The sequence below is a fragment of the Triticum aestivum genome, chromosome 6B, assembly GCF_018294505.1.
Source record: "Triticum aestivum cultivar Chinese Spring chromosome 6B, IWGSC CS RefSeq v2.1, whole genome shotgun sequence".
Lineage (NCBI taxonomy): Eukaryota > Viridiplantae > Streptophyta > Magnoliopsida > Poales > Poaceae > Triticum > Triticum aestivum.
In genome coordinates this window covers 355,948,335-356,092,513 of record NC_057810.1, presented here as the reverse complement: position 1 = coordinate 356,092,513, position 144,179 = coordinate 355,948,335, and the positions used below count along the sequence as shown (strand labels likewise).

Sequence of the window (144,179 nt, the reverse complement as noted above, 5' to 3'; positions counted from 1 at the left end):
TGTCCGGATAGCCGAACTATCACCTTTGGCCGGACTCCTAGACTATGAAGATACAAGATTGAAGACTCCGTCCCGTGTCCGGATGGGACTTTCCTTGGCGTGGAAGGCAAGCTTGGCGATACGGATATGTAGATCTCCTACCATTATAACCGACTCTGTGTAACCCTAACCCTCTTCGGTGCCTATATAAACCGGAGGGATTTAGTCCGTAGGACGAACAACAATCATACCATAGGCTAGCTTCTAGGGTTTAGCATCTCTGATCTCGTGGTAGATCTACTCTTGTACTACCCATATCATCAATATTAATCAAGCAGGAGTAGGGTTTTACCTCCATCGAGAGGGCCCGAACCTGGGTAAAAACATCGTGCCCCTTGTCTCCTGTTACCATCCGCCTAGATGCACAGTTCGGGACCCCCTACCCGAGATCCGCCGGTTTTGACACCGACACTCCTCTCCTCGCAATTTACATTGTTTGCCCTTTGAGTCTCATTTTCTTCTCCCCCACTTCACAAAAATTTGCTGTTTTATTCGCCTTTTTTTGTTCGTCTTTTCATTTGCCCTTTATGTCTTACTTAGCTTTTTTGCTTGCTTGCTTGGCATAATTGTGTGATTTGAAAATCAAGAACCAAAAAGGTTATGGATCCTCATCCACTTAATAATCTTTTTAAGAGATCCAATTATGATGAACCAATTGCTAGTGAGTTGTGTGCACTAGATTATCTTTATGAGTTGCTTGAAATTCGTGAATCTGAAAATTGTGATGAAGTGTTGAAAGAAGAAAATTGTAAGGTGATTCACGATAGCTCCTTGAATGAAAAGCATGATTGCAATGATGTTATTATAAATTCTATTAATGTCAATTGTCTTAATTTTATGCAAAATCCTAAGCTTGGGGATGCTAATTTTACTATGTCCACTACTTGTTGCAATGATCATGATTGGGGTGATTCTTCTTATGATTTGGAAAATTTATTTAAGCCCCATAATGAATATGGGATTTAAAACAATGTTTGCAATAAATATTAAAAGTGGGTTTGGAAGAGTGTCAACTCTATATCCCACATATTTGGAGAATGTTCAATCTTATGAAATTTTTTGATAAGAGTGAGTTTGGAGAGGTCATGACTTTAGTTAATGTTAATCCCACTATTTTGGAAGAGTGTCAACTTTGCATGAATGTGGATCGTGTTGCAAATATGTTATGTGATTGCTATTTTGTTGAATTTGAGTATGGTCCTACATGTAATTATTATGAGAGAGGAAAATATGGTTGTAGAAATTTTCATGCTACTAATTTATCTCTCGTCATGAGGAGATTGCTATTCTCTCTTTCTTCTTCCTTGCATATGCTAGATGTTTCTTGTCATGATAATTTGGTTGCCTACAAAATGCCTGTGCATAGGAAGTATGTTAGATTTGAATGTGTTTGTCACATGTTTTATGATGCTCTCTTTGTTCTTCAATTCTTGTGTTTCATGTGAGCATCATTGAAATCTCATGCCTATCTTAATGACTATAAAGGAAGAGTTTGTTGGGAGGCAACTCAACGAATAAAATAAATTTTGGCTTTTTATTTTCTGTTGTTGTGTAATTACACAATTATACCTCTGGTTAGATGTGTTTTTGTGATTTAAATTAGTGTTTGTGCCAAGCAAGACCTTTGGGATGATTTGGGTGAAAGTTAATTTGATCTTGCTGAAAAAACAGAAACTTTTGCGCTCACATGATTATTTTTATATTTTTACAGAAGAGTGATTTTGAGTTTATTATTTTTGAAGAAGATTAATATACAAATTTCTCACGTCTACCAATTTATTTCCGAATTTTTGGAGTTACAGAAGTATTCAAAATATTCAGATTGCTACAGACTGATCTGTTTTCGACAGATTCTGTTTTCTTTGCGTTGTGTGCTTGTTTTGACGATTCTATGGTTTCCTTTGATGATTTTTTGCCATAGAAAAATTTGAATACAGTAGATATAATTCAAAAAAAATTAGAATAGGTTTGCTATAGTACTTAGATTAGTGGTTTGCTTTCTTATACTAACGGATCTCACGAAGGTTTTGTTTGAGTTTTGTGTGATTGAAGTTTTCAAGTTTTGGGTGATCTTACGATGGATGAAGGAATAAGGATTAGCAAAAGGCTAAGCTTGGGGATTCCCGAGGAAACCCAAGATAATATTCAAACAAGTATAAAGCAACTAAGCTTGGGGATTCCGGCATCCCCGCTTTCTTCCAACAACCATCGGTATTTTACTTGAAACTATATTTTTACGAGTCACATACTATGAGTTTTGCTTGGAGCGTCTTGTATGATATGAGTGTTTTCTTGTTTTCTAAGTCTTGAATCCTTGCAGGACACACCCTTTTGAGAGAGCCAAAAATTATGCTATGCTTGCTCCTATGCTTCACTTAAATTTTTAGAGCGACGGATTTGCACTAGTGCTTCCCTTATATCTCTTTGAGCACGGTGTGCTTTGTTATTTTTGAAGAAATGCTCTCATGTTTCACTCAGATTTATTTGGGAGTTAGTAAATTTTAATAAATTCTCTCTTGCTTCACTTAGATTATTTTGAGAGAAAGAAAAAATTATGCTCATGATCTTCACTTATATTTGTTTGAGCTTATCAAAAGCAACATATGAAAATAGTTCCGAAGTGATAGGTATCCAAGGAGGATATAATAAAAACTTTTAGGAAGATCATTGGACATAATAAACTTGATTCTTAGTAATGGTTTTGAGATATGACGATATGATATGTGAGTCATGTTGGTGAGTAATTGTGCTTTAGTAAGAATATTGATGTTAAGGTTTGTGATTCCCTATGCAAGCACAAAAGTCAATAGTTATGCAATGAAATTAATATCCTACTTATGGTGCATTATTCGGTGTTACTTATGCTTAATGCTTGGGTACGGGATTTTTTGCTTTTTTGTTGGTCGCTTCTCGATCTTTTTGCTAGCCTTCATCTTGCACTAAGTATGATCACTACTTGTGCATCCAAAACCCTTTAACTAGTTTTGCCTTATGAGTCCACTATACCTACCTATATGTTGTATTTCCATGCCGTTCTAAGCAAATTTTCATGTGCCATCTCTAATTTTCAAAATAAATTTCTCTTTTGTGTGCTCTACCGCTCGCGAGGCCGTGAAGGGTGACCAATATTTTTCATGCTAGATGTGTTATTCTCATGATGAGTGTTTATTCACTAGTCATTGCACGAGAGTACGGCAAAGCTAATAGTGATGCACAGTCCCGAAATGAAAAATGAATTTGCTTTATGTTGTGAAATGATAAATTCCTTGGAAAGTGTTGGTATGGAGGGCACCCGTGGATACGGTTAGCCATGGAAAGTGAAAGTAATGGTGGAAAAACGAATAAACTTTATTTTCTATTTAGGAACCGCCAATGATGTATCTAGCATGGAAAGTGTTGAGACCTCTAAGTCGTTTTCGTTGGTGGGAAAAGTATGCCTGTCAAAAATATTTTTATCTCTCAATTTAAGCTTTGAGCTCTGGCACCTCTACAAATCCCTACTTCCCTCTACGAAGGGCCTTTCTTTTACTTATGCAATTTTTATTTTTGAATTTGAGTCTCAATTTTCTCTTATAAAGCACCAACTAAGGGGCACTATGATCGCATTTGAGCATTGGGTGTAGCTAATATTCGTGTGATCAATGATTGAGCATAATGGGCTAGGGATAACTTGCTTTAGTGTTGATATTTTGAAAGACATGGTTGCTTGTTGGTCAAACACTCTGGATTTTTTAGGGGAGCACTGTGTTAATGCCATGGGATTCAATTGGACATGCCACTCCAATCCTTTATTTTTCCTATTCCCACGTTTTAAGTTCCTACGAAGAGAGTACTTGCTCTAAATGATGTGCCCATGTCGGGTGCCCCATGGACCGCCTCTTTGCTCTATAAGTACCCCAATATTCTAGAAACCCTAGGGGAGTCGATGAAAATCAATTCCAACCACCGCAGAGTCCACAACCACCAGATCCAATCTAGATACCATCATGGAGGGATTCACCACTTCCATTGGTGCCTCTCTGATGATGTGTGAGTAGTTCTTTGTAGACCTACGGGTCCGTAGTTAGTAGCTAGATGGCTTCTTCTCTCTCTCTCTCTCTTGATTATCAATACAATGGTCTCTTGGAGATCCATATGATGTAAGCCTTTTTGCTGTGTGTTTGTTGGGATCCGATGAACTTTGAGTTTATGATCGGATCTATGTTTTTATCCATGAAAGTTATTTGAGTCTTCTTTGATCTCTTATATGCATGATTGCTTATAGCCTCGTATTTCTTCTTTGATATTTGAGTTTTGTTTGGCCAACTTGATCTATTTATCTTGCAATAGGAAGAGGTGCTTTGTAGTGGGTTCGATCTTACAGTGCTTGATCCCAGTGACAAAAGGGGGACCGACACGTATGTATCATTGCTACTAAGGATAACAAGATGGGGTCTATATCTAAATAAATAGACAAATCGATCTTGTCTACATTATGTCATTGTTCTTATTGCATTACTCCGTTTCTCCATGAACTTAATACACTATATGCATGCTGGATAGCGGTCGATGTGTGGAGTAATAGTAGTAGATGCAGGCAGGAGTGGGTCTACTAATCTTGGACGTGATGCCTATATAATGAACATTGCCTGGATATCTTCATGATTATTAGAAGTTCTATCAATTTCCCAACAGTAATTATTTTCCCACCATTTGCTATTTTTCTTGAGAGAAGCCAGTAGTGAAACCTACGCCCCCAGGTCTATTTTCTTCATATTTACTTTTGCGATCTATTTCCCTTTGCATTTATTTTCAGATCTATTAAACCAAAAATACAAAAATACCTTGCTGCAAATTTTTTGTTCCGCGATCTATTTATCCTATCTACCACTTTTACCTCACGTTATTTGCCTATCTTGAGGCGCCGTACCCGAAAGGGATTGACAACCCCTTTAATACGTCAGGTTGCGAGTACTTGTTATTTGTGTGGAGGTGCTGTTTACATGGTGTGAGGAGGTTCTCCTACTGGTTCGATAACCTTGATCTCATCAGTGAGGGAAATACCTAACGTCGCTATACTGCATCATCCCTTCCTCTTTGGGGAAATACCGACATAGTTCTTGCAGACATCGAAATATATTTTTGGCGCTGTTGCCGGGGAGGATCTTCAACATCAACCAGGTTCCTAATCACAAATCTCCTTGAGGGAGTCCTGGATTAGGGGGTGTCTGGGTAGCCGAACTATCACCTTTGGCCGGACTCCTGGACTATGAAGATACAAGATTGAAGACTCTGTCCCGTGTCCGGATGGGACTTTCCTTGGCGTGGAAGGCAAGCTTGGCGATACGGATATGTAGATCTCCTACCATTGTAACCGACTCTGTGTAACCCTAACCCTCTTCGGTGCCTATATAAACCAGAGGGTTTTAGTCCGTAGGATGAACAACAATCATACCATAGGCTAGCTTCTAGGGGTTAGCCTCTCTGATATCGTGGTAGATCTACTCTTGTACTACCCATATCATCAATATTAATCAAGCAGGAGTAGGGTTTTACCTCCATCGAGAGGGCCCGAACCTGGGTAAGAATATCGTGTCCCTTGTCTCCTGTTACCATCCGCCTAGACGCACAGTTTGGGACACCCTACCCGAGATCCGCCGGTTTTGACACCGACATTGGTGCTTTCATTGAGAGTTCCTCTGTGTCATCATCTTTAGGCCCGATGGCTCCTCCGATCATCAACAATGATGCGATCCAGGGTGAGACCTTTCTTCCCGGATAGATCTTCATATTCGGCGGCTTTGCACTGCGGGCCAATTCGCTTGGCTATCTGGAGCAGATCGAAGGCTACGCCCCTGGCCATCAGGTCAGATTTGGAGGTTTGAACTACGCGGCTGACATCCGTGGAGACTTGATCTTCGACGGGTTCGAGCCACAGCCAAGCGCGCCGCACTGTCACGATGGGCATGATCTAGCTCTGCCACCGGACAGTGCCCTGGAGGCCACACCGGTGTCTGCTCTGACCCTTAGCTCGAAGCCGACTGCGCCGATCGAGGACGGGTGGCTAGACACCGCCTCGAGGCTGCTATCTCTACGGCGATCGAGCCGAACACCAACCCTGTCCTTTGCGAAGCTCGTGACTCCAAGGTGCCGGACTCCTCTCCGGATCCCGAACCTTTCACTCCCCTACCAATCGAATCCGATTGGGCGCCGATCATGGAGTTCACCACCTCGGACATCTTTCAGCACTCACCCTTTGGCGATATCCTGAATTCACTAAAGTCTCTCTCTTTATCAGGAGGGCCCTGGCCGGGTTATGATCAGCAAGGTTCGGATGTGGACGACGAAGAAATTCAAAGCCCACCCACCACCCACTTCGTAGCCACTGTCGAAAGTTTAAACAACGTGCTCGATTTCGACTCCGAAGACATCGACGGTATGGACGACGATGTAGGAGATAAGCATGAACTAGCACCTGTAAGGCACTGGACCGCCACCTCATCTCACGATGTATACATGGTGGACACACCTAAAGGAAGCGACGACGAGGAACAACGGGACGCCACAAGGGATCATTCCCTCGAAAAGAAGTCAAAACAGCGACGTAAGCGCCGCTCAAAATCCCGCCTCGACAAAGACAACAGCCATACAGACCCAGCCATAGAACAGGGCGAACCGGTGGACGACGAACATGCCATCGAGCAACCGTCCCAACAGGACAACCTGGATAAACAATCCTTCCCCGGCGAAGATAACAGTCCAGACGATCTCACGCCGGACAAGTTGCTGGAGCAGAAGAACCTCCACAAAAGGCTTGTCGCCACTGCGCGTAGGCTGAAAAAGCAGAAGCGGAAGCTCCAAACAGCGGAAGACATGCTCAGAATCAGATGGAGAAAAGTACTCAACACCGCAGACAAATACGGCGATAGTCACCGAACAAAGAGCTACCCGAAGCGAAAACTACTGCCCGAATTTGATGAGGAGGCCGTAGAGCCCCCGCAATCAAAGAACAAGAAGACCACCCGGTCGGATAGACGACCCCATGGCACAGATAGAGCGGGAAACGGCGCCGCACACAAGCCTGCACGCGATCCGCACACGGATTCGCATCAAAAAGATGGCCCTGTTAGATCTATCTACGGGCCAAGAAAGCAAGCTCTAGTAAGCAATGCAACACATCAAGTATCCAAATATTACGGCACACCTAAATATAGGGGTGCCGCACACCCCCTATGATTCACCAATGAGGTTCTGGATTATGAATTTCCAGCGGTATGCAAGCCCGTCAACATAGAGGCATACGACGGAACAACAGACCCTAGAGTTTGGATTGAGGATTACATCCTCCACATACACATGGCTAGAGGAGATGACCTCCACGCCATAAAATACTTACCCCTCAAGCTCAAAGGGCCAGCCCGGCATTGGCTCAAAAGCCTCCCCAAAAACACCATTGGAAGTTGGGAAGATCTCGAGGATGCTTTTCGGGCTAATTTTCAAGGGACCTATGTCGGACCTCCGGATGCAGACGATTTAAGTCACATAACTCAACAACCTGGAGAGTCAGCCCAAAAATTCTGGAACAGATTCCTTACTAAAAAGAACCAAATAGTCGACTGTCTGGACACCGAAGCCTTAGCAGCTTTCAAACACAACTTCCGAGATGAATGGCTCGCCAGACACCTCGGCCAAGAAAAGCCAAGAACAATGGCCGCATTAACAAGCCTCATGACCCACTTTTGCGCGGGAGAGGATAGCTGGTTGGCAAGATGTAGTACCAGCAACCCAAGTACATCCGAGGTCAGGGATGGAAAAGGGAAACCGCGACGCAGCAAGGACTAGCGCCGGACCAAGGGAAACAGCCCGAAGAGCACGACAGTCAACGCCGGATTCAAAAGCTCTCGGCAGAATCATAAAACACTGCCCCTTAAGGATAACAGGGACGAGCTATCTAACTTAAACAAAATCTTGGACAAGATATGCCAAATCCACAGTACTCCCGGGAAGCCTGCAAACCATACCCACAGAGATTTTTGGGTCTTCAAGCAGTCCGACAAACTCAACGCCGAACACAAGGGGCTCGACACACCAAGTGAGGACGATGACGAACCCCACAAGCAGAGCACCGGAAAACAAAGGAATTTCCCACAAGAATTCAAAACATTTAACTCACTTTACGTGACAGAAGGGAAAAACAGAATGGCGCCCATAGAGATACGCGCCATACGGCCTATCCCAGAGGAGTCCCGCCACTGGTTGTTAAAACCAATCACCTTTGACCATCAGGATTACTCTAGAAGTATCCAGAATGCAGGATGGACTGCCTTGATATTAGATCCGATAATTGACGGACTCCAATTTACACAAGTCCTAATGGACGGCGGCAGTGATCTAAACCTGCTATACCAGGACACAATCCGCAAAATGGGGATAGACCCAACCAAACTTCGCCATAGCAACAATTCCTTTCAAGGGGTAATGCCAGGCCCATATGCCCATTATACGGGCTCTCTACTACTAGAAGTTGTGTTTGGCTCACCCGACAACTTCTGCCTCGAAAAGTTAACCTTCCACCTCGCCCCATTTACAAGTAGCTACCAAGCACTACTGGGATGCGAAGCTTTCGCCCGCTTTAACTCAATACCGCATTACGCATCCCTTACACTTAAAATGCCCGGTCCGCGAGGCATCATCTCCTTAAAGGGAAATACAGAGTGTTCCTCGAGCGCGGAAGATAGTGTGACTGCCTTGAAAGCCACACACTAAACCGGCTTCACCAATCAAAGCACCTAAACAGGTCGTTCAGACCCCGGACACGGCTAGATGAGTCCGGCGTAAGCATACAAGGGCTTACTAGCCGCATACCCCTGTACAAGGGGCTCCGCGCATGTACAGCAAGAGACAATAAAGCTCAATTTTATTCATTTTTTGAATCATACTTTGTTTATTTTATATAACGTACACTTTGTGCACGATCTTTCAAGTTCCTCTCTTTTACAGATGAACACCGTGCTACACCCGTCCAGGATACGGCACAACGGAGACACAGGCAGACGTGCAGTAGGGAACCGTTGCAAGGATTCTTTTCAGATTAAGACCCTGCGTAAACCTTTTTTACTGTCTCTTGTTGATACACATCCCCTGGTTCCTTGTTATAACCAAGGAGGAGGCTGGCGTTTTGGCATGGGTCACGTCAGAATTTTGCGCATACCTGGACACTAGGGGCTTATTACCAAGGGCGTTGTTCGGCCCGTTTTCATAAATACTGAATACCTTAGGGAGTGTTCGGCGTCTCGAGTTAGGCCTTATATGCATCAGCTCCGAATCATGTCTTTGGTCAAATGTTGGGTTTGCCCGGCTCCTGTGTTTTGCTGCCTTATGTTCCGCTCTATCGGCTAAGGCGGCACCAGGAGAACTACTGCGATTATGCCCCGGTTCATCCAGGCGAGCACCTCAGTAGAGAAAGCCGAAAACTGACTGTCATGATATAGCGTGAGATTGGTCAACCACTCGATGACCCACCTGAAACTATAGGATTCCTCCGCATTGACGAAGGGTCGTTTCCCGGTCAGGCATATACGCGCCCCGAATTCAGGTGAGCGCGGTGCCCCTAGGGGCTATATAGTAGCCCCACTGCCAAACTCCTATGGCTAAGTGAAAGTGATAAAGCATTATAGTCCGGTTGCCTAGTTTGCTACGCTACCACCTCCTTTATAGGACCAAGACGTTGGATCAAGTGTGAAAAATGCGCCTTTTGCAAACACCCCCGCATTATATGTGTGGGGGCTGAAGCCGAAGACTGCCATCTTTTAGGTTATATACACATATACATTAATGGCCGCACAGGAGGTATTTTGATTCTTGAAGGCACAAGTATAAAAAGCTTTTATATTTCATCGAAACATTGTTTCATAATAATACATGTTATTCGAACATAATATCCTTCAAGCACTGCGTCTCTATTAAACGAGCGCCCTGCAGAACTTCCTGAAAATAGTGCTCGACAGGTACTCGGATTCCGTCCGAATCTTGGGATGCAACATCGGTGGCCTTCATCTCCGCCCAGTATGTCTTGACACGGGCAAGAGCGATCCGCGCACCCTCTATGTATGCCGACCTCCTCATTGCATTGATATGCGGCACTGCACCAAGGAACTGCTGCACTGAGCCAAAATAACTCTTTGGCTCGGGCCTTTTTGGCCACAAAAGACTCACTACATCCTTCATGGCAAGTCCGAATAACCTATTCAGCTCCGCCCATTCGGCCAAGCTCGATTAATGGAAGTGGGCGCTCTAGGTTATGGAACTGCGACCAAAAAACCTTTTCCATTTCGTGATCCTTTTGATCTCGGAAGTGTTCGGCCGCGTCCGCGGCACTTTCCGCCAAGTCCAGATAAGCATCCTCTGCACTCCACAGCCGGTCCAACTAAGCATAATTAGGATCCATGAATTTCCTCCGCAGTAGAAAGGGCTTTCCAGCCGCGATATCTCCGGCCTGATGCAACTTCTCCTTCATAGCTCTCATCGCAGAGCGATCATCCTTGGCCTTGGTAGTGGCCTTCTTTAGGTCCTCTTGTACCGCTCGATCTTCTTTTTCAAGAAGCTTGCAGCGGTCGGCAGCATTCTTCAACTTCACGGCCATCTCGGCCATTTCCTTCTTGCTTCGGCAGTGAGCAGCCTGTTCAACTTTTAGCTCTTCGGCCGCCTTTAAGGCAGCCTCATCACTCTTTCTGGCCTGCTCCTTGGCTCGGGCGAGCTCCGCCCGAAGGTTCTCCATGGCAGCGGCACCATCTGCATCAAGCATACATGTTGTAAGGCATGGGCATCAGAGGCCCCTTACCAGGTGTCCGAGGAGAAATTGCATACCTTGTGACTCGTCAAGCCGATTATTGACAAGCGCAATGTCGGCATCCGCCACGTCAGGTTGCCGCTTTAGTTCGGCAAAATCATCAGTCCGGCTAGCCACCGGACACTTCGCCTCCTACATAGGAAGGGCGACATACTATACCTCGGATTATGATCCTCGGTGCGCTGTCATTTTTTGACAACACACCGAGCCTCAGGGGCTACTATCTACACAGGGCGCATTTTATATGCGGAACTATCAGAAGGTACATCATTTTGCGTACCTCAAAACCTGTCAGTAAACTTCTGACGGCTTCGTGCAATCCGCTCTCAGCGGATGAAATCCTTTCAATCACCGCACCGATTAGCGCACGTTGATCTTCTGAGATAGACGCTCGCCCGAGCAGATCCTTCAGCTCCTCCGACCATATACCAGGTGGTGCCGAACTCGTCCGATGGCCTTTTTCAAAGGCTGGACGCGGAGGGCTTTGAGGGGACATACGACTACCTTCTGGCCCAACCGGACTCGGAGAAACCCTCCGCGAAGACACCTCAGGGTCGCCTGCCTCGCAAGACGGTGCGGCAGGATGAGGCGTTTCGCTCTCCATCATCTCCGGACGAAGATCCCCCGAAGATGAGCTCTACTGAGAAGGGCTGAGATCCGAACTACAAGGTAAAATTTCGGTTATCTTCATCAGAAATAGGGCAGGGATATCCTTTATTTTAAAAAGAACTCCCCTTTTTACTTATGGCTCGGTGGAGAGCTGATCCCCTTGGGGGCACAGTGCGGCCGAGGCATCTCTCGGTCGCTGGACCCTTTGAAGAAGATTTCTTCCCCCGCTTTGAGACCATGATCTCCAGGTCTTCGGAGGTGGTCCTCTTCTTCCCTTGGATGGAGGGATTCTCGATCCCTCCTTTCCTGACAGCCTCCTTCGTGGAGGCGGTAGCTTCCTTGTTCCCCCCTTCACCTTCTCCCAAAGGCGCGACATCCAGCATCCTAGTTAACACGGGATCCGGCGTGGTCTCAGGGAGGGGGGCCGGACACCTGATTAACTTTGCTTTCGCTATCAACTCCTATTCAAGGGACAGCTCTTTTGAGGGCGGATTCATGATAAATATGTGATAGTGTGTCCGGGTACAGGGCTACTTACTTGAGTATCCAGGCGATTGCAGTTCAGACCTGCGTCCTTGGTCAAGTCCGGACACATCGCTTGTGATCCGAAGAAAAGCTTGTACATGTCCACGGGAATCACGCCCATAAAATGTTGGAGAGCTCGTGGTCCCTCTGGGTTAAATTCCCACAGGCGGAGGGGGTGACGTTTGCAGGGCAGGGTGCAACGAATCAGCATGACCTGCGCTACCACGACCAGAGTAATCTCTCTCTCTAAGAGGTCTTGAATGCGGCCCTGCAACAAGGGCACATCCTTGGACGGCCCCCAGGCAAGTCCTTTATTGACCCATGACACCAGCCGCGGTGGAGGACCCGAGTGAAAGGCAGGCGGCACCACCCATTTGGTGCCCCTGGGAGCTGTGATATAAAACCACTCTTGTTGCCATAGGCTGAGCTCCTCCTGAAAAGAGCCCTCGGGCCACGGAGCATCAGCATTCTTGCTTATAACAGCCCCTCCGCACTCTGCCTGTTGCCCCTTGATCATCTTCGGCTCCACTTTGAAGGTCTTGAGCCGCAATCCGAAGTGAGGGGTAATGTGGAGGAAGGCTTCGCATACGACAATGAATGATGAGATGTGGAGGATGGACTCCGAATCCAAGTCATGAAATTCCAACCCATAGTAAAACATGAGCCCCCTCACGAAGGGGTCCGTCGGGAAGCTTAGCCCCCAAAGGAAGTGAGACGCGAACACCATGTTTCACCAGGCTTGGGAGTGGGAATAACCTGCCCTTGGGCAGGCAGCCTATGCAAAATTTCGTCGGTTAGATACCTGGCATCTCTTAGCTTTAGCATGTATTCTTCCGTAATGGAGGACGGCATCCACCGGCCTTGCAGGTCGGAGCTGGACATCATCAAAGGTCCGAAGTGCCTGAATCCGGAGCTTTGGGTGTTGGAACTCGAGGCGAAGGGCGGATTCGATTGAGATTGAAAGAAAGGAGTTGAGCCTTGGTCTCTTTAAAAAGAGGTTGAATACCAAGAGCCTTCCCCGTGACCGTTCGGGACTCGCCTCTGATAGAGGAAATGTGCCAACCGGCACGGTTGGGTTACCCACGCCCGTATTAATGAGAATCCCGGAATAAGGGGATACGATCTCTGCTTTGACAAGACGTGCCAAGGAAACCGCCTCGCTAAACGCACTGAGGTGGGACAGTAAAAACAATTCGAATAAAGGCTTGGCCGTGGTGTCATGTCACGCCACGGAATACATCAGCAGATTGAATTTGTGTAAATATTATTCTCTCTACGGTGGTATGTGGAACTTATTTTGCAGAGCCGGACACTATCCTTGTGTTCAAAATCTTCTATGAAGTATTCGGAGGAGGAACCCGCCTTGCAATGCCGAAGACAATATGCGCGCCGGACTCGTCGTCATTGAAGCCTGGTTCAGGGGCTACTGAGGGAGTCCAGGATTAGGAGGTGTCCGGATAACCGAACTATCACCTTTGGCCGGACTCCTAGACTATGAAGATACAAGATTTAAGACTCCGTCCCGTGTTCGGATGGGACTTTCCTTGGCGTGGAAGGCAAGCTTGGCGATACGGATATGTAGATCTCCTACCATTGTAACCGACTCTGTGTAACCCTAACCCTCTTCGGTGCCTATATAAACCGGAGGGATTTAGTCCGTAGGACAAACAACAATCATACCATAGGCTAGCTTCTAGGGTTTAGCATCTCTGATCTCGTGGTAGATCTACTCTTGTACTACCCATATCATCAATATTAATCAAGCAGGACTAGGGTTTTACCTCCATCGAGAGGGCCCGAACCTGTGTAAAAACATCGTGTCCCTTGTCTCCTGTTACCATCCGCCTAGACGCACAGTTCGGGACCCCCTACCCGAGATCCGCCGGTTTTGACACCGACACTCCTCTCCTCGCAATTTACATTGTTTGCCATTTGACTCTCATTTTCCTCTCCCCCACTTCACAAAATATTGCCATTTTATTCGCCCTTTTTCGTCCGTTTTTTCATTTGCCCTTTATGTATTACTTAGCTTTTTTGCTTGTTTGCTTGGCATAATTGTGTGATTTGAAAATCAAGAACCAAAAAGGTTATGGATCCTCATCCACTTACTAATCTTTTTAAGAGATCCAATTATGATGAACCAATTGCTAGTGAGTTGTGTGCAATAGATTATCTTTATGAGTTGCTTGAAATTCGTGAATCTGAAAATTGTGATGAAGTGTTGGAAGAAGAAAATTGTAAAGTGATTCACGATAGCTCCTTGAATGAAAAGCATGATTGCAATGATGTTATTATAAATTCTATTAATGTCAATTGTGTTAATTTTATGCAAAATCCTAAGCTTGGGGATGCTAATTTTACTATGTCTACTACTTGTTGCAATGATCATGATTGGGGTGATTCTTCTTATGATCTGGAAAATTTATTTAAGCCCCATAATGAATATGGGATTTAAAACAATGTTTGCAATAAATATTAAAAGTGGGTTTGGAAGAGTGTCAACTCTATATCCCACATATTTGGAGAATGTTCAATCTTATGAAATTTTTTATAAGAGTGAGTTTGGAGAGGTCATGACTTTAGTTAATGTTAATCCCACTATTTTGGAAGAGTGTCGACTTTGCATGAATGTGGATCGTGTTGCAAATATGTTATGTGATAGCTATTTTGTTGAATTTGAGTATGGTCCTACATGTAATTATTATGAGAGAGGAAAATATGGTTGTAGAAATTTTCATGCTACTAATTTATCTCTCGTCATGAGGAGATTGCTATTCTCTCTTTCTTCTTCCTTGCATATGCTAGATGTTTCTTGTCTTGATAATTTGGTTGCCTACAAAATGCCTGTGCATAGGAAGTATGTTAGATTTGAATGTGTTTGTCACATGTTTTATGATGCTCTCTTTGTTCTTCAATTCTTGTGTTTCATGTGAGCATCATTGAAATCTCATGCCTATCTTAATGACTATAAAGGAAGAGCTTGTTGGGAGGCAACTCAACGAATAAAATAAATTTTGGCTTTTTATTTTCTGTTATTGTGTAATTACACAATTATACCTCTGGTTAGATGTGTTTTTGTGATTTAAATTAGTGTTTGTGCCAAGCAAGACCTTTGGGATGATTTGGGTGAAAGTTAATTTGATCTTGCTGAAAAAAACAGAAACTTTTGCACTCACAAGATTATTTTTATATTTTTACAGAAGAGTGATTTTGAGTTTATTCTTTTTGAAGAACATTAATATACAAATTTCTCACGTCTACCAATTTATTTCAGAATTTTTGGAGTTACAGAAGTATTCAAAATATTCAGATTGCTACAGACTGATCTGTTTTTGACAGATTCTGTTTTCTTTGCGTTGTGTGCTTGTTTTGACGATTCTATGGTTTTCTTTGATGAGTTTTTGCCATAGAAAAGTTTGAATACAGTAGATATAATGCAAAAAAAAATAAGAATAGGTTTTCTACAGTACTTATATTAGTGGTTTGCTTTCTTATACTAACGGATCTCACGAAGGTTTTGTTTGAGTTTTGTGTGATTGAAGTTTTCAAGTTTTGGGTGATCTTACGATGGATGAAGGAATAAGGATTAGCAAAAGGCTAAGCTTGGGGATGCCCGAGGAACCCCAAGATAATATTCAAACAAGTAGCAAGCAACTAAGCTTGGGGATTCCCCCGAGTGGCATCCCCGCTTTCTTCCAACAACCATCGGTATTTTACTTGAAACTATATTTTTACGAGTCACATACTATGAGTTTTGCTTGGAGCGTCTTGTATGATATGAGTCTTTGCTTGTTTTCTATGTCTTGAATCCTTGCTGGACACACCCTTTTGAGAGAGCCAAAGATTATGCTATGCTTGCTCCTATGCTTCACTTAAATTTTTAGAGCGACGGATTTGCACTAGTGCTTCACTTATATCTTTTTGAGCACGGTGTGCTTTGTTATTTTTGAAGAAATGCTCTCATGTTTCACTCAGATTTATTTGGGAGTTAGTAAATTTTAATAAATTCTCTCTTTCTTCACTTAGATTATTTTGAGAGAAATAAAAAATTATGCTCATGATCTTCACTTATATTTGTTTGAGCTTATCAAAAGCAACATATGAAAATAGTTCCGAAGTGATAGATATCCAAGGAGGATATAATAAAAACTTTTAGGAAGATCATTGGACATAATAAACTTGATTCTTAGTAATGGTTTTGAGATATGACGATATGATATGTGAGTCATGTTGGTGAGTAATTGTGCTTTAGTAAGAATATTGATCTTAAGGTTTGTGATTCCCTATGCAAGCACAAAAGTCAATAGTTATGCAATGAAATTAATATCCTACTTATGGTGCATTATTCGGTGTTACTTATGCTTAATGCTTGGGTATGGGATTTTTTTGCTTTTTGGTTGGTCGCTTCTCAATCTTTTTGCTAGCCTTCATCTTGCACTATGTATGATCACTACTTGTGCATCCAAAACCCTTTAACTAGTTTTGCCTTATGAGTCCACTATACCTACCTATATGTTGTATTTCCATGCCGTTCTAAGCAAATTTGCATGTGCCATCTCTAATTTTCAAAATAAATTTCTCTTTTGTGTGCTCTACCGCTCGCGAGGCCGTAAAGGGTGACCAATATTTTTCATGCTAGATGTGTTATTCTCATGATGAGTGTTTATTCACTAGTCATTGCATGAGAGTACGGCAAAGGTAATAGTGATGCCCAGTCCCGAAATGAAAAATGAATTTGCTTTATGTTGTCAAATGATAAATTCCTTGGAAAGTGTTGGTATGGACGGCACCCGTGGATACGGTTAGCCATGGAAAGTGAAAGTAATGGTGGAAAAACGAATAAACTTTCTTTTCTGTTTGGGAACCGCCAATGATGTATCTAGCATGGAAAGTGTTGAGATATCTAAGTCGTTTTCGTTGGTGGGAAAAGTATGCCTGTCAAAAATATTTTTATCTCTCAATTTAAGCTTTGAGCTCTGGCACCTCTACAAATCCCTACTTCCCTCTACGAAGGGCCTTTCTTTTAATTATGCAATTTTTATTTTTGAATTTGAGTCTCAATGTTCTCTTATAAAGCACCAACTAAGGGGCACTATGATCGTATTTGAGCACTGGGTGTAGCTAATATTCGTGTGATCAATGATTGAGCATAATGGGCTAGGGATAACTTGCTTTAGTGTTGATATTTTGAAAGACATGGTTGCTTGTTGGTCAAACACTCTGGATTTTTTTAGGGGAACACTGTGTTAATGCCATAGGATTCAAGTGGACATGCCACTCCAATCCTTTATTTTTCCTATTCCCATGTTTTAAGTTCCTACGAAGAGAGTACTTGCTCTAAATGATGTGCCCACCTCGGGTGCCCCATGGACCGCCTCTTTGCTCTATAAATACCCCAATATTCCAGAAACCCTAGGGGAGTCGATGAAAATCAATTCCAACCACCGCAGAGTCCACAACCACCAGATCCAATCTAGATACCATAATGGAGGGATTCACCACTTCCATTGGTGCCTCTCTGATGATGTGTGATTAGTTCTTTGTAGACCTACGGGTCCGTAGTTAGTAGCTAGATGGCTTCTTCTCTCTCTCTCTCTCTCTTGATTATCAATACAATGGTCTCTTGGAGATCCATATGATGTAAGCCTTTTTGCTGTGTGTTTGTTGGGATCCGATGAACTTTGAGTTTATGATCGGATCTATGTTTTTATCCATGAAAGTTATTTGAGTCTTCTTTGATCTCTTATATGCATGATTGCTTATAGCCTCGTATTTCTTCTTTGATATTTGAGTTTTGTTTGGCCAACTTGATCTATTTATCTTGCAATAGGAAGAGGTGCTTTGTAGTGGGTTCGATCTTACAGTGCTTGATCCCAGTGACAAAAGGGGGACCGACACGTATGTATCATTGCTACTAAGGATAACAAGATGGGGTCTATATCTAAATAAATAGACAAATCGATCTTGTCTACATTATGTCATCGTTCTTATTGCATTACTCCGTTTCTCCATGAACTTAATAGACTATATGCATGCTAGATAGCGGTCGATGTGTGGAGTAATAGTAGTAGATGCAGGCAGGAGTGGGTCTACTAATCTTGGACGTGATGCCTATATAAATAAACATTGCCTGGATATCTTCATGATTATTTGAAGTTCTATCAATTTCCCAACAGTAATTATTTTCCCACCATTTGCTATTTTTCTTGAGAGAAGCCAGTAGTGAAACCTACGCCCCCAGGTCTATTTTCTTCATATTTACTTTTGCGATCTATTTGCCTTTGCATTTATTTTCAGATCTATTAAACCAAAAATACAAAAATACCTTGCTGCAAATTTTTTGTTCCGCGATCTATTTATCCTATCTACCACTTTTACCTCACGTTATTTGCCTATCTTGAGGCGCCGTACCCGAAAGGGATTGACAACCCCTTTAATACGTCAGGTTGCGAGTACTTGTTATTTGTGTGGAGGTGCTGTTTACATGGTGTGAGGAGGTTCTCCTACTGGTTCGATAACCTTGATCTCATCAGTGAGGGAAATACCTAACGTCGCTATACTACATCATCCCTTCCTCTTTGGGGAAATACCGACATAGTTCTTGCAGACATCAAAAGATATTTTTGGCGCTGTTGCCGGGGAGGATCTTCAACATCAACCAGGTTCCTAATCACAAATCTCCTTGAGGGAGTCCTGGATTAGGGGGTGTCCGAATAGCCGAACTATCACCTTTGGCCGGACTCCTGGACTATGAAGATACAAGATTGAAGACTCTGTCCCGTGTCCGGATGTGACTTTCCTTGGCGTGGAAGGCAAGCTTGGCGATACGGATATGTAGATCTCCTACCATTGTAACCGACTCTGTGTAACCCTAACCCTCTTCGGGTCCTATATAAACCAGAGGGTTTTAGTCCGTAGGATGAACAACAATCATACCATAGGCTAGCTTCTAGGGTTTAGCCTCTCTGATATCGTGGTAGATCTACTCTTGTACTACCCATATCATCAATATTAATCAAGGAGGAGTAGGGTTTTACCTCTATCGAGAGGGCCCGAACCTGGGTAAGAATATCGTGTCCCTTGTCTCCTGTTACCATCCGCCTAGACGCACAGTTTGGGACCCCCTACCCGAGATCCGCCGGTTTTGACACCGACATTGGTGCTTTCATTGAGAGTTCCTCTGTGTCATCATCTTTAGGCCCGATGGCTCCTCCGATCATCAACAACGATGCGATCCAGGGTGAGACCTTTCTTCCCGGATAGATCTTCATATTCGGCGGCTTTGCACTGCGGGCCAATTCTCTTGGCTATCTGGAGCAGATCGAAGGCTACGCCCCTGGCCATCAGGTCAGATTTGGAAGTTTGAACTACGCGGCTGACATCCGCGGAGACTTGATCTTCGACGGGTTCGAGCCACAGCCAAGCGCGCCGCACTGTAACGATGGGCATGATCTAGCTCTGCCACCGGATAGTGCCCTGGAGGCCACACCGGTGTCCGCTCTGACCCTTAGCTCGAAGCTGACTGTGCCGATCGAGGACGGGTGGCTAGACACCGCCTCGGGGGCTGCTATCTCTACGGCGATCGAGCCGAACACCAACCATGTCCTTTGCAAAGCTCGTGACTCCAAGGTGCCGGACTCCTCTCTGGATTCCGAACCTTTCGCGCCCCTACCAATCGAATCCGATTGGGCACCGATCATGGAGTTCACCACCTCGGACATCTTTCAGCACTCACCCTTTGGCGACATCCTGAATTCACTAAAGTCTCTCTCTTTATCAGGAGAGCCCTGGCCGGATTATGATCAGCAAGGTTCGGATGCGGACGACGAAGAAATTCAAAGCCCACCCACCACCCACTTCGTAGCCACTTTCGAAAGTTTAAACAACGTGCTCGATTTCGACTCCGAAGACATTGACGGTATGGACGACGATGTAGGAGATAAGCATGAACTAGCACCTGTAAGGCACTGGACAGCCACCTCATCTCACGATGTATACATGGTGGACACACCTAAAGGAAGCGACAACGAGGAACAACAGGACGCCACGAGGGATCATTCCCTCGAAAAGAAGTCAAAACGGTGACGTAAGCACCGCTCAAACTCCCGCCTCGACAAAGACAGCAGCCATACAGACCCAGCCATAGAATAGGGTGAACTGGTGGACGAAGAACATGCCATCGAGCAACCGTCCCAACAGGACAACCTGGATAAACAATCCGTCCCCGGCGAAGATAACAGTCCGGACGATCTCACGCTGGACAAGTTGTTGGAGCAGAAGAACCTCCACAAAAGGCTCGTCGCCACTGCGCGTAGCCTTAAAAAGCAGAAGTGGAAGCTCCAAACAGCGGAAGACGCGCTCAGAATCAGATGGAGAAAAGTACTCAACACCGCAGACAAATACGGCGATACTCGCCGAACAAAGAGCTACCCGAAGCGAAAACTACTGCCCGAATTTGATGAGGAGGCCGTAGAGCCCCCGCAATCAAAGAACAACAAGACCACCCGGTTGGATAGACGACCCCATGGCAAAGATAGAGTGGCAAACTGCGCCGCACACAAGCCTGCACACGATCCGCACACGGATTTGCATCAAAAAGATGGCCCTGTTAGATCTATCTACGGGCCAAGAAAGCAAGCTCTAGTAAGCAATGCAACACATCAAGTATCCGAATATTACGGCACACCTAAATATAGGGGTGCCGCGCACCCCCTATGTTTCACCAATGAGGTTCTGGATTATGAATTTCCAGCGGGATGCAAGCCCGTAAACATAGAGGCATACGACGGAACAACAGACCCAGGAGTTTGGATTGAGGATTACATCCTCCACATACACATGGCTAGAGGAGATGACCTCCACGCCATAAAATACTTACCCCTCAAGCTCAAAGGGCCAGCCCGGCATTGGCTCAAAAGCCTCCCTGTTGGAAGTTGGGAAGAGCTCGAGGATGCTTTTCGGGCTAATTTTCAAGGGACCTATGTCCGACCTCCGGATGCAGACGATTTAAGTCACATAACTCAACAACCCGGAGAGTCAGCCCAAAAATTCTGGAACAGATTCCTTACTAAAAAGAACCAAATAGTCGACTGTCCGGATGTCGAAGCCTTAGCAGCTTTCAAACACAACTTCCGAGATGAATGGCTCGCCAGACACCTCAGCTAAGAAAAGCCAAGAACAATGGCCGCATTAACAAGCCTCATGACCCGCTTTTGCGCGAGAGAGGATAGCTGGTTGACAAGATGCAGTACGAGCGACCCAAGTACATCTGAAGTCAGGGATGGAAACGGGAAACCGCGACGCAGCAAGGACTAGCGCCGGACCAAGGGAAACATCCCGAAGAGCACGACAGTCAACGCCGGATTCAAAATCTCTCGGCAGAATAATAAAAAACTGCCCCTTAAGGATAACAGGGACGAGCTATCTAACTTAAACAAAATCTTGGACAAGATATGCCAAATCCACAGTACTCCCGGGAAGCCTGCAAACCATACCAATAGAGATTGTTGGGTCTTCAAGCAGTCCGACAAACTCAACGCCGAACACAAAGGGCTCGACACACCAAGCGAGGACGATGACGAACCCCACAAGCAGAGCACCGGAAAACAAAAGAATTTCCCACAAGAATTCAAAACATTTAACTCACTTTACGTGACAGAAGGGAAAAACAGAATGGCGCCCATAGAGATACGCGCCATACGGCCTATCCCAGAGGAGTCCCGCCACTGGTTGTTATAACCAATCACCTTCGACCATCAGGATTACTCTAGAAGTATCCGGAATGCAGGATGGACTGCCTTGATATTAGATCCGATAATTGACGGACTCCAATTTACACAAGTCCTAATGGATGGCGGCAATGATCTAAACCTGCTATACCAGGACACAATCCGCAAAATGGGGATAGACCCAACCAAACTTCGCCATAGCAACACTTCCTTTCAAGGGGTAATGCCAGGCCCATATGCCCATTATACGGGATCTCTACTACTAGAAGTTGTGTTTGGCTCACCCGACAACTTCTGCCTCGAAAAGTTAACCTTCCACCTCGCCCCATTTACAAGTAGCTACCAAGCACTACTAGGACGCGAAGCTTTCGCCCGCTTTAACGCAATACCGCATTACGCATCCCTTACACTTAAAATACCCGGTCCGTGAGGCATCATCTCCTTAAAGGGAAATACGGAGTGTTCCTCGAGTGCGGAAGATAGTGTGACTGCCTTGATAGCCATGCACTAAACCGGCTTCACCAATCAAAGCACCTAAACAGGTCGTTCAGACCCCGGACACGGCTAGACGAGTCCGGCGTAAGCATACAAGGGCTTACTAGCCGCATACCCCTGTACAAGGGGCTCCGCGCATGTACAACAAGAGACAATAAAGCTCAATTTTATTCATTTATTGAATCGTACTTTGTTTATTTTATATAACGTACACTTTGCACACGATCTTTTTCAACTAAGTTCCTTTATTTTACAGATGAACACCGTGCTACACCCGTCCAAGATATGGCACAACGGAGATACAGGCGCATACGTGCAGTAGGGAACCATTGCAAGGATTCTTTTTAGATTAAGACCCTGCGTAAACCTTTTTTACTGTCTCTTGTTGATACACATCCCCTGGTTTCTTGCTATAACCAAGGAGGAGGCTGGCGTTTTGGCATGGGCCACGTCAGAATTTTGTGCGTACCTGGACACCAGGGGCTTATTACCAAGGGCGTTGTTCGGCCGTTTTCGTAAAGACTGAATACCTTAGGGAGTGTTTGGCGTCTCGAGTTAGGCCTTATATGCATCAGCTCCGAATCATGTCTTTGGTCAAATGTTGGGTTTGCCCGGCTCCTGTGTTTTGTTGCCTTACGTTCCGCTCTATCGTCTAAGGCGGCACCAGGAGAACTAATGCGATTGTGCCTCGGTTCGGCCAAGCGAGCACCTCAGTAGAGAAAGCCGAAAACTGACTGTCATGATATAGCGTGAGACTGGTCAACCACTCGATGACCCGCCGGAATCTATAGGATTCCTCCGCATTGACGAAGGGTCGTTTCCCGGTCAGGCACATACGCGCCCCGAATTCGGGTGAGCGCGGTGCCCCTAGGGGCTATATAGTAGCCCCACTGTCAAACTCCTATGGCTAAGTGAAAGTGATAAAGCATTATAGTCCAGTTGCCTAGTTTGCTGCGCTACCACCTCCTTTATAGGACCAAGACGTTGGATCAAGTGTGAAAAATGCGCCTTTTGCAAACACCCCTGCATTATATGCGTGGGGGCTGAAGCCGAAGACTGCCATCTTTCAGGTTATATACACATATACATTAACAACCGCACAGGAGGTATTTTGATTCTTGAAGGCACAAGTATAAAAAGCTTTTATATTTCATCAGAACATTGTTTCACAATAATACATGTTATTCGAACATAATATCCTTCGAGCACTACGTCTCTATTAAACGAGCGCCCTGCAGAACTTCCTGAAAATAGTGCTCGAAAGGTACTCAGCTTCCGTCTGAATCTTGGGATGCAACATCGGTGGCCTTCATCTCCGCCCAGTATGTCTTGACACGGGCAAGAGCCATCCGCGCACCCTCTATGTATGTCGACCTCCTCATTGCATTGATATGCGGCACTGCACCAAGCCAAAATAACTCTTTGGCTCGGGCCTTTTCGGCCACAAAAGACTCACTACATCCTTCATGGCAAGTCCGAATAACCTATTCAGCTCCGCCCATTCGGCCAAGCGATCGGTTAATGGAAGAGGGCGCTCTAGATTATGGAACTGCGACCAAAAAACCTTTTCCATTTCATGATCCTTTTGATCTCGGAAGTGTTCGGCCGCGTCCGCGGCACTTTCCGCCAAGTCCAGATAAGCATCCTCCGCACTCCACAGCCGGTCCAACTGAGCATAATTAGGATCCATGAATTTCCTCCGCAGCAGAAAGGGCTTTCCAGCCGCGATATCTCTGGCCTGACGCAACTTCTCCTTCATAGCTCTCATCGTAGAGCGATCATCCTTGGCCTTGGTAGTGGCCTTCTTCAGGTCCTCTTGTACCGCTCGATCTTCTTTTTCAAGAAGCTTGCAACGGTCGGCAGCATTCTTCAGCTTCACGGCCATCTCGGCCATTTCCTTCTTGCTTCGGCAGTGAGCAGCCTATTCAGCTTTTAGCTCTTCGGCCGCCTTTAAGGCAGCCTCATCACTCTTTCTGGCCTGCTCCTTGGCTCACGCAAGCTCCGCCCGAAGGTTCTCCATGGCAGCGGCACCATCTGCATCAAGCATACATGTTGTAAGGCACGGGCATCAAAGGCCCCTTACCAGGTGTCCGCGGAGAAATCGCATACCTTGTGACTCGTCAAGCCGATTATTGACAAGTGTGATGTCGGCATCCGCCACGTCAAGTTGCCGCTTTAGTTCGGCAAAATCATCAGTCCGGCTAGCCACCGGACACTTCGCCTCCTACATAGGAAGGGCGACATATTATACCTGGGATTATGATCCTCAGTGCGCTGTCATTTTTTGACAACACACCGAGCCTCAGGGGCTACTATCTACACAGGGCGCATTTTATATGCGGAACTGTCAGAAGGTACATCATTTTGTGTACCTCAAAACCTGTTAGTAAACTTCTGACGGCTTCGTGCAATCCACTCTCAGCGGATGAAATCCTTTCAATCACTGTACCGATTAGCGCACGTTGATCTTCTGAGATAGACGCTCGCCCGAGCAGATCCTTCAGCTCCTCCGACCATACACCAGGTGGTGCCGGACTCGTCCGATGGCCTTTTTCAAAGGCTGGACGCGAAGGGCTTTGAGGGGACATACGACTGCCTTCTGGCCCCACCGGACTCGGAGAAACCCTCCGCGAAGACACCTCAGGGTCGCCTGCCTCGCAAGACGGTGCGGCAGGAGGAGGCGTTTCGCTCTCCATCATCTCCGGACGAAGATCCCCCGAAGATGAGCTCTATTGAGAAGGGCTGAGATCCGAACTACAAGGTAAAATTTCGGTTATCTTCATCAGAAATAGGGCAGGGATATCCTTTATTTTAAAAAGAACTCCCCTTTTTACTTATGGCTCGGTGGAGAGCTGATCCCCTTGGGGGCACAATGCGGCCGAGGCATCTCTCGGTCGCTGGACCCTTTGAAGAAGATTTCTTCCCCCGCTTTGAGACCATGATCTCCAGGTCTTCGGAGGCGGTCCTCTTCTTCCCTTGGATGGAGGGATTCTCGATCCCTCCTTTCCTGACAGCCTCCTTCGTGGAGGCGGTAGCTTCCTTGTTCCCCCCTTCACCTTCTTCCAAAGGCGCGACGTACAACATCCTGGTTAACACGGGATCCAGCATGGTCTCAGGGAGGGGGGCCCGACACCTGATTAACTTTGCTTTCGCTATCAACTCCTGTTCAAGGGACAACTCTTTTGAGGGCAGATTCATGATAAATATGTGATAGTGTGTCCGGGTACAGGGCTACTTACTTGAGTATCCGAGCGATTGCAGTTCAGACCTGCGCCCTTGGTCAAGTCCAAACACATCGCTTGTGATCCGAAGAAAAGCTTGTACATCTCCACGGGAATCGCGCCCATAAAATGTTGGAGAGCTCGTGGTCCCTCTGGGTTAAATTCCCACAGGCGGAGGGGGTGACATTTGCAGGGCAGGGTGCGACGAATCAGCATGACCTGCGCTACCATGACCAGAGTAATCTCTCTCTCTAAGAGGTCTTGAATGCGGCCCTGCAACAAGGGCCGTCCAAGAGTCAAGTCCTTTATTGACCCATGACACCAGCCGCGGTGGAGGACCCGAGCGAAAGGCAGGCGGCGCCACCCATTTGTTGCCCCTGGTCGCTGTGATATAAAACCACTCTTGTTGCCATAGGCTGAGCTCCTCCTGAAAAGAGCCCTCGGGCCACGGAGCATCAGCATTCTTGCTTATAACAGCCCCTCCGCACTCTGCCTGTTGCCCCTTGATCATCTTCGGCTCCACTTTGAAGGTCTTGAGCCACAATCCGAAGTGAGGGGTAATGTGGAGGAAGGCTTCGCATACGACAATGAACGATGAGATGTGGAGGATGGACTCCGGATCCAAGTCATGAAATTCCAACCCATAGTAAAACATGAGCCCCCTCACGAAGGGGTCCGTCGGGAAGCTTAGCCCCCGAAGGAAGTGAGACGCGAACACCACGCTTTCACCAAGCTTGGGAGTGGGAATAACCTTCCCTTGGGCAGGCAGCCTATGCAAAATTTCGTCGGTTAGATACCTGGCATCTCTTAGCTTTAGCACATATTCTTCCGTAATGGAGGACGGCATCCACCGGCCTTGCAGGACGGAGCTGGACATCATCAAAGGTCCGAAGCGCCTGAATCTGGAGGTTTGGGTGTTGGAACTCGAGGCGAAGGGCGGATTCGATTGAGATTGAAAGAAAGGAGTGGAGCCTTGGTCTCTTTAAAAAGAGGTTGAATACCAAGAGCCTTCCTCGTGACCGTTCGGGACTCACCTCCGATAGAGGATACGTGCCAACAGGCACGGTTGGGTTACCCACGCCCGTATTAATGAGAATCCCAGAATAAGGGGACACGATCTCTGCTTTGATAAGACGTGCCAAGGAAACCGCCTTGCTAAACGCACTGAGGTGGGACAGTAAAAACGATTCGAATAAAGGCTTGGCCATGGTGTGATGTCATGCCACGGAATACGTCAGCAGATTGAATTTGTGTAAATATTATTCCCTCTACGGTGGTATGTGGAACTTATTTTGCAGAGCCGGACACTATCCTTGTGTTCAAAATCTTCTATGAAGTATTCAGAGGAGGAACCCGCCTTGCAATGTCGAAGACAATATGTGCGCCGGACTCGTCGTCATTGAAGCCTGGTTCAATGGCTACTGAGGGAGTCCTGGATTAGGGGGTGTCCGGATAGACGAACTATCACCTTTGGCCGGACTCCTAGACTATGAAGATACAAGATTGAAGACTCCGTCCCGTGTCCGGATGGGACTTTCCTTGGCGTGGAAGGCAAGCTTGGCGATACGGATATGTAGATCTCCTACCATTGCAACCGACTCTGTGTAACCCTAACCCTCTTTGGTGCCTATATAAACCGGAGGGTTTTAGTCCGTAGGACGAACAACAATCATACCATAGGCTAGCTTCTAGGGTTTAGCATCTGTGATCTCGTGGTAGATCTACTCTTGTACTACCCATATCATCAATATTAATCAAGCAGGAGTAGGGTTTTACCTCCATCGAGAGGGCCCGAACCTGGGTAAAAACATCGTGTCCCTTGTCTCCTGTTACCATCCGCCTAGACGCACAGTTCGGGACCCCGTACCCGAGATCCGCCGGTTTTGACACCGACACTCCTCTCCTCGGAATTTACATTGTTTGCCATTTGACTCTCATTTTCCTCTCCCCCACTTCACAAAAATTTGCCGTTTTATTCGCCTTTTTCATTCGTCTTTTCATTTGCCCTTTATGTCTTACTTTGCTTTTTTGCTTGCTTGCTTGGCATAATTGTGTGATTTGAAAATCAAGAACCAAAAAGGTTATGGATCCTCATCCACTTACTAATCTTTTTAAGAGATCCAATTATGATGAACCAATTGCTAGTGAGTTGTGTGCACTAGATTATCTTTATGATTTGCTTGAAATTCGTGAATCTGAAAATTGTGATGAAGTGTTGAAAGAAGAAAATTGTAAAGTGATTCACGATAGCTCCTTGAATGAAAAGCATGATTGCAATGATGTTATTATAAATTCTACTAATGTCAATTGTGTTAATTTTATGCAAAATCCTAAGCTTGGGGATGCTAATTTTACTATGTCTACTACTTGTTGGAATGATCATGATTGGGGTGATTCTTCTTATGATCTGGAAAATTTATTTAAGCCCCATAATGAATATGGGATTTAAAACAATGTTTGCAATAAATATTAAAAGTGGGTTTGGAAGAGTGTCAACTCTATATCCCACATATTTGGAGAATGTTCAATCTTATGAAATTTTTGATAAGAGTGAGTTTGGAGAGGTCATGACTTTAGTTAATGTTAATCCCACTATTTTGGAAGAGTGTCAACTTTGCATGAATGTGGATCGTGTTGCGAATATGTTATGTGATAGCTATTTTGTTGAATTTGAGTATGGTCCTCCATGTAATTATTATGATAGAGGAAAATATGGTTGTAGAAATTTTCATGCTACTAATTTATCTCTCGTCATGAGGAGATTGCTATTCTCTCTTTCTTCTTCCTTGCATATGCTAGATGTTTCTTTTCTTGATAATTTGGTTGCCTACAAAATGCCTGTGCATAGGAAGTATGTTAGATTTGAATGTGTTTGTCACATGTTTTATGATGCTCTCTTTGTTCTTCAATTCTTGTGTTTCATGTGAGCATCATTGAAATCTCATGCCTATCTTAATGACTATAAAGGAAGAGCTTGTTGGGAGGCAACTCAATGAATAAAATAAATTTTGGCTTTTTATTTTCTGTTATTGTGTAATTACACAATTATACCTCTGTTTAGATGTGTTTTTGTGATTTAAATTAGTGTTTGTGCCAAGCAAGACCTTTGGGATGATTTGGGTGAAAGTTAATTTGATCTTGCTGAAAAAACAGAAACTTTTGTGCTCACAAGATTATTTTTAAATTTTTACAGAAGAGTGATTTTGAGTTTATTCTTTTTGAAGAAGATTAATATACAAATTTCTCACGTCTACCAATTTATTTCAGAATTTTTGGAGTTACAGAAGTATTCAAAATATTCAGATTGCTACAGACTGATCTGTTTTTGACAGATTCTGTTTTCTTTGCATTGTGTGCTTGTTTTGACGATTCTATGGTTTTCTTTGATGAGTTTTTTCCATAGAAAAGTTTGAATACAGTAGATATAATGCAAAAAAATAAGAATAGGTTTGCTACAGTACTTATATTAGTGGTTTGCTTTCTTATACTAACGGATCTCACGAAGGTTTTGTTTGAGTTTTGTGTGATTGAAGTTTTCAAGTTTTGGGTGATCTTACGATGGATGAAGGAATAAGGATTAGCAAAAGGCTAAGCTTGGGGATGCCCGAGGAACCCCAAGATAATATTCAAACAAGTAGCAAGCAACTAAGCTTGGGGATTCCCCCGAGTGGCATCCCCGCTTTCTTCCAACAACCATCGGTATTTTACTTGAAACTATATTTTTACGAGTCACATACTATGAGTTTTGCTTGGAGCGTCTTGTATGATATGAGTCTTTGCTTGTTTTATAAGTCTTGAATCCTTGCTGGACACACCCTTTTGAGAGAGCCAAAGATTATGCTATGCTTGCTCCTATGCTTCACTTAAATTTTTAGAGCGACGGATTTGCACTAGTGCTTCACTTATATCTTTTTGAGCACGGTGTGCTTTGTTATTTTTGAAGAAATGCTCTCATGTTTCACTCAGATTTATTTGGGAGTTAGTAAATTTTAATAAATTCTCTCTTTCTTCACTTAGATTATTTTGAGAGAAATAAAAAATTATGCTCATGATCTTCACTTATATTTGTTTGAGCTTATCAAAAGCAACATATGAAAATAGTTCCGAAGTGATAGATATCGAAGGAGGATATAATAAAAACTTTTAGGAAGATCATTGGACATAATAAACTTGATTCTTAGTAATGGTTTTGAGATATGACGATATGATATGTGAGTCATGTTGGTGAGTAATTGTGCTTTAGTAAGAATATTGATGTTAAGGTTTGTGATTCCCTATGCAAGCACAAAAGTCAATAGTTATGCAATGAAATTAATATCCTACTTATGGTGCATTATTCGGTGTTACTTATGCTTAATGCTTGGGTACGGGATTTTTTGCTTTTTGGTTGGTCGCTTCTCAATCTTTTTGCTAGCCTTCATCTTGCACTAAGTATGATCACTACTTGTGCATCCAAAACCCTTTAACTAGTTTTGCCTTATGAGTCCACTATACCTACCTATATGTTGTATTTCCATGCCGTTCTAAGCAAATTTGCATGTGCCATCTCTAATTTTAAAATAAATTTCTCTTTTGTGTGCTCTACCGCTCGCGAGGCCGTGAAGGGTGACCAATATTTTTCATGCTAGATGTGTTATTCTCATGATGAGTGTATATTCACTAGTCATTGCATGAGAGTACGGCAAAGGTAATAGTGATGCCGAGTCCCGAAATGAAAAATAAATTTGCTTTATGTTGTCAAATGATAAATTCCTTGGAAAGTGTTGGTATGGAGGGCACCCGTGGATACGGTTAGCCATGGAAAGTGAAAGTAATGGTGGAAAAATGAATAAACTTTATTTTCTGTTTGGGAACCGCCAATGATGTATCTAGCATGGAAAGTGTTGAGATCTCTAAGTCGTTCTCGTTGGTGGGAAAAGTATGCCTGTCAAAAATATTTTTATCTCTCAATTTAAGCTTTGAGCTCTGGCACCTCTACAAATCCCTACTTCCCTCTGCGAAGGGCCTTTCTTTTACTTATGCAATTTTTATTTTTGAATTTGAGTCTCAATATTCTCTTATAAAGCACCAACTAAGGGGCACTATGATCGTATTTGAGCATTGGGTGTAGCTAATATTCGTGTGATCAATGATTGAGCATAATGGGCTAGGGATAACTTGCTTTAGTGTTGATATTTTGAAAGACATGGTTGCTTGTTGGTCAAACACTCTGGATTTTTTTAGGGGAACACTGTGTTAATGCCATGGGATTCAAGTGGACATGCCACTCCAATCCTTTATTTTTCCTATTCCCACGTTTTAAGTTCCTACGAAGAGAGTACTTGCTCTTAATGATGTGCCATTGCAAGAGCTGCCTATATTAGTTAACCATGCTCTAAAAAGGTGGACCAGCTTTGGCTATAGTAGATACTGTACTAGGTTAGTAGGTGAGCTTGCGCTTGGCTCTTCGCCTCTTCCGAAAGTCAAATAATAATGATGGTACTACAGTAGTACTTCCGGCAATCTGATACCAAAATGAACTGCTGCACGTCGACCGGTTGTAAACAAAAGTTTCTCCTTGTGCTGCAAGCCAAAGCGCACGCATGGGCGAGGGAGAAGGCGTAGTAAGCAAGCTTCTCGCCGTTATGTGAGTTGAGGGACACATCAAAGGTATTTAGTACTCTCTCCAAAAAGGGCTGACCATGTCCATGGCTACCATCCCGTGCTCTGTCATTGAGTATGTGCACTATTCACGTGCCATCGACGAGAATTGTTTTTTGCATTGTACATGCCATCGAAGTGCAAAACTCACTTATGCATTGATATCTCCATTTTCTTGCATGACATGTGCACCTTGATGCTAGATGTCCCGCGTGTTGGCAAAAGGATGAGCAAAGCTCATGTCAAGAAGGAACATGGATAAATCTTGCTTGCCGCACATACGTACGTGGCAGGACATGGTGTCCAATCACCATTTAGTTACTAATTTTGTGTTACCAAAGAAAACACATGGTTCATTTCTAAATTAAAGTAGTCAAAACCAACATGGAGGTAATCAGTCACCTTATTGTACTTGCTCCTAGTGAGGGAGAGGTCGTACTAGTAAGCAAAGCTTCTCCTTGTTTGCGAGTTGATGAGACACATCAAAAGTAGTGTATTAGTCTCCAAAAAGGGCTGACCATGTCCATGGCTACCATCCCATGCTCTGTCATTCAGTGTGTGCACGATTCACGTTCCATTGAGAAAATAATGTTGCCTACGTGCCATCGAATAGAATAACTTAATTTATAAAAAACGCGCCACCTCGTCATGATCAAACTTTGACTCGTCCATGCATGGTTCCCATGAACAACTACTACACTCGCCAAATTATCAGGTGAGCTGCCTCTTAGTACAGAAATGAGCTCACCATGTACCCGCGTGTGAGTATTAGGGAAGGAGGCAAAGAGTACCTGCGTTGGTGCCTGCACCTCTTCCTTTCGTGCTCGTATTCCTTTTTTTGGGTGTTTCGTACACGTACTCCACCTACGTTCGTGACCGTTCATGAGTCTCTCCTACTATACTTAACTCCTTTTTGTTGCATGACAGGTGGACCTGGATGCTAGATGTCCCACGTGTCGGCAAAACTTAGAAGAGCGCTTTTCGACGAACGAAAAGGAGCAGGAAACCTTGCGGTGGAGCGTCTGGACTCTTTAATATTTTTATTCGGCGATATAAAATCTACCCAATCTTCTCCATAGTAGACCGGAAGAGTCCGAAACACGGCAGCCCGGTGTAGTTACATCGTACATGGCCAACCCACGCTATCACCATATTTCTTGGCCTCAGTGCAACACCTAGCTATGGTAATCCACCAGCCCGTATCGCTTCTCGCTCCTCGTCTCTCTGAAAGTGCGGCGGGCTGGTGATTTTGCCGTCAATTGAGGTCGGTTGACTCATCACATGTTAGTAACATGCCAAGAGCATTCTAAAAAAAATATTGTACTCTATTGTTATGCCAAGAATAGTAAGTGCTTTGACCGACGGAGAAAATGATACAGGTGTGCCATACCGTGAGTGGGTCCAGTTTCTTGTTTGGAACTTGTTTGGTGTAGTAGTAACACTTGGTTTTGACTATTAATAAGATTTTATATAGGGCCTAATGTATTCTTCGAGGTTGCCTTTGACTATTGATAAGATTTTATATAATTTGAAAATTATATCATTCGAAGATCCTTTCACGTTCCGTTTAAAAGAAGATCCTTTCATGTAAGAATAAGACGATATGCTTTGAGCAACTTGCATGTCCTATACTGCTCCTGTTTGGATACTCTAACTTAGCTAGAGGTTAGACTAACTCATGACTAACCCTGAACTAACTCTAGCCAAAGAGGTATTTGGATGACAGGGTTAGCTTGACAGTAAATGCACTTGATAGAGAGATAAAAGTGAATTTTTCAGTGGGCCCCACGAGAACTAGCTCCAATTAGCACCACTTGGCTGGCGGGATAGAGAGAGAAAAGTGATTTTTTCAGTGGGCTCAATGAGAACTATCTCCAATTAGCACCTCTTGGGTGGGATAGTTTTTTTGGTGGGTTTGGTGCAACTTGCTCCAATTTAACCCTCATGTTTGGATACTTCAGGGCTATTTGAGCCCAACTAGCTCAAACTAACTCTAACCCATGGATCCAAACATGGCCAAAGTTAGTCTCGGAAAACGCATTAAGCCCTATATACATGGACAACCGGAGTACATGATACTAGCAAACACTCACCATTAGTAGTAGTTCATTGGTTGGTTTCAATTTTTGATACAGTTGTTGTGCTGCTACCATCCAATATTCACGTGTGGTTGTTTCTAGAATAAAAAGGAGGTAGTACTTACTGTGGGAAAGGTGAAGTGATGGTTGCTTTGCTCGAGCAACTTATTACTCTGGGAATATTGGAGTACCAGCGGATTCAACGAAGAGAGAAATGATGGTTTCTTCATTCGAGCAACTTACTGTGGTGAAGGTGGGGCTTTGTGATTTGACTGCTCACTACTCATTATTACTGTGGCGCAACGACCGGGGTGAAACTTCCCTACAGTTGTGCACTCAATATTGCCGCATGGTAGGTGGAGCCGGATGTAGCATGTCCCACATATTGGCCAATCGAAGTTGAATTGTTTCTGGCATTGCTATCAATCCTTCAGGAATTGTTTATATGTACACATAATTTTCCAGCATTATGAAATTGTACTGTGATGCTATGAAGGTTTCAACTTTGGTTCCCATAGAAAAAAGGTTTCAACTTAGGATTCATGTGTCCTCTTGCCTCAAGATTGTATTGTTACAACATTCCATCAAATACAAATGAAACTACCATGGCTGCTAATGCATCTCAATGGTTCGCAGATCAGCGCCAATATTCACATCACAACTAAAGACAAAGTTGTGAGAAGGTGTAGAAATAAAGAAAAATATATAATTGATCGATGTTGTTCGTAGGCATGGATCCATTTCCTGGGCACAATGTTCATTGGTTGGTAGCTAGTTTCACCCAGCTCTGTAGCCAAAAAAGAGGTGTATGGAGGACACCACAATGCGATCATTTTGGGTAGCTCCACTAAAAGCGAGTTGATCATCCCTGTTTGCAAATATATTCAGTCGGTGTGATTACAATAATAGTGGAACTAGATGATGAAACATAACACACACAAATAGAAGTCGATCACCTCTGTGATCTCTCTTTAGGACTAACTACTTGTTGGAGAAGATTAGGCACAGAGTTGGATGAGGAGGATAGAAAAACCAATCTCCCTTTCTGCAATACCACAGAAATGTAAAAACATTTCGTGTGACATTTTTGCAGAACTGCACAAAACACTCTTAAGAAAAAAGTGATTTGTGCAGTTCACCAAAAGGTCGCAATAGCAACGAGGTGAAATCGATAGCCCTGTTTGCAGAAGGAGGTAGAAAAGAAACAATTACTGCCCAATAACACGAGTTGAAGACACATACACCGACAAAAAAGAAGCATATTCCATGTAATAAGGGAAAGATCGCAGCATGGTGGTTTATCAAAAACGGTTTGAGGACAAGATTGCAAGATGGAAAGTACGACAACCAAAATACGTTTTAAGCTAGCAACTAAATAAGATCCACATGCGGGATTTTCCACCTACAACAACGTTGGAAGATGGGCAGTGGAACAAGGCCGGAGGAAGCTGTACCTGAGGGTCGTCAGGATGAACTAGGAGGGTGCCGGCGGCCGGTATCTGCCCATACTGCAGCAGCGAGCAAGTGGCGAAGGCCCTACCACGCCGGAGCTTGGTCATAGAGAACGATGGGTATCGCAGATCGGGATGTGCTGCCTCAACGCTATCGAACGGAGAAATGATGCACACCCTCCCTTTCCACCGGCGGACGGGATGCGGCCGGATTAGTGACCAACGGTGAGAGAGAGAGAGAGGCCACTGCCGCCTTGTGTGAGATAGTGTGACGACAGACAAACCCCGACAGGCAGGCTCCATTGTATATAGTGGAGCGGATTTTTCTTTTTTCCTGATGACAATCATTTTATATTCTGTACGTGCCATTGAGGAATATAACTTTATTTAATACTAATGGGTCAAATCGAACTTTGTTCCATCTACGCATGGTACATGGCCCTCCTTCGAGTAAACAACCGCTACACACATCAAATTATCACGTGGGCTGCCTTTTCGTACAGAAATGAACTCCACCATGTACCCGTGCAGGTGTGGTCAGGAACGAGATGTGAGTATGTACGTCGTGCGTGCACCTCTTCTTTAGGTGCAGGTACGTACGTGGGTGGGTGTGAGAGATATGGTTTGTGCATTGATTTGTTACATACAATGTTACACATTAGACTTGTCCCTAAAATTAAACATGCGCCTTGTTATATCCCGAAAATTCAGATATCGTGCTCCCAAAACTCGCGCCTTGCTATCCCGAAATTACAACGCGCGCGAAAACTCCCTCCAGCTGCCAAATCCCGACATGTGAAATCCCCCTTCTAACCCTGAGCCGAAAGGGCCGCTAGTTCAAATTGGTGCGGGTCCTTTTGTCACACACCCTAGATTTTGGACAAGCGCGTCCCTAAGTGATGGTTCCCCCTCCCATCGCCTCCTTTTCTCCATTCGAAATCCCAAGCTACCATAATCTCTCTAATCCAGCCACAAAACTCCACCCTCCTTTGTCCGCCACCTCATCGCTGCGCAGTCGGAGCCTCTTCCCCGACGACGTCATCCACTGCAACAACTCGATGTCCCTCATCCACCTCCCCGGATGAGGATTTGTCGTCGATCTCGTCGTCCCGCCAGTTCAGCCGCCCCGTCCTCCACCTCCAAGGAGCTACTCCCCCGATCACCTCGTCTATCGCGACTGCTCCATCCCCACAATGCTGCCTTAACCTGCACCACTAGAACCACATCATCCTCACCGAATCCTCGGACGAAGCCGAGGCCTACTTGATGCCACCAAAGAGGTTGTAATCTCATTGCATCACACCTTCTCCTTAACTCAACCTCCCGACGCCGACGGTACTCCATCCCGCACCCCATGGCGCGGCTACCTTTAAGCCGGCACCGGGCGACATCTCCACAAGGACTCTCCCCCAGTGCAAGGCCCCTTCAGCGGCGGCGTCCATACTAGTCGGATCTACTGCTGCTGCTCCGTCTCTTGCTCGCTCACTCGCTTACTACTCTACTCTCCCCCTTGCTTGTGCCGCTTCTCTGCTCTCCCCCTCACTCGCGCTGCTGATGCTGGTACATAGGCTACTATAGCTACATGAGTTGCTTCTCTGGCTCTAGTTCGTGCTCCTCCTCCAGGCGTTGTTGCTCTGGCTGCTATCTACTACTGTGTTCCCCATAGATCGCCTGCTAATTTAGATCACTGTTTCTCTTCTACTAGTGCTCGAGCGGCCTAAACTACATGTGAAGTGCCTCTCTGCTACCAGTGTGTTCAGTTTCGACAGTAACATTCAAATTCCATAATAAATTTTCAGTTTTGATAGTTAAGTTCAGAGTCAATAGTTTTTACCTCATCTATTGTAGTTAGGTGTTTTCGGTGATGTAAATTTTACATCTATCACTTTTTGTTAATGTATTTTACATCATCTATTGGAGATGCTATTAGAATCCCACTTGAGATTAACGATGTCTGTCTTGTATTGCTTCAGCCTCGACATCTTACGGCACACCAGAGCTGCTTTAATGACGGAACCATGCATCACAACAGAGCAGTGCCCCAGATGTCGTCTACATATTCCTCAGATCTTCCTCCACACCTTCGACAACTACCTCTGCCTCAACTTCTTTAGCGACCAACCCAATGATGTCGAGGTTGACACAGCTACGACAAAGAGGTTGTACACTTGTTGCATCATTTATTACTCTACATTCATGTCGATCCATTAGGGCTATTTTGGTTCAAAGTTAAAACTAAGGAAAAAACATAGCAATAGGAAATTTTCCTATGTCACTCTACTATTCAATTATTCATGCATTTTGTTGAAAGGAATGGAGCAAAACATCCACCTGGACCCACTTTTCAAAATCATATGCATGAAAACAAGACCAAGTGCATTAGTGGAAGAATAACATTGTAATTGTACACACTTTCATATGGTTTCACTTTAATTTTTCCATGTTTCTTTGCATTCCTCTGCTCTTCCAATTCCTGTGAACCAAACACCCAAGTTGACAGAAATCCTGTGATTACAAATGCTCTATTTCCCACGTGCATTCCTATCCTATTTCTGTGTTTTCCCATCCCTGCATTTTTAGAATCCTGCAAGCCAAAGGAGCCTTTACAGAATTACTTCAGTTACAGGTAGGTGTCGAAGAAAACTTTGTGTTGTTTGTCTTGCTCCTGCCGCGATGTCGTCCACCTCACCTGAGCTACTCCATCGAGAAGCATCCACCAAACCATACATCATGACTCCTGGCCGTCTTTCACCGCCTCAGATCTCCTTCCACGCCGCCGGCACCCACCGCATCTGCATCACCATCATCGACTAAGCATATGAACCTGAGGAGTACACGGGTCCACAAGAGAGGTCGCACTCTTTTGTTTATGCTTATGTTATGCACTGCTTAAAATTAGCTACTACTCTATCATCCTGTTCACCTCTTAGACTCAAAGTCAGGTCCAAACTAATGTTCAAACTTGAGTTTTAAAATTACTTGTGAAGCACATATCGAGGCAGCAATGAATAGTATCTATGTCTATTATCTAGTTCACCTAGGGTATGCCTATGTTGTTCATCTTGGGTGGGAAACAAATAGTAAAGCAATCATCATCTATTAAGCTATCATCAGCATGCTATCATTATTTTTGGATCCACCCACTGGTTGTTATCATCACGCTAGATTTCTGCATGCTCTCCTTACATAATCTCACTATATTTTTTTCGTATGCATGTCAGATATTGTATAGAGTCATGCTGAACATGTATAGAGAAAGAGAAGAGTTTTGTGCGGCAATACAATGTCATGCAGACATTGCTCCGTGGTGGATTCACTGGCAAACCCTCCCCCTCTCCAGATTGTAATCGAGAGGAAGATATCTGTTCTGAGGCGGATTTAGATGCAGCTGACCACTCCAATCTATCCCCAAGGTGTTTTCTCTAACTTTGCATGATGATGTTGGTCATATCATGCATATGTTTCCTTGTAGTGCCTACTTTTGACATCAAATATGTTATCTGCTTAGTTTAGATATGTTCTGTATTGCCACCTGTTTAGTTTCTATATCATATATGGGAATTATGCAGTCTCATATCTTTTAGCCAGCCATAATATATGTGAAATATGCAATGCCATCATGTTTAACCAGGCATCATATATTTGAATGAAATCTTTCCCATCCTTTTCTTCATTACATTTCCATTTGTCGACAATGTTTGTACGTTAAACTACTCTTCCTGTGAATCATCCATTTGAGTGGGTAATGGAAAAATCCGGAGTGAAAACAAGGTCTTCAGAGCAGACGATGCTACCTGGAGAAGCTGAACTATTGCTGGGTCCTGATAGCTCCTCAGAGATGGATTCAGAGACAGATGACCAATCCTATTCCCCCACCGGGGTGTATGCTCTAACTTGGCACGGTTATACTCCTCATATCATGCATATGGTGTCTTGCATTGCATAGTTTAGACATCATACACACAATATTCAACACCATGTTCTTAGTTCAGACATGATATATGCGAATGCCCTCTGCTTAGCATATAAATCACATATATGAATTAAATCATATGATCCTGATTACTTAGATAACATGTATGTGAATTATGTCATGTGAACCTGTTTACTAAAGACATCATATAATTATCTCATGACATCCTGTTTAGTTAGTCATCATATCTTTGAATTATGTCATGCTATGCTATCAAGTTTAGATAGACATCATATATGTGAAATTATGTCATGCTATCCTTTTTAGTTAAACAATATACGTGTCAACTAATTCATGCCCTCTTTTTTCCACACTATCTATCGCATCTGTCTCTCATACAATGTCTGTACATTCAACTATGTTTCCTGTTTATCAGCCATTTGAATAGGAGCGGGTGATGGCAGTATCTAGCGGAGTAAAAACACGGTCTTCAAATAAAATAGTGTTATCTCTTGGTGGAGATACCACCCCGCTTGTACATTCACGCGAACCAGCCCTACCACACATAACCCAGACTCTCGCATATTATACCCCTACTACGATGGACAAAGAACATGCCACCCAATCTAACCCCAACCCCAGCAGATAGTAACCCAGTTCCTGTCGACACAGCACCATCTCCACCACAGAGCTCACAAACAAGAGCAGTTAGTAAGGCAGCTCCAGTGCCCAAAGCGCCAGTACTACCACAGCGAACCCCAACTCCACCAGTTAGTACACCTATCCTATGGAGGAAGCACAACCAGCCATTCGTAGTTTAGCATCTATCGCATTTGATGTTGTTAAATCCTATGTGCGTATCTTCCCATCATGGAAATATTATACTGAAGATGAAGGAAAATGCCAGTTGTAGGTGTTTGTCGAGGAGTTATGTGTAAGTAATGTTATTCATGGCAATTACTTTGCTTTGTCCCATACATTCTACCTCCATGATTGTTATAATACATCAAATTTTCCCATTTTTGTCTATAGAGAAGGACCGATTTGGAAACACAAGATGAGGTAACATGTGCTAATACCTCTGCTATCTTCAAGAATGCTTGGTGGTAGTATAGGGATTACCTAAAGAAAACGTACTTCACTAGCAAAGAAACTCATCAAATTCCCCTACATTCTCCTGAGACACATTTAGTGGACGATGACTGGGAACGCGTTGTTTTGTACTGGTCCCGAACCAAGAATGTGGTAAGGTCTATGAGCTCATTTTTATTTTTAAGTTTTATATTCCTGTGTCTTACTGTACTCTGTTCATGTGGAACAAGTGCTTAAACCTGAAGAACAACTGTTCTCATTTAAGATTCCATTGCTATCGTGCATACTGCTTCGCTCTTGTATCACTGTATTTACTGATACAAACTTATTTTTAAATTGTAGGATCCAATCGAAACTCCATTGGCACAACAGGTATGTTTACACATGTTTGTTTAACATGTTTTCTCTTATAAATAGATCTGTTGATTTCAATTTCAATTGTGTATACAGTTGACTTCTCATATCATGCACATTACTAGCATCACAACAGAGCCAATAGTGTTGTTGTACATGTAGATCAGTGGTGCCCATCTGAAATCTTGTTGTGCCGTGTAGTTTACCAAGCTTTGTATTCTTTCAGTGCTGCTTTGTCTTGAGCTGATATGATTTGAACCGTGTCTCTATTTTGATTTGGCAAGACAATGCAGTCACCATAGGACATAGATATTTTTTGATGCTTTTATTATGTATTACTTTCCAATAGAAGACTTGGTAGTTTAATCCTGTCCACCTTACTAATGAACTAGTTCACCGAAATGAGTTTCATATACTAGTACATACTAAACCTGTTATGTGTCTGCTTGTTTCTTCTTTTAGAATGCTGACAAAATATTGGGGAAGAGTGCCTTATTAAGCAATGGTAAAGGAAGTAATGCAGATAAGGTTCAGGATAGTGAGACATCCTTGTTGGTCTCCAACAAAGCTGATAAAAATGCTATGGAAAATTATCTTGAAGACAGTGAGACAACCCCAAGTCATATCTTGGTGTAGTGTTTGAGTTACTTGCCACTACCGCTGGCACAAGCTATTCAAACTCACTGTCTGAATCAGTTTAGTTTCTTGAGTCTCAACTACAAGTTGAAAGACATCAATCAGTTGTGCTGCGAGAAGAAGCCGAAAGACTGCGGAAGTTCCTAGAGCGTTCAGATGTGTACTTCCTGGTGCAACAGCAAGCATTGGAGGATTTTAGCGCCAAACAAGAGAAAGCTAATAAGCTTGCTAAGCTTATTGCCAACATGGTGGATACCCAAGATAATGTTTCTTGAGCTCTTCTGAAGTTGTTTCAATTATGGACTTGTTTTGCTACCGCGTTTATTTGCACTGGTGGCCAATTTAGACGGCCAGTGTATGTAATATGCTTCTATGTTCCCTATATATGCACTGGTGGTGAACTTTGATTCCCAGTGGATGCAATATGTGTAATAGTCGTAATAGCCTAGCATTAGTTGCTTACTTATTTATTTCCTTCTTGTCTTGTTTAATTGTTTGCTTGTAGTCACTGCAGTTCTTTTTCCGCATTTTTCTAGTGGCCACAATAACCTATTTTTATAACTAGGTCACAGTAACGATGACAACAAATGGGTTGTTGTAACCATGGTCCTGCTACCCGCTGTAGTGACCATGGCCCTCCTATGGGCCGTAGGATCCATGGGCCTTCGATGGGCCATAGGATCCTTGGGCCTTCTATGAGCCGTAGGATCCATGGGCCTTCTATAGGCCGTCTAATCTATGGGCCTTCTACGGGTCATATAATCGTTTCACCAAACATGGGCCGTACTATTCATGTACCAATAATGATCCGCAAAATGGCCCGTAAACGGGCTAGAGTGGAAATCGCCTGTTTTATGGCCCGACCATAACGGGCCGTTAATAGGCCATATTTGATGACTCTATGAAAACAGCCCAATAGGTTAATGCGCCGACTGTAACCAGAGGCTGAATTTGGCCCACAAGCAAAATAGGCCATCGTATGTAACCGAATTATGGAAATGAGCCCAAGGATAAATGGGCCCTTAGAAGGCCGAAAGTTAACACGAGCTAGAAACGACCGATAGAATAATGGGCCGTTAATGGGTATAAAGCGATACACTGTTCATTATGGGTAGTTTCATCTCGGGCCTTTAATGGGCCCAAAGTTACAAAGGGCTGGAATCATATTGGACGACCGAGATGACGCTACTGGGCCTAATTCGGGTAGGCCATAATGGGTCGTGAGTTAGTGTGCTGTAAATGTGCTATATGCGAACAGGTCGTTAACAGGCTTTCCATGGGCCGGCCCGCTACCTTTTGACCAAGTAAAATGGGCTAACCTTTTCACCCAAATGGGCCTCTGTTGGGCCATGCCAAGTGTCGGCGTATCATAGGCGCCTTCGGTCCAATGAGTGGATGACATCTGTCCCAACGGTGAGCCGACACGTGGTTTTTCTGGCCATTGAGAATTTTACACGTGGAAAATCCCCATTGATCCGGGCTGTTAACGGGTTATCGGATCGAAACTGGAACCCGATAGCTTAACGGTGACCCGTTACGGTGGATGCCACGTGTCGGTTACCCATGACGAAAGCACTTCTATGACGCGCGATTTACCACCATGGAAGTCGACACTTCCGTGATGATAATTTTGGTAATGTCATGGAACACTTTTACGACAGCACAGGTATGACTATCTTGATTCTGTCATAAAATCATGATGGATGTACATGCATGACAGAAAACGTGACCTACTGTCACAAACACGTATCACCACAGAAGTGTATTTTTATTGTAGTGTCGGCAGCTGGCTTGACGAGCTGCCGGCCGTCCTCTGGGGTCTCCGGATAATGCCAACCCGGTTGACTGGGTTCAACCCGTTCTTCCTCATTTATGGAGCAGAAGTCATCATCCCGACCATCATCGAGTTCGACTCATTGTGAGTCGCAATGTACACAGAAGCCCAAGCCAAGGAAGCCCGCGAAGACGGTGTCTGATACGTTCATTTTGCATCATGATTACCTACTGTTATTTATAATGGTTTTATGCATAATAATGCTTTTTGGGATAATTCTAATGCCTTTTCTGTCATAATATGCATGGTTCAAACAAAGAGGGAGAATACCGGAAGTTGGATTTCTGGACCTGAAAAAGCTACGTCAGGCCACCTATTCTGCACAACTTCAAATGAGCTGAACTTCATGGAGAATTTTTATGGAATATTTAATAATTATTGGAGCAAATAACTACCAAAGGGGGCCCGCCAGGTGGGCATAACCCACCTGGGCGCGCCAGGGATCCTAGGCACGCCCCGGTGGATTGTGCCCTCCTCGGCCCACCTTCGGTGCCCCTCTTCTGGTATATAAGTCATTTTGACATAAAAAAGGAGAGGACTTTCGGGACGAAGCACCGCCGTCTCGAGGCGGAACTTTGGCAGGAGCACTTTTACCCTCTGGCGGACCAATTCCGCCAGGGGAACTTCCCTCCTAGAGGGGGAAATCACCGTCATCATCATCACCAACAACTCTGCCATCTTGGGGAGGGAAATCTCCATCAACATCTTCAACAGCACCATCTCCTCTCAAACCCTAGTTCATCTCTTGTGTTCAATCATTGTACCGGAACCTTAGATTGTGATACGTCCATTTTGCATCATGCTTTTATATCGATATTTATTGCAATATGGGCTGTTACTTCACATTATGTCACAATACTTATGCCTTTTCTCTCTTATTTTACAAGGTTTACATGAAGAGGGAGAATGCCGGCAGCAAGATTCTAGGCTGGAAAAGGAGCAAAATATTAGAGACCTATTCTGCACAACTCCAAAAGTCCTGAAACTCCACGAAATTCAGTTTTGGAATTTAGTAAAAATATTGGGTGAAGAAAGCACTAGAGGGGGGCCACCCTCTGTCCACGAGGGTGGGGGCGTGCCCTACACCCTTGGGCGAGCCCCCTGCCTCATGGGCCACCTGGAAGCCCCCTGATGCCCATCTTCTCGTATAAGGTGTCTTTTTCCCGGAAAAAAATCATAAGGAAGCTTTCGGGACGAAGCGCCGCCGTCTCGAGGCGGAACCTTGGCGGAACCAATCTATGGCTCCGGCGGGGCTGTTCTATCGGGGAAACATCCCTCCAGGAGGGGGAAATCGTCATCACCATCGATCCTCTCATCGGGAGGGGGTCAATCTCCATCAACATCTTCACCAGCACCATCTCCTCTAAAACCCAAGTTAATCTCTTGTATCCGATCTTTGTCTCAAAACCTCAGATTGGTACCTGTGGGTTGCTAGTAGTGTTGATTACTCCTTGCAGTTGATGCTAGTTGGTTTATTTGGTGGAATATCGTATGTTCAGATCCTTTATGCATACTAATACCCCTCTAATTATGAACAAGAATATGATTTGTGAGTAGTTACGTTTGTTCCTGAGGACATCGGAGAAGTCTTATTATAAGTAGTCATGTGAATTTGGTATTCGTTCGATATTTTGATGAGATGTATGTTGTCTTTCCTCTAGTGGTGTTATGTGAACGTCGACTAAATGAAACTTCACCATTGTTTGGGCCTAGAGGAAGGCATTGGGAAGTAATAAGTAGATGATGGGTTGCTAGAGTGACAGAAGCTTAAACCCTAGTTTATGTGTTGCTTCGTAAGGGGCTTATTTGGATCCATATGTTTCATGCTATGGTTAGGTTTACCTTAATTCTTCTTTCATAGTTGCAGATGCTTGTAAGAGGGGTTAATCATAAGTGGGATGGTTGTCCAAGGAAGGGCAGTACCAAAGCACTGGTCCACCCACATATCAAATTATCAAAGTACCGAACGCGAATCACATGAGCATGATGAAAACTAGCTTGACGATAATTCCCATGTGCCTCGGGTGCGCTTTCCTCTATATAAGAGTTTGTCCAGGCTTGTACTTTGCTACAAAAAGGATTAGGCCACCTTGCTGCACCTCGTTTACTTTTGTTACTTGTTACCTGTTACGAATTACCTTATCAAAAAACTATTTGTTACCGATAATTTTAGTGCCTGCAGAGAATACCTTACTGAAAACCGCTTGTCATTTCCTTCTGCTCCTTGTTGGGTTCGACACTCTTACTTATCGAAATGACTATGATAGATCCCCTATACTTGTGGGTCATCAAGACTCTTTTCTGGCGCCGTTGCCGGGGAGTGAAGCGCCTTTGGTAGGTGGAATTTGGTAAGAAAAATTTATATAGTGTGCTGGAATTTATTGTCACTTGTTACTATCCTTTGAGGGGCTTGTTCGGGGTATCTTCACCCCGACCAGTAGAGCAAAGAGTTTCTCCTCAACCTACTGAACCTACTGAAAATGTTTACATTGAAATTCCTTCGGGTATGATAGAGAAACTTCTAGCTAATCCTTTTATAGGAGATGGAACATTACATCCCGATTTGCACCTAATCTATGTGGATGAAGTTTGTGGATTATTTAAGCTTGCAGGTATGCCCGAGGATGATATCAAGAAGAAGGTCTTCCCTTTATCTTTGAAGGGAAAGGCATTGACATGGTTTAGGCTATGTGATGATATTGGATCATGGAATTACAACCGATTGAAATTGGAATTTTGTCAGAAGTTTTACCCTATGCATCTGGTTCATCGTGATCGTAATTATATATATAATTTTTGGCCTCGCGAAGGAGAAAGTATCACTCAATCTTGGGGGAGGCTTAAGTCAATGTTATATTCATGCCCCAATCATGAGCTCTCAAGAGAAATTATTATTCAAAAAATTTATGCTCGTCTTTCTCTCAGTAATCGCTCCATGCTCGATACTTCTTGTACTGGTTCTTTTATGATGAAGACTACTGAATTCAGATGGGATTTATCGGAAAGAATTAAGCGCAACTCTGAAGATTGGGATCTCGACGAAGGTAAGGAGTCAGGTATAAACCTTAAGTTTGATTGTGTTAAATCTTTTATGGATACCGATGCTTTTCGTGAATTTAGAACTGAATATGGACTTGACTCTGAGATAGTAGCTTCTTTCTGTGAATCATTTGCTACTCATGTTGATCTCCCTAAGGAGAAGTGGTTTAAATGTCATCCTCCCATTGAAGTAAAAGTAGTTGAACCTATTAAAGTTGAAGAAAAGACTATCACTTATAATGTTGATCCTATTGTTCCTACTTCTTATATTGAGAAACCACCTTTCCCTGTTAGAATAGAGGATCATGCTAAAGCTTCAACTGTCACTATACCACAACTCTACATCCCCAACAAACAAGTTGGATGGGAAAACAGCTTCCGCCGACAGACAGTCCATCGGGAAAGAGTATTGCCGACCGATTGTGTCTGTTGGGGAAAGTCCAGACGGGAAAACCCTTTCCTGACCGACTTACATTTGCCGACCAACTGTGAGACAGCTATTGAAAAACATTCCCGACCGACTGTCAGACAATACTTTTTGCCGACTGACATGTTGTTGGCGCTTGCCATTACCTTTCCTGAGCGACCATCTGACGACATTTGTTTTGCCGAGGAACAGTCTGATGGCCCAGCCATGAGCCTTTGCCAACCAATAGTCCGATGGAGTTTTCATTTGCCAACAAACAAACAGACCGATTTTTCTTTTGCCGACCACAACTTTAATAAACATTGGTATTAGTGGTAACACTCAAATACATATAGTTCATCTGATGTAACTATCACATACATCAGGTACAACAAACATTTTTTGGTTTCATTAACTAATTTTGTCACATACATAGACTTCGATCTGTCCTAAGCAGAACCACACAAGACAACATACACCAAGTTCACAAAGGGATAGCCAAAACATCACTGCTCGGTAATACATCAGGTTCAAGTCTAAGAAGTCAGTTGTACAAAATTGAAGCTAAACCATCAAGTTGATGTGGATCACTGGCTTCATGGTTCCTTGTGAGTGCAGTCCTTTTGTTTGCTTCCTACAGAAGTTAATCAAGTATCAGTTATAATGCACTAGCTGAAAGCATGTGTGCTGTTACGAAATAATAAACCTGGCCATACAAGCATTTATTAAAATACCATTGTAAAACACAACCATGTATGTGGGATGCAAGTTATGACTGCGTTGGGACAAATATGCCATTATACATATAAGTCCAACCAAGTATAACTGACTCATACTCAAATGGCATGTTAGAAGATTTATTCTTATAGTTTAATCTATATTTGTCTCGACACTCTTAACAAAATCTCGTATGACTTACTAGCTTCACATTCATTAGCCTTATGCCCAAAAAAAGATCAGATATACATGTCCAAAACATCAAACTTCTAAATGCAGGAGATACTAAGGAATGAGAAATCTTTAAGAATTGTTTCTATCGAGTTCTATTACTCCTACAATGAACCAAGATAGGAAACATATCAAACTTTGGTGACATAACTACCACAAGTAAGCTTATGAGACCATGATTCAATATAGCTTCAATATTCTCTCCTACAATCCAAACGTATGGAACGAAACTGAGAGTTATGTTTAGCTGCGCATGTTCTATACTAACAGTAAAAAAAATTGCTCATACCAACATGACGGTTCATAAAGGACCAATATGTACCCATGTTTAGAGGATGTTGACATACTTAGAGATGGTATTTGCATGTGTGTGTTCTTCACCAGCAGGTGGGGCTGCTTGGTGGTTGTTTTTCTCCTCTCCTGGTGGCCATCTGTAGGACTTCTCTTCTTTCTCTTCAAATAAGTGTTCCCACTGGCCATTGGCCCACTAGTGTCCTGGTTGTTAGCCCCAGAAGGCTGATGCCTATAACATAAGGTAAGTTAGCTCAAACTCTTTGCTAGCTTTCGAAAGAAACTTGATAGAAAAGAAAAAAGTACTCAAGCCATGGTTGGAAATAGTTTGCAGTATTAGAAGTAATATACAATTTGTAGAATGAGAGGAAATCAAGACAATATTTTAATTTTGCATAAGTCTGATATATAATTTGGAAACTATTTCTTGGAAGAATATTTTTTTACCATACTTTCATTCAGAACATAGCTTGTGCTAAGCTAGAGAGTAAAATGATAGCAAATCACCTTTCCAAGCACAAATGTTCATTTCTTCATTGCTCACAAACACTCTTTACTGTTCTTTTGTTTCTATCTTTGAACCTCCAAATTGATATTTAACTTTTTTTCATATTCGTTTTCAACCAGTGCTCTATTACATGTTAATGAAGTTTGGTACTTTTGCTAAAATAAAAAAACTCATATGCAAACTGGAAACAGAGAAAAAGTTTGTACAACTACATAATGAGAATTTCAGTGATAGGATGAGATGCCTGAGACATCAGAGAGCCGAATTTCATAAAGAGTGCTCATGAGTAAAAACAAGATGATTTTACAATTAATTCTTGATTGCATGCTTGTTGTCCACTACAAGGCCAAGACACTTTGGAAATTTCTGAGTAGTGATGTTTGAGAGAGAGAGAGAGAGCATTACAAACAGCTGACTTCGTGAGTCAGGTTAAATTGCTGAAACCAACTGATGAGAGCTCTAGCAATTTGTATCTATGAGACTCCCATATTAATGTTCAATATTCAAACTTAATAAGCCTAGAGGATAGTAAGTGTACAAGAAACATTTTTAGCAGCTATGGAAATCACTGGAGAAATGTGCGATGTAACGTAAATAGCCTCGAGGATAATAAGTGTGCAAGTTCATTTCATATCTAACACTACTGTCACATAATCTGCTAATATACTTCGTTGAAATTGGTAAACTGTATCATTTAAAGTTCCACTAGCAGATCGTAAACCATCATATTGACAAGACTTACCTATGTGCATCTGTCCAACTTTCATCCAATACTAGCTGAACTAACCTGGAAAAATAAAGTCAAAATCGAATCATTTATATGCCTCGCAATGGATCAGAGGAACAATGCACAATCTCATAGGGATATCTATGCATGCATGCGTGCGTCCGTGTGTGTGTGTGTGTGTGTGTGTGACCTTATTTCCGATGGCATAGAATAACTGTATGTGCTGCTTTTAATATGAGCGCTTTGTTTCATGCTTCTCTTCAATAAGAGAAATGGAGACATCATAATGATAGGATCGAGGAGGTATGCACATGAATTAATTTTCAAATAGATATCAGTGTTTTAAATGGAATATCTTGAAGCTTTCCTTCCCCACTAAAAAACTGAGTGAGATTTATCTCTATAATGTTTCAGTTATGATAACCAAGAGAAACTATCTATGCATACAAGTGTTTTCAGAAGCTACAATGTAGTCATGGAAAGTCAGGATATAGGTTCCATTCGTTTAATACATCACTATACATTTAAATTTCCATGGATTCACAGTAGTGACCACAATGCACATCCAATACACTGGAAAACACTAACACAAGTATTGTTCGCTCTGTTCGCTTGGTTAGTTTACCTTCTATTAATAATCTCCAGTATATGATTTGTTCAAATGTCAAATGTCGAAACCTAAACAGTAAGAAACCAGCATGTAATCTGTTAGGCATAAATTCTACAAGGTGTATAATTGAAAATTAGGTTCCAACAGAAGCAACAAAATTCTAGAATGACATATCAACATGCAATTATAGTAAAAAATAGCACATAAGTGGCAGGTCCATATAATGTAGTTCACATCAGAAAAGGAAAAACAAGTTGTATCTCAACTCATCATACCGAAGAAATAAGTAATGAGATGTATATTGTGAAGGGGCAGAGTTGATATGATGCACTGTACCCATATGACTCGTGACCAACTGTTATTTACAAGTTTAGACAATTGTTCTCCAGAAACAATGCAGACCAACTCCAAGCTGAAAGCAAAAGAGTGCCATCAAAATCAAGTCAAGGACAACAAACGTATATGTTGGCAATATTATATTAGTCATCCTCTCCCAAATATTACAAAGAGTAGAGGTGTACCGGCTTTTTCCTCATCATGTTCTTTGCAGCTTCAACTCTCTATTGCCGGATCAATCTGCGGATGCAAAAAGGATAGGTAAAGAAAGATTGTTTGCCAATAATCAAACAACTATGACCTAATAAGGAAAACTAATTTAATGGAGGCCTAGGAAATATGTGTAGTTCTACTACAAACTGAGTAACTGACGGACAGGGATCTAAGGGAATTCAAGAGATAAATGGAGTTATGCCTACAGTTGGACATCAAAATTCAAAGAAAAGAAGAAGGACTCACTGATTACAGGTAGGGGTCAAAGGGCGCAGCCGCTGGGAGAAAGGCAACATAGCGAGCAGAGCGCCACCACCAGTAGGAACGAGCCTCTGCCCAGAGCGTGAGGGTAGAGGCGGCAGTCTGGCTGCAGAGAAATGGCATGGTACCATGGGTCGTCGCATGCGGCAGGCATGGGGAGGAATGGAATAGTGCGGTAGCCACCGGCGGTCAGCGTGGGGCGGACGCAGGGATAGTGGATCTACGTCGTGTGGGCTGCTAAGATAGACTGTGAAAAAGATATTGTTACTGTTGGTTTAGGGGATATGTCTCATGATTTTAATTTTGCGAAATTCCGTAGACAACCCCATGATAAAGAATTGCCTAGTAAAGATGAAATTATTGGTCTTGCTTCTGTTTCCGTGCCTCCTAATGATCCTTTAGAACAATATTTGCTAGACCATGAAAATGATATGTTTATGAATGAAAGAAGGGAAATAGATGAAGTATTCTTTAAACAGGGACCTATATTGAAACACAAATTGCCTGTTGAAATCCTAGGGGTTCCTCCTCCACCCAAGGGTGATCCCCTGTTTGAGCTTAAACCTTTACCTGATACTCTTAAATATGCTTATCTTGGTGAAAAGAAGATATATCATGTTATTATTATTGCTAACCTTTCAGAGCAGGAAGAAGAGAAATTATTGAAAACTCTGAAGAAGCACCGTGTTGCTATTGCATATACTCTTGATGATCTTAAGGGCGTTAGCCCCACTCTATGCCAGCACAAAATAAAATTGGAGAAAGACGCTAAACCAGTTGCTGATCACCAACGATGGTTAAACTCTAAGATGAAAGAAGTGGTAAGAAATGAAATACTAAAGCTTTTGGAGGCAGGTATAATTTATCCTGTTGCTGATAGTCAGTGGGTAAGTCCTGTTCATTGTATCCCTAAGAAAGGAAGTATTACTGTTGTTCCTCATGATAAGGATGAATTGATCACACAAAGAATTATTACAGGTTATAGAATGGTAATTGATTTCCGCAAATTAAATAAAGCTACTAGAAAAGATCATTACCCTTTACCTTTTATTGATCAAATGCTAGAAATATTATCCAAACATACACATTTTTGCTTTCTAGATGGTTATTCTGGTTTCTCTCAAATACCTATGTCAAAAGAGGATCAGGATAAGACCACTTTTACTTGCCCTTTCGGTACCTTTGCTTATAGATGTATGCCTTTTGGTTTATGTAATGCACCTGCTACCTTTCAAGGATGTATGACTGCTATATTCTCTGACTTTTGTGAAAAGATTGTTGAGGTTTTCATGGATGATTTCTCCATGTATGGAACTTCTTTTAATGATTGCTTAAGGAACCTTGATCGAGTCCTGCAGAGGTGTGAAGAAACTAGTCTTGTTTTGAATTGGGAGAAGTGCCACTTTATGGTTAATGAAGGTATTGTCTTGGGGCATAAAATTTCCAAAAGAGGTATTGAAGTTGACAAAGTTAAAGTCGATGCTATTGAAAAGATGTCGACATCAAAGGTATAAGAACTTTCCTTGGTCATGCCAGTTTTTATAGGAGGTTCATTAAAGACTTCTCTAAAATTTCTAGGCCTCTGACTAATCTCTTACAAAAAGATGTTCCTTTTGTCTTTGATGATGATTGTGTAGAAGCATTTGAAATACTTAAGAAAGCCTTGATGTCTGCACCTATTGTTCAGCCACCTAATTGGAATTTACCCTTTGAAATTATGTGTGATTCTAGTGATTATGCTGTTGGTGCTGTTCTAGGACAAAGAGTTGATAAGAAATTAAATGTTATCCAATATGCTAGTAAAACTCTAGATAGTGCCAGAGAAATTATGCTACTACCGAGAAAGAATTTTTAGCAAATGTATTTGCTTGTGATAAGTTCAGACCTTATATTGTTGATTCCAAAGTAACTGTTCACATTGATCATGCTGCTATTAAATACCTTATGGAAAAGAAAGATGCTAAACCTAGACTTATTAGATGGGTTATCTTGCTACAAGAATTTGATTTGCATATTATTGGTAGAAAGGGAGTTGAATAACCCGTTGCAAACAACTTGTCTAGGTTAGAGAATGTTCTTGATGACCCACTACCTATTGATGATATCTTTCCTAATGAACAATTAGCTGTCATAAATGCTTCTCGTACTGCTCCATGGTATGCTATGCTAATTACATTTTTGCTAAATTTATGCCACCTAGTTTCACATACCAGCAAAACAAAAAGTTTTTCTATGATTTAAGACATTACTTATGGGATGACCCACACTTTTATAAAGAAGGAGTAGATGGTGTTATTAGATGTTGTGCACCTGAGCAAGAACAGGAACAGATCCTACGCAAGTGTCACTCCGAGGCATATGGAGGACACCACGCTGGAGATAGAACTGCACATAAGGTATTGCAATCCGGTTTTTATTGGCCTACTCTCTTCAAAGATGCCCGTAAGTTTGTCTTGTCTTATGATGAACGTCAAAGAATTGGTAATATTAATAGACATCAAGAAATGCCTATGAACTATTCACTTGTTATTGAACCATTTCATGTTTGGAGCTTTGATTATATGGGACCGTTTTCTTCCTCTAATGGGTATACACAAATTTTAGTTGTTATTGATTACGTTACTAAGTGGGTAGAAGCTATTCCAACTAGTAGTGCTGATCATAACACTTCTATTAAGATGCTTAAAGAAGTTATTTTTCTGAGGTTTGGAGTTCCTAGATACTTAATGACTGATGGTGGTTCACATTTCATTCATGGTGCTTTTTGTAAAATGCTTGCTAAGTATGATGTTAATCATAGAATTACATCTCCATACCACCCATAGTCTAGCGGTCAAGTAGAATTGAGTAATAGAGAGCTTAAATTAATTCTGCAAAAGACTGTTAATAGATCTAGAAAGAATTGGTCCACGAAACTTGATGATGCACTATGGGCGTATAGAACTGCATATAAAAATCCTATGGGTATGTCTCCGTATAAAATGGTTTATGGAAAAGCATGTCACTTACCTCTTGAACTAGAACATAACGCGTATTGGGCCATTAAAGAGCTCAATTATGATTTCAAACTTGCCGGTGAGAAGAGGCTATTTGACATTATCTCATTTGATGAATGGAGAACCCATGCCTATGATAATGCCAAACTGTTTAAAGAAAAAGCTAAAAGATGGCATGACAAAAGGATGCAAAAGCGTGAGTTTAATGTAGGTGATTATGTTTTTCTATACAACTCTCGTTTAAGATTTTTTTTCCAGGAAAACTTCTCTCTAAGTGGGAAGGTCCTTACATTATCGAGGAGGTCTATCGTTCCGGTGCCATAAAAATCAACAACTTCAAAGGCAGAAATCCGAAGGTGGTGAACGGTCAAAGAATCAAACATTATATCTCAGGTAATCCCATAAATGTTGAAACCAATGTTATTAATACCATAACCCCGGAGGAGTACATAAGGGACACATTCCAGAACATTTCAGACTTCGAAAGGAATAGGTATGTGGTACGGTAAGTAAACCGATTCCAAAACAGTTCTAACAGCAATTTTCTCCATTTTGGAATATTTAAGAAAATAGGAAAATAAGAAGTAGTCCGGAAAGGACACGAGGTGTCCACGAGGGTGGAGGGCGCGCCCTACCCCCCTGGGCACGCCCCTGCCTCGTGGGCACCTCGTGTGCCCTCCGGACTCCGTTTTATTGCACGATACTTCTTTTGGTCGGTTAAAATTCATTATATAATCTCCCGAAGGTTTTGACCACTATACCACGACCAAATCTTCTGCTTTTGTTTCGAGCTATTTTTCTGACGGATCTAGATCACCATGACATCTTCAAGTGCCCCCAAGGACAAGTTTTTCGAGAAGGTCATCAACCCCTACATCACGGAGGTGCTGCAACACCCTCAAACCATTGAGATGCGTGAGGGGGTGCTGCACATTCGCGATGTTGAGGGACCAAGGAGGACCGGAAGCGTGGAGACAAGACTCGAAGCAATGGAGCAACAAGTTTTCAAGTGCCAAGGGATGGTGGAACGCGAACTCAACGCCAACCACATGATGATTGCGGTGTTTACCAACAACCACAAGTTGGATGCCAAGAACATTGGGGAGACCATCTTCAAGCTTCGCGAGAAGATCGAGCACCTCCAAGCCCAGATCTATGACCTGCAAAACCAAAACTATGAGTATGAATATAGATTCAAGAGGATGAGTTTGGCTGCGGATTTGAGGATCCCGGAGACTTGATCATCCTTCTATGATGGTGAGCCTATGCCTTGGAAGATGGGCGACAAGCCTACATCATCACCAACTCCATCATCACCACCTTCTAAGAAAGAGACATAAACACATGGGTATGGGCACTCCCCTTGGCAACTGCCAAGCTTGGCGGAGGTGCCCCGGTATCATATCACCATCACACTTCTATCTTTACCGTTTTTCTTAGTTAGATCCTTTTGGTTATATCTTGATCTAGTAGAATAAAGTTTAGTATGATCTAGCTTTGAGTTTTTGTGTTGATCCCTATCTATGTAATCGAGTCCTTGAGCTATATATAATAAAGATTAGTTTTGAGTCAAGGGCTTTGCTATCTTGCTATGATCATGAGGGAATAAAAGAAAAAGAAAGAATAAAAAGAAACAAAAAAGATCATATTGATCTTATGGAGAGTAATGACTTCACATATAGAGAGTATGATGAATAAAAGTTGTTGAGAGTTGACAAACATAGTTTTGGTCATCGTTGCAATTAATAGGAAGTAATAAAGAAAGAGAGGTTTTCCCATATAAATATACTATGTGGGACATCTTTTATGATTGTGAGCACTCATTAAAATATGACATGCTAAAAAGTTGATGTTGGACAAGGAAGACAACGTAATGGGCTATGTTTTTTTATATCCGAAATAAATTATATTGCCATGGATCGTCCAACATGTTGAGCTTCCCTTTCCCCCTCATGCTAGCCAAACTCTTTGCACCAAGTAGAGATACTATTTGTGCTTCCAAACATCCTAAACCCAGTTTTGCCATGAGAGTCCACCATACCTACCTATGGATTGAGTAAGATCCTTCAAGTGAGTTGTCATTGTTGCAAGCAATAAAAATTGCTCTCTAAATTTTATGATCTATTAGTGTGGTGTCACAGCCCTAGAATATTGTTTGTAAATAGTTGCATCTTGATCCAGGCATCATATTTAAATTTCTGAAACATGAATTGAGGATTGTTGAAGCCTCAAAACTTTAATTAAAAGCAGGGCAAAAGAACCCTAGAAAATGCATTCAATGATTCCAAAATGGCCTTAATAATGTTGGTTATATTGGCAAAGGTTTTTGCACCAAACCAAAAATAATGAGCATTTTTGAGGAATATTTTGAGCATTGAATTTAAATCATATTCTATTTGAATTTGGAATTATATTCATAATATATAATGAATATATTTTCAAATGACCTGAGATATTTTTTGTATTTGTGAAAAAGTCCATTAAGTGACTTAAAATATCCAGGGGAGTTTTGGCACTGTTTTCAAATTTGTTTGAATTTGAATTCAGTGGCAACTAAATAAAAAAAACAAAACAGAACAGAAATAAATAAAAGAGGGAGAGAGAAGGAAGTTACCTGGCGCCCACTTACCTGGCCCAGCACGGCCCAGCCCATCTCCACTCCCCCCTGTCGTCTTCCTCTGCCAGTAGGCAGAGGCGAGGTGTGGCGCGCGCCCGAGAGGCCTCGGCCACCTCCTGCTTCCCCCGGCCACCTCCTGCTTCCTCTCGTCGCCCTGGACCCCGTCCGCGACGCCACGCACCCTCCCAGGCCTCGCACTCTCCCCGTGCCTTCTCCCCCCCCCCCTTCTCTGGCTCCCTCTCTCTTCCACCGAGCAGAGCCCCGTCGCCACCGACGCTGTTCGCCGCGGCCACAACCACCGCCTCGCCTCTCCGACGCCTCCCAAAGCTCCGCCGGTCCTCCCTCTTCCTCCTCACCAAGACGGAAGGCGTCGGAAGCCCTGGATGGGGCCAGCTTCGCCGTTCCCCTCCTCGGCCACCGCTGATCGCCGCCGTCAAATCCGTCCCCGTCCGGCCTCCCTCAAGCTCGCCGTCCACCTCTACAGGGTCTACGTGAGCTCTCCGTCCGTTTCCCCCTCTCTGTTTCGTCGTTTGCGCGCCGTAGCTAGGTTATCCACCAAGACCGAAACCCCATCACCGCCGGCCATGGCGCCGCCGTGGCCAGGGCCACCACAGCCCGCGCCTGAGCACGTCACCGTGCTCGGTGAACCCCCAGGAGCACGTAGCCCTCCTCGTTTTATCCTCTAGTGCGCCGTAGCTTCGCCACCGTTCGCGCCCGAACTCCGGCCACCGCGGAAGTGCTCGCCGCCGTCGTCTCCGGCCATCCCGCGGCCCCTCGTGCAGCCAGCTAGGTGCGGCCGTGTACGAGCTACCTTCTGGTGGCCTTCGCGCGTCCAGCCGCCGCCCGTAGCGCAACCCCGGTGAACTTCCGCCGCGTTTCGGGTCGCCGCCGGCCGAACTCCGGTGGCCAGTGACGTGGCGCTGTCATTAGCCACTAATGACGCACTAACCAACCCCCTAGGCCACTGACTGTGGGCCCCACCCCTGGTCAAACCCCAGTCAGCGCTGGGTTTGACCGGGATTAGGTCCTGTGTCACTGACGTGTGGCCCCCACACGTCAGGTTTGACCCGAGCCAGCCCAGTTGACTCTGCTGACGTCACAATGACGTGGTGCTGACGCCATAATTCATTTCTGGATTTATTATTATTCAGGAATTTCAGAAAATGCCTAAAACTTCTAAAATTCATAGAAATTCAACCGTAACTCCAAATTAAATAATTTATATATGAAAAATTATCAGAAAAATTCAAGGAATCCATCTGTACCATTTTCATGCATGTTAGAACAACTTATAGATGATGTTTAGCACAAATCATATAAAGGGCATTTAAATAATCACATATGGAGTTTGAATTTGAATCGTGTATTCAAACCAACTTCATTTAATCTGTTGCTAGTTGCATTAGCTCAAAACACATTCATTTTGCCATGTCATGATCATGCATCATATTGTGCATTGCATTGATTGTGTTCCCTTCTGTGTTGCCGGTATTTGTCCCCTCTCGATAGACGTGATACCGATGATGTGATCGTTGACACTGATGAAGACTCAATGTTATCTTCAGAAGTGCCAGGCAAGCAAAACCCCCTTGTTCATTCCGATACAATCCCACTCTCTCGCTCCTGCTCTCTTTTACTGCATTAGGACAACAACGATTCATCTGTTACTTGCTGCGGTAGCTGAACCCCTTTATCCTTTGCATGACCTGTCATTCCACAGTAAATAGATGAAACCCACTAGCATGAATAGGAGTTGTTTGAGCCCTGTTGTGCCTACTCATTCATGCTTGTTTGTCATGCCTGCTACTGCTTAGAGTTGTGTCAGGTCTGGTTCATCCGGGATGAATCAGAGGTGTGTGAACATGTCCTACTGTGTGTGAGCTAAGTGTGTGAACACGATTTGGTAAAAGGTGTCGGTGAGAGGCCATGTAGGAGTACATGGTGGGTTGTCTCATTGAAGCCGTCCTCAGGAACTGAGTTCTGTGTTTGTGATCCATGATTCAGCTACTACCATACATTGGGCCCTGAAATATGACCCCGCTCGACTTCTTATTCACCCTAGTCCTCTGTCCAGGAGTTGCAAGTAGTTTCTGGTGTTTGTAGTATGCTGGAGGCCATGGACAGCGCTGACCGTAGGGGTGGGCTGTGATGCGGTAGGCACGTGGCCGGGTATACCGGGCGCCCGTTTGGTGTCACGGAACCCTGTTCACATCGTTTGGGGCTGTGAGCGAAACTCCGGCCGGATCTCCTCATGGATGGAACCCGAATAGGCAATAAACCTGGACTAGAGACTTGAGTGTTTAGGTAGGTCGTGGTCTACACCCACGTCGGCTTTCGCTTGAAGTCTGCCGAGCACATGTCGTGTGCAGACGCTAAGTGGTGGAAACATGTATGAAGAAGTACACCCCTGCAGGGTTAATATCATCTATTCGAATAGCCGTGTCCGCGGTAAAGGACTTCTGGGTTGCTTATATCAGTTCATAGACAAGTGAAAGTGGATACCCTAAAATACGCAAGATGAGCGTGAGTGCTATGGATGGCGTTCTCGTAGGGAGACGGGAGCGGATCCATAGTGGTGTATTGATATGGTGAATATGTGGACTCGTGTGCGCCACCTCAAAAGAGTCGCTTGCAGTCGTAGTTTAGGATAGCCACCGAGTCAAAGCTGGCTTGCTGCTGTTAAACCCCACCATCCCCTTTGTTGAAAATGATGCATATGTAGTTAGTTCTGATGTAAGTCTTGCTGGGTACATTTGTACTCACGTTTGCCTATTTTATGTTTTTGCAGAGAGACTTCAGTCTCACTAGTAATTCTGCATGGTCTTCGACGTTTAGCTTGTTACCTCAGCTACGATCTTGTGCCCTCGGCAGGACCTGGTAGATAGTCAGGCTTCTCAGCCTTTATCATTTATAGATGTCTGTACTCAGACATGATAGCTTCCGCTTGTGCTTTGATTTGTATGCTCTGAATGTTGGGTCGCGAGACCCCTGTTTGTAATATCTCGCTCCTCGGAGCCTATTGAATAAATACTTGAGTCGTAGAGTCATGTTGTGATGCCATGTTGTATTTGCACATATCGAGCATATTGTGTGTATGTTATTGAAATGCTTGGTATGTGTGGGATCTGACTATCTAGTTGTTTATCCATAGTAGTCTCTCTTACCGGGAAATGTCTCCTAGTGTTTCCACCGAGCCATGGTAGCTTGCTACTGCTCCGGAACACTTAGGCTGGCCGGCATGTGTCCTTCTTCGTTCCTGTGTCTGCCCCTTGGGGGAAATGTCACGCGATGAATACCGGAGTCCTGTTAGCCTGCTACAGCCCGGTCCACCGGAGTCCTGCTAGCCCAGTGCTACAGCCTGGATTCACTCGCTGATGACCGACACGTTCGATGCTGGGTCATGGATGCCTGTCCCTGTAAGTCTGTGCCACTTTGGGTTTACGACTAGTCATGTCAGCCCGGGCTCCTTATCATATGGATGCTAGCGACACTATCATATACATGAGCCAAAAGGCGCAAACGGTCCCGGGCAAAGGTAAGGCGACACCCGTGGGGATACCGTGTGTGAGGCCGCAAAGTGATATGAGGTGTTACCGGCTAGATCGATGTGACATCGAGTCGGGGTCCTGACATGTGGAGAAAATAAGCTTTATATGAGCTTGTGATATGGAAGAAATAAAAGCGATGGACCGCATAATAAAGGTCCCTATCACAAGTGGCAATACAAAGTGACGTTCTTTTGCATTAATATTTTGTGCATCCAACCATAAAAGCACATGACAACCTCTGGTTCCCTCTACGAAGGGCTATCTTTTATTTTTGTCTTCTACCTTATACAGGAGTCATGGTGATCTTCACATTTCCTTTTTACATTTTATCCTTTGGCAAGCACTATGTGTTGGAAAGATCCTGATATATATATATATCCAATTGAATGTAAGTTTTCATAAAACATTATTGTTGACATTACCCTTGAGGTAAAAGGTTGGGAGGCGAAACTATAATCCCCTATCTTTCTCTGTGTCCGATTGAAACTTCGTACCCATAAGTATCGCATGATTGTTAGCAATTGTGAAAGATTAAATGATAGTTGAGTATGTGGACTTGCTGAAAAGATCTTACATTGACTCTTTCCGATGTTATGATAAATTGCAATTGCTTCAGTGACTGAGATTATAGTTTGCTAGTTTTCAATGAAGTTTCTGATTCATACTTGGAATTGTGAATAGCCTGTTACTTTAAGCATAATAAATCATATGACAATATACAAATATGATGTTGTTTTGAGGATGATCATGATGCCCTCATGTCTGTATTTTATTTTATCGACACCTCTATCTCTAAACATGTGGACATATTTTTCGATGTCGGCTTGCGTCTGAGGACAAGCGAGGTCTATGCTTGGGGGAGTTGATACGTCCATTTTGCATCATGCTTTTATATCGATATTTATTGCAATATGGGTTGTTACTTCACATTATGTCAGAATACTCATGCCTTTTCTCTCTTATTTTACAAGGTTTACATGAAGAGGGAGAATGTCGGCAGCTGGATTCTGGGCTGGAAAAGGAGCAAAATATTAGAGACCTATTCTCCACAACTCCAAAAGTCCTGAAACTCCATGAAAGTCAGTTTTGGAATTTATTAAAAATATTGGGTGAAGAAAGCACCAGAGGGGGGCCACCCTCTGTACACGAGGGTGGGGGGAGCGCCCTTTCCCCTTGGGCGTGCCCCCTGCCTCGTGGGCCACCTGGAAGTCCCCCCAATGCCCATCTTCTGGTATAAGATGTATTTTGCCCTAAAAAATCATAAGGAAACTTTCGGGACGAAGCGCCGCTGTCTCGAGGCGGAACCTTGGCGAAACCAATCTAGGGGTTCGGCGGAGCTGTTCTTGTCGGATTTCGGGTTCCGCCAGACCCTTGAGGTTCGAACTCTGGGGTGCACACGAAGATCTTTCCCCTACCAACTCACGTCTCGAAGCCTCGCAAGGAATCTAGGCTAGAAAGAAGAACACACAAGGGACACGAGGTTTATACTGGTTTAGGCCACCATTGTGGTGTAATACCCTACTCCAGTGTGTGGTGTGGTGGATTGCCCCAGGGGCTGATGACCAATACAGAGGAAGAACAACCTCGCGAGAGGTGTTCTTGAGCTGGTGTGATGAACTCCTTGGGTGAGTTCAGTCGCCTCTCTCTCTCTCTAGTCTACCCAAAATCTCTCTCCCCTACTCGGTGGTGGCTAGCTCTATTTATAGAGGCCCGGGGCCTCTTCCCAAATAATGAGCGGGAAGGGCGCCAACAATTGACCATTTTGAATGGGAACATCTAGTACACTTATCCTGACTAAAGTTGGTCTTCGATTGCTAAAGACTCCAACGGTGATGCTGTCCTAGGCTCCACGGTGACCTCCATCCTGCCGCACCGCTGGTCGTGGTCTTGCTGCACCTAAACGGTAACCTTTGCCTGATGCCTTGGCCTGTGCTTGCCCCCTTTGCACCGAAGGGGAAACAAGGACACTGCACAGGCCGACGCCCGCCTGGCGCCCGCCTGGTCTCGATCGTCATGGCTTGCGTCACGGGCACCTCGCGAGGTACCCTGCCTTGATCTCTCCGCCTCCTCGCGAGCCCGCCTGATGAGGCTGCTCCTGAGGAAGCTTCCTGTCGTCCACCCCGCGAGGCTTGGCCCCTCGCGAGGGTCTTGAGCTTGAGCTGATGAAGCTGGGTTGCACTGGGCCTCCACTTGAGCCACGCCGCAGGCCGCAGGCAGGCAAGTCTGGGGACCCCCGTTCCCAGAACACCGACAGTAGGCCCCGGGGCCAAGGCGCGCCCGGACATGGCTTAGCAGAGAAGCGAAGGGGCAAGTTCGAAGCGCCGCGGGCCCCAATAGCCTGCGGCCTTGGGCGCTGCGTGGCGATTGATTGGACATGGGCGTCTCCGCTTCCCCATGATGCCTCATTACGTGCCTAGCTAGGTGGACCCGTAGTTGCACACAGTCATTCCCCTTTCGCCGCTTGCGTGCTTCCTGCCCTCCTTCTTCGTCGGGCTCCATCCTCCGTCTCCAATCCATCTCGAACTCTCCCCTCTTCCCATCGCCATGGCGCCAATGAAGAAGGAAAGAAGGAAGAATCTCGCGCCTTCGCCCCGCTCGTCTCCGGTGGCGGCCCCCGCCGTTGATCGGTCAATCATACTCAAATCCGAAGCCTTGGACAAGGTTCGTTCTGCTCTGGCCTTCATCTTCAACGAGTGCGCCAGGACCACGGTCTGGCCTACGTCCCATGCCTCCGTCGATAGGGTCGTCACAGAGGTCCGGTTCTTTGCTGATGCCCCGTGGGCGGGTCTGGTTCCCCCCTTTTCCGCTTTCTTTAATGCGGTGCTCTCCCATTATCAGATCCACATGATGCACTTGGTTCCTGAGTCCATTACCCTCCTTCCTGTTTTCGCCTTTGTTTGCGAGGCAATGGTGGGCATTCCTCCTTCTGTTTCCCTCCTGCGCCACTTCTTCTCTTTGCTCCTAAGCGACCCCACTCAATGCTCGGGGTGTGTGAGCTTCCTGGCCATGCCAGAGACGGCTGCTTCGGGGATCGATTTCGGCCTTCCTCCTCCTGAGGCCAGGTTCAGAGAGTGGTGGCTGTATGTGGATGTCGGAGTGCCCAGCCCCATGCTCTCGCACCCAACCTCGCCCGCTGTTTCCAACTCAGGCTGGGATCATGAGACGCTCGCGAGCCCCCGGCTCGCCTTCGTCTGGCGCCGCTTCCAGAGTTTGAGGGTGCTTGACGTGACGGCGCCCAAGGTGGTGAACGAGTTCCTCCAACGTCGCATTGCTCCTCTCCAGCGCCACTCCCGTCGGATGTGGGCCTTTGTGGGGCACGAAGACTGCATGCAGCTCCAGGAGGAGGATCTGGCTCCTGAAGTGCTGAGGACGGTGCTCAGGGTCCTGACTAGCGATCCTTCCACAGGCAGCCTTCGACACGAGGCTGCCCTCTTGTATCTTTGCTCGGGCATGGCCGATTTTGTGAGGCAGATGCCTAGCTTTGACGAGTGGGGGCTGCATCCGGTTGGCCTCACGGGGCCCCGCGAGAACCCAGTTGCTATGCTTGCTCTTTCAGTCGCCCTCGGTGATCCTGCCTCAGGCGATGGAGCGGGGAGACGAGAACCACCGGGAGCTGAGGGGGCCGATGTCGAGATGCTGACGCCATGCGGAACCCCAAAGGCGGCATCCCCCGAAGCCCGTCCTGGAGCAGTGGCAGGCGAGAAGGTGCGGCCTAAGGCTCTTGAGGCTGGGGATTCCGAGGCCTCAGCCGTCCCTCATGAGGCGGCTCCTGGCGGCGTCCCCCAGGCCGGTTCCCTTGGCGCTGATCACCTTGACGCCTCCTCCATGCCAAAGGCCGACCCTTGCACTGAGCGCTTAGGCCGGTTTCGCGTAGACTTCGAGGCCCTCCACAAGAGGAAGGAGGCCTTGGGTGGCAATGATCGCCCTTGCCGCATGTTGAAGCGCAGGAAGTACTTTGCCATGGACGAGTAAGTCCTCTTCTCTCTCTGCTCCTTTACCTCACTGTTCTTGCAGTTGATCGTAATCTTTCAGGGCCCTTCCTGCCGAATTCGCGGAGACGGCCAAGGAGCCATCCCCCCAAGCTTTGTCTTCACCACTAACCCTGGGCGCGCTGAGCTCGAGCAGCGCCCCTGCCACTGGACCTGTCGGAGAAGTGGTCCGTCCCGCTGGGCACCTCGAGCCAGCGCGCATGCTGTCCTCCCTTCACGAGTCCTCCTGGGGCACAGCTGGCTTGCCCCGCGCTCCTCCTTTGATCGTGGAAGGTGACTGGTTGAAGTCGGTCCTGAGTTCCTCCTCTAGGGATGGACCGACGCCAGGCTGGATTCTCGGCGAGGTTCGTCCGGCGATCGCTATAGTGCCAGCCCCCAGCCCCACGCCAGGAGGGGACATGCCGCCTCAGGGCCCTCCGCATATGCAAGTGGCAGAGGGTGACGCGGAAGACACGCTTAGGTGCGCTCGGGAGCGTCGGGCCCTTCATCAAGAGTTCCTTCGGAGGGCAGCGGATGAAGTGAGCCAGCTTGGCACGGGGCTTGCTGGCGAGGATGCGCTGTCGGATTTCGGGTTCCGGCAGACCCTCAAGGTTTGAACACTGGGGTGCGCGCGGAGATCACACCTCCTACCTACCCGTGTCTCACTGCCTCGCAAGGATCTAAAACTACACGAAGAACAACACAAGGGACACAGGATTTATACTAGTTCAGGCCACCATTGTGGTGTAATACCCTACTCCAGTTTGTGGTGTGGTGGATTGCCTCTGGGGCTGATGAGGAACAGTACAATGGAAGACAGCCTCGCGAGGGTCTGTTCTTTGTTGGTGTGATGAACTGCTAGGGGGAGTTCAGTCGGCTCTCTCTCTGTGTCTCAGATGCGGATCCGATGCCTCTACCCTGTGGGTGGCTAGTCCTATTTATAGGTGAAGGCCCGGGGCCTCTTCCCAAATATTGATCGGGAAGGGCGCCAACAATTGGCCATTTTGAAGGGGAACATCTAGTACACTTATCCTTACTAAAGTTGGTCCTCGCCTGCCAAAGACCCTGACGATGACGCCGGCTTGGGCTCCACGATGACCTCCATTCTGCTGTCCTGCTGGTCTTGGTCTTGTTGCGCCAAAATGGTTTCCTTTGCTTGATACCCTTGCCTGCGCTTGGCCCCTTTGCACCAAAGAGGAAACAAGGACTCTACGCAGGCCGGCGCCCGCCTGCCCTTGGTCGTCATGGCTTGCGTCATGGGCACCTCATGAGGTATCCCGCCCTGATCTCTCCGCCTCCTCGCGAGGAAGCCTGACGAGGCCGTGCCTGAGGAAGCCTCCTATCGTCCTACCCGCGAGGCTTGGCCCCTCGCGAGGGTCTTGAGCATGTGCTGATGAAGATGGACCGTACTGGGCCACTCCTTGAGCCACGCCGCAGGCCGCAGGCAGGCAAGTCTGGGTACCCCCGTTCCCAAAACGCTGACAGTAGCCCCCGGGCACAAGGCGCTCTTGGACTTGGCTTAGCAGAGAAGCGAAGAGTCAAGTGCGAAGCGCCGCGGGCCCCAATAGCCTGCGGCCTTGGGTGCCGCGTGGCGGTTGATTGGACATGGGCGTCCTGGCTCCCCCACAACGCTTCGGTAACTTCACGAGTTGACAAGTCCCTGCATGCAAAACGGGTCATTATTAGCTGTGATCGTGGAGGCCGATGGTTGGCCTTCCTCGTCTATATGTACGGAACAGCACGAGCCCTTCCAATCCATCTCTTCCCGCTACTCTTCATCTTCCTCTTCGTCCTTGCTCCTCCCTACGCCAATGGCACCGATCCGTCGGTTTTCTGCCGAAGAGAAGGGGAAGGCCCCCAGAGAGAGTCATGTCCCGCTTCCTCCGAAGAAACGGCTCGTCTCTTGCCACAGGGAAGGGGGTGCTTAGAAGGAGGTGCCGATGCCATGGTTCAAGCGGCCGCCGCCGGGATTCCCATTGCCCTTGTATGCCCGGATCGAGGGTCCTGAAGCCGCTGGCACCGAGCGGCACCGCCAGAGGCGCCATCGCCGTCGGCGGATCACGGTGGTGCGCGTCATTCCACCTGGAGTCCACGCCGAGGGCTCTTCTCGTGAGCTCATGCTTCACGCCGCCATGCCTCCTCGTCCTCGATTCGCCTCCCTCCTTCCTTCGCCTTCGAGATCCCGCCGAGGGGGCCTATCAAGCTTTGGCTGCAGCATGCTAACTGCGGTACCCCTGCGACCGAAGCGGAGGTCGAGGTGGTCGCTCCGGGCAGGGTCTACCTGACCCATGGCTGGGGCGAGGTCGCCCGGGTCTGTAAGACGGGTGGCACCCTCGCAATCCACCTCGAGTACGACGGCGCCTCCCTGATGTTCTTCAAGGTCTTCGACGCGGAGGGACGCCGGCTGGAGTGCTGCCCTGAGAAAGGCGGCCGGGGCCCTGCCGCGGCGAGGACCAGGCTCGTCAACCGCTTCCCCAGCAGCTCCTCAGGCAGCAGAGGTGTCGGAGGATCCAGCGACTCCGCCGAGCTCCTCGCGACCCCGGAGACGAGCGACGACAGCTACAAGCCCCCGAGCTTGCGTCGCTCCCGGAGCAGGGCGGGCTCGTCAGGCCGCCGTCGCCACTGATCTGTATGGGGTTGGCGGCTGTGGCCGACGGTCCACTGTTGATGATGGCGTCTCTTGCGGAGGCGCGCGTAGTTAGCACTCTTTAGGATTTGCTCCTTTTGTTCCCTGCGAGGAATCCAAGAACACACCCCACGGGGGTTTGTAAGGTGCTTGTAGTTCCGTTTGTTAATATGATCCTTATCATGAAGTGGTGAGGGATGCTCGTCCCGTCTTAGCTTAGTTCCTCCTTTTGAACCTCGTGAGGACTTGACGCTCTGCGCTGATAGGTCCCGGTCCCAAGGCAGGCTTCAGCCTTCGCTGGTATGCCAGGTCGCGATGCTGTGGTCAAGGCCAGGAGGTGAGCGGCCCGGGGTCCAGTAAGAGCCCCTGAGTCACGATGCTCAGAAGGTCCCCTTTAGCGCTCTAGCAGCCATCGTTCGGTGAGAAAGGAGCGCGACATCGCCAAAGCGGAACTGCATTAGGTGCGAGGTCGGTGCTGCGATAGCTAGTGTTTCCGGAGGGTGACATATCTCGGGGGTCAGAAACCACTCCTTGGCGTGGCGCCGGGCCCGCGCGTTAATAGCCGAGGAGTTGCCTGGCGAGGTCCCCACGTGCCTCTTCCCTCTCGCCTTTGCTCCCCCTCGTGCTCTACGTCCTAAGGTCCCGGCCCTCGAGCGGGATCAGCCATCGATGGTATTGTCGGTGTTCTGGGAACGGGGGTACCCAGACTTGCCTGCCTGCGGCCTGCGACGTGGCCCAGTATGGCCCATCTACATCAACACATGCTCAAGACCCTCGCGAGGAGCCAAGCCTCACGGGGCGGACGACAGGAGGCTTCCTCAGGCACGGCCTCGACAGGCTGGCTCGCAAGGAGGCGGAGAGATCAAGGCGGGGTACCTCACGAGGTGCCCGTGACGCAAGCCATGACGACCAAGGCGCAGGCAGGCGCCAGGCGAGCACCGGCCTGCGCAGAGTCCTTGTTTCCCCTTTGGTGCAAAGGGGGCAAGCGCAGGCAAGGGTATCAAGCAAAGGCAACCATTTCGGTGCAACAAGACCAAGACCAGCAGGACGGCAGAACGGAGGTCATCGTGGAGCCCAAGCCAGCGTCATCGTCAGGGTCTTTTGGCTGGCGAGGACCAACTTTAGTCAGGATAAGTGTACTAGACGTTCCCCTTCAAAATGGCCAATTGTTGGCGCCCTTCCTACTCAATATTTGGGAAGAGGCCCGGGGCCTTCGCCTATAAATAGGACTAGCCACCCACAGGGTAGGGTATCTAGATCTGATCGGATTCGCACCCAAGACACAGAGAGAGAGAGGTGACTGAACTCCCCTAGTAGTTCATCGCCTCAGCCAAGAACAGACCCTCGCGAGGCTGTTCCTCCTTGTACTGTTCCTCATCAGCCCTAGAGGCAATCCACACACCACAAACTGGAGTAGGGTATTACACCACAATGGTGGCCTGAACCAGTATAAATCTTGTGTCCCTAGTGTTGTTCTTCGTGTAGTTTAGATCCTAGCGAGGCGGTGAGACATGGGTAAGCTGAGGGTGTCTCAAACCTCTAGGGTCTGCCGGAACCCGAAATCCGACATTTGGCGCGCCAGGTAGGGGTGCGCCGGAGCTCTCCCTTCCGTCGACCCGTTCTCTATCAGCACCGCGCTCCGCCCTCATGGCGGCCAACGCACCGCCCACTCCGGCTGTCGACGCCGGCGCGGGAACCAGGGGGCTTCGAGCCCTGGGCCCTGCCTTGCGACAGGTGCAGTGGCCGAACAAGTTCAAGCCGGACATGCTGCCGCGGTACAACGGCGCGGCCGATCCGCTGGCCTTCCTGCTAGCATATGAAGAAGTCGTCCTCAAGGCCGGAGGCGATGACAGGGTCATGGCTAACTGGCTGCCCATGGCCCTCACCGGCGTCCCGCGCATGTGGCTGCTCCACCTGCCGGCGGCTTCTGTGGCCTCCTGGGAGGAGTTGCGCAACCTCTTCCTCGCCCATCATGCTGCGCCGGTGCCCCCTGTCGTCGCAGCCCTCCTGGGCGGATCGCAGGCACCACCTTCAGGCCACCACATCAAGCTATTCATCCGCCAGATCGGTGCTGCTCTTGTGCCGCGCGGGGCGCCTCCGGGTTGGGCGGCACCTAAAGCCGATCTGGCCTTCAGCTCAGATGATCACCCCTCCAACTCGGCCTGCTTGGGCGCGCTCCCAATGTTATGCACCCCCACCATCTGCAACGTGGCGGTCACCAAGACCCTCATCGACGGCGGCGCTGGCCTCAGCGTGCTCACAGTGGAGGCCTTCAGCCTTCTCCACGTACCACTGGAACAGCTGCAGCCCAGCAAGCCCTTCTTGGGTGTCGGAGGTAGCTACATCGGCTCCCTGGGGCAGATCTGCCTTCCGGTGACCTTTGGCACCTACGACAACTTCTGCACGGAGCTAATCGACTTCGACATCGCCCCCATCGGCCTCCCATACAACGCCATCCTTGGCTACCCGGCACTAGCCCGGTTCATGGCCGCAACTCACAAGGCATACAACCTCATGAAGATGCCCGGGAGGAGCGGCGTCCTCACCGTGTCTGGGGACACCGGGGACGCGTTCAAGCGCTCAAGCTTGTTTTCAAGGCCGTGGCGGCGGCGTGGCCCGTCGACTCAGACGCCTTTGAGCCCAAGGGGGCTACACCGGCCAAGAAGAAGCAGCTATTCACTCAGGACAAGGCGGAAACCAAGCAGGTACTGGTTGACGAGGACGGATCCACCAGTGCCACCTTCACCATAGGCGCCAACCTCGAGCCCGAATAGGAGGAAGCTTTGGTGAAATTCCTGCACGCGAACAAGAAGGTATTCGCGTGGGAACCTGATCAGCTAGTAGGGGTCTCGAGGGGCGTAATCGAGCATCACCTCAATGTGTGCCCCAACATGCGCCCAGTGAAGCAGAAGGCAAGGAGGCAGTCCACTGAGAAGCAAGCTTTCATCGTCCAAGAGACCCGCAATTTGGAAGCGGCGGGGGTCATTCGCGAGGTCCGCTACCCAGACTGGCTAGCTAACCCTGTGGTCATGCCAAAGAAGGGGGGAAAGTAACACATGTGTGTCGACTTCACCAACCTCAACAAAGCCTGCCCGCAGGATCCGTTCCCGCTCCCTCACATCGACCAGATCATCGACTCCACCGCCGAGTGCGACTTGTTGTGTTTCCTGGATGCCTTCTCCGGCTACCACCAGATCAAGACGGCAGTAGAAGATGTGGAAAAGACGGCCTTCCTGACCCCGTGCGGGGTTTACTGCTATACGTGCATGCCATTCGGGTTGCGCAATGCCGGTGCGACCTTTCAGCGGCTAATGCACATCGCCTTGGGTCGGCAGCTCAGGTGGAATGCAGAGGCTTATGTCGATGACATTGTGGTGAAGTCTCGAGAGGCAAAAACTCTGATACAGGACTTGGAGGAAACCTTCGTGAGCCTTAACGAGGTGGACCTGTGGCTCAACCCAGAGAAATGTGTGTTTGGAGTCCCCTCGGGCAAGCTCCTGGGTTTCCTAGTATCCCACCGGGGCATCGAGGCCAACCCGGAAAAGGTAAAAGCAGTCGAGGACATGAGCCCGCCGAAGACCCTCAGAGAGATGCAGAAGCTCACCGGGCGCGTCACCGCACTAGGGCGTTTCATCTCCAAGCTGGGGGAATGAGCACTGCCGTTCTTCAAGCTGATGAAGAAAAAGGGCCCCTTTGAATGGACTGAAGAGGCCGACAAGGTGTTCCAGGATCTCAAGAGGTACTTGACCAGCCCCCCGATGATGGTGGCTCCGCGCCCTCAGGAGCACTTGGTGCTCTACCTTGCGGCCACCCCCTACTCTGCCAGCGTAGCCCTGGTGGCTGTTAGGGAGGAGCGTAGGACCAAGGCCACAGTAACCATCCGGGTTAAAGCAAAGCAGGGCCGAGAGGGCCTCACAGCGACCGCGGCTGCAGCCAAGGAGGACCAGCCACAGAAGGGAAGCACACTCGAAACAGAAGAGGCCCCTCCCCCAGGCGACCAGGCGCCGGGGGCTCTGTTGTCTCAGGAGGCGCCCCAGCCTCCGGAGGACGCTAGTGGCACCAGCACTCCCAACCTAGTCGATCACCTAGTGTACTTCGTCAGCACGGTATTGCGGGACACAAGGGCGCGGTACCCCATGCCCCAGAAACTCCTCCTCGCGCTATTGGTGGCCTCGCGCAAGCTGTGGAACTATTTCCAAGGCCATCCCATCAAGGTTGTCTCAGCATACCCCTTGGAAAGGGTGTTCAGGAGCCCCAACTAAGTTGGAAGAGTCGCTAAATGGAACATCTAGCTGCAGGTGTTTCAGATAGAATTCAGCACAACCAGAGTCATCAAAGGGGCTGCGCTTGCGGACTTCGTGGCGGAATGGGCAGAGGCGCCAGGCCTCGAGGCTGGCGAGGATCGATTGCTCTCCCCAGGGAGGGAGGCACCGGACGGATGGGTCATGTAATTCGACGGGGCGTTCTCCCGACACGGCGCAGGGGCTGGTGCGGTACTCGTATCCCCCACTCAAGACAAGCTCTACTATGTCGTGCAACTCTATTTTCAGCATGGGGAAAAGGTCTCCAACAACACTGCAGAATACGAAGGCCTGATAGCAGGCTTGAAGGCCGCAGTTGCCCTGGGGTGAAGCGCCTCACCATCAAGGGTGATTCGCAGCTCCTTGTCAACTTCTCAAACAAAGTATACAAACCAAAGGACGAGCACATGGAAGCCTACCTCGCGGAGGTCCGCAGGATGGAGAAGCAGTTTTGGGGGCTGGAGTTGAAGCATGTACCTCGCGGCACCAATCAAGAGGCTGATGACATAACAAAAAGGGCATACAGGTGGCTACCTTAGGAGCTTGGCGTCTTCGAGGAGCGGCTCTTCAAGCCCTCGGCGATGCCATCGCTATCAAGCACGGCGCAGCCCTAAGGGGAGCTCCCCCAGCCGCCTGCCTCGGGAGCCCCGGTCTGCGGCCCGACATCAGGAGTGCGCCTGCTCCTGGCGTTGGAACCTCAGGAGGGGTGCTGGATCACGGAGCTCAGGAGTTACCTGACGCGAGGCACGTTGCCAGAAAAGGAGGAGGAGGCGGAGCGTGTGGCACGGCAGGCCACAGCATACTGCCTTAAGGATGGGGAGCTCTACCGAAGACGACCGAATGATGTGTCCCTACATTGCATTTCCAGGGAGCAAGGGAAGGAGCTACTGGCAGACATACAGAGTGGCGACTGTGGGCATCACTCGTCATCACAAACTCTCGTCGGTAAGACGTTCCATAGCGGGTTCTATTGGCCCACGGCACTCAATGACGCTGCAGAACTGGTGAAAGCTTGCGAGGCCTATCAGTTCCATGCCAAGCAGATCCATCAGCCGGCGGGAGGTCTGCAGACTATACCCCTCTCGTGGCCCTTCGCAGTCTGGGGACTGGATATCCTAGGCCCGTTCCCTCGAGCGCCAGGGGGCTACCTCTACCTCTACGTTGTCGTGGACAAGTTCATCAAGTGGGCTGAGGTGGAAGCTATCCGCACCATCCCCGCAGGCTCCACGGTCAAGTTCATCAAGGGCCTCGTGAGCCGATTCGTGGTGCCGAACCGCATCATCACCGACAATGGTTCGCAGTTCACCAGTAACCTCTTCAAAACATATTGTGCTAACCTTGGAACACAGATATGCTACGCTTCGGTGGCGCACCCGCGTAGCAACGGTCAGGCCGAGCGAGCCAACGCAGAGGTCCTAAGAGGCCTCAAGACCAGAACCTTCAAGAAGAAGCTGGAGGCCTGCGGCAGGGGCTGGTACGACGAGCTCCAGTCTGTGTTGTGGTCAATCCGCATGACCGCAACCAAGCTGACTGGCGAGACCCCATTCTTTCTGGTTTATGGAGCTGAACCTGTTCTCCCTCACGAGGTCAGACGTCGTTCCGCACGGGTCCTGGCGTTCGACGAAGCGCAGCAGGATGCCATGCGGGGGACGGATCTCTTGCTGGGGGAGGAGCATCGCCGAGAAGCCGCCCTGCGGGCGGCAAGGTACCAACAAGCACTGCGGTGATACCACTGCCGCAACATTCGTCCCAGGACTCTCGAGGTAGGGGACCTTGTGCTCAGATGGGTTCTCTCCGGGGAGGGGCTGCATAAGCTCTCTCCCATGTGGGAGGGCCCGTTTAAGGTTGTTCATGTTTCCTGGCCCGGCTCCGCACACTTGGAGACCCAGGAGGGGGTGCCCATCCAAAACGCGTGGAACATCCAACACCTCTGAAGGTTTTACCCCTGAAAAAGGCTCGGTGCCTGTGAAGAAGGCGAACGCCTGTGAAGAAGCTGTGTTTTGAGAAAAGGCCCGGTGCCTATGAAGAAGGCGAATGCCTGTGAAGAAGTTGTGTTTTGAGAAAAGGCCCGGTGCTTGTGAAGAAGGCGAATGCCTGTGAAGTTGCTGTGTTTGGAAAAAGGCCCGGTGCTTGTGAAGAAGGCGAATGCCTGTGAAGAAGCTATGTTTTGAGAAAGGGCCCGGTGCCTGTGAAGAAGGCAAATGCCTGTGAAGAAGCTGTGTTTTGAGAAAAGGCCCGGTTCCTGTGAAGAAGGCGAATGCCTGTGAAGTTGATGTGTTTCGAAAAAGGCCCGATGCCTGTGAAGAAGGCGAATGCCTGTGAAGTAGCTGTGTTTTGGAAAAGGCCCAGTGCCTGTGAAGAAGGCAAACGCGTGTGAAGCTCGCTGCCCATGACACTCTCACGTAATAATGAGTGGGGCTGTACACGCCCTGGAGTCTCCGGAGTGCCGCCCTCGGGCCTCGGGGGCTCCCGCCCACGCCCAGTGGCAGCACTTAGCTTCGCGCTGGTGAGAAGACGTCGAAGACTAGACTAGGTGCCGGATGCGGCCTCTTTCATTTGCTTTTCGCAGTTGGCATGTTTGTTCCTATTTGATGTTTTTTCCGAAGCTGTTGCCATTTCGAGCTCGCGACTCTTCCGTTTTACTTGTTCGTTTCGTTTTCTCCCGCGCAAATTCTCATGAGGGGGGAGCGTGGGCACCCTCGCGAGTATTTTCTGCCCAGCAATTTGGAACTTCCCTGTTTGAGTCCGCTGCGGGAGCACCCCTCCCAGTCCGTGCCCCACGGGCATCGCGACACGATCACGGGGTTTGGGTTGGTTCCCCTCACTACCAAGGCTGGGGACTACCCCTGCTGACTAAACTCTGCAGGACACAAGGCGCAGGACGAGGCACTGGCCTCAGGAGGCGAGGACTATGACGAGGCCCCCCCCCAAGATAAGTGGTTTTCACGCATAGGCACACGGAATGAAAACATAGCACATAAGCAGTAGAAACAACGCACTAATTAAAACAGCAACAGTTCAGCACGCCCCGCGGGGCAACGGATTACATTCTTTTCGCACAGGAGAGAAAGGAAAGCAAAAGGGGGGACGACTTGCTCGGCGCCAACTCTCAGCGAAGGCTCGTACTGCCTCCGAAGCTCAGCTGGGTTCTGCCTCCCGCTTCACCGGAACGCAGCGGCGGGCCGGCCCGTTGTCCTTTCCCAGACGAGGGCGACGACGAGGGGGCTGGTCGCGACCACCACTGGAGGAGCTGCTACCCGAAGGGGAGTCGCCTAAGCTTGGCGGATCTCGGGCCCCGCTGCCCGCGCACCCTCCGCCCCCTTCACCCCGACCAACACCGGGGTTGGGCACGCGACCGCGGTCATCGTCTTCGGGACAGCATCCGGCACGGCGGCCGTCTTCCCTGAACACCCTCACGTAGAGGGTGCCATCACCATCGAACTTGAAGTGCAGAGTGCAACGTCGGTGCAGGCCGCGCGCGTAGGCAAATGTTTGCCAGCCACGGGTCAAGGCCGCCTCCCCGACGGTGGAGACCTCCAGGGTAGCCCAAGAGGACCTGCTGCAACAACCATCTGCCTGAAGCGAAAGGCCGCCTGGGGCACCAGCCGGAAGCTCACCAATGAAGAAACGGGGAAGTTGGAGCCAGGTGCCGGTCGGGTCCGCCGACCACACGACAAACTCCGGCAGCACCTCCGCCGAGCAGAAGCAAGGCCTTGGGGGTCGTGCAGCCCTAGCGTACCTCTCGATGGCAGCTAGACGCCCACCGCTGCGCAGAGGGCTGCTTCCGCGGCCCCGAGAAGCCGCAGCAGGGGCAGTGGGGTGCTTACGATGGCGGCCCCGGCCGTGCTTGGTCGGAGGGGAGCCGCGCCCTTCCTGGCGAGCCTTCCCTTTCTCCACGGCCGAGAAGCTCTTCGGCGGAGCCATGGGGATGGCGAGCGGCCGAGAAGAAGACAGAGAGTAGCAAGGAGGGATGAACCGGAGGGGCTCACGCCGTTCCATACATATAGCTGAGGGAGGCCAACCGACGGCCTCCACGATCACATGTAATCATGACCCGTTTTGCGTGCAGGGACTTGTCAAATCGTGCAGCTACCGGGGCGTCGTGGGGGAGCCAGGATGCCCACGTCCAATCAACCGCCACGCGGCGCCCAAGGCCGCAGGCTATTGGGGCCCGCGGCGCTTCACACTTGCCTCCTTGCTTCTTTGCTAAGCCAAGTCCAAGCGAGCCTTGGGCCCGGGGGCTACTCTCGGCGTTTTGGGAACGGGGGTACCCAGACTTGCCTGCCTGCGGCCTGCGGTGTGGCTCAAGGAGTGGCCCAGTATGGCCCATCTACATCAACACATGCTCAAGACCCTCGCGAAGGGCCAAGCCTCGCGGGGCGGACGTCAGGAGGCTTCCTCAGGCACGGCCTCATCAGGCTAGCTCGCGAGGAGGCGGAAAGATCAAGGCGGGGTACCTCATGAGGTGCCCGTGATGCAAGCCATGATGACCAAGGCGCAGGCGGGTGCCAGGCGGGTGCCGGCCTGCGCAGAGTCCTTGTTTCTCCTTTGGTGCAAAGGGGGCAAGCGCATGCAAGGGTATCAAGCAAAGGCAACCATTTCGGTGCAACAAGACCAAGACCAGCAGGACGGCAGAATGGAGGTCATCGTGGAGCCCAAGCCAGCGTCATCGTCGGGGTCTTTTGGCAGGCGAGGACCAACTTTAATTAGGATAAGTGTACTAGATGTTCCCCTGCAAAATGGCCAATTGTTGGCGCCCTTCCCGCTCAATATTTGGGAAGAGGCCCGGGGCCTTCGCCTATAAATTGGACTAGCCACCCACAGGGTAGGGCATCTAGATCTGATCGGATTCGCACCCAAGACCCACAGAGAGAGAGAGAGAGAGAGAGGCGACTGAACTCCCCTAGCAGTTCATCGCCTCACCAAAGAACAGACCCTTGCGAGGCTGTTCTTCCCTTGTACTATTCCTCATCAGCCCAGAGGCAATCCACACACCACAAACTAGAGTAGGGTATTACACCATAATGGTGGCCTGAACCAGTATAAATCTTGTGTCCCTAGTATTGTTCTTCGTGTAGTTTAGATCCTAGCGAGGCGGTGAGACATGGGTAGGCTGAGGGTGTGATCTCCGCGTGCACCCCAGTGTTCTAACCTCAAGGGTCTGCTGGAACCCGAAATCTGACAGGTATGCCAGGTCGCGATGCCGTGGACAAGGCCAGAGGGTGAGGGCTGGAGAGCCAGTAAGAGCCCATGAGTCGTGATGCGCAGGTACCCCCCTTTAACGTGCAAGCGGTTCGTGTGGACAAGAGCGAAGGAGACACCACGGAGGCCTTGCCCGACGCTGCTCCTTAAAACGATCCTGCGAGTTCATCATGAGAAAAGCGAGGGTTTGCCGTTACAATTGCCGGCCAGCTGTTGGTTGCTCTAGGAAGGTGACGAGGCACTGAAGGCTTGGTGAGGTAGCGCCCTGCGGGGTTGCCGCGGCCAGAGCTCAGCCATCCAGGTTTGTCAATGTTGTAGGGATGGACCCATGCGTAAGCGTCGTGCCGTGAAGGAGCAGCTCCATCAGTTGGTGTCAATCGAGTGGGTGATTAGGTCAAGCACGTTAGCCATGAAGGAGCAAATCCATTTAGATAGACGCAGAAAGAGATGATCACCGTTGGGTCGGGCCCGAGCGACTCTGGGGATGATGCAGCCGGAGGGGCGCCCCCGATAAAGTAAGCTGAAAACACGAACTAAAGGGATACATGCCGCAGGGATGGACCCACGCAGCCTAGGAATGATGCAGCCCTAGGGGGCGCTCCTAGCTGGAAATGAAACTCGAAGGATGTCACCTGATGATGCTGAAGATGGAGGGATGCTGAAGTAGTGGACGGCGTGCGCTGCGGGAGATGATCTTCACGAGCCCCCAGGCCAAGGGGCCTCAGGAGGCTCTAGAGGTGCTGGCGGCTCCTCGCGGACCATCTCCATCTCCGCCAGGACTGCGGAATGCCTGACCGCCTGAGCCTCCAAGACGCTCCTCATGAGGCGCTGACGCACAGCAGCCGCGTTCGGCAGGCCGTAAGGCATGCGAACGTAGATGTGGGGTGGACCTTCGCAGCGCCCCACGCGTGAGGGCCAGAGGCGCTCCTGAGAGGCGGCTTGGTTGAGTCCTGGTATGTCGATGCAGACGCGCAACCCACCATCCTCGCCTGGATGGGGAGCTACGGCGGGCAAGCAACGGCTGCCACTCATGACTCTTGACTCCTGCAACTCCTGAATGATCTCGCTGACGAATTCCTGAGGGTTTGGCCCTCCTTGCGTTGCTCCTTCCTAAGGGAAACGTGCGTTGAAACACGCTTCCAAGTGGTGCCCGAGCGCCTCCCTCGTGATCTTAGCAAAGTCGATGGCCCTCGACAAGAGAACCCCCAAGCCTTGCTCGAGGAGGGTGTCGGGCGCGCCTTCCTATGCCACAGAAGGAGGTGCCCCCTGAACAGGCGCGGGCCCTGAGGGGCCTGCTTCCTGAGGGGTCGGGCCAGACGATGTCTTCTTATTCTTAGGAGCAGCCTCGGGAAGCCTCCCGTTCTTGTGATCTGGGTCTTCAATTGATGTGGCTTGGAAAGCACGTTCCAGAGAACACACATCGTCTCTCTCCTCACAAGGCACCGTGATGACTCCACCTCTTCGTAGCATCTTGAGGACATTGTAGCCATTATGGGTCACGGCCATGAACTTGGCCAGGGCTAGGTACCCGAGGATGACATTGTACGGCAGGCGGATGTGAGCAACGTCGAAGTCAATGAGCTCGGTGCGGTAGTTGTCGCGCTTACCGAAGGTAACAGGACGGCGGACCTGCCCTATCGGAACCGTGGAACCATCAGTGACTCCTGAGAAAGGCTTGGTTGGCTGCAGCTGATTGTAGGGCACTTGGAGATTGTTGAACGTCTCGACGGATAGGACATTGAGCCCTGCTCCGCCATTGATGAGGGTCCTGGTGACTTGCACATTGCTGATGATTGGGGAACAAAGCATCGGGAGGGCTCCTGCTGTGGCCGCGCACTTGAGCTGATCCACTGAGGTGAATGTGATAGCGCACGCTGACCACCTGAGAGGGCGTTTGGCCTCAAGCTTGGGGAGGACTGCATTAACTTCGCGAGCAAACTGCTTGAAGATGCACTGAGAAGCCGGGGCTTGTGTGCCGCCCAAGATGCAAGCGATTACGCGCGGCTCCTGGAAGCCTCCAGCCCCCTCGTCCTGGTGATGGTCTTCATTCCTCCTCGGTTGTGGTGGCAGAGGAGGAAGGCCCGCATTACCTTGCGGGCGATCCTCGCGAGGCTGATCCCTCCAACCCCCCTCGCGAGGTGGGTCCCTCCAACCTCCCTCGCGAGGATGGTCCTGCCAGCGGTCCTCACGAGGTCGGTCACGCCACCCTTGGAGAGGGCCACGGTCTTCCCATCGTCCTCCACCTCTTCCTCCTCCTCGGCCATAGCCCCGGTCACTGCGCTCGGGGCGTCGGCCGGCACGCACGTCTCGTACGGCCCTGAGCTCTTAGCATTCGTTGGTGTTGTGGCTGTGGAGGTCATGGTACATGCAGTACTGGCTGCCCTTGGATGACTCAGGCTGATCCCTGCCTCGCTTGGTGTCCGGCTCTGCCACAAGCACGGCATCCCCCTTGCGCTTCACGTCCTTGGCCTTGGGCTTCTTCTCTTCTGGGTCAGCAGCTGGCAGCTCGAGGAGGGAAAGGCGCCCTTCCTCAGCCCTAGCGCACTTGGTCGCCAGATTGAACAGCTCCAGGGAGGTGCACAGGTCCTCATGGATCGCGAGCTCCTCCTTCATCTTGCCGTCACGCACGCCGTCGGAAAAGGCTGAGATGATGGCCTCCTCAGACACCTTGGGGATCTTAAGGCGAGCGCTGTTGAAGCGCTGGATGAACTTCTGCAGGGTCTCTCCCGGCTGCTGCTTGATGCGGTGCAAGTCGCTCATGTCCGGGGGCCGGTCGCGGGTGCCATGGAAGTTGGCGATGAATCGGGTGCGCATCTCGTCCCGGGAGGATATCGTGCCAGGAGCCAGGTTCAGGAGCCAGGTACGGGCGCCATCCTTGAGCACCATGGGGAACCAGTTCGCCATGACCTTCTCGTCCCCGTTGGCGGCTTTGATGCCCAGCTCGTAGAGCTGGAGGAACTCTGCGGGGTCAGTCGTGCCATCATAGCGCGGGGGCAGGTCTGGCTTGAACTTGCTTAGCCAGGCCACGCCGCGCCGCTCGGCGGAGCAGGCACGGCAGCCTGCACTGGCTGCGGGAGCCCTTTGGTGACGGAGAGCTTGATCTTGCGGGTCTCTGTGCGCTGCAGCCAGGTGCAGCGCGGGGTCTTGATGCCCTGGAGCAGGAGCGCGTTCATGCCGAACTGGTGCGGGGAGCACACGGGCGGCCTCTTGTGGACGAGGGATCTCTTGGCAGCTCTTCTCTTGCTGTGCTGGCGCCGGACGGAGTGGGTTCCGCCCAGGGGCCACGCGCCTTGGGGCCAAGGCGCCTTCTTGAGGGGGAGGCGGCTGAGGCACGCCCGGAGCTTCATCGCCCGCGCAGGGCGGGGTGCGGTGCAGTGAGAGGGATGGTGCAGGGGAGCCCCCAGCGGCGCTGACGAGCTCGGTGATGTGGGCGAGCCACTCGTCGTAGAGGTCGTCGACGGGAGGGTAGTGTAGGAGCTCCCGCGCCAGGAGTAGCGCGGCGTGCGCGTCCGTAGGAGCGCGACGGGCGTGGGACGAGGAGCCGGCCGGAGTCAGCGACGGGGTGGCGGTGTGGCCTTCTCGCTGCACTGAAGGATGTAGGGACGACGCCTGCTGCTCGTTCCCCGCCGTGCCGGTGGCGGCGTTGACGGCAGGCGACGGGGAACGGCGATGGCGCCCGCCAACGGGGGTCGTCTGGGCGACGCGAGTGGCGAGAGTGGCCCGGCGCTCGGCGCGGGCTCGACGAGCGTCTGACATGGATGGGACGAGCGGTGAAACACGAGGCGACGGAAGGCAGATTCTGGCACACCCCTACCAGGCGCGCCAAATGTCGAATTTCGGGTTTCGGCATACCCTCAAGGTTCGAACACTGGGGTGTGCATGGAGATCACACCTCCTTCCTACTCGTGTCTCACCACCCCGCAAGGATCTAAAACTACACGAAGAACAACACAAGGGACACAGGATTTATACTGGTTCAGGCCACCATTGTGGTGTAATACCCTACTCCAATTTGTGTTCTGGTGGATTGCCTCTGGGGCTGATGAGGAACAGTACAATGGAAGAACAGCCTCGCGAGGGTCTGTTCTTTGTTGGTGCGATGAACTGCTAGGGGGAGTTCAGTCGCCTCTCTCTCTCTCTGTGTCTCAGATGCGGATCCGATGCCTCTACCCTGTGGGTGGCTAGTCCTATTTATAGGCGAAGGCCCCAGGCCTCTTCCCAAATATTGAGCGGGAAGGGCGCCAACAATTGGCCATTTTGAAGGGGAACATCTAGTACACTTATCCTAACTAAAGTTGGTCCTCGCCTACCAAAGACCCTGACGATGACGCCGGCTTGGGCTCCACGATGACCTCCGTTCTGCCATCCTGCTGGTCTTGGTCTTGTTGCAACGAATTGGTTGCCTTTGCTTGATACCCTTGCCTGCGCTTGCCCCCTTTGTACCAAACAGGAAACAAGGACTCTGCGCAGGCCGGCGCCCGCCTGGCGCCCGCCTGGCCTTGGTTGTCATGGCTTGCGTCAAGGGCACCTCGTGAGGTACCCCGCCTTGATCTCTCCGCCTCGTCGCGAGCCAGCCTGACGAGGTCGTGCCTGAGGAAGCCTCCTGTCGCCCGCCCCGCGAGGCTTGGCCCCTCGCGAGGGTCTTGAGCATGTGGTGATGAAGATGGGCTGTACTGGGCCACTCCTTGAGCCACGCCGTAGGCCGCAGGCAGGCAAGTCTGGGTACCCCCGTTCCCAGAACGCCGACATGCATGCCTTGAGGCCGAAGGCCTGCGCCTTGCTGAGGAGAGGCGCACGCTGAAGGTAGCCGTCGCCCTTGCGCGTCACCAGCGTGACCTTGATAATGCGAAGGCTGAAGCGTCGCTGGTGGCCCCACGGGAGGCCTGCTCCCAAGCCGTCGAGGAGGCCCGGGAAGCAGACCGACAACGCAAGGATGCGGAGGAGCGCGCATGGGAGCTCCAAGCCTGTAGCAACTCTCTGGAGCGGCAAGTGGAACTGCGCCAGGCGTCCCTTGTGTCACTGAAGGGGGCTTCCGATGACCAGGTGGAGCTCCTGAAGCGCGAGGAGGCACTAACGATGGAGGCTGCCGAGTGAAACCTTGTGGGTTCCATCTCACACGAGCCCCTATGGGCATAAACAGCACCCCAAACTCACTACGCCAGGACAAAATTTGCCAGACAGGTATTGATCGCTCGAGGACAAAACCCATTAATAACATCTTCTAAAAGATGTCGTCCCAGGTGCAAAGGCCATGTTTTACAGGCCCACCACCCTGGAGGTTGTCTTCGGATCACCAAACAAATACCATGCCGAAGAATAAGCTTCAGCATTGTCCCCTTATACAATAACTACCATATACCATCGGGAAGAACCACGTTGGCTAGACTCAACGCTGTACAACATCAGGCCATATCCACGTGACATGGTCACAATTATGGGCAAGGCCGCATTCCACCCTAAGAGTGGAAATTATACCGCCGCTGATATAGCGAGTTGTGCCCGTTTATCAAACTTCGTTTCGGCAGCCAACCACCCGGACACCAATGGAGGAGTCCGAGCTACTTTACGGCATTATAGCCTGGCTCGACCAGGCCCCCATCAGGCACCCGCGGTTCAACCACCATATGACATGCAACTGCCTCTAAGCATTTGTCTTTACAGACTGACTTTTGTGTAGAACAGGACTGGCAACATGGAATCAGCTCGGACGCACAAGGCGGGAACACATAAGTACCCCCCAAGGAGACAGTTCAGATACACTTCGGATCCGCACACAGCCTCCTCCAGTCCGACCATGACAGGTTCCGCCAGCACACCTCTTTTCATAAGCATAAACCGTACTCATACGCATAGACATGTCACTCTACTACAATACGTAGACTTAAATAACACTTACTGGCCGTTGTTCCTCATTGACGCTTTCTTTCGTCATAACGGCACCCGCACATAGTGTCATGCCCCACTATGCCAGGGGCTTCACAATACTCATAATATGGCAACAAAGTCCGGCCACCTTCTCGGTCGATCGGCACCCCGAACTTATAGCACTATATGCATCAGCTCCGAATCATGTCTTGGGTCATTAGTTGGGTTTGCCCGGCTCCCATGTTTTGGTACCTTACGTTCCTCTCCATCGGCTAAGGTAGCGCTGGGAGAACTACTGCGATTGTGTCCCGGTTCTTCCGGACGAGCACCTCAGTAGAGAAAGCCGAAAACTGACTGTCATGATACAGCGAGAGCTGATCAGCTGTTCGAGAGGTTATAAAATCTTTAAAGATTTATTCCGCATAATGCCACAACAAATGCAAAGTGCGACGGATCGGTCTTCCGATCAGGCACCGTTAGAGCCCCTCATACGGTCTTCCGAACACCAGGGGCTGTGCCTACCATACTCGAATTCCTATGGCTAAGTGAGAGTGATAAAGCCCTATAGTCTATTTGCCTAGTTCGCGGTGATGAACACCTCCTTCAAGGACCCAAAAATGGCAGAAAGAGTGTTCAGGTATGCCCAGAACACCCCCGTACTTTCTACGTGGGGGTAGAAGCCAACACTGGCCGACTCTCAAGATTTATATATACTAAACGGCCGCACAGGAAGAAAAAACCTTCATATAACAGGCAATAAACAATAACAATGCCAGTATCCCGCATTACAAAGGACAACATGACTGCCTTCAGGGAAATATAGTGTCTTTGGTACACTGTTCTGCCACAAGGCGGGCTCCTTTCATGACACCTTCATAGTATAATTCGGGCTTGCGACGCTCCTTACCCTCCGGTGGTCCCTCAGTCATCAGCTTTTCAGCATCAAGCTTCCCCCAGTGCACCTTCGCACGGGCAAATGCCATGCGTGCACCCTCTATACAGACCGATCACTTAATGACTTTGAGCCGAGGGCAAGCACCAACAATCCGCTTCACGAGTCCGAAGTGATTGCTTGGAATTGGCTCAGCGGGCCACAGCCGGACAACTAAGTCCTTCATGGCTAGTTCGGCCGCCTGGTGCAGTTCGACTAGCTGCTTCAGCTGATCGATAAAGGGCACCGGATAATTCGGCGCCAAATACTGCGACCAGAAATGCTTCTCCGCAGACTTCTTCTCCTCAGCCCGGTAGAATTGGGCAGCATCAGATATGCTGCATGGCATGTCCGCAAACGCCCCTGGAGAAACAAGAATTCAGTTTGTTGCTTAGAGTTCCTCCCATTACTATGCAAAAAATGCTTTGAGTACAAAAAGCCTTACGAGCCGCAACCCTCCGTGCCTCCTGAATGTCCTTCAGAGCACCTCAGGCTTCTTCCTGAGCATCATCTGCGGCTTGGAGAGCTTGGGCGAGTTCGGACTCTTTCCCTGCTAGACTCTGCTCCAAGGTCTCGCTTTTCTTCACGGCCTCCTGGAGCTCTCTCTCAACTTCAATGACCCTGGCCTCGTGCTTCTCGCGAAGAGCCTGCTCTGCGGCGGCCTTCTTGTCGGCTTTGGCCACAGCCTTCTTCAGTGCCTCAATTTCGGCACTCGCTCCTAAAGCATACAATACAAATATTTCCATCAGGCACAACTACTCATTCGTGCTCAACTTAGCAAAAGGTTTCGTCATACCTTTCTTGTCCTCCAAGTGCTTCTTCACGCGGTCAAGTTCTTCTTCGGCCCATTCCAGACACTGCTTTAGTCCGGACACCTCCGCATTATGAGAGGCGGTCGTCGCTACAGATGCCTGTTTTCAAACAAAGGGATAAATGTCATTAACTGAGTCTCTCGCGAAGCGGAAATTTGATCCCCTGTCCGTCTCTCTCTCTTTCACCGGACAGTGCATCAGGGGCTACTACTCATATATGACAATCTTCAAAGGTTTATAAAAACATACCTCAAAGCCTTTTATAAGGCTAAGGCAGGATTCATTCAGTCCGCTCTCAGCGGACTGAATCTTTTCAATCACCGCACCCATGAGGGCATGATGTTCATCGATGATGGATGCACTCTTTAGCACCGTCGATAGGCCGCCTGGCAACTCTGGCTGGACAGAGGTTGATGGTGGAGCGGGCTTGCCTCCCTCCGTCGAAGGGGGCTGCTCGCCCGATCCTGGAGATTTAAAGGTCTCTAGGACTGTGTCCGGCTGCGGGCTGAATCTAAGATCGCCCCCGCCGTCGACGAGCATGGGAACCGCTGCTCCCGTGTATCCGACCCCAGAGATATGCCCTCCCTGGTCCGGGTCCCGCTGAGATGACACCTCGGTGTCGCGCCTAGGCTTCGGGGAAGGGGCCTCTAGAGGCGTCTCGCTCTCCAGGGCATCTGAGCTCAGTGAATCCTCCGATGAGGACTGTCCGGCGTGGGACCTTGTCGGGCTTCACAAAGTATGGCGACAGTTAAACTACTACACCCTCATAACCCCGGGCATGTAGGCGTGTTCGGATTTCGTGTACTCACGACTTTACCAGGGGCTGGGCCCTGGGATCCCACTCCGGGCTGCTATTAGCAGCCGTGGTGGACGCCTCCGGGAGGGAACTTTTCCCCCTTTTTGGCGATTCGGCCTCTAGGGATGAGGAAGCCGTCCTTTTCTTCCCTCCCCCCGTGGAGGACTCCTCTTCTTCCTCATCCTCTTCATCTTCGGAGGAGGGATGGGTGCTGGAGTCTTCAGATTTTGTGTCCGAAGCATCGCGGTGACTTAGGCCACTCCAGGCCTCCTTGACCTTCTTGGAGGCCTCTTTCTTCGGCGACTCATAAGGCACTAGGACCAGCATCTTCGTCAGAAGAGGTCCTGCCGGTTCCTCCGGCAGTAGGGCCGGACAATGTATCCGCCCCACCTTCTTTGTCCATTCCTGGGATTATTGTAGAAAGCATGATAAAAGCGTCTCCCTCAGGATATGTCGGTATAAACATAACAATGACTTACCGGACTTGCGGAGCGGCACAGTTGATACCCGCAGTCCTCGGCGGAGCCCGGCCACGGTTTACCGGACTTGAAGAGCACCCTCCAGATGTCCTTGTGTGAGGAGCCATATATCTCCCGTACGGTCTGGTGCTCGGCTGGGTCGTATTCCCACAAATTGCAGGCTCGGTGCTGGCAAGGGAGAACTAGGCGAACTAACATCACCTGGACTACATTGATGAGTTTGACATCCTTGTCCACCACGCTTTGGATGCGTGTTTGGAGCATCGACAGCTCATCGGATGAGGACCAGTTCAGGCCCTTCTTGGGCCAAGACGTGAGCCGCAGCGGGGCTGCGGATCTGAATTCAGGAGCAGCGGCCCACTATTTACCGCGCGGCTCGGTGATATAGAACCATTGCTGCTGCCACTCCTTGACGGAATCATAGAAGGTGCCCATCGGCCATTTGACCTTGGGCATATTGCTCACCATGGCGCCGCCGCACTCAGCATGCTTGATGTTAACCACCTTGGGCATCACATTGAAGATCTTCAGCCATAAGCCAAAGTGGGGTGAAATGCGGAGGAAGGCCTCACACACGACGATAAACGTCGATATATTGAGGAAAGAATTAGGGGATAGATCATGAAAATCAATCCCGTAATAATACATGATGCCGCAAACAAATGGTTGGAGGGGAAACCCGAGCCCGCGGACAAAATGAGGAAGAAACACGACCATCTCGTGGGGCTCCGGATTGGGGACGATCTGTCCCGCCGTTGGAAGACGATGGCCGATTTTCTTGGCCAGATACCCAGCCTCTCGAAGCTTTTTGATATCCTTCTCCCGGATGGTAGAGGACGTCCATTTGCCTCCTACTCCGGATCCGGACATCTTCGGAGAACCTTTTTTTTGGTTGAGGAGATGAGTGCTTGGGCGCTAGGGCTCGAGCGAAGGGGAATGGACGAGCGGAAGGGAAAGGCGTGGGTAAAGAAGAAGAGGCCTTATCTCTTTATAGTTGCAATAAAAACTTTTTTGCGCCTTCCTACTTGCCTGGTGGAGCCCGCTCGTTCCCCACTCGCCGCTATTGGCAGTGCGATTGGCTGCCCATGCCCGTATTAATGAAAGCCCCGCGATAAGGGGAACACGATCTCTGCTTCGACGAGACGTGCCCGGGAAACTGCCTCGCAATATGTGCGGTGGTTGGTTGTGGAAAGACGGTTCAATAATGACTTGACCATGGCGCTATGTCATGTTGTCTAAAGTTGTCAGTAGATTACATTTGTGGGATATCGTTCTCTCCATGATGGCATGTGAAAATCATCTTGCAGATCCGGACACGATTTAAGTGTTTAGTAATTACTTTGGAGTATTCGGATATGGAACCCACCTTGCAATGTCGAATACAATCTACGCGCCTGACTCATCGTCATTGAAGCCTGGTTTAGGGGCTACTGGGGGAGTCCTGGATTAGGGGGTATCCGAACAGCTGGACTATATACCTCGGCCGGACTGTTGAACCATGAAGATACAAGACTCAAGACTTCGTCCCGTGTCCGGATGGGACTCTCCTTTGCTTGGAAGACAATCTTGGCGATCCGGATATTAGATCTCCTTCTTTGTAACCGACTCTGTGTAAACCCTAGCCCTCTCCGGTGTCTATATGAACTGGAGGGTTTAGTCCATAGAGGGCTAATCATAATCATCATAGGCTAGCTTCTAGGGTTTAGCCTCTACGATCTCGTGGTAGATCAACTCTTGTAATACTCATATCAACAAGATCAATCAAGTAGGAAGTAGGGTTTTACCTCCATCGAGAGGCCCCGAACCTGGGTAAAACATCGTGTCCCTTGCCTCTTGTTACCATTAGTCTTAGACGCACAGATCGGGACCTCCTACCCGAGATCCGCCGGTTTTGACACTGAGACTGACATCTCCAGAGAATAACAGGGGGTGTGGGTGAGTAGAGAGAAGGCCTAGCCAGCAATGGGAGTAGGGTGGGGCAGTGAGCCCTGCGTGGTAGCACAGCCGGCCACGGGAGGTAGGAGCAGGCGACACGGCCGATGCTGGTTTGAGCGGCAGGAGCAAGAAGACCAGAGGTTGAAGAAGCACGACGACCGTTGGATGGACATCGTACGGTCAACATAGCTAGAATCGTTTATATTGACAAACTTGACAAAGCCCTGCGTCCGCGTCAACTTAGTAGGCCCACAAGTTAGTCTCCAAATATGGTGGGACCGACCTAGCAACGGGGCTATTCGTTGTTTTTGTGTGTAATAGTTGGTGGATCCGAGCTGTCAGCGGGGGGGATGTTTTTTTCGCGAAATACAGAGGCCCTTCCGGTGGGTCCCAGTTGTTCGGAGGAGGAATCATTATTTTGCGCGTAATAAGGAGGCACTTCCTACACGCAATAAAAAGAAGCCATTTCCTTGCGTGCGACCGTGGACCCAGCTGCCAGCTTCTGCACGTACACTCCTCTTCCGATGGATGTCGTTCGGTGACCACGTCTTGTCGAGAGCACCAAGGCGGTGGATGATGGCGAGGCTAAGTAAGGGAAAGACCCGAAGCCGAGGAACACTTGGCAGTAGTTTCCCACGCTGAGTGGGTATGAGGGTTTACTTTTTCGGCTGCAGTGTGAGGCGGTCGTCGCCAAAGAATAACAAGAGGTGTGGGTGAGTAGAGGGATAGCCAGGCTAGGGATGCGAGTATGGTGGGGCCGTGAGGCCTGCCCAGCAGCATAGCCGGCTACGGGAGGCGGGAGCAGGCGGTTCCTCTGGCACTGGTTTAGGCGGCTGGAGCTGGAAGATCAAAGATTGACGAAGCATGATTGCCGTTAGATTGACATCTAATGGTCTGATGCTGGTAGAGTCGATTGTTCACTAAGTTTCTTTTTTGAGAAACTTTGTGTACGCATGAACTTAGGAGGCCCACAAGTCAGCCTCCAAATTTGTGGCAGACAACATAGAGCCCATTTGCTATTTTTTTAATAATTTGCAGCCCATTTGCTAATTCTTAAGGAATTTATTACAGCCCATTTTCTGCCCAGGACCACGGTCAAAAAATTCACCTTATTTTGCATATTTCGGTGGAGTCTGAGCTGTTTAATCCAGAAATGATAAACATTTATTTTTTAAGAACTTATTGATTTTCAAAAAAAATCATTTTGTTTCTGTAAGCAAGTAAGACGTGGGACAATTGAGTTGGTTTAAGGGAAAACCAGTGGTAAAAGAATCAGCACTGGGAGGGAAAACAACAACAACAAAATAAGGATGTAAATATGAAAAGGGAACTTTATGTATTCTCAATATGAGAATATGTGTATATGAACTAGTAAAACTATAGGTAGATATTAGAAAACGGAAGTAGGTCATGGAATTTCAAGTGGAAAATAGAACTAGGCTGTGTGTTTGATTCAGTAAAAAACGTATGCGGATGTTCCAAGAAAAAATATAACTAGCGTTGGCGGGCTAGAGGCCAGTAGATACCTGCTGGATCTTTGTGCCCCGTTGTCATCATGGGTTGGGCCTGTTAAATACAAAACCAAGCCTGGGCAGTCTACAACCCAGTTGAAACTTGCTCGACCTGAAAAAACAATATGCCTGCTGGATCCCAGTTATCAGTCTGTACTTGCAGATTTCTCTCGTTTATTGACTACATTGAAGACTTCATGGGTTTCACCATCTGGGACATCAGCATTATTTTTCCATCGTGATAATAAGTGCAAGCACTTGCTTGCGTACAGCCATGGACCTGCTGGTTTCATAAGGTTAGTATTTGTATGGACAGCCATTTTGTGGTTCCATGGACGAATTTCATGCAAATCAGATGCTTTTCAGTGAAAGCGGACTAAATTCATTGCATTTTACATATTTATTTTCATTATGGAACATTTTGCATATTTCAACTAATAATAATGGACTAGGCCTTTTTTTAGTCCATGGGAGGCCCTTCATGATCGAGGTCGTGACACTTAACTGTTCTGGAAGGCCCAAATCCATTGCTCCTCTCTTTTAACAATTTGCAGCTGGGCCTGGCATGTGTCGGTGTCAAAACTGGCGGATCTCGGGTAGGGGGTCCCGAACTGTGTGTCTAAGGCTAATGGTAACAGGAGGCAGGGGACACAGTGTTTACCTAGGTTCAGGCCCTCTCTATGGAGGTAATACCCTACTTCCTGCTTGATTTATATTGATGGTATGAGTATTACAAGAGTAGATCTACCACGAGATCGTAGAGGCTAAACCCTAGAAGATATCCTATGATTATGATTGTTGTTGTCCTACGGACTAAACCCTCCGGTTTATATAGACACCGGAGGGGGCTAGTGTTACAACAGAGTTGGTTATAGAGAAGGAAATCTACATATGCGAATTGCCAAGCTTGCCTTCCACGCAAAGGAGAGTCCCACCCGGACACAGGACGAAGTCTTCAGTCTTGTATCTTCATAGTCCAACAGTCCGGTATAAGCATATAGTCCGGCTGTCCGAGGACCCCCTAATCCTGGACTCCCTCAGTACCCCCGAATCAGGCTTCAATGACAATGAGTCTGGCGCGTAGATTGTCTTCGGCATTCCAAGGCAGGTTCCTTCTCCGAATACTCCAGAGTACCTGTTGTAGCGAGCAGTGTCTGGCTTCCCATTTATTGTTACACTCATCGGCTTCTGTACCTTAATAATGTCAGTCTCCACTTGTCGAGCAAATGCGAGAAGTCGGGGCATTTTTACACTTGCCACCCTGACCATGTAAATAAATCGTCTATTAAAGAGACGGGGATCCTCAGATCCAAATCTCACCATCTCCCCCAAGCGAGGATTCATCAGAGCACGCCCGAAAAAACAATCCCGTCATGGCCGGCCACCGCAGCTCCACCTCTCGCTCCCATAGCGCTAAGCCAGGTGATTGGGAGAAGTGTACCATATCACACGGCCAATTGGTGGAGTTTCAAACCCAGGGGTTTCTCCCACCTGCATATCTTGTCCCCATCTGAGCCAGATTAGCCACTTACGATGGCGGGGAGCAAGCAGAGTGTTTCCCCAACCCATCCAGGGGGAGCGAGTATGCCTTGTCCCTTACTTGCTGAGGGGCCTCGGATTTCCAATCCATATGTTCCTCCGCGGGCTCCTGGAGTATTATGGCTTCCAGCTACACAACTTCACTCCTGCCTCCATCCTACACATCGTAGTTATGTCGCCCATTGTGAGCTATTTCTGGGATGCGAAGCTCATTTCGAGCTATGGAAGAGGCTGTTCTGCCTCGTCCATCGCAATCAGGAGGGATCAATATAACAAGTGGGCGGAGCCGAAATATGGCGCATCGCCGGGACCGAATACCTGTCCGGCACTCCGAAGAAGACATCTAAAGATTGGCCTTCGGAGTGGTTTTATATAGAGGACGTCTCCCTTCCAAACCCTATCCGGATGGGTCTTCCTGAGTTCACCAATGCCCCATTGAAGAAACATCGTAGATGGCGTCCCCGGAGCCCCCAGGAGGAAGATAGAAGAGAGGTCCTTTATCTGATGGGCAGGATAACGCTGGCCAAATCTGGATTGACAATAATCGAGGTTATGTCAATATGCATAATGCGGGGGGTGCAACCACTCCAGTATCGGGGGCATCCCATGTGGAACTTCAATGAAGAAGACGATGCCACACGCTGCGGTCGGAAAGGTCCGGACTCCGCCAGCGCTCTGGCAAAAATATTGTCCAATTTGTATAAAATGAGAAGAAGAGGAGTTCATCTGCATTAAGCCACGGGATGGATTTTCCATGTACAACCCCCCTAGCTGGGTGAGTTGCCATCTTTTACTCAACTCTATTCATTCTTGCAGTCTTTCATCACAAATATTTACCTTGCTAGTCCATAACAGGAACTGTGAAAGGCTGTGAGGGAGGTCCACAGCCCGCCCCCACAGCCAGAGGACCACAACCAGGCCCTCGACCTCGGACTTGAAGAAGATCCGGACATATTTGTGGAGCTCGTCAACAGGATGTTTTACCAGGCAAGCTGTAACAGTGCCTTGGTGGCTGTTATTGCCGACTATCCTGGCCTACTCCCTGCATCATATGTAAGTAAAACCGGAGTCCTAACTTCCAAGAAGGATCCCTTCTTTACACCTCACCCACCGCACATGTATTGTGCTTTATAGGGAAGGCCATCGGGTCGCCGTGCCGAACCCACGGCGTTCCACCAACAAGGGGCGCCCAAGCCGGGTAGGCTTAAAAAAAAGGCGGTCAGGACCAAGACGCCATTGAAGAGGTATGATTTAAAACCTGCTTCATGATTATCATATTTAAAATATAACAATGTCCATTGTGCCCTGGTAGAAAGAGTACTTGCTGGACTGTGTCCGGATATCCTGCCGCCCAGCCTCTACCAGCCGGACTCCAGAACTGGCCTTAAGGGTGGAGGCTAACGTGGGGATAATGCCGGATGGTCCTCCTATAGAGGATGCAGATAGAATATCCGCTACCAATTCCGAAGTGGAGAGCGCTATGAATCATCAACGTCGGTGGGCCGCACTCCGCGACCCTAATTTCTCTGAAGAGGCGTTCAATGCCTTCAACTCGGGAGACGCGTACATCCGAGCTGCTCAAAATGGGCTTGCTAGAGCCACCAACCAATATTTAAAAGATATTTGGGTAAGAAAATTCTGATAATTATGTGTATCAGTAGCCCCTGAGACTTGAAACAGTTGGCACAACTGATTTAAGGATCATTGTATGAATAGGTTCTTACGGAGAAGAACACCCATTTGTCTCAAGAGCTGGAGGAGTGCAAAGCCCGGCTAAGGGCCGCAACTGCCGAAATGAAGGAATCCAAGAAGGCCTCATCTGGTAATATTTTTCTTGATCAATAAAAAACGTAATTAATTACGTGTACCATTTAGTATTCGGCAAGTTTGCAGATCTAACAATAGATTCCGCAGGTAATCCTGAAGTGAATCCGGAGATCCTACAAGAGGATAAACAATGAGCGCAACGACAACTAGAGGCCGGCGAGCGTGTAATACACGGGTCCGGCGAGAGAAAAACGATCTCTAGGATGCCAATACCCGGTTGTGCGTTGAATTAAAAGATGTTCGGGACCAGCTTGCGGACTCCGTAAAGGAGAATAGGAGGCTTCAACGCGGCATTTTTAGTATGTGCTCAAATGAACCTTTATATAGTTCGGCGAAGAAACGGGCTAACAGAGTTATGTCTACAGGTATATTAATTGGTCCTCCTGAAGAGGAGATGCCAGGATTGTCAGGCGATCTTCTGCAAGAGCTTTCGCAACTGCACGAACAAGTTCGGCAGGTGATGCAGGGTATTGCCAAGGCCTTGTGGCCGTTCGACTCCCTGCGAGGAAGCATTGGGGAGCTTGTACAGCTTCTCAAGGGAGCGCGGGGGCGCTTCCAATTATGGAAGATATCGGCCTGCCGACAAGGTGCGAGGGAAGCTTGGGCCATGGTGAAAACACGGTACACCAAGGTTGATCCGAATCACATGGCCCTGGTCGGACCTGTAGGGTCAGATGGGAAAGAGATTCCCGTTAGTCTGGCATATGACCAGGTAGGATTAGCCACAAAGTATTCCCAACAGGATTGTAGGATAGACAGCCTGTTGGATGGCCTAGAAAAGAAGCGTGTGGGTCTAAGTGACCGTCTACTCCAATTGACATATTTTGTCCCTAGCCGGATTGTAAATCATTTGTCATGGCGGACCTTTTCGCTTCGGCCTCCAAACCAGACAGTCCGGAGTGTTTCCGAATACCCGCTCAGTTATGTAAACCGGGGAACACATGGAAACCAGGCGTAGGGGTCATTAGTGCTTGAACAGACAAGTACCCAACTAGCTATGTTATATTACATGGATAGTAAGAAACATCTTCCATGGAGAATAGTTCTGTTAAGGGTTCCTTTCCCTGGGTACGCATGCATTAATGTGCATGTCTGAACTGCGAACAAAGACGCAGTATATGAAACATCTAAGGGTTTGTATTGTTAGAGGTAAGAAACATCTTTATTTCACCAACCGAATATTCCCTTAAGAATGCTAGCTTTCGGCTTCACCCAGTCTGAAGTACACGTCCGGCGGACCCAGCAGTAACAATCGCAGAGGTGCTCCCCTTATGCCCTAGCCGAACTAATGGGAACGTAGGGCATAAATACAGGAGCCAGGCAACCCAGCTTGGCCAAAACTTAAGTCATGTCGATGCATATAATGGTGAAGAAAAGGTACATATGGAAAAGTGACACATATGTAGTGGGCAAGAAGCCCGAAAGATAATTATACTAAGCTTCTGTATAAGAAGCCCCCAGGTATAGTGAGCGTGCATACTTAAGGATTTAGCGCGTCAAGAGTGTGTAGTCGAGTCACACTTAAAGCTTCAGAGCTATAAAAGGAAAGAGAGAGGATATAAATAATAATGAAAAAGGGCGGAGGGAAGGAGACGAACACAGAATTTGGCGGTAGGCGTAGAATCTTTGGAATCTAGCCGCGTTCCATGGGTTCGACTCGAGTCGATTATCTGATGCATCACGCAGGCGGTACGCTCCTCTGGTGAGAACTTTATCAATGATGAAGGGACCCTCCCTCTTGGACTTGAGCTTGTCCTTTTTATTCTCCGGTAGGCGTAGAACGAGTTTGCCAACGTTATAAGTTTTGGCCCTTACTTCTCTGCTTTGATATCTTCGAGCCTGTTGCTGATAGAATGCGGAATGGGCTTTTGCGATGTCGCGCTCCTCCTCCAGGACATCTAGACTGTCCTGCCGATCAAGCTCGGCTTCTTTCTCTTCGTACATGCACACTCAAGGTGAGTCATGAATGATGTCACAGGGCAATACCGCCTCTGAGCCGTACACCATGAAGAATGGTGTGTACCCGGTAGTGCGATTTGGCGTGGTCCGAAGCCCCCATAGTACGGTGTTGAGCTCCTCGACCTAGTGCGTGTCTGATTACTTCAAGGATCGCACTAGTCTGGGTTTGATGCCGCCCATAATAAGACCCTTTGCTCGTTCGACTTGACCGTTTGTTTGTGGGTGATAGACGGAGGCGTAATCGAGCTTAATGCCCATGTTGCCGCACAAAGTTTTCACGTCGTCGGCTATGAAGTTGGAGCCATTACGGTGATGATGCTGTGGGGGACACCATAACGGTGTACAACCCCTGATATGAAGTCTATCACTAGTCTGGATTCGCCCGTTTTGACTGGTTTGGCCTCTATCCATTTGGTGAGTTTATCCACCATGACCAACAAGTATTTTTTTCTTATGGCTTCCTCCTTTAAGGGGTCCGACCATATCGAGCCCCCAGACCGCAAAGGGCCAAGTTATGGGGATTTTTTGGAGAGCGGTAGGTGGCATATGACTTTGGTTGGCGAAGAGCTGGCAACCGACGCAATGTTGGACGAGGTCCTGTGCGTCTGCTCGAGCTGTCGGCCAGTAGAAACCTGTCCGGAAGGCCTTGCTTACAAGGGCCCAAGCTGCGGCGTGGTGGCCGCCGAGTCGAGCATGAATTTCAGCCAATAGCTGCCGCCCTTCCTCTTCGGAGATACATCTTTGAAGTACTCCGGTAGCGCTTTTCTTATAAAGCTCTCCCTCATGGACCTTGTAGGCTTTAGAGCGCCGCACAATGCAACGTGCATCATTTTGGTCCTAGGGGAGTTCTTACCTATTTAGGTAGGCTAAGAAGGGTTCGGTCCAGGGGGCGATGACAGCCATGATTACGTGGGTCGAAGGTGTTCTTTCGGTGGCGGAGCCTTCGATTATGTCAGACTGTTTTGGTATCTGGGGTTGTGGTCGGATCTAGACTAGTATTGCCGGTCTCCCCTTGCCACACCATGGATGGATTGAACAGCCTTTCCAAGCAGATGTTAGGTGGGACGGGGTCGCGCTTAGAGCTGATGCGGGCAAGGATATCTGCCGCTTGATTGTTTTCTCGAACCACATGATGAAATTCGAGCCCCTCGAACCAAGCTGACATCTTGAGGACGGCATTGCGGTAAGCCGCCATTTTCTGGTCCTTGGCGTTGAAGTGTCCATTTATTTGTGATATTGCGAGGTTCGAGTCCCCATGCACTTCTAGGCGTTGGATGCCCATGGAGACTACCATCCGAAGACCGTGCAACAGAGCCTCATATTCGGCTGCATTGTTGGAGTCTGTGTATAGTATTTGGAGTACGTATTGGACTGTATATCCGGCGGGGGATGTCAGGACAACGCCCGGTCCCAAACCAGCCAGCATCTTAGAGTCGTCAAAGTGCATGATCCAATTGGAGTATTGCCGTACTCTTTAGGGAGTTCGGCTTCTGTCCATTCGACGACAAAGTCAGCCAGTACTTGCGACTTAATGGCTCATCGGGGTTTATATATGATGTCAAACAGGAGGAGCTCAATGGACCACTTAGCAATCCGGCCCGTGGCATCGCAGTTATTTATTATATCGTTGAGTGGTACTTCAGAGGCCATCGTGATTGAACACTCGTGAAAGTAGTGTCATAATTTCTGGTGACATAAACACCACGTATGCTATCTTTTGATAATGTGGGTACCGTGACTTGCATGGTGTGAGGACATTGGATACGTAGTACACTAGCTTTTGAAGCGGGAACTTATGTCCGTCCTCCTCTCCTTCGATGACGAGCATTACGCTTACAACTTGATGTGTTGTAGCTATATATAACATCATAGGTTCGCCAATGTTCGGTGCGACCAGGATTGGGTTGCTGGCCAAGAGATCCTTTATTTCTTCCAGTCCGTCCGTAGCCGCATCCTTCCACTCGAAGTGTTCGGTGCATCGAAGAAGGCGATAAAGAGGCAATGCCTTTTCTCCCAGCCGGGAGATAAAGCGGCTTAGGGCAGCCACGCATCCAGTTAATTTCTGGATTTGTTTGAGGTCTGTTGGGGTAGCCAGCTATGACAAAGCTCGGATTTTAGCTGGGTTTGCTTCAATTCCTCTATTGGAGACGATGAAGCCCAGGAGCTTTCCGGCGGGAACACCGAAAATGCATTTTTCCAGATTAAGCTTCATGTCATATGTTCGGAGGTTGTCGAACATGAGCCTCAGGTCATCTATTAAAGATTCGACGTGTCTGGTCTTGATGATCACGTCGTCCACGTATGCCTCAACTGTTTTGCCAATTTGTTTTTCCAGGCATGTCTGAATGATGCGTTGGTAGGTTGCACCGCCGTTCTTGAGCTCGAAAGGCATGGTGTTGAAATAGAAAGGGTCGTATGGAGTGATGAATGCCGTTGCGGCTTGATCAGACTCCGCCATCTTAATTTGATGGTATCCGGAGTATGCGTCGAGGAAGCACAATGAGTCGTGTCCTGCGGTAGCATCGATGATTTGATCGATGTGAGGGAGAGGGAAGGGGTCCTTGGGGCAAGCCTTATTGAGGTCTTTGAAATCGACATAGAGGCGCCAGGATTTATCCTTCTTCGGTGCCATCACCAGGTTTACTAGCCAGTCTGGGTGTTTTATTTCCTTGATGAATCCGGCTTCGAGTAACTTGGTTAGCTCCTCTCCCATAGCTTGTCGTTTGGGTTCTGAAAAGCGCCGTAGTGTTTGCTTGACCGGCTTGTATCCCTTCAATATGTTGAGGCTATGCTCGGCCAGCCTGCGTGGGATCCCTGGCATATCTGAGGGGTGCCAGGCGAAGATGTCCCAATTCTCGCGTAAGAACACCCGCAATGCAGCGTCGATTGTGGGGTTCAGTTGTGCCCCAATGGATGATGTTTTTGTAGAGTCCGTTGGGTGGACTTGGAACTTGACTATTTCGTCCGCTGGTTTGAAGGAGGTGGACTTGGATCGTTTATCGAGTATCACGTCCTCCCTGTCCACTATGGAGTGCATCGCAGTTAGTTCTTCGTCCATGAGGGCTTCCGATAATGCCTCAAGGGCCAGGGCGACTGTTTTCTTTTCAGCGCGGAGTGCTATTCCGGATCACTGGTAGAGTGATGATTCTGTTGGGCCCGGGCATCTTGAGCTTCATGTACCCATAATGGGGTATAGCTTGGAAGCTCGCGAATGCGTCCCATCCTAAAAGGGCGTGGTATCTACTACTGAACGGGGCCACTTGGAATGTTATCTCTTCGGAACTGTAATTCTCCGGCGTGCCGAATACCACATCGAGTGTGATTTTTCCCGCACATCATGCCTCCCGACTAGGGATAATTCCTCTGAAGGTCGTGCTGCTTTGCTCAATGCGGCTCTTGTCTATTTCCATTTTGTTGAGAGTTTCCTTGTAGATGAGATTTAATCCACTGCCACCGTCCATGAGCACTTTAGTAAGCCAGAAGCCATCCACAATTGGACTAAGGACCAAAGCGGCTGGTGCTCGGACAGTTCGGAATTGAGGTTCGTCACTGGCATTGAAGATTATGGCCGTGACATTCCATGGATTTATTGCTGCAACGTGGCAGACTTCGGTGAGGCCGCGGAGTGCTCTCTGCGCCTATTATTTGAGGTGAAAGTCTCGAAGACTGTCAAGACTGTATTGTTGTTTTCTGCGGGATGATGCTCTGCGGTATCGTTAATAAGGAGATCCTCGCCGCTCTTGGCCACCTGCCGAAGTATCCAACATGCTCTAAGGCTGTGTGTTGGTATGGTATCCGGTGTGGTGCGAATTTTGCATGGCCCATTGAGCCATCCCTCCAATACGGTTCCACGCCCTGTAGTTGGCTTTGGTTTCTTTGTAATTGGATCGGGTGGCTTGCGAGAGTGCACCCTTTTAGTTCGGATGGGGGTTTTAGCGAGAGCCAGAGGATACTAGAATTTTGCTTGGGTTTTCTAGGCGCTTTCCAATGCACAGTACTTCTGTACTATGGCCGCCAAGTCAGCGAAGTGTGATATGTCACGGCGACTTATAGCGTTGAGGATTCCCTTGTCCATGGAATTTTTGTAAAAGAATGAGACTGCGTCTTCCTCGTGACAATCCTTGACCTTGCTCATTACAAGGAGGAATCTGGCCCAAAAGTGATGTACTGTCTCTTGGGATTGTTGTCTAATGTGGGAAAGATCACTTGTATCTGGGTGGGTGGGTGGATTTATGTCCAAATCCTGACCCGATCTAAGACCCAAGGGCCGAGGAACTTCTGAACTTGGCAGTTCGGGTTCCGAGATGTTGCCCAATTTTTCTGGCCCGCTGTCTGATTCTAAGTTCAGAGTTTGGGCCATGTCCTCCCGCAAACGGGTATCCGGCTCGGAGAGCTCGGTAATCTAGACATAGTTCGTCCTCAAAATAGAGGAAGAATCGCTGCATTGCTCCTCCACCACCGCTATTTGATGGGTGACCGGCGGAGAGTTAATCTCTCTTTGATCGGGTTTAAGCCCAATCCGATCATAGTCCATAGCGACTCCCAAGACGGCGATGCGATCCAAGAGCTTGTTCAAGGACGAAAGTTCCATTGGATCCATCTGCTCGGCATATTCCGAGCTGACGTGGAGGCTCTTTTTGATGACCCGAGAAGTCATCGTCGGCGCGACGGCCGAACGGGCGGTCATGATGAAGCCGCCCAGTCGGAGGGTTTGGCCTAAAGCCAGGGCTCCTCCGGAGGTGATGTTGTCCTTGATAACAAGGCGAGCCATCAAACTTTCTTCGACGTCATAGTGGAACTCCCAATGAAAGCACCAATGTCGGTGTCAAAACCGGCAGATCTCGGGTAGGGGGTCCCGAACTGTGCGTCTAAGGCTAATGGTAATAGGAGGCGGGGGACACAATGTTTATCCAGGTTCGGGCCCTCTCTATGGAGGTAATACCCTACTTCCTGCTTGATTAATCTTGATGATATGAGTATTACAAGAGTAGATCTACCATGAGATCGTAGAGGCTAAACCCTAGAAGCTAGCCTATGATTATGATTGTTGTTGTCCTATGGACTAAACCCTCCGGTTTATACAGACACCGGAGGGGGCTAGGGTTACAACAGAGTCGGTTACAGAGAAGGAAATCTACATATCCGAATTGCCAAGCTTGCCTTCCATGCAAAGGAGAGTCCCACCCGGACACGGGACGAAGTCTTCAGTCTTGTATCTTCATAGTCCAACAGTCCAGCATAAACATATAGTCCGGCTGTCTGAGGACCACCTAATCCTGGACTCCCTCAGCATGCCACAGCCTAGTTCCGACGTGTTGCGTCCAACTATCAGCCCGTGAACCCAGATGGATCCCCTGTGTGCTTCGAAGATGTAAAAAAATTGGAGAACTAGGAATTCGAACGACAGGTGCTTATGCTACCCATCAAATAAAAATCAGGTGCCTGAAAATTCGTATTGAAACAAATGATTCAGCTTTATATCCACGTCGACCCTCGATATGATGGTTGGAAGCAAATGCCAAGTTCATACCGAATGATCGTTAACAACAATACCAACTTGTAGACGACCAGGTAGTACAAGTACCAATACTAAACTAACTTATAATATTTTTAGTCCCGGCCCTAGTGTTTGTCTGGTAGAAAATCTTGCAGAGGACCAGCTCCCGCTCCTTGTCTTGCTCCAGGTCACCGAGGTGGTACTGGTGCACCACCCAGTTGGTCCTCTGCTGGTCGAAGTTCTTGTTGGTGTGCATCACCAGAACCTTGTTGCTACCCGTCTGCTGGCCGTTGACCATCACCGGCAAGGTATTGCCGGTCTTGTGCCACATCGCGTGCATGACGCACTCCGACTGTATCTTGCGACGCATCCACGTGCCCCTTTTGAATGCCCTAGAGTTGCTCTGGAAGAAATGCTTTCTTAGGCCACTCGGTGTGATACCTGCAGTATTGTCGAATAGAGGTTTTAGTGTACGTAGTTGTAACATCTTTGGCATGTTGCAGTCACTTGTTTCACTTTTTATTAATAGTCAATTTGTAATTGCTTCACTAGGTCTGTGTCTAAATAAATAGAGCTATAAACAAAGGAATATGTTTGTGCGGGTAGAAGGCCGGTCAGTGTCTCACCTAGAAGTTTTTCAGGATGGGTGTAGCATAAGCCGTGCTCGTTGTCGATGGTTGGTATGAACAAATCGATTAGAGGGTGAGATCTCGCACTGTCAGCACTCACTTTGGCCACAAGGTGCTCGATCAGATACTGATACGCGGGATCGAATATGACGCCAGCTAGATGGATGTTTTCATAAGGAAGCCATCGAAGGCTTTCCACAAATTGAGATTTGGCCGTAGAAGGATCGAATTGTATCCGAGGAACAGGGGGATACAAAAAAGTAATAAGAGAAATGCAAACACCAATCAATCGTATCGGTCTTATTGGATAATTTGGAATGAAAAGAGGAGTAATGCTTCCTAGCACCGGCCAATCCTTCTTGGACTTGCATCGGTTAATTCTAGTTATATGGTATTCAATGTATGATCAATCGACTGTTTTAAGTGAATGATAAAAGATTTCGACAGATAAGTGGTACTCCAAATCTGAAGTCCACAATACCCGAACACGCCGGGACTCTTGTGTCACCTCACGCACAGCATGTTGTCACGCCAATTCGATGTGAGGACATGATGAATAATTTGACCAACGTATACTAGTACTACTACTGTACTACTTACTAGTCGTATTTAGTGTCACATTTCAACCATAGGTTTGACTAACAAAATGTCAATGCATGTCACCGAAAATTATACCATTGGAAAATATGTTCAAATACGAATTAAACGATATAATTTTTTTGTGACATGCATTAACATTTAGTTAGTTAAATTTATGGTCAAAACTTGACACAAATTACGAAGGGGACCAATAAGCCAGGAGGGAGGTAGTAGTAGTACGAGTAGCGCAATATATATACCGGTCTATTCTGCTAATATTAGCAGAATAGTTATGCTCATAACACTTCCGCATTGCATGCTCAACGCGAGAGCACTGCACTTTCTTTAGCAAGAGCACTGCACTACAGAGACTAGTGAACTTCGTGTCGGAAAAAACTGCACGCAGTGTTTTTTTGCTATCTTTTTCGCTCTGGTTTTTTAACCGTTTATCGGAACGAGACGTGTAATATACCGCAGAGAAGCTATGGATTAGGCACAACTTCGCCATGTTGAACACTTTTAGAGATTCTTTACGGTTTAATAGCAGCTTTGAAAATGGTGCAGCGCACGACGAGTGGCAGCGAGTGTTTTTTTGCGTTTTTTTTCTAAACTGCTCGTTGAAATGAAGCAAATGATACACCATTGGAAATATATTGTCGAGCCGCATATTTTTCATATTTATTATTTTCTCTAATTCGTTACAGTTTAAGAGCAATTTTAAATTTAGTAAATCGCAGAATTCTGTTTTTTCGAATTTTTAGCAATTTTTGTACTGTTTTCGCTCTAGTTTTTGAACCGTTTGTTCAAACGAGGCGTGTAATATGCCGATGGAAATCCATGAACGAGGCGCAACTTTCATATGTTGAAATGTTTTTTAGATTCCTTATGGTTTTTAGTTAATTTGGAAAATCGTGCGGCTGACGATAAGAGGCAGCAGCCGTTTTTCGTGAAATTTTCACAAACCGCAGGTCAAAATAAATCAAATTATACGCCGTTGGAAAGATATCAACTAGGCGCAACTTTTTCATGTAGAACACTTCCGCTAGTTCCTTACAGTTTAAGAGCATTTTCGATTTTACTGAAATGCGGACACTATTTTTTCGCGACATCAAAATCGTTGTTTGTACTGCATCAGACAGAAAACCACACTGCTTGAGACTGAAAACACACTTCATTAGACGGACAAGTGCATTGCATGATTTTTTTTGTGGGACGAAAATTTTCTCAAACGAGGTAGCAAACCGCACTGCTTTAAACTAAAAACCGCACTTCATCAAACGGACAAATGCACTGCATGATTTCTTTTTTGTGGGACAAAAATTTTCCCAAACGAGGTAGAGTGAACTTCATGTCAAGGGTTGGTGAACCACAATAATATGAAAAGTGAACCTCGAGACTACCGTAAATGGGTCGCGACACTAACGAGAGTGAACCACAAGACTCCTCGAAGTGGGCTGCATCAATCCATTTTTCTCTTGAAAATGAACCACTAATTCTTGCTGAAAAGAGCTTCCCAACAAATAACTTTTTACATGCAATACATCATATACCAACCAGAACATTCGATACACATAAAAATCCATAGACAACGAACTAAACTGCATGCCCGCTTGCATCGAGCAGCAAGCCACACACACCGCACTGCATCACGGTATTGCACGCGTGCAGACTGCACCACCGACGACAAGGTGCAACATGCAACAAGCCAGAGTGTCCAGGCTACCATGGCGACTACAAGCAGGAGCTGGCTGAACCACATGGCCGTGCCAGCCGAACTACACAGAGAGATTTAACAAATTGCATTAGAAACTGAATTCACCCAAATCAATAGCAAAAATCTAAAAAATACACAAAAATATATTTTTGTGACCTGCGAGCGCCTGTGAGCTGCAAACACCGTTCGATGCGAGCGACTTTGTTGTTTGGCTGCCGCCGTCATTCACACACACATACAGGAACTCGCTTGGGAGCGTACTGTAGCACAACCACATGACCGCCTACGGCAAACGGTATTTTCCATCTTGTGGGCTTTATGTCGCTGGCCAGTGGATCCACTCCCGCACTGAAACATCTTACACAACCAGCTGCACTTCACCGAGGACCCAAGCGAACCGCCCTGCACAAGCAAGCAAAAAATATGAATAACATTTTTCACCTAAAAATATGAATAACACAGAAAAAAAACATCAAGGGCATCGATAGATGAACCGCATGGCCGATCGAGCCGAACTTCACCGAATCACCGATCAACAAAGATACCAAAACCGCAACGAGGCTAGTTCAGAAAAAGAAAAGAGAAACTACGACGGGGCACAATCTGAAACTACAGGACCGTGATATCCAGAGGCAGAAGCGCCACCACAAACTCTCCTGCTGCTCCCACCGAAGTAGTAGCCGCCGCCATCCTTCTCTCTACCAACAAGTGAGCCGCGAAGTGGTAGAAGAGAACTGCAGATCCCATCATGGAAAGGACCAGGCGGAGAGGAATCAACCGCGGGCAAGCGGTCGCCAGGGAGGTGGGTGTGGGGGGTGGGGGCGAACCACACCGCCAGTGGGAAGGCCGGGAGCGCCGCACTGCATGCCCTCGTGGAGCCGGACTGCGCCTCTGCTCGTCGGGCGTCGTCGTCAGGGAAGTCCATGGTGGACGGTGCGTGGGGTGCGGGAGCCCGGACATAGAGTGGAGGGCAGAGAGCTCGACACCGCCGTAGAGGAAGGAGCTGCAGGAGGATCTCGCCGTATCCGCCTCCAGGAAGGCATGGGAGGAGAGAGGTGGCGGATCTTGCTAGAGCCATGACCGGCTATCATGGGAAAAGGGAGGTGTAGGAGGATCCAGCCGGCGGGCAGGCACGGGAGGACGGAGGTGGAGGAGCATCCGGCCGGATTCGTCGCCGGGCAGGCACAGTAGGAGGGAGTGGAGGAGGGTCCTGCCGGATCCGTCGCCTGGCAGGCACGGGATGATGGGGGTGGAGGTGGATGACGGGGGCGGTGGTGGTGTCGGGTTGGCGCAAGAAAAGGGGTCGCTGTGGGTTTCAGATAGATGTGGGAGGGCGCCATGGCCGGCGTCGCAAGAGAAGGCGGGAGGGTGAGCACGGGTTGGAGGCAGGGCGGCACACAATGGGGCCAGCGGTGCAGGGAAGGCGGTTGGAAGGGGCACGCCGGTGACGGTTGGGGGAGGAAGGTGAGGAGGTGTGGGAGGAAGGTAGGAGGAGGTGGGGTTCGTGCGCCGGGGGGATGGGGGTGGGGCAGAATTAGGGCTAGGCATATAACCCGAAAACCAATGTCCCGAACCGAATTAACCGGCACCGAAGCCGAATACACCGAAAGCGAGTACTTCAGTGGTAAGTTCGGTTTGCATAAGTTGAAAACCGAACTAAGTTCAGTGAATTCGGGTTTATCCCTCGGGTACCCGAGCGGACTGAAAACCGAGTAAACAGAGGTCCGACCTGCGTGCCTGTTACTACTCTCATATGAACATGGACTCTATTTTCTATCCCCTATCTGACAAAAGTGTGAGCCCCACAGTCGCATCGGGAAGAGACGAACATAACCCAGTGAACCGCTGATGCCGCTATAAATTTTGTGTAAAAAGGAGAAGTACAAGTACTACCTCTGCTTAATTTTTTGTGCATGGAGTACTTTATCTAGTTAGCCGCCGGCCGCCAGCGCTAATTGTACAGAGTAATAAAGTTTCACTCGGAATAATAAGACGGAGTAGCCAAGGAGACTAGCCTTTAGACTTTAGTAGTAGCTAGCTAGTAGGCATGAGCTACACGCACTGTACATTCAGAATAAAGTAGCGACTGCTGCTACTACAGGTGAAACATAGGGATTCCAGTACATCTCGATGCTGTTCGGTGGAATCGACGACCGAACCGAAATTTCGGTACACAAAATCTTCGGTTAGCTAATCTTTTATTAACCGATCGGTCAGTATTCTGACAAAACCGAAATCTTAAATATACCGAAGAACCGACCCGAACGGTTCGGGGGAACCGAACGCCCAGCCCTAGGCAGAATGATGGCGGCCAGTGGCGGCCGGATCCCGCTATGGCCGCGGGATGGGCCGACGTGGAGGGGGTTGGGGGCGCGCCGGCCATGGGAGGTAGGTGGGTCATGCCGGCCGTGAGAGGGGGTTGGGGTCACGCCGACGGTTGGAGGGGGTTGGGGACGCACCAATCGCGGAAGGTAGTGGGCTAGGTGGGGCAACGAGGTCGCTGTTGGTGGTGTCTGGGGAGAGGCGTCGGGCATGTTAGGAGGGGAATTGTGGAGGAGAGAGGAAGAAGGTGAGAGCCTGAGAGGGAGGGCGGGGTCGAAGGTGTTAGCGGAATAAAGAATTGTGTGCAGAATAAGACTCTTAGCGGGTGTTATCATAATAGACCCACCATATATATATATATATATATATATATATATATATATATATATATATAGGAGTAGGATTTTCTACAATAGCTTGCCACAGAACTAGTTAAGAATTTTGACGGTGTAAAAGTTCTTAAAAATCATGAAAAAAATACTGAACCAACACAACTATAATATAACATGATCCAACGGAGGGATTAAGAAAATATGACTGCATGTGTCCTGGACAAAAAGAACAAATGTTTCAATATATATTGATTCTGAAGTGAGCTGAAATGCTTGTTTTTTTCGCTGAGTACACATAAATGCATATTTTCACAATCACACCGTTGGATCATCTTATTATACTAGAGTGAGGTTCCCCTATTTATTTCATATTTTTTACTTACTTTTAAACCGTTAAATGTTTAGCAAGCCTTAACTAGTTCTGTGGCAAGCTATGATAGACACAGTTTTACCTATGTATATATATGGCTTCTGCACCACATCTCCATCATCATTATCAGTACATCCTACGCTGGTGAGTTAGGATGCACTTGATCCCATAAAGGTATCTATCCTTCAAACTAACAACAGTACATAATATCCAACAAAAGAGGGTCATGCTACATCAGCAGGATACATGGCTCAGCCTAGATATCAGTACGAATCAAGTTGTGCATATTTGTTGTTGGCATGAACCACATTGCCGCATGTCATGTTTGCAAAATCCATGCATCGCATGGAATCTTGATGCCTTTCACACACTGAAGATTATCTGGAAACAAGTTATGTCGACGAATATGGTGATTCATGAAACCCGTGGTATGATGTGTAAACACAGTTCCCCCTGGCGAATGGAAGTTGCATAGAACGGTAATCATCGCCAGCGATATTATCGATGACTGGTTGGATGATCGGTTAATTGAGCCCAAGGAACATGGAGTGGTTGCCGAGGCTGTAAACCTGCCTTCAGCTGAATACGCCTGGCCCAACGAAGCTGGGATCTTTCTCGAACATGAAGCAACCATAGCCATCACATTCATGAATGCCCCATGCATTGTACTGCATGTGGTTTGATGAAATGGTTTGGTCAATTTGGTACGTGTGAATGAGCATCAAATGACCGCCGTCAGTTAAACGAGCGATAAACCACCACCCATTGACTGGTATGATTCTAGGTCCTGGAATCATGAAGGCCAGCGCATTTCCATCTACTGCAACAAATCAAATTGGAGACCAAAAGGACAAAAATATACAATCATGTTCAGAGTATGTGTGGAATTAAGATTATTATCATAGAAAGAGAATTGCAATGTCGTGGTCATAATCATACTCCAAGTTAAAAAAAGTCAATGGCTTTCATATTCTAGCAATATGTCATGGTTCAAACATCATATAACAATGAGAGGAAAACAGCTATGACAGGGCCTACTCATATTCTACCATAGCACTTACTACTGTTCTCATATCAACTCTAAGCAGTAACATGTGTTGTTAAAAAAATCTTGGAAATGAGAGTAACATATAGCAATCATGAGATTATACTCATAATATCTATTCTAACACTCATTAGATGACAATTGTTCTCAAATCAACTCTAACAATAACATGTGTGGTCATAAAAATCTAGGAAATGAGAGGAACATATAGCAATGATGTGGTTATAGACATACTAACTATTCTAAATTTGTAACAATCAACATGCAGTCGTATTCGTAAGGTAAAGATGAGATGAGATAGAACAATTACACAACGATAGATTCCACCAGTATAGGCAGCCAATCTGTGTGTCAACCGCGTAAATGATGCCATCATGCATTATAGCATCGGACAGAAATGGGAGGCTCGACAGGATTGACAATGAGCCATAACCATTTATGATGACCGGATTCCAGATAGACTAATCCCATGTTGAACAAGGCAATGAGCTTGTAATCCGTTAGTCTTATGATGGTGTGGGCACTTGCAGATTATAACCTTTAGCAAATAGAGGTCGAGCCAAAAGCTCTATGCGTCTCGTGCGTAGTAGGCATGAGTGTCCGGCGGGCCGCGAGGCTTGATGGTGGCGGAAACGATGGAAGGGTGATCTCTCACTAGGTGTAGATATCCACGAGACGCCACAGACTACCGGATTGGTGGATGACGACGATCCAGTTGCCCTTCATGCCCACCTAGTAGTGGCCGTGCATCAAGGACAGGTCCACGGGTAGTGGTAGCATGTCGAGGGGCACCATGGAAACCTTCCTAGGATCGTCAAGTCGGTGTCTAGGCCGCCTGCGAGGATCGGGCATCAGCAAGCAGGGTGTCTTGAAAAGGGTCGGCCGGTTGCAGACAAGTAGAGGGTACAAATACACCGAGCATGCGACCAGATGGACGATGATGAGTAGGTCCATACGATTACATATCTGCTCCAAGAGAACATCGGGGAGGGAATTCCAATCACAGCTCTGCGTGTCAGTCGGTTCTGCCATAGGGTTTTTTAGGGCGCTGAGTGATTGGGGTTGCGGTGCCTGCGAGCGAGCGGGTAAGTGGATTCAGTCGGGCGAGCGAGCGAAGAAGATGGCGTGTGTGGCCGAGCAGTGAGCGGGGGGATATGGTACGCGCGAGCTACCAAGGAAGATAGCGCGAGTGGGCGAGCAGTGAGTGGGGGAAATGGTGTGCGGCCGGTGATGGGGAAGAGAGGACAAAGAAGAAAAGAGGAGGAAGAAGAGGGAAAGATGCGGAACAAAGTGCATTAAATCTCAATTCTACTAGTACTACTACCAGGATATACCGTCCATCGGAGTGTAAATAGTTAAGATGATGACATGTGGGTCTACCTCAGGAGGGCCCATATGTCAGTTAATGGAGTAGAGAGGTGCATAGGCATATTTGCGGAAGCGTGCTCCACTGGCAAACGTGATGGCAGTACTGGGTAAGGCTGATTTAGTAACACCAACACGCTGATTCAGCTTATCAATTAAGTGTCCCATCTGCTGCAGCGTGTATTGTCACTTCACTATGAAGACTAGTTGAATAGTTCTCTCTGACTGAGATGGGGAATAATAGATTTCTAAGACTTCCTATCTACAGTATCCCTATGCCTCTACGCTCATCCTGTCCAACAAGATGAAACATTGGCCAAGGCACCCGGCGCCAATAATGTAGGAGTACTAGTAGTATTTTGTGTCAAACTTTTACCATCTATTTATCTAATAAAATGTTAATGCACTTCACCAAAAATCATAGCACTAGATTTGTATTTGAACAAATGGTATAGTTTTTTATGACATGCATTGACACTTTCTTAGTTAAATTTACGGTCAAAATTTTACACTAAGTACGAAGGGGACCATTAAACCAGGGCGGAGGTTTATATACAGGTCAATAAAAAAACCATCAACCAAGGTAGTAGTAAATGATGGGTGCCCGACGATTTTTTTTTCCCGAAAGTACTCAATAATGGGCTCGTTTTCCTTAAGATGATTGTGTTTACGAATGTATTAATTGGAATGCATGTGTGAGGAACAAATGACAAAAACTTTTACACGCATTGGTGAGTTATCTCTTAATTTTTGCATGCAATGTTTTAATGAAGCTTGAAATATGAACATGTCAATGGGAGGGAGTAAAAGCCTCATGCATGCTTGCAACATGCAATACTCACATGTACACATGCATGCATGCAACACTCACGCATCCATGCGGCACACAGCACACGACGCAACACACACGCTCACGCTCAAGTGCTCAACCTAGTCCTTACGTCCATGAAAGACCGTATACATATAGAGATTTACACATTGACCAAGAGGAACTGGAACTTCATGGCATAATTAACACCCAAAAGTAGCAGACTTATGTGTGATGCGACCATTGAGAGAAGAAAATTAAATGAAGGTTGTTGCATGTTGTAATTAAGGATAGACATGTAGTCTATAGCTAGAGCACAAGTTGGTGCATTAGTCAATCAATATTGATTATATTAAAGGCTAAATGCATTGGAATTGTAGATGTACACTATTTGTTGGAAGACCAAGGGAGTACATGTGCATGCACTCACATACACAGCCAGGGTGGTTCACGCGCAAGGCTTGGACTCATGCCGCGCCTACGTAAAGTTTTGTTTAACTGGTTTCTTTGCTCTGCCAACTGACAGGTGAGACCCAGAAACCAAGTGTCAATTTAGCTAGTCAACAAAGTGCCATGTCGACTATGTGGCCAGTCAGTAGGGTGCAATACGGTGCTCTACGATGAGCTAGTGATCGTATAATCACCGCAAAACTATATAGTGACCGTAATGAGCGTATTAAATATGTTGACCACCAGTCTATTTTTCTCATTTCAAATTAAGCCATATTTATCAGAAAGGACGCGGTATGGATTGGTACTTCTTTGATGTGTCCCGTCAACTCACCGAACGAGGAGAAGCTTGCTTACTACGCCCTCTCCCTAGCCTACACGTGGTGGCTCACAGCACGAGGAGAAGCTTGCTTACTACATACGCCTACGCAATCTCCCTCGCCCATGCACGTGGTGGCTCACAGGACGACGAGAGGATTTTGACTACAGCACCCTCTCCTTCCCCTCTCCCTCGCCCTCGCAGTAGACGTGCAGCAGTTCAATCGGTGTCAGATTGCTAGAAGCATATTGTACTGTAGTATCATCATTGTTGGACCTCCCGAAGAGGCGAAGAGCTAAGTGCAAGGTTCACACGAGTACGAACTGTTGAACCTCCCGAAGAGGCAAAGAGTGAAGCGCACGGTTTTATAGGAGTTTTCATCCTAGTAGGAGTACTACAACCTAAGAGGCAAAGAGGCAAAGAATGAACGATGCTACTGTATGATGCCGCCACGTCACCTATATCCAAAGTTGTGCCACCCTTTTTTCTCAAAGAGCGTGTTGGAGCCCATGCAATGATGACCCACAAGTATAGGGGATCTATCGTAGTCCTTTTTATAAGTAAGAGTGTCGAACCCAACGAGGAGCAGAAGGAAATGATAAGAGGTTTTCAGCAAGGTATTCTCTGCAAGTACTGAAATAAGTGGTAACAGATAGTTTTGTGATAAGATAAATTGTAACGAGCAACAAGTAAAAAGAGTAAATAAAGTGCAGCAAGGTGGCTCAATCCTTTTTGTAGCAAAGGACAAGCCTGGACAAACTCTTATAATAGGAAAAGCGCTCCCGAGGACACGATATCGTCAAGCTAGTTTTCATCACGCTCATATGATTTGCGTTCGGTACTTTGATAATTTCATATGTGGGTGGACCGGTGCTTGGGTGCTGTTCTTACTTGAACAAGCATCCCACTTATGATTAACCTCTTTTGCAAGCATCCGCAACTACAACAAAATTATTAAGGTAAACCTAACCATAGCATGAAACATATGGATCCAAATCAGCCCCTTACGAAGCAACGCATAAACTAGGGTTTAAGCTTCTGTCACTCTAGCAACCCATCATCTACTTATTACTTCCCAATGCCTTCCTCTAGGCCCAAATAATGGTGAAGTGTTATGTAGTCAACATTAACATAACACCACTAGAGGCTAGACAACATACATCTTATCAAAATATCGAATGAATACCTAATTCACATGACTACTGATAGCAAGACTTCTCCCTTGTCCTCAGGAACAAACGTAACTACTCACAAAGCATATTCATGTTTATAATCAGAGGGGTAATAATATGCATAAAGGATCTGAACATATGTTCTTCCACCAAATAAACCAACTAGCATCAACTACAAGGAGTAATCAACACTACTAGCAACCTACTAGCACCAATCCCGGACTTGGAGACAAGAATTGGTTACAAGAGATGGACTAGGGTTTGGAGATGAGATGGTGATAGTGAAGATGTTGATGGAGATTGCCCTCTCCCAGATGAGAGGAGCGTTGGTGATGACGATGGTGATGATTTCCCCCTCCCGGAGGGAAGTGTCCCCGGCAGAATAGCTCTGTCGGAGCCCTAGATTGGTTCCGCCAAGGTTCCGCCTCGTGGCGGCGGAGTCCCGTCCCGAAAGGTTGCCCTCTATTTTTTTTCTCATCAAAAGCCTTCGTATAGGAGAAGATGGGCATCGGAGAGCCACCAGGGGGCCCATGAGGTAGGGGGGCGCGCCCCAGGGGGGCGCGCCCCCCACCCTCATGAGCAGGGTGTGGGCCCCCTGGCCTTCATCTTTGGTGACGATTTTAAGATATCTGTGGAGTTTCAGGACTTTTGGAGTTGTGCAGTATAGGTCTCCAATATTTGCTCCTTTTCCAGCCCAGAATTCCAGCTGCCGGCATTCTCCCTCTTCATGTAAACCTTGTAAAATAAGAGAGAATAGCCATAAGTATTGTGACATAACGTGAAATAACAGTCCATAATGCAATAAATATTGATATAAAAGCATGATGCAAAATGGACGTATCAACTCCCCCAAGCTTAGACCTCGCTTGTCCTCAAGCGAAAAGCCGATAACAATAAATATGTCCTCATGTTTAGAGGTAGAGGCGTCGATAAAAATAAAATACGGACATGAAGGCATCATGATTATTTCCATAACAGCAACATATATAGATTTTGTCATATGATTACTTATGTTCAAGTGATGATCTTTTCACAATGCAAAAGTATGAATCAGGAACCTTATTGAGCACCAACAAATTATAACCTCAGTCATTGAAGCAATTGCAATTTATCATAACATCGGAAAGAGTCTATGTCAGAGCTTAAAAGCAAGTCCACATACTCAACTATCACATAGTCCTTCATAATTACTAACACTCACGCGATACTTGTGGTTACGGAGTTTTAATCGGATACAAAGAAAGATAGGGGCTTATAGTTTTGCCCCATAACCTTTTACCTCAAGGGTAATGTCAACAATAATAATTCATGCTCCCCTACATCCAATTAGATATATATATATATATATATATATATATATATATATATATATATCATGTTCTTTCCAACATGCTGAGCTTGCCAAAGGATAATATGAAAAAAGGAAAGGTGAAGATCACTGTGACTCTTGCATAAGGTAGAGGATAATAATAAAAGATAGGCCCTTCGCAGAGGGAAGCAGAGGTTGTCTTGCACGTTTAGGGTTGATTCACAAAATCTTAATGCAAACGAACGTCACTTTATATTGCCCCTTGTATGTGGACCTTTATTATGCAGTCCGTCGCTTTTATTACTTCCACAACAAGTTTGTACAAAGCTTATTTTCTCTGCACTAATAACTCATCATATTTAGAGAGCAATTTTTATTGCTTGCACCGATGACAACTTACTTGAAGGATCTTAATCAATCCGTAGGTAGATATGGTGGACTCTCATGGCTGAACTAGTTTAAGGGTATTTGGAAGCACAAGTAGTATTTCTACTTGGTGCTGAGAATTTGGCTAGCATGAGGGGGAAAGGCAAGCTCAACACGTTAGAGGATCCATGACAACATACTTTATCTCAGATGTAAGAAAACATAACTCATTATGTTGTCTTCCTTGTCCAACCTCAACTCTTTAGCATGTCATATTTTAATGAGTGCTCCCAATCATAAAAGATGTCAATGATAATATATCTATATGTGAAACCTCTCTTTCCTTATTACTTCCTATTAATTGCAACGATGACCAAAGCTATATTTGCCAACTCCCAACAACTTTTAATTATCATACTCTTTCTATGTGAAGTCATTACTTTCAATAAGATCAATATGAACTCTTTGATTCTTTTTATTCTTTTTCTTCTTTTCTTTTATTCACCCAAGATCATGGCAAAATAATCAAGCCCTTGACTCAACACTAATATTTATTATATAGCTCACGGACTCGATTACAAAGAAGGATCATAAAGCAAAACTCAAAACTAGATCATGCCATGACTTTATTCTACTAAATCAAGATACTACTAATAGGATCGAACTAAGAAAAACGGTAAAGATAGGAGTTGTGATGGTGATACGATACCAGGGCACCTCCCCCAAGCTTGGCAGTTGCCAAGGGGAGTGCCCATACCCATGTGATTATATCTCCTTCTTTGTTGTTGACGGTGGAGGTGTTGTTGATGATGCAGGCTTGTCGTACACCTTCCATGGCATAGGCTCACCATCATAGAAGGATGATCGAGTCTCCGGAATCCTCAAATCTGCAGCCAAACTCATCCTTTTGAATCTATATTCATACTCACAGTTTTGATTGTGCAGACCATAGATTTGGGCTTGGAGGTGCTCGATCTTCTCATGTAGCTTGAAGATGGCCTCCTCGATGTTCTTGGCATCCGGCTCGTAGTTGTTGGTGAACTCACTGGTGGAAAAAAGGCCTTTGGTCGCGGTTCGCAACTGCCATTAGTCGCGGTTGCGCAACCGCGACCGACCGGGCGCGACTAAAGGCCCCCCCCCTTTAGTCGCGGTTGCTTAAGAACCGCGACTAAAGGCCCGTCCACGTGGGCGCCAGGTGGCCGTCGGGGCGGAGGACCTTTAGTCGCGGTTCTTCTGGCCAACCGCGACTAAAGGCCGCCGCAGGTTTAGGGTTTTAGCCCCCCCCCTAAACCTCCCCCCTTAAACCTGTTTTCTGTTTAATTTGTATTGTTTTATTTCTTTTGTGCTTTATTTTAATTTAGAAGGAGTTTCATATATTCTACGGTACTACATACATGCATATGAATGTACAATCTCAAATAAATTTGAAATTAGAACCGAAAAGAATTCAAGAGGAATATACAATATATATTCAATATCATCGGATGACCATATACAATTTTGAACAAGTTTCCATACATGATTTAATGCATATAAAGTTCTACGTCCTCGTAATAGTGTTCTCCTTTAGGATGGAGGACTTCCCTGCTGAACCATCCAGCTAGTTCCTCTTGAAGTGGTCGGAAGCGAGCTTCTGGACTAAGCATCCACCGGAGGTTATTCCTCTTAGCATTGGTATCACTCGGAACCCGCTCAGAGGTGTATCTCCGGATCATCTCACAGACATAGTATCCACATAGATTGGTCTCCGGTGGCTGAATATCCCCAGCATTCTTAGCCTTTAACATTTTGAATTCTAGCTCTTTTTTGAATTCACCGACCTTTGTATCTACGAACCGTCTCCAAACCCTACGAGGCAAAGAAAATTAAATGAACAAGAGAGTTATTAATTAGTTACTTGATATTAGGAAATGAACGAAATAGGCCGATCGATATAGAGCGCAAATGAATGAAAATAATTACTTCTGCAGCATTCTTCTCATGCCGCCCCAAAGCTTTGGATCCATATTCACAGAGTCGTGGACGAGACATTCTGAGGTGTTAACTTTAATTACTAGCAGAATCCAGTGGAACCTGCGGACACGATACATGCACAGTACGTCATGCATAACTCATCGATTAGCCGGCCACATACCATGCATGGAGTAAACAAAAGAGAATGTGCTCAAGACAGAAACACTCACTCAAAATGGTAAGGAAATAGAATATCACTTTTGAGTTCCTGCTTTGTAAGAAACTGCCACAGGTCTGCCTCCACGTCGGCGGGGTAACGCTCCAACACATGTCCATTAACGATGTGTGGGTCAATGAACCCAACATCATGGATGTTCCTTACTCTGCATTCCTTAATCTTCATTCTGCATGTATAATAGCGGACACAACAATATAGTTAGGACATATATATAGTGCAGGCAATATGAACGAGATGGGGTAGAAATTAATAAATCACTTACAGAACGTAGCAACTGATGATAGATTTATCGAGCTCGCGCAGATTGAAAAGCTGGAACAATTCACTCAGTTCAATTTGTACATAGTAATGTTTGAAGTGATGCTCATGTCTAACTTCCGCATAAATATATTCTTTGGCGTTTTTATTTTTTATGTAACCCTTGTACCATTTCAGCAGACCTTTCATTTGTGGAGGTAGATCCTTTTCCTCCGCAGGCTCGACGAGAGGCCCATTCTTGACATATGTAATTACTACCTCCTTCACTGGCGCCTCATCAAGGCCTAACAGTTCACGAAGAGTAATACCTAAGTTGGCCGCTTGTTCTCTGGCACTCGTTACAGTCAATCCCTGTGCTGCCGCAGCTTGTATGATCTCGGGGTCATCCGGACAGAAGGCTTCCACTATAAGCGGGGCAATCGATTGTTTACTTTGTTCCCCGAGCTGGGCAACTTGTTTCCCGCTTTTTTTACTTTCGGCCTTCTCCCGCTCTTTGTTCTCCTTGAACATGAGTGCCTGCCTGCGAAGTTCACGTGCATAGTCGTTAGGCAGATTCTTCGCGGCTTGGGACGGTGTGCTCAAAAATGACTTAGCCCACTTCTTTTGCTCATCAGAAAATACTGGCTTGGGCTCGGGCTCTGTTTTCTTCTTGCAGTCCGCCTTCCATTTCTCCAAATCAGCAGCCGCGGCCGCGTCGACTTCCTCGGCACTACGTTCCCAAGGCCTTGTGGGGAGAGGCTTCAGTGATGGCTCCGGTACCTTTGTGGTCTTAGGTACATAAGGGTCCGGGTTAATAATCCAGGACTGCTTCTGCTTCTTTGCCGGAGGTGGATTGGGGGGCGGCGTCTGATCACCCGCCGGACGAGGACTGGGGGGCGGCGGCTGATCACCCGCCGGACGTTGTGGACTGGGGGGCGGCGTCGGCTGACGTGACGGAGGTGTAGGTGAACCGCCACCACCACCACCACCACCACCACCGCCACCGCCACCACCACCACCGTAGGGGGGTGGACTTGTTGTCCTTGGCGCCTCGCCTGGAAACTTGATAAACTTCTTTTGCCATAGAATGAAATGGCGCTTGACATCTCCAAGTCTTTTCTCCCCTTCAGGTGTAGCAATGTCAATCTCCAGGTCCTCAAACCCTTGGACTATGTCCTCCACCGTGACACGAGCATAGCCATCTTGAATGGGGTTGTTGTGGTGGAGTGCTCCAGGTAAACATGGTAAAGCACTGCCGATGGCTACCTTCATGGACATGTTCCCGATAGGATAATACAGATGACATTCTTTCATCTCCTTTATATCGTCCACGGGGTAGCGAGGAGGCTCCGATGAAGTAATTTCGACCACCAGAGGCTCCGGTGCAGTAATTTGGACCACCAGAGGCTCCGGTGGGGCCTCCGTGGAAGCCACGCTGCTTCTCCGCTGCTGGCTTCCGAGATCCGCTGGATGATCTTCATGCTGCACCCGAGCTGCATCTCTTTCGGCTACTAGTACACTCATGGTTTTCTTCATCACCTCCATTTCCGATGCCAACCGCGCCACAACATCTGCTTCCTGATCCATCTTTCTCTTACGGCTTCTGTAACCGTACGGGTCATCGTTCTGGGGGAACCCTATTTTCCACGGAATGTGCCCCATGCCTCGTACACGTCCTCCGTGTTCAGGATTCCCGAGGGCTTTTGTCAGCGCGTCGTTCTCTCTGTTGAACTTGATCTTCCCCTGTTGAGCATCCCTCATTGCGTTAATAAGGGCTTGGGTGGGTTTAATTAATTTGCCCCGGTAAACACACTCCCCTGTCTCCGGGTTCAGCGTTCCCCCATGCCCGTACCACCAGCTTTTGGCCCTTGGGTCCCATCCCTCCGTACCTGGACGGATTCCTCGCGCCCTCAGCTCGTTCTCCATCTTCTCCCACCTAGGCTCCCAAAGGCGATACCCTCCTGGCCCCATAACATGATTGTACTCCTTCTTAGCCGCATTTTCCTTATTTTTTTCGATATTTGAATGAACTGCTCCGATTTCTTTTGCTTCACAAATTCTGGCCAATCATCTTTCAGTTTCTCATATTGTCCTTTGAAATCCGGAGTCTTGTTCTGCTTGACAAAGTCGTGGGCTAGATTTTGCTTGAATTTCCGGAATGCGTCGGCCATCTTATGAAGAGCGAACTGTTTGACTAGCCTCCTCCTCTCCTTGTTTTCCTCAATCTTGTTACCCTCCTCATCGAATTTGTTGTATTCCGGAGGTAGAACGAAATGTTCCATAAGCTTCTTGAAGCAATCTTTTTTTGTTCTCTTATCGACAAAAGTGAAACCATCAATTCGTGCCTTCTTTGGCTCATTCCACTCCTGGACGGTGATCGAGACGTTGTCTCTAACAATGGCTCCGCATTGGCTGACAAACTTGGTGGCGTTCTTGCGGGGCTCCAGCGGCCTGCCGGTTGCACTGTCGACAACCTCGATGGTGCATGTTTCTCCTTGTTTCATCGTCTTGGTTGCGCCACGCTTTGACGACGTACTCGATTGTTTCGACGATCCGGCCGAGGGCTAAAATAAGAAAGAGTCGCGCGCGTTAGTACACACATATTTATTCAAATCAGTTAGTTTGTATCACCAGAGGCTCAATGTATATATATACCTCGGCGCCGGAGGTGGTTGCTACTTCCATTTGAAGATCGTCGTTTATCGACGTTTGTTCGGCATCATCTTGCTGACGGCGCCCTTCATCTTCACCGTCAAGGTTCAGATAAGAAGAGATATCATCTTCTTCTTCTCCGGTCGGCACATATTGAATATCGCCGTTTATGATGCCGAACATATGTGCTTCACCGTCCGGATCATAGTTGTCCATAATCGGGTCAGCTCTATCGTCCGCCATTATGTCAGTCCTGAAAACATGTAGTAAAAACAAATTAATTAAGTGAAGAAGGGGGGCGGTGGCGGTGGCGGTGGCGAAAGGGCGGTGGCAAAAGCCGGGGGCGAGGAAGGGGTGGGAGAGGGTGTCGCGGTAGAGCGCGAGACGGGGCGGCAGACGACGGCGTCACGGAGAGGGGAGGCGAGGACAACACATTTATAACCCTCGCCCGTTGTACTGCTGCTAATGCACCGGCCCGTTGTAGCCGACGCCGAAACTGTCGAGCGAACGCACCTACGAGGGTTCCCAACCATTTTTTTATTTTCATTTCTTTTCCTTTCTTTTTCTGTTTCGTTTTTCTTTTCTTTTTTTGTTTATTGTTCTTTTTCTTTTTCTTTTTCTTTTTAAAAAATGTTCTCCTTTGTTTATTTTCTTTTTCTTTTTCTTTTTTTTATTTTCATTTCTTTTCCTTTCTTTTTCTGTTTCGTTTTTCTTTTCTTTTTTTGTTTATTGTTCTTTTTCTTTTTCTTTTTAAAAAATGTTCTCCTTTGTTTATTTTCTTTTTCTTTTTCTTTTTTTTATTTTCATTTCTTTTCCTTTCTTTTTCTGTTTCGTTTTTCTTTTCTTTTTTTGTTCATTGTTCTTTTTTTTTTTCTTTTTTTTTACAAAATGTTCTCCTTTGTTTATTTTCTTTTTCTTTTTCTTTTGTTTATTTTCATTTCTTTTCATTTCTTTTTCTGTTTCGTTTTTCTTTTCTTTTTATTAGACACAAAAAATTCTTCTTCCTTTTTTTTCTTCTTTCTTTTTTCTTCTTCCTTTTTCCTTTTTCTTTCTTCTTCTTCTTCCTTTTTCTTCTTCCTTCTTCTTCTTCTGCCGGCGCACGGGCGGCGGGCAAGGGCAGGGCGGCGGCGGCGGGCAAGGGCGCAACGCACGGCGGGCAAGGGCAGGGCGGCGGCGGCGCTCACTGGGGACGGGGGCGGCGGGCAAGGGCAGGGCGGCGGGCAAGGGCAGGGCGGCGGCGGCGCTCACTGGGGACGGGGGCGGCGGCGCTCACTGGGGACGGGGGCGGCGGCGCTCACTGGGGACGGGGGCGGCGGCGCGCAGGGCTTCGGCGTCGGCGTCGGCGTCGGGGCAGGGCGTCGGCGTCGGCGTCGGCGTCGGTCGGGGCAGGGCGTCGGCGTCGAGAGAGAGGAGAATGGGAAGTGGCAAAACTGCTAAGTGCAGTATTTATAGACGCACCTTTAGTCGCGGTTGGGGCGACGGACCGCGACTAAAGGTACCCTTTAGTCGCGGCCCGCCACACCAACCGCGACTAAAGGGTTTTGGCGCCGCCTCCGTTCCCGCGCAGAAAGACCCTTTAGTCGCGGTTGGAGAGGCGGACCGCGACTAAAGGTACCCTTTAGTCGCGGTCCGCCTCCCCAACCGCGACTAAAGGGTTTTGGCGCCGCCTCCGTTCCCGCGCAGAAAGACCCTTTAGTCGCGGTTGGAGAGGCGGACCGCGACTAAAGGTACCCTTTAGTCGCGGTCCGCCTCCCCAACCGCGACTAAAGGTCTGTGCTAGAACTGGCGCGGTGCGGTGGGATGTTTAGTCCCACCTCGCTAGCCGAGAGGCTTCGACAGTGGTTTATAAGCGCGGCTGCGCTCACCACTTCGAGCTCCTCTCAAATGCAGGCTTACGGGCCTATTCTGTCACTATGTGCATGTGGGCCTACTGGGCCTTCTGCGGGCCTGAATCCTGGCCCTTTAATGGGTTTCTAGTCGTATTCAGGCCGTGGTGGCCCAGTAGGTGGCATTTTTTTTTCCTTTTTTCCTTTTTTTCTTTTTTTCTTCTGTTTTTTTCTTCTGTTTTTTTTATGTTTTTCTTCTGTTTGTTTTTTTCTTCTGTTTTTCCTTTTTTTCTTCTGTTTTTTTCTTCCTTTTTCCTTCTTTCTGCTTCTTCCTTTTTCCTTTTAAAATCAGAAAAATAAAACTAATTCATTTTAAAATCTTAAAAATACAATTATATATCAAAAAAATCAGAAAAATAAAACTAATTCATTTTAAAACCCCTTGAAGGTTTGACAAAAGGTTTGATACAATAAATTATTACACATCATTTCTTCCCTTGTGTCCCTGCTTGCTTACGATTGTGCCGTATCCATGGAGCATCCTCATCATTTAACTTAATGCTTGGGTCGGTGTTCACTTTGAAGGGCGGAATTTCAGCAAACATATTATAATCTTCTGACATGTCTGTCTTGTCCTCCACTCCCACGATGTTTCTTTTCCCTGAAAGAACAATGTGGCGCTTTGGATCATCGCATGATGCACTGATCGTTTTCTTATCTTTCCGTTTCCTCGGTTTGCTACTCATGTCCTTCACATAGAAAACCTGAGCGACATCTTTCGCTAGGACGAATGGTTCGTCAAGGTAACCAAGATTGTTGAAATCCACCATTGTCATTCCGTATTGCTGGTCCACCTTTACCCCACCTCCTGTTAGCTTGAACCATTTGCACCGGAACAAAGGGACCTTAAAGGAGGGTCCATAGTCAAGTTCCCATATCTCCTCTATGTAACCATAATATGTGACCTTTTGCCCATTCTCGGTTGCTGCATCAAAGCGGACACCACTGTTTTGGTTGGTGCTCTTTTTATCTTGGGCGATCGTGTAAAATGTATTCCCATTTATCTCGTACCCTTGGAAAGTCGTTATAGTCGAAGATGGTGTCTTGGCCAACATGTACAGCTGATCTACAACATCATTGTCATTCATTAAATGTTTTCTCAACCAACTGCCGAAAGTCTCCATGTGGGCCTTCCTAATCCAGGATTCAGGCTTCCCCGGGTTCTCCGAGCGTAAAATATTCTTGTGTTTCTCAAAGTACGGAGCCACCAAGCTGGAATTGGTCAGTACAGTGTGGTGTGCTTCAGTCAGAGAATGGCCGTCCATACATATCGTTGATTTCCTTCCGATCGTGCCTTTTCCACTTAGTCTCCCCTCGTGCCGCGATCGAGGAAGACCAATCGGCTTAAGGTCAGGAACAAAGTCAACACAAAACGCAATTACCTCCTCATTTCCATAGCCCTTGGCGATGCTTCCTTCTGGCCTAGCACGGTTACGAACATATTTCTTTAATACTCCCATGAACCTCTCGAAGGGGAACATATTGTGTAGAAATACAGGACCGAGAACGAAAATCTCTTCGACTAGGTGAACCAGGAGGTGCGTCATAATATTGAAGAAGGATGGCGGGAACACCAACTCGAAACTGACAAGACATTGGATCACATCGTTCTGTAACCGTGGTAGAACTTCTGGATTGATTACCTTCTGAGAGATTGCATTGAGGAATGCACATAGCTTCACAATGGCTACTCGAACATTTTCCGGCAGGAGCCCCCTCAAAGCAATCGGAAGCAATTGCGTCATAATCACGTGGCAGTCGTGAGACTTCAGGTTTTGGAACTTTTTCTCCGCCATGTTTATTATTCCCTTTATATTGGACGAGAATCCAGACGGGACCTTCATACTGCTCAGGCATTCAAAAAAGATGACCTTCTCTTCTTTGGTCAGAGCGTAGCTGGCACGACCTTGAAACCATTCCGGATGCCGGTCATCAGGGTCTTTCAAACGTTGCTGGTCCTGCCGTGCTTCCTTTGTATCATTTGTCTTCCCATACACGCCCAAGAAGCTTAGGAGGTTCACGCAAATATTCTTCGTAACGTGCATCACGTCGATTGCAGAGCGGACATCTAGGACTTTCCAATATTCTAGCTCCCAGAATATAGATTTCTTCTTCCACATGGCTGCGTGCCCGTCAGCTCCCTTCGGAACTGATTGTCCGCCAGGACCCTTTCCAAAGATGACTTTCAAATCCTTGACCATATCAAATACCTCAGCACCAGTGCGTTCCGCAGGCTTCGGCCGGTGATCTGCCTTGCCGTTGTAATGCTTGCCTTTCTTTCTTACTGGATGAATTTTCGGAAGAAATCGACGATGCCCAAGGTACACGTTCTTCTTACAATTTGGCAAATGTACACTTTCAGTCTCATGTAAGCAGTGCGTGCATGCATTGTATCCCTTATTTGACAGTCCCGAAAGGTTACTAAGAGCAGGCCAATCGTTGATGGTTACGAAAAGCAACGCTCGTAGGTCAAATTCCTCTTGTTTGTGCTCATCCCACACACGGACACCACCCCACAGCTGTAAAAGTTCATCAACTAATGGCCTTAGGTACACATCGATGTCGTTGCCGGGTTGCTTCGGACCTTCGATGAGCACTGGCATCATAATGAACTTCCGCTTCATGCACAACCAAGGAGGAAGGTTGTAGATGCATAGAGTCACGGGCCAGGTGCTATGGCTGGAGCTCTGCTCGCCAAAAGGATTCATGCCATCCGTACTTAGAGCAAATCTTATGTTCCTTGCGTCAGCTGCAAAATCTTTGAACCATCTGTCGATCTTTCTCCATTGCGTTCCATCTGCGGTGTGTCTCAACTCCCCGTCCGACTTACGGTCCTCTTTGTGCCATCGCAACAACTTGGCATGCTCTTTGTTCCTGAACAGACGTTTCAACCGTGGTATTATAGGAGCATACCACATCACCTTGGCGGGAACCCTCTTCCTGGGTTTCTGGCCCTCAACATCGTCACCAGGGTCATCGCCTCTGATCTTATAACGCAATGCAGTGCATACCGGGCATTCATTCAAATTCTCGTATTCACCGCGGTAGAGGATGCAGTCGTTGATGCATGCATGTATCTTCAGAACCTCTAAACCTAGAGGGCAGACAACCTTCTTTGCTTCGTACGTACTGGCGGGCAACTCGTTATCCTTTGGAAACATATTCTTCAACATTTTCAGCAAGTTTTCAAATGCCGAGTCAGCTACACCTGCCTCTGCCTTCCATTTCAGCAAATCCAGTGTGCAGCCCAGCTTTTTCAGACCATCATCGCATCCGGGGTACAGCGCCTTTCTGTGATCCTCTAACATGCGATCCAAATTCTCCCTCTCCTTTTCAGTTTCGCAGCGTCTCCGTGCATCAGCAATGGTCCGACCAAGATCATCAACGGGATCATCACGTGCCTCTTCTTCACCTTCCCCTTCACCTTCAGCATCCTCCATGAAAGTATCACCGAAATGAGCAAGATAGCTTTCATCGATGAAATCATCCCCTTCTTCATCTTCTTCCATTATAACCCCTCTTTCTCCATGCTTGGTCCAACAATTATAGCTTGGCATGAAACCGTGCCGAAGCAGATGCATGTGAACATCTCTTGAGGAAGAGTAACCCTTCTGATTCTTACAGATAACACATGGACAGATAACAAAACCCCCCTGCTTGTTCGCATTAGCCACTACGAGGAAATCTTTCAAACCCGTAGTGAACTCGCCGGAGAGTCGGTTACCGTACATCCATTGCCGATTCATCTGCATTATTATAATATAAAATATATAATTAACCATCATGCATTTGTTAAACTAACTAGCTACAAATAATATAAATTAAACAATGAACTGCACACATGCATATTTTATCAATGACACATCAAAGGTTCATCAAGTTGCTAACCGCGATCGAGGAGTGTGGCTCCAACACTTCATGTCATGTTTGTTTCATGCTCTTGGGGCATTTCATCAAACACCTTATGTGCATAAGAGGAACCAAAAACAAACCTACACCCACTTGTGAAGAGAATGGCTCCAAATGGCTAAGTGTTGGCTGCTGGATGGGTATATATAGGGGAGGGGCTTTAGTTGCGGTTGGTCTGGCCAACCGCGACTAAAGGCCTTTGCGCACCTTTAGTCGCGGTTGGCCTGGCAAACCGCGACTAGAGCCCGCGAGCTTTAGTCGCGGTTGGCCAGGCCAACCGCGACTAAAGGCCTTTGGGCACCTTTAGTCGCGGTTGGCCTGGCCAACCGCGACTAAAGCCCGCGAGCGCACTGGGCCCAGGCATTTGGTCGCGGTTCATCTGCCGAACCGCGACTGAAGACTTCATTAGTCGCGGTTCCTACAGTTTCGCGACTAATGAGGCTGGACGGAAGCCTCTTTTTCTACTAGTGACTCCGCGAGCATCTTGTGGCTAGCGTTGATTCCACGCTCCACCATCCCTTGGCACTTGAAAAATTGTTGCTCCATTGCTTCGAGCCTCGACTCCACGCTTCCGGTTCCCTTTGGTCCCTCAACATCGCGGATGTGCAGCAACCCATCACGCATCTCAATGGTTTGATGGTGTCGCAGCACCTCCACGAGGTAAGGGTTGATCACCTTCTCGAAGAACTTGTCCTTGGAAGCACTTGGGGTCGTCATGATGATCTAGACCTGTCAGAAAAATAGCTCGAAACAAGAACAGGGGAGATTTGCGTGATACGAGAGTCAAAACCCTCGGGAGAATATATAATGAATTTTTACCAACCAAAATACGTATCGTGCAAGAAAACGGAGTCCGGAGGGCTCACGAGGTAGGGGGCGCGCCCTCCACCCTCGTGGAGGCCTCGTGTCCTTCCCGGACTGCTACTTATTTTTCTTATTTTCTAAATATTCCAAAACGGAGAAATATTGCCTCAAAATTTGTTTTGGAGTTGGTTTACTTACCGTACCACATACCTATTCCTTTTCGGAGTCTAGAACGGTCTAGAAAGTGTCCCTTATGTATTCCTCCGGGGTTACGGTTTCAATAATATTGGTTTCAACATTTATAGGATTACCTTAGATATAGTGTTTGATCCTTTGACCGTTTACCACCTTAGGATTTGTGCCTTCGAAGTTGTTGATTTTTATGGCACTGGAACGATAGACCTCCTCGATAACGTAGGGACCTTCCCATTTAGAGAGGAGTTTTCCTGCAAAAAATCTTAAACGAGAGTTGTATAGCAATACATAATCACCTACATTAAACTCACGCTTTTGTATCCTTTGGTCATGCCATCTTTTAACTTTTTCTTTAAACAACTTGGCATTTTCATAAGCTTGGGTTCTCCATTCATCAAGTGAGCTAATATCAAATAACCTCTTCTCACCGGCAAGTTTGAAATCATAGTTGAGCTCTTTAATAGCCCAATATGCCTTATGTTCTAGTTCGAGATGTAAGTGGCATGCTTTTCCATAAACCATTTTATACGGAGACATACCCATAGGATTCTTATATGCAGTTCTATAGGCCCATAATGCGTCATCTAGTTTCTTGGACCAATTCTTTCTAGACCTATTAGCGGTCTTTTGCAAAATTAATTTGAGCTCTCTATTGCTCAATTCTACTTGACCACTAGACTGCGGGTGATATGGAGATGCAATTCTATGATTAACGTCATATTTAGCAAGCATTTTACGGAAAGCACCATGAATAAAGTGTGAACCACCATCAGTCATTAAATATCTAGGGACTCCAAACCTCAGAAAAATAACTTCCTTAAGCATTTTAATAGAGGTGTTATGATCAACACTACTAGTTGGAATAGCTTCTACCCACTTAGTAATGTAATCAACAACTACTAAAATATGTGTATATCCATTAGAGGCAGGAAAAGATCCCATATAATCAAAGCCCCAAACATCAAATGGTTCAATAACAAGTGAATAATTCATAGGCATCTCTTGACGTCTACTAATATTACCAATTCTTTGACATTCTTCACAAGACAAAACAAACTTACGGGCATCCTTGAAGAGAGTGGGCCGATAAAAACCAGACTGCAATACCTTATGTGCAGTTCTATCTCCAGCGTGGTCTCCTCCATAAGCTTCGGAGTGACACTTGCGTAGGATCTGTTCATGTTCATGCTCAGGTACACAACGTCTAATAACACCATCTACTCCTTCTTTATAAAGATGTGGGTCATCCCAAAAGTAATGTCGCAAATCATAGAAAAACTTTTTCTTTTGTTGGTATGTGAAGCTAGGTGGTATAAATTTAGCAACAATATAATTAGCATAATCAGCATACCATGGAGTGCTACGAGAAGTGCTTATGACATTTAATTGTTCATCAGGAAAGCTATCATCAATAGGTAGTGGGTCATCAAGAACATTCTCTAACCTAGATAAGTTATCTGCAACAGGGTTCTCAGTTCCTTTTCTATCAACAATATGTAAATCAAATTCTTGCAGCAAGAGAACCCATCTAATAAGTCTAGGTTTTGCATCTTTCTTTCCATAAGATATTTAATAGCAGCATGATCAGTGTGAATAGTTACTTTAGAATCAACAATATAGGGTCTGAATTTATCACAAGCAAATACAACTGGTAAAAGTTCCTTTTCGGTAGTAGCATAATTTCTTTGAGCATTGTCTAGAGTCTTATTAGCATAATGGATAACATTTAATTTCTTATCAACTCTTTGCCCTAGAATAGCACCTACAGCATAATCACTAGCATCACACATAATTTCAAAGGGTAAATTCCAATCAGGTGGCTGAACAACAGGTGCAGAGACTAATGCTTTCTTAAGTATTTCAAATGCTTCTACACAATCATCATCAAAGACAAATGGTATGTCTTTTTGTAGTAAATTAGTCAGAGGCCGAGAAATTTTTGAGAAGTCCTTAATGAACCTCCTACAAAATCCGGCGTGACCAAGGAAACTTCTTATACATTTGATGTCCTTGGGACATGGCATCTTTTCAATAGCATCAACCATGGCTTTATCAACTTCAATACCTCTTTCAGAAACTTTGTGCCCCAAGACAATACCTTCATTAACCATAAAGTGGCACTTTTCCCAATTCAAGACAAGATTAGTTTCTTCACATCTCTGCAAAACTCGATCAAGATTGCTCAAGCAATCATCAAAAGAGGAACCATAGACGGAAAAATCGTCCATGAAAACCTCACAATTTTTTTTACAAAAATCAGAGAATATAGCCATCATGCATCTTTGAAAGGTAGCAGGTGCATTACATAAACCGAAAGGCATACGTATATAAGCAAAAGTACCAAAAGGGCATGTAAAAGTAGTCTTTGATTGATCTCTAGCCGACACAGGTATTTGAGAGAAACCAGAATAACCATCTAGAAAGCAATAATGTGTATGTTTGCATAATCTTTCTAGCATTTGATCAATAAAAGGTAAGGGGTAATGATCTTTCTTAGTAGCCTTATTTAATCTTACGGAAATCAATTACCATCCTGTAACCTGTGATAATTCTTTGTGGAATCAATTCACCTTTATCATTAGGGACAATAGTAATACCTCCCTTCTTAGGGACACAATGGACAGGACTTACCCACTGACTATCAGCAACGGGATAAATTATACTTGCCTCCAGAAGCTTGAGTATTTCTTTTCTTACCACTTCTTTCATTTTAGGATTCAAACATCGTTGAGGATCACGAACTGGTTTGGCATCCGCTTCCAAATTTATTTTATGTTGACATAGAGTGGGACTGATGCCCTTAAGATCATCAAGAGTATATCCAATAGCGGCACGGTGCTTCTTCAGAATTTTCAATAATCTTTCTTCTTCATGCTCTGAAAGGTTAGCACTAATAATAACAGGATGTATTTCCTTTTCATCAATATAAGCATATTTAAGATTATCAGGCAATGGTTTAATCTCAAACACGGGATCACCCTTGGGTGGAGGAGGATCCCCTAGGATTTCAACTGGCAAATTGTGTTGCAGAATAGGTTCCTGTTTAAAGAATACTTCATCTATTTCCCTTCTTTCATTCATGAACATATCATTTTCATGGTCTAGCAAATAGTGTTCTAAAGGATCACTAGGAGGTACGGCAATAGAAGCAAGACCAATAATTTCATCTTTACTAGGCAATTCTTCCTCACGATGTTGTTTACTAAATTTAGAGAAATTAAACTCATGAACCATATCATCCAAGCCAATAGTAACAACATTCTTTTCGCAGTCTATCTTAGCATTAACAGTATTCAAGAAGGGTCTACCAAATATAATGGTACAAAAGCTATCTTGTGGAGAACCAAGAACAAGAAAATCAGCGGGATATTTGGTTTTTCCACACAAGACTTCAACATCTCTAACAATTCCCATTGCAGATATAGTATCTCTGTTGGCAAGTTTAATTGTAACGTCAATATCTTCTATCTCAACGGGTGCAATTTCATGCTTAATTTCTTCATACAAGGTAATAGGTATAACACTAGCACTAGCACCCATATCACATAAGCCATGATAACAATGATCTCCTATTTTAACAGAAATAACAGGCACGCCTATCACAGGTCTATGTTTATCTCTAGCACAAGGTTTAGCAATTCTAGCAGTTTCACCATAGGATTGAATAACATGCCCATCAATATTATCAGACAAGAGATCTTTAACAATAGCAATATTAGGTTCTACTTGGACTTGTTCAGGAGGTGTATAAGTTCTAATATTGCTTTTACAAACAACAGCTGAAGCTTTAGCATGATACTTCATTCTAACAGGGAAAGGTGGTTTCTCAACATAAGAAGTGGGAACAATAGGATCATTATAAGTGAGAGTCTTTTCTTCAACTTTAATAGGTGCAGCTACTTTTACTTCTATGGGAGGATGATATTTAAACCACTTCTCCTTGGGAAGATCAACATAGGTAGCAAAAGATTCACAGAAAGAAGCTACTATCTCAGAGTCAAGTCCATATTTAGTGCTAAACTTACGGAAAATATAGGTATCCGTAAAAGATTTAACACAATCAAACTTAGGTGTCATACCTAACTCCTTACCTTCATCGAGGTCCCAATCTTCAGAGTTGCGTTTAATTCTATCCAATAAATTCCATTTAAATTCAATAGTCTTCATCATAAAAGAGCCAGCACAAGAAGTATCGAGCATTGTGCGATTGTTATCAGAAAGCCGAGCATAAAAACTTTGAATAATTACTTCTATTGGGAGCTCATGATTGGGGCATGAATATAACATTGATTTAAGCCTCCCCTAAGCTTGAGCGATGCTTTCTCCTTCGTGAGGCCAAAAATTATATATATAATTGCGATCACGATGAACAAGATGCATAGGGTAATACTTTTGATGAAATTCCAATTTCAATCTTTTATAGTTCCATGATCTCATATCATCACATAGCCTGTACCATGTCAATGCATCTCCCTTCAAAGATAAAGGGAAGGCCTTCTTCTTAACAACATCATCGGGTATACCTGCAAGCTTAAATAGTCCACAAACTTCATCCACATAGAGTAGATGTTCATCAGGATGCTTTGTTCCATCTCCTGTAAAAGTGTTAGCTAGCGGTTTTTCCATCATACCCGAAGGAATTTCAAAAGGAGTTTCATTTTCAATAGGTTCAGTAGGTTGAGGAGCAACTCTTTGCTCTACTGTACGGGGTGAAGATACCCCGAACAAGCCCCTCAGAGAATTACTTTCCATAGTAACAAGTGACAGCAAATTTCAGCACACTATATAAATTTTTCCTTACCAAACTCCACCTACCAAAGGCGCTACACTCCCCGGCAACGGCGCCAGAAAAGAGTCTTGATGACCCACAAGTATAGGGGATCTATCTAGTCCTTTCGATAAGTAAGAGTGTCGAACCCAACGAGGAGCAGAAGGAAATGATAAGCGGTTTTCAGCAAGGTATTCTCTGCAAGTACTGAAATAAGTGGTAACAAATACTTTTGTGATAAGATAAATTGTAACGAGCAACAAGTAAAAAGAGTAAATAAAGTGCAGCAAGGTGGCCCAATCCTTTTTTTAGCAAAGGACAAGCCTGGACAAACTCTTATAATAGGAAAAGCGCTCCCTTGGACACATGGGAATATCGTCAAGCTAGTTTTCATCACGCTCATATGATTTGCGTTCGGTACTTTGATAATTTGATATGTGGGTGGACCGGTGCTTGGGTGCTGTTCTTACTTGAACAAGCATCCCACTTATGATTAACCTCTATTGCAAGCATCCGCAACTACAACAAAAGTATTAAGGTAAACCTAACCATAGCATGAAACATATGGATCCAAATCAGCCCCTTACGAAGCAACGCATAAACTAGGGTTTAAGCTTATGTCGCTCTAGCAACCCATCATCTACTTATTACTTCCCAATGCCTTCCTATAGGCCCAAACAATGGTGAAGTGTTATGTAGTCGACGTTCACATAACACCACTAGAGGCTAGACAACATACATCTTATCAAAATATCGAACGAATACCAAATTCACATGACTACTAATAGCAAGACTTCTCCCTTGTCCTCAGGAACAGACATAACTACTCACAAAGCATATTCATGTTCATAATCAGAGGGGTAATAATATGCATAAAGGATCTGAACATATGATCTTCCACCAAATAAACCAACTAGCATCAACTACAAGGAGTAATCAACACTACTAGCAACCTACGAGCACCAATCCCAGACTTGGAGACAAGAATTCGATACAAGAGATGAACTAGGGTTTGGAGATGAGATGGTGCTGGTGAACATGTTGATGGATATTGCCCTCTCCCGATGAGAGGAGCGTTGGTGATGATGATGGTGATGATTTCCCCCTCCCGGAGGGAAGTGTCCCCGGCAGAACAGCTCTGCCGGAGCCCTAGATTGGTTCCGCCGAGGTTCCGCCTCGTGGCGGCGGAGTCTTGTCCCGAAAGGTTGCCCTCTATTTTTTTCTCATTGAAAGACTTCATATAGGAGAAGATGGGCATCGGAGAGCCACCAGGGGGTCCACGAGGTAGGGGGGGCGCACCCCAGGGGGGGGGCGCCCCCCACCCTTGTGAGCAGGGTGTGGGCCCCCTGGCCTTCATCTTTGGCGATGATTTTTCTTTATTTATTTTAAGATATTCCATGGAGTTTCAGGGCTTTTGGAGTTGCGCAGAATAAGTCTCCAATATTTGCTCCTTTTCCAGCCCAGAATTCCAGCTGCCGGCATTCTCCCTCTTCATGTAAACCTTGTAAAATAAGAGAGAATAGTCATAAGTATTGTGACATAACGTGAAATAACAGCCCATAGTGCAATAAATATTGATATAAAAGCATGATGCAAAATGGACGTATCATGCAACAACAACACAAGTTGCATGTACACGTAACACATTTATGTCAGTGGAAAACGACACCTATGGGATCACTGGAATCCCTACTATGGTCGGCGGGCGCGAGGTTGTGGAAAGAGCGGGTCTAGGAGCCAGCACAAAGGTCGTTTACCCAAGTTCGGGCCGTGAGGATATGTAATACCCTAGTCCTGCTTTGGTGTATATTTGAGTGTTCTTGAGTTCTTGAACTAGCTACGGCGCATGACTTGTTCAAAAGATCCGAATCGCCCCTCAGTATGCGTCGGGCCTCCTATTATAGTTCAAAGGGGACGCCAAAGTGGCACACAGGAGGTGGAAAGTGTATACGGTGTAAAAGCTTATCACCTGGCATCACAGGACAAAATGCATTAAATGCGCTACTTAGGTGTCCTCTTGCTTTATTGGGGATGGCAATGAAGCCCGTCCCATCCGTCGCTGCTTCGCCTTGCTTCGACACGCGTCCAGGCCAACAAGGCGTGCAGCACCATGTAAGTTGGCAGGCTGCTGAGATGGTGTGGTGGCAGGGTCTTCACGAAGATCTGCATGCCACCACGTAGGTTCTTGACTGGTTGGCTTAGGAGCCACGTACTGTCATGTGGGTACTTGCTTAGTTGGTGGGTCTGTCGCTGAGCTGGGTCGGCGATGGGGCGGCAAAGCCTTGCCGCGATATTGCTAATATTCCCAGCAAGGGTCTTGCCAGGGCCTTGCGAGCGCCCTCCGCAAGAGTCTTGCCGGGGCCTCATGGGTATCTTCGGCAGGAGCCTTGCCGGGGCCTCGTGGGCATCCTCGGCAAGAAGCCTCACTATTGTTTTGTCTTCTGGTTCCTATCTAGGCCTCGCAGGCCCTTTGTCTTCACAAATATCTGCATGCCACTATGCAGGCCCCCTCCCGAGCTTTGGTTCCAATGTTGCCGATGGTGTTGGAACTCTCAGGCTCAAGGGTGGTGGCCTTGATGGCGTTGGGTAAGTTGCCCCGGCAAGGGTCTTGCCGGGGATGCGTAAGCTGCCCCAGCAAGGGTCTTGCCGGGGGAAGCCCATCTTGTCGCTTTACCTTTTGCGCCCCTGGTTTGAGCACCACTTCGATAGTCTTGTACTTTTGCTTCCTTCCTTTGCACCGCTAAGCATGGCCACAGGTGCGGCTCTGACTTCCCGTGCACAAGTGAAGGGGTACAAAGAGGGCCCCTACTTTTGTACACCGACAGGAGCCCCCGGGCCTGGGCCACACATAAGCGCGATGCGTTGTTGGACTTGGCCCAAAACAGTGCACGGGCATGCATGGCAGAGTTTTACCACAGTAATTCCATCGCCGGTTGCGCTTCCCCATGACCCGTGTCGAATGCGTGACGTGGGGGATGTGCGTGGGGTGACCGCAGCATGCTTGCGTCACCCTGCGGTTAATAGTAAAGAGGCAGTCCGCGTCCTCCCCATAAAAACAGAGGAAGTCGCAGGGGCGCGGCTCATTTACTAGGTGGACTCGGGTCGTGGTCATTATGGCACCCACACCCCACGATCACGGGGCGTGAGATGGCCGTTCCACTTGCCCTCCCAATCCTGGCTCGCCCGCCATGTGTCTTTGATGCCTCAGGGAGGGCAAGTGGTGGTCACAGAGGGGACGGGCTTTAACGCTGGGGCGGGGTGGGCGCTGATTGGAGCAGGGGGTCGGTCCTGTCTCCTTGCGCCCCCAGCGGCTGGATTGGTTGACTGGGGCAGTCGCCTTCAGGCTCGCTTGGCCCCGTCTCCCTGTAAAAAGGGGAGAGGGGCAATGTCTTCTCGCATCCGTCTTCTCTCAGTCTGGTCTCTTTCCTTTCCTTGTCATGGCGAGAGGGCACGGTCGTGGCCGTCCCTCTAAGGAGGCGACTAGGTCTTCCTCTCGTCAAAGAACCGTGATGGTTAAGGAAGAGCCGGACGCCCAAGGTGAAGGCCACGCTCGAGGCGGAGGCACCGGACGGGGCCGCGATCGGCGAGGCGGTCGAGGCGGAGGTGGGCGCGGAAGGGGGACACCTGCGTCGCCACCGTCTTCGTCGCCGTCTCCTCCACCATCTCCTCCTGCTTCATCAAGCGGCCATGTCGGGGACACGACACTGGAGTTTATCCTGCAGTTGCGCGTGCCGCCGCGCAGCCGCCTTCGTCTTCCCAAGGCGTTTGCGAGGGTGCTGGAGATTGACCAGCCACCGAGGTTGAGGCTTCACATGAAGGGGTGTTGCAATGGCGAGATGTGGGCGAACACAAGGTTCCCCATCCCTCACGTGATGCTCCTCCGTCGGGGTTGGAAAACCTTCGCACGCGCCCACTGGTTGATGAAGGGGCACGTTCTCCACTTCAAATTAGTGGAGAGCGGTTTGCTCTCCGTCAAGGTCTTTGGGCACTTGAGAATCAGGCTAGGGTGTTGCACGGAGAGATCAACCAACGACGAAAGCTCCTCCTCGAGCGATAGTGACGAGGAGGACACCGGTGCGGAAGACGGCGAGGACGGGTCCGACTAGGAGTCGAACACACCGTCCTCGGGCGACACCGGCAGCACCATCATCTGCACCTAGTCTTTCCCCGGCAGAGCGATTTTCCGGGGGCGGGGCCAGCTCCTTGAACTTCTCGGGGTCGCCTCCTTGGGCGGTTGGCGTGGGAAGGCTAGAGAAGACGAAGAAGCGGGTGGCGGGCCGTCAAGTTGGAGTACGATGGCACCGATGCCTTCGTCTTGTATTGCCGGCCCGCTGCCTCATCTTTCGGCTCTTCTCCCGGCACCATCATCACTAGCCCTCTTTCGGACGGCCACCGGGATGTTCTCTTGGTGTCTTCTGGTGCTCGTACCTCGCCTGGGCACTCTTTTTGCCCTCCTGCCATCTTGTTATGTTTCCTGGGGAGAGGGACAAGAAAGGGAATACGGGCATCTTATCTCTTTTTAGTTTTTAAGCCTATGGGCACTTGCCAGATTTAAACCTTGTAATCCCCTTGCTCATGTTTACATTCCGTACGAACTGTACCTATATGGGACGTATTAATGAAAAAAGGGTGCTTGCCGGGTTCTTTGTGCGTGAGTGAATGTCACAGCCTGATTTTTGGCCCTTTCTTTTTCTTTTGTTTTTCTGAGGTTTTTGCCTGAGTTTTCTTTTTTCGTGGCTTTGTGGTCTGGAAACTGAAGAAAATACCTTCTTCTTTGCTTCCAGAGTGGCTTGTCATTCCCAAATCTTTCCCTAGACCTTTCCATTTCCATCCTAGCCCAAATCCCAATATTCTTTTTATTGGTAATATTCCTTTTCTATTAAAGGAATAACTCCAATTGCCCAAGGTTGTGAAGCAACCTATATTTCCATCACTCCTAAAATTCCCAAATAATTCTCACAAATTGTTTGGGTCATATCTTGATCAAATATGGCAAAACTTTTCATTGCCATGTTCAAAAATAATTCCCCAATAATTCATTTCCTATTCTGCCCTAAATGGCACTTTGTGAAGGAAGTGTCATTTATATTTATCCTATTGACTCCCAACCTTTTTGGGCATGTTTATATGTCCAAATAATTGCCCCATGCACAAGTTCAAATTTATTTGCCTAGCCAATCTTCCTAAGTGAATTCTCAAAGTTTCTGTCTGACAGAAGGCTTTGTGAAGGAAGTACTAGCTAGGAGTATCCAAATGAGTTGAACTTTTACACACTCCTTAATGTGCTCATATTAAACCCCTCCACCCATTTCCAGCCCCATCCAATTATCTATGTGAGCACATGAGCAAATCTTTGTTTCTGGCAAAATTTTTCAGGTTGTGAAGCAAGTATATTTTATATTGCTTCAAAAATCCTGATAAATTACTAGATCATTCTTATACCCATAAAACATCCCTCCACCCATTTTGGCATCATTTCAATGAGCCATTTGGTCACCATAATTATTTCAAGTTTCTGTCCAGATAAGATGTTTGTGAAGCAAGTACCATTTTGGCTTTGCCAAATGGTATGATACTTGGTGAGCATCTTCATTTGACCTAATGATAAATCTTTGCCCAATCTTAGCTCAAGTGGACACTCCATGTGAGTGCACCATCATCATCTTCATTTCTGGACCAAGTATGAAGTTGTGAAGCAACTGCAGTAAAACTTGATCCTTTTACCCTCAAAACCTCCAGGATCATAGTCCCTCCATAGCTAAACATCCCAGACATCTTGTTTGGCCCCTAGCATCTCCATGTTGACCACATTGAGCTGGTGAAGTTTACGGCAGTAAACTTCAGAGGGTTATTTCTTTTTAACCAGAGCCTCTTTCACCTAGTTACCACCTCAGTGCAAACCCATCTTCGAAGGACTTACCACTAGACATCAAATTCCAGCTGTTTGCCTCCCCCACATGCCAGCACTGGTGGTGACCACCGTTTTGGCATGCCTGTTGGCGCGCTCTGTGTGCAGTGGCCGCGTCCAGAGCAATGTTTGTGATGGACCCCCTCCTCCTCTCGTCGTCTTAGAGCCTGTGATCATGTCTACCAGCTGGCCCTCGTCGTCGCCGTCCCCCTGGACCACTCTCCCCCTCTGGCAGCTTCCTCGCCGCCGCGTGAACACGAGAGCAGAGTGGTATTCTGGATCCATTCGTCGATGTCTTCTTCCTCTGCGTCCCTCGACCCCTTCTACCCCGTGAGCTCCTCCCTGTGCGTTGTCGTCGCCTTCCCCCGAGTCCACGCACGAGCACACGCGTTCGTGGTGCCGGCCACGCATCACCGGCGGCGCTAGCTCGGCCTCCCTCGCCTGCGGATATTTAAGCCCTCCTCGAGCCTCTCCGAGCTCACCACCAGCCCCACACCACCTCCAACAACCTCCCCCGTCCACTCGCTCGAGCTCCAGAGCCCCTCCCCACCTCTCTCTGCTGCCATGGCCGCCGCCTCAGCCCGGCTAGATTAGCCCGAGTCCGAGCCCCTCCCTCGCTCCTTCCTCCACCACTAGACCGCCAGCACTCCGGCGACCATCCCAAGTCCCTCTCCCCTCGCCGGAGCTCCTCCAGCCGTGATGCCCAACTCCTCCCGTAGCATCTCTGCCGGAGTCTGCTCCCTCATCACTCCGGTCCTTCTCGGCGTCTGTGCCCCGACGGGATGGATCCGGCGCCTCTCCCCAATCTCTCCGGTGGTCCGAGCGCCGCGAATGGTGGCCCGTAGCACCGGCAGTCGTCGCCGGGGCTCACCCCGTCCTCTGCTCCATCGGGACAAAGAAGGAGACGAGCCAGGTGCCCCCCCCCCCCGCGCAGACCCCACCGGTCAGCCCCTTAGGCGTTGACCGAGCCCCGCCAGCGTGGATAAGTGATGGGCCACACCCGTGGGACCCGCACGCGTCATCCCCACCACTATTCATTTGGATAAGGTGAAAACATATTTTCCAGATTACGTTTTCTGTTTTTCCGTTCAGGCCCCTGTTAGGAAATCTTTTCATCACAGATAGGTCCCTGGCAGTAAAACTCTTATAACTTTTTAACCGTAACTCCGTTTGAGGTGAAACCAACGCTCACTTCTTTGTTTCATCGAGCCCTGTGGGTCATGTTTTCACTATGGTTTGACATTGCAAAAATGACCTTTATGCCCTTGCCCTTATTCATCCCCCTCCAAGAGAGAACGAGTTCCGGCGAATCTTTCCGTGGCTTCACCGCACTTCTCCCGGGTGCCTTCTTCATCCCCAGGCAAGCCACAATACCCACTTGCATGATAGTCATGCAGTAGCCATGGTTTTCAACTTGAATCTTTATTAAATGTTTGCTTGTTAAAAAGATGTTTATCGTTGTTCCGGTGATGTTCAGATTTGCATGTTCACTTTTGTGTTATGTTCTTTTATACTCTGTGATCATGTTATACCTGCTAGTATTACCATTCATATGTTTATGCTTGATAGTAGTACTTGTTGATGTTGGAGATGGTCATGCTAGTCGGTATGCAATGTTTAGTGGATATGATTTATTGTTGATATGGTGGAAAGTTATGTGATACTCTCATGGTGATGTTGATATCACCTTCATGCATTTTATCATGACTCAGCATTTTATCACCTCCAACGTATCTATAATTTTTAATTGCTCCATGCTACTTTATCTACTGTTTTGGACTATATTGGGCTTTATTTTCCACTTTTATATTATTTTTGGGACTAACCTATTAACCGGAGGCCCAACCCAGAATTGTTGTTCTTTGCCTGTTTTAGTGTTTCGAAGAAACGGAATATCAAACGGCGTCCAAACGGAATGAAACCTTCGGGAACGTGATTTTCTCACCGAACGTGATCCATGAGACTGGGACCCTACTCCAAGAAGTAACAGAGGCAGTCATGAGGGTGGGGGGCGCCCCCCCTAGGGCGTGCCCCCTGCCTCATGGCCCCCCTGTTGCTCCACCGACGTACTCCTTCCTCCTATATATACCTACGTACCCCAAACAATCAGAACAGGTCCCAAAAACCTAATTCCATCGCCGCAACCTTCTTTATCCACGAGATCCCATCTTGGGGCCTGTTCCGGAGCTCCGACGGAGGGGGCATCCACCATGGAGGGCTTCTACATCAACACCATAGCCCCTTCGATGAAGTGTGAGTAGTTTACTTCAGACCTTCAGGTCCATAGCTAGTAGCTAGATGGCTTCTTCTCTCTTTTTGGATCTCAATACAATGTTCTCCCCCTCTCTCGTGGAGATCTATTCGATGTAATCTTCTTTTTGCGGTGTGTTTGTTGAGACCAATGAATTGTGGGTTTATGATCCAGCTTATCTATGAATAATATTTGAATCTTCTCTGAATTCTTTTATGTATGATTGAGTTATCTTTGCAAGTCTCTTCGAATTATCCGTTTGGTTTGGCCAACTAGATTGGTAGTTCTTGCAATGGGAGAAGTGCTTAGCTTTGGGTTCAATCTTGCGGTGTCCTTTCCCAGTGACAGAAGGGGCAGCAAGGCACGTATTGTATTGTTGCCATTGAGGATAACAAGATGGTTTTTTTATCATATTGCATGAATTTATCCCTCTACATCATGTCATATTTCTTAAGGCGTTACTCTGTTTTTAACTTAATACTCTAGATGCATGCTGGATAGCGGTCGATGAGTGGAGTAATAGTAGTAGATGCAGAATCGTTTCGGTCTACTTGTCTTGGACGTGATGCCTATATACATGATCATACCTAGATATACTCATAATTATGCTCAATTCTATCAATTGCTCAACAGTAATTTGTTCACCCACCGTAGAATATCTATTCTCTTGAGAGAAGCCACTAGTGAAACCTATGGCCCCCAGGTCTATTCTCATCATATCAATCTCCATTACTTTATTACTTGCTTTGTTTTTTACTTTTCACTTTGCATCTATATACCAAAAATACCAAAAAAATATTATTTATCATCTCTATCAGATCTCACTCTCGTAAGTGACCTGATGTCTACTACGCAACCTTCTTCTTGTAGACGTTGTTGGGCCTGCAAGTGCACAGGTTTGTAGGACAGTAGCAAATTTCCCTCAAGTGGATGACCTAAGGTTTATCAATCCGTGAGAGGCGTAGGATGAAGATGGTCTCTCTCAAGCAACCCTGCAACCAAATAACAAAGAGTCTCTTGTGTCCCCAACACACCCAATACAATGGTAAATTGTATAGGTGCACTAGTTCGGCGAAGAGATGGTGATACAAGTGCAATATGGATGGTAGATATAGGTTTTTGTAATCCGAAAATATAAAAACAGCAAGGTAACAAGCGGTAAAAGTGAGCGTAAACGGTATTGCAATGCTAGGAAACAAGGCCTAGGGTTCATACTTTCACTAGTACAAGTCCTCTCAACAATAATAACATAGTTGGATCACATAACTATCCCTCAACATGCAACAAAGAGTCACTCCAAAGCCACTAATAGTGGAGAACAAACATAGAGATTATGGTAGGGTACGAAACCACCTCAAAGTTATTCTTTCGGATTGATCTATTAAAGAGTTCGTACTAGAATAACACCTTAAGACACAAATCAACCAAAACCCTAATGTCACCTAGATACTCCATTGTCACCTCTAGTATCTCAGATTCATCCAACCAACATAAAAGTACTTCAAAGAGTGCCCCAAAGTTTCTACCGGAGAGTCAAGAACGTGTGCCAACCCCTATGCATAGGTTCATGGACGGAACCCGCAAGTTGGTCACCAAAACATACATCAAGTGGCACATTATATCCCATTGTCACCACAGATAAACACGACAAGACATACATCAAGTGTTCTCATAAAAGACTCAATCCGATAAGATAACTTCAAAGGGGAAACTCAATTCATCACAAGAGAGTAGAGGGGGAGAAACATCATAAGATCCAACTACAATAGAAAAGCTCGGGATACATCAAGATCGTGCCATAGAGGGAACACGAGAGAGAACACGAGAGAGAGAGATCAAACACATAGCTACTGGTACATACCCTCAGCCCTGAGGGTGAACTACTCCCTCCTCATCATCGAGAGCGCCGGGATGATGAAGATGGCCACCGGTGATAGGTTCCCCTTCCGGCAGGGTGCCGGAACGGGCTCCCGAGAGGTTTTTGGTGGCTACAGAGGCTTGCGGCGGCGGAACTCCCGATCTATCTTCTGTTCTGGAAGTTTTACGATACGTAGGTATATATGGGTGCAGGGGGTACGTCGATGGACCGAAGGGGGGCCATGAGGTAGGGGGGCGCGCCCCAGGGGGGTGGGCGCGCCCCCCACACTCGTGAGCACCTCCCTTCTTTCCTGACATGCACTCCAAGTCCATCGGGTGGCTTTCCTTCCAAAAATAACCTCTCTAGTTGATTTCCTTCCGTTTTGACTCCGTTTGATATTCCTTTTCCTCGAAATACGGAAATAGGCATAAAACAACAAATCTGGGTTGGGCCTCCGGTTAAAAGTTAGTCCCAAAAATAATATTAAAATGGATAATAAAGCCCAATATTGCCCAAAATAGTAGATAATATAGCATGGAGCAATCAAAAATTATAGATACGTTGGAGACGTATCAAGCATCCCCAAGCTTAATTCCTGCTCGTCCTGGAGTAGGTAAATGATAAAAAAGATAATTTTTGATGTGGAATGCTAGTTGGCATAATTTCAATGTAACTCTTCTTACTTGTGAAATGAATATTCAGATCCAAAAGATTCAAGACAAAAGTTCATATTGACATAAAAATAATAATACTTCAAGCATACTAATCAAAGTAATCATGTCTTCTCAAAATAGCATGGCAAAAGAAAGTTCATCCCTACAAAATCATATAGTTAGGCCATGCTTCATTTTCGTCACACAAAGATGTTCCCAACTTCTATACCACCGATGACAAGCCAAGCAATTGTTCCATACTTAAATAATCTCAAACTTTTTCAACCTTCACGCAATACATGAGCGTGAGCCATGGATATAGCACTATGGGTGGAATAGAATATGATGATAGGGATTGTGTGGAGAAGGCAAAAAGGATAAGGTCTCACATTGACGAGGATAATCAACGGGCTATGGAGATGCCCATTAATTGATGTCAACATGAGGAGTAGGGATTGCCATGCAACAGATGCACTAGAGCTATGAATGCTCAACAAAAGAAAACTAGTGGGTGTGCATCCAACTCGCTTGCTCATGAAGACCTAGGGCATTTGAGGAAGCCCATCGTAGGAATATACAAGCCAAGTTCTATAATGAAAAATTCCCACTAGTATAAAAAGACAACTTATGAGACTCACTACATGAAGAACAAGGTGCTACTTTGAAGCACAAGTGTGGAAAAGAGATAGTAGCATTGCCCTTTTTCTTTTTCTTTTTTTCTTTTTTTTGGGCCTTTCTTTTTTCGGCCTTTCTCCTTTTTTTCTTTTTTTTCTTTTTGGGCAATGCTCTAATAATGATGATCATCACACTTCTATTGATTAAAACATAAGGATTACAACTCGAAACTTAGAACAAGATATGACTATATATGAATGCCTCCGGCGGTGTACCGGGATGGTGCAATGAATCAAGAGTGACATGTATGAATTATGCATGGTGGCTATGCCACAAATACGATGTCAACTACATGATCATGCAATGGCAATATGACAAAAGTAAAGTATGCCATGATGATGATGAATGGAACGGTGGAAAGTTGCATGGCAATATATCTCGGAATGGCTATGGAAATGCCATAATAGGTAGGTATGGTGGCTGTTTTGAGGAAGATATAGGGAGGTTTATGTGTGATAGAGCGTATCGTATCACGGGGTTTGGATGCACCGGCAAAGTTTGCACCAACTCTCAAGGTGAGAAAGGGCAATGCACGGTACCGAAGAGGCTAGCAAAGGCAGAAAGGTAAACGTGCGTATAATCCATGGACTCAACATTAGTCAAAAGAACTCATATACTTATTGCAAAAATTTAGAAGTCATCAAAAACCAAGTACTACGCGCATGCTCCTAGGGGGATAGATTGGAAGGAAAAGACCATTGCTCGTCCCCGACCGCCACTCATAAGGATGCACAAGCCAGGTACACTTCATATTTCAAATTTGTTACACAATGTTAACCATACGTGCATGCTATGGGACTTGCTAACTTCAACACAAGCATTCTTTAAATTCATAATCACCCAACTATCATGACTTTAGTATCACTACCTCCATATCTCAAAACAATTATCAAGCATCAATCTTTTCTTAGTATTCAACACACTCATAAGAATTCTTACAAATCTTGTATGCTTAGCATATTATGATTATTTAAGCAAATTACCATGCTATTTAAGACTCTCAAAATAATATAAGTGAAGCATGAGAGTTCATCTATTTCTCAAAAATAAAACTACCACCATGCTCTAAAATATATAAGTGAAGCACTAGAGCAAAAACAAACTACTCCGAGAGATATAAGTGAAGATCAATGAGTAGTCGAATAATTATACAACTATGTGAAGATTCTCTAACATTTAAGAATTTCAGATCTTGATACTTTATTCAAACTGCAAGCAAAGCTAAAGAAAATAAAATGACGCTCCAAGCAAAACACATATCATGTGGTGAATAAAAATATAGCTCCAAGTAAACTTACCGATGAACGAAGACGAAAGAGGGGATGCCTTCCGGAGCATCCCCAAGCTTAGACGCTTGGTTATCCTTGAATATTACCTTGCACCACTAGAGAAAATCCTAGCAGTAGCGCGTGTTTTGTGTCCACTAGTAGTGCGGGGGGCCACGCTACTAATAAGGCGCTACAGCTATTGCTTAGCAGTAACGCGTGCCCGCACGCACTACTGCTAGGACAAATAGCTGCAGCGTTTGTTCAGTACCACGCTACTGCTAAGGTAACTACTTGCAGCGTGTTTTCTGTCCATCGCTACTAGTATTTTTTTTAGTGTATTTATGCACCATCGTACAAATATTGGTACAATACCAGCTGTGATGAGGTTTACATCATTATGTCCATAACAGTGTGTCAAATGAAGGTGGATTAGGTTCAAGTGGAGGCAATATGTAGTGCATGTCAAAAGTATACTACTAATCCAAACTTGATCTAGTTTGGACTAGTAGTACTTTCAATGTGCACCACATGTTGCCTCCACTTGAATCTAATCCGCCAGCACAAGTTATTTAATCATCATCATAGTCATTACCACCAACAGTATTTATTTAATCAGCACTAACACTAGCTAATAATAATCATCATAGTCATTACCACCAACACTAGCTATTTTATCATCATAGTAATAGTGTAGCACATCATCATCCTCAAACTCATTTCTAGCTAGCTAATCACTCCTACTGCTCTCTCTTAGGTAAAATAACATAAAACATGTATAGCTCTCCTCCTCGATCAAACTGGAGCATGCAAATGAACCTGTCTCCTAATCGTGGGTAGCGCATCTGTTTGCTGTCCCCTAGTACTTCTCTGCGCTCCCCCATCACATATTTGGTCCAGTCTTGCACTATTAAGCATCCGTCGATAATCTTGAATGCACTAAAGTAATCTGTAGGATATCTTGGCCGTAAGCTGATAATACTCATGGTACCTTTAGTCTCGATCCCATAAGGCACAACATTCATCGGGAGTCCCTGTTGAAGAACATCGTACGGTAACATACTTAGCAATGAAGTTTAGCTTCAAAAATAATGTATGGAAAAGATGCACTGATGACAAATAGTAAAATTCTTACCATCCTTCCTAAATAGATGTGACTGTAGTTCATTACGAACACTATTTGTCGCACATTTTCAGAACTAACATTTCTAAATGAAGGAAGAAAATTTGTCTTGATAGTATCAAGATCCTCAAGCCATGAAACATAATGACTGAGCTCCTCGCAGTTGAGTTCAGCCCCAGGACAGTATACGGTCCTGTCTACCAAGCGTTGGACATGTTTTCTTGCATCGAAATAAGCTGACAATACAAATTAGTTGTCAACTATTTTTGAATAAACAATATCAAAGACATAAATATGGTTGAGAAACTTACATAATGGTATAACTGGAGGCGTCTGCACATCGACCCAGATGTCGGTATTATCTTCAATATCATCTTCCGGATGAATATCAAAGGTGATAACCATATCAGGCTCAAATGCATAAGTCTTGCATTGTGCTCGCCATGTTTTGCATCCAAAATAGGTGTAGTCGTCTGAATTGTATAACTTTGCATGGAAAATATAACCATGCTCGGTCTTCAAGTAAACTTTTTTTTCCTCCATACTATGACTGAAACCTATCTTATCCAATACAAAAACTCTTGCATGGCAGGGGATACGCTAGTAGAATAGTAAAAAAATATAAGTTGAAGCAAATGAAGCGGATGTCATGCTTAATTACGAAAAAAGACTTGTCGTTGTGACTTACTGTATCCACTTTGAAGTTCTCGTCCAGCTTGATGCTGAAGCGCCTATCATCATCTAGGAAGATTCCGTCGCACAGGCCGCGCTCGTCTTCGCAGTATTTGCAAATACCGAAATTCTTTTCGTCGTCAGACATTTCCTATGTTCATAGTTAAAACATTAATTGAAAATCGATTGAAGACAACTACCAAGATACTCAACACACAAATCCGGGGCACTCGATATTTCCTACATATTCTGGCACAAGTCATGCCAAAATTCACGGAAAAATCTGGCATGACCTTTGCTAAAATAGGACATATCGAGCGCCTGAAATTTGCCGGAACGGAAATGAATCAACACTCCGGCAAAACATAGGCCACTCGAAGGTGTAACCTGCAAACATGACTGGCCAGTTGGATATTGAGCAACACAAGATATACATTTCAAAATATCTTATAGGACTCAAATTAGCATGCATTCAATAAGCAAAAGTAAATCATCTCATGCGTCAGTACATCGTCGAATATTATCACTAGTACATCATGAATAGTGTCATACATATAACGTCACCAATATAACTAAAACTCTAGCACACGATGGGTATCGGCGCGGGCGGTGGACACCCATAGAGAAGGCACCATCACGGGATCATAGCTCCAGTGAGATCTCCGGAGAACCTGCCAGGTATTGGAGAACGGCCTGTGCTCCAACGCAAGCAAGTAGCGACGGACGTGCGCGTCCTCCTCACTGACACGGTGACGCACCACCTCCGCGGAGTCCTCGAGCCTCTGGATCATCACTGGCCCACGCGACCGCCACCAATGAAGGTTCGGGTCAATGACAGGCTGGCTCCTCACCAACCTGTGCCCCCCGGTAGGTAGCGCCTCCCAGTACCACCCCGGCGGAGCCCAGTCCCGGACATGGCCGATCTCGTCAAGCAGGTGTCGTCCTCCGCCGACTCGACGACGAGGATGCGGGATAGGCATCATCCACGTCGAGGCGGGAAAAATTGCTTTAACTAAAAAATCACCTAATTAGTACCTAGTTCTTACTAACTAGTTCTTACTAACTAAATAGAAGAAGGTCAAATTTTACTCGTTTTATTATGCATTACACTAGTGTTTATTCATCATCTAAGAAAACGCCACCTAAGAAAAAATCCCAGCCGCATCTGTATCCAATTCATTTCCACCCATAGATGAACCCTAACTAATTTGATGCAACTAAAATTTGAAGAACCCTATCTAGGCAGAGGTAGGGGAGGGGAGGAGCAGGCATGCTCACCTCGGGTGCCTGCGGCGAGAGAGGGGCAGGCGGCGTCGAGGTCGGGCTTGGGGCTCGGGCGCACGACGAATTGCGGCGTCGAGGTCGGGGCCGGGGGCGGCGTCCGGGGCGGCGTTGAGGTCGGGGGCGGGGGCGGCGTTGAATCCGGGGTCGGGGGCGGCGTAGAGGGTGTGCGGAGAGCGCGCGGCAACCGACGGGCGATGGCGGCGGTGAGAGCGGAGGAGTTCGATTTGGGGGGAAGTGGCCGTGGGGAAGGACGAACGCGGTGGTTAAGTCAGAAGTAGCAGTAGCGTGTTCCGGAGAGCGCGCTACTGCTACATTAGCTACAACGCGTTCTGGGATACGCGCTACTGCTACTACTTTCTCCTTTTTCCCCTTTTTCATTTATTTTTCTTCACATTTTATTTTTTCCCTTTCACCTTCTTCTATTTCTTTCATTTTCAATTACCTTTCTATTTGCTTTTCATTTAATTTTATATCCTTTAGTAGTAGCGAGTTTAGAGCAAAATGCGCTGCTACAAATAAAGTAGCAGTAGAGCTGTTCCATATAGATTGCTACTACTATGTGTACCATATCGACTAAGACGTGAGAATTTTAGTAGTAACGTGTATGCAGGAAGACGCGCTACTGCTACGAAGTTATCGGCAGCGCGGTTTCCGCAGGCACGCTGCTGCTTCTTAGCACCAGCGTGCTTTTTTGACCCACGCTACTGCTAAAATTCTGTGTATAAGGTTTTCCCTAGTAGTGTTGGAGTACCTTGGGAATCCCCAAGCTTAGGCTCTTGCCACACCTTATTCCATAGTCCATTGACTCTTTACCCAAAACTTGAAAACTTCACAACACAAAACTTAACAGAAAACTTGTAAGTTCTATTAGCGAAAG

At 47.1% G+C, this 144,179-nt stretch overlaps 1 protein-coding gene across 1 annotated transcript; it reads right to left on the bottom strand.

The window, feature by feature from the left end:
- Positions 1-100,698: 100,698 nt before the first annotated feature.
- LOC123134135 (uncharacterized) lies at positions 100,699-102,614 on the bottom strand. The gene is made up of 2 exons (XM_044553458.1): positions 101,732-102,614; positions 100,699-101,515 (listed from the first exon to the last, which is right to left on the bottom strand). The coding sequence occupies exons 1-2, from the start codon at positions 102,189-102,191 to the stop codon at positions 101,472-101,474; spliced, it is 504 nt and encodes a 167-aa protein (XP_044409393.1). The 5' UTR covers positions 102,192-102,614; the 3' UTR covers positions 100,699-101,471.
- Positions 102,615-144,179: the final 41,565 nt, after the last annotated feature.

Excerpts from the sequence above, each read along its gene's own strand:
- LOC123134135 (XM_044553458.1), bottom strand. The coding sequence starts at position 102,191 with ATGGCTCTAGCAAGATCCGCCACCTCTCTCCTCCCATGCCTTCCTGGA. Across the intron at positions 101,516-101,731 it reads TTCTGCCTCTGGATATCACG|GGCGGTTCGCTTGGGTCCTC; the intron begins GTCCTGTAGTTT and ends TTGCTTGTGCAG.